Here is a 137,901-nt window from a genome sequence, read left to right as displayed (position 1 = left end):
AAGACTGAGAATCTTAAAACACAAAGAGATATCCTTAAAATATTCTCTGACAGTAACAACAGAATGCTAGGGCAGCCCCTCCTTAAGGAAGATAGCGGCTGTCCAAGGCTGGGCATCTGTGTCAGAAGGTGCACGGAGGACATGCAGGGCAAATGATTCCCTGACAAAGAGGAGGGAGAGGTTATCTGTTGATGATTCTTCCTCACCTGCGATACACTGCAGAGCTTTAGCCTTATCCTGGCAGAGAGTGGCAACAGAGAGCAGAGCTTCCACCAGAGAGAGGAAGTCCTCCTGAGTCCTGAGGGACAGAGACACACAGCAAGTCTTCATACTTCCACATTTAGTCACAAATATAACTCCTCTGGCTGGAAGAGAACTCTCTGCTCCAAAGCTTCTCTTTCCAGAACTGGACACACCGTACATTAAACATGTATTTGTATTCAATATTCCACTCCCTACACTCTTAATGTAAAACATATCCTGCCTTATCTTGTGTCTAAAGCCTTTCAAACACTGTTTTATTGTCAGAGTTATAGATTTGTTATCTGTATTACTCTTTTACTGTATATGCTCTACTTTTTAATGCTGCTTTAATCCTATTTAGAGATGTTTCAATTCTAGTATTGTTTATTTCTACTCTTTCATTTCTACTTATGTGCAATGCCTTGTTTTTTATGCTGCTGCAACGCAAACATTTCCTGATTTGGGATCAATAAAGTACCTCTTATCTTATCTTGTGTTTCTATAAAGTAAATCTAGAACTGTTCTCCTTAAAATGTTCACTGTAGTATTTAAGGTTTGTCCTCCTGTGACCCTTAATCTATCCCTTAAAATGTTCTCTGTAGTATTTAAGGTTTGTCCTCTGTGACCCTTAATCTATCCCTTAAAATGTTCTCTGTAGTATTTAAGGTTTGTCCTCTGTGACCCTTAATCTATCCCTTAAAATGTTCTCTGTAGTATTTAAGGTTTGTCCTCCTGTGACCCTTAATCTATCCCTTAAAATTAATCTATCCCTTAAAATGTTCTCTGTAGTATTTAAGGTTTGTCCTCCTGTGACCCTTAATCTATCCCTTCAAATGTTCTCTGTAGTATTTAAGGTTTGTCCTCCTGTGACCCTTAATCTATCCCTTAAAATGTTCTCTGTAGTATTTAAGGTTTGTCCTCTGTGACCCTTAATCTATCCCTTAAAATGTTCTCTGTAGTATTTAAGGTTTGCCCTCTGTGACCCTTAATCTATCCCTTAAAATGTTCTCTGTAGTATTTAAGGTTTGTCCTCTGTGACCCTTAATCTATCCCTTAAATGTTCTCTGTAGTATTTAAGGTTTGTCCTCCTGTGACCCTTAATCTATCCCTTAAAATGTTCTCTGTAGTATTTAAGGTTTGCCCTCTGTGACCCTTAATCTATCCCTTAAAATGTTCTCTGTAGTATTTAAGGTTTGTCCTCCTGTGACCCTTAATCTATCCCTTAAAGTCAGTCAAACTGTTGCTCAAAAGACACCAACAAAAGTAAGGAAAGCACAGGTTGAGAACTTCTCTTATAGACAGGACCCTCATCATATACAAATAAAGCTTTGGGGTTGTATGATTCATGTAAGGAGGCTGTTTCTGGTGCACGTATACTCAATTTAGATTATTATTATTCGAGTAACAAAACGATATAGCCCTGTGAACATATACTTTATATCACTGAAGCTACTAAAGATAAACTGACTTTCAATGTTGGGGACAGACGGACGTCCAGACACCTCAAAACAAAACATCAACATTCAATTATTTCAATTCAGTTTTAAGTGCATTGACCAATTTGCTTTTCTTTTACCGTTTACAATGTCTAAGTCTCCATGGACACTGTGGAAGTTTACCCTTTGTCGTCTTTCAGTAGCTCACTTAGCTAATAAGAAACTAAACGTAAGTTCTAATATTACACTAGATAGTAAACTAGAATGCTTTTCAGCCATAAACCTTGAACAATTACATTCAATGATTCTCTCTTCTAAACCATCAACGTGCATGTTAGACCCAATTCCAACTAAGCTGTTGAAGGAAGTTTTTCCATTAATTAGCACTTCTTTATTAAATATTATGAATATGTCTTTATTATCTGGCTATGTTCCACAATCATTCAAAGTAGCAGTGATAAAACCGCTTCTTAAAAAGCACAACCTCGATCCAGAGGTTTTAGCCAACTATAGACCTATTTCTAATCTTCCGTTCCTCTCAAAGATTCTTGAGAAAGCGGTGGCAAAACAGCTGTGTGATTACTTAAAAAAACAATGATTTATCTGAAGATTTTCAGTCTGGCTTTAGAACACATCATAGCACAGAGACAGCTCTGGTTGAAGTCACAAATGACATTCTAATAGCCTCTGACAAGGGACTTGTCTCTATTCTCGTTTTGCTCGATTTCAGTGCTGCATTTGATACTATCGACCATGATATCCTATTGCAAAGAGCACTTAGTTGGCATACAGGGAACTGCTTTAGGCTGGTTTAGGTCCTATCTATCTGAACGCTCTCAGTTTGTACGTGTCAACGATGAATCTTCCACGCAAACCAAAGTTAGCCATGGAGTGCCACAGGGCTCAGTGCTCGGACCTATTTTGTTCACACTATATATGCTTCCGTTAGGCAACATTATAAGGAATCATTCCGTAAACTTTCATTGTTATGCAGATGATACTCAAATATATTTATCAATCAAGCCTGATGAAATTAATCATCTAAATACAATTCAAGACTGCCTTAAGGACTTAAAAACGTGAATGACCTTAAACTTTTTGATGTTAAACACGACCAAAACTGAAGTTATTGTACTCGGCCCGAAGAATCTACGAAACAAATTATCTAAAGATATACTAACTATGGATGGCATTAATTTGGCCTCCAGTGAGACTGTAAGGAATCTTGGTGTTATATTTGATCAGGATTTATCCTTTAACGCCCACATAAAATCGATTTCAAGGACCGCCTACTTCCATCTACGTAACATTGCAAAAATCAGGCATATCTTGCCTCAAAACGATGCAGAGAAACTAGTCCATGCATTTGTTACTTCAAGGCTGGATTATTGTAACTCTTTATTATCAGGGTGTACCAAGAAGTCAGTAAAGTGGCTTCAGCTGATTCAAAATGCTGCAGCTCGTATACTAACCAGAGTTAGGAAAAGGGACCACATTACTCCTGTTCTGGCTGCCTTACACTGGCTCCCTAAAATTCTTCTTCTCGCCTACAAAGCCCTTAATGGGCAGGCGCCATCTTACCTTAAATAACTCATTATACCCTACTGTCCTACTAGGGCAGGGGTCTGCAACCTTTTTGACCAAAAGCGCCATTTTGCTCGTTTTTCCAAAAAAAAATGTCTGGAGCCGCAAAACATATTTCATAGATTTGTATTGTTATATCAGACAAAAAATACAGTTTTTTTGCATTTATTAGGCTATTTATTACATGATATAAAACTGTTAACCTCTAATAAGAAACAAAGAACTCTTATAAGGAGAATTAAAAATAATACACAGGCCTACTTTAAAAAAATTAAACACAGCCCTTGGGGAGTCCTCTGCACATTTGAAGGGAAAAAAAATATTATTAAAATGGGCCCACTTTGAAATAAATAAAACATATAGCTGCACCCTAAAAAGAGTTAAAGGTAGGGGAGGTAAGAACGGAGAAACCAGCTCGAGTGCGCTAGAATTTGAAAGTACACAACCGGAAAAAATATGCCTCTTCCTTCAGACTTTCTTACAGAGCCCCTCCTCCAACACACACGAACGCACACATGACCAATAAGGGCACGAGATAAGTTTGTGCACAGATGGAAGGCTGACAGGCAGGTAGGTTATCCAGTTACTTTAGCCGGGCCGGCTCAGATGATTGGTCGTGCTTTTTACAGCGCTACGGCTTCCAGAGATTAATTTTTATGTATTTATTGTCAAAGCATTTAATATTCATTGCTATCGGGACGTTAAGAGCATTCCATGGAATATAACAAAAAGTGTTTTCTGAAATAAATTACATACCCATTGAATTATGACTGAAGGTCGTCAGCTGTCTTCCTCTCCCTTGTTGTTCCTCGATACGTAAAGGCTGCACCACCGTTGACAACGTCTCTCTACATAGCAAACATACCGGTAAACCAGCATCGTTTTGCTGTGAAAGCAGATAACTCTGTCCACGCAGAATTAAATCCTGTGTTCCTCCGGTACTTTTCTTTGATTTATCCATAGTTCGCTCATCGAGCCGGGGGTTATTCGCCTCCAAGAAAAGGCGCTCGCGCGGGACCGTAGCAGGATGTGACGCATATTTTAGTTGACCTAATTAAAACCGTTTTGTTTTTTATTTATGTGTCACAGTATCACCTCAAAATACAAGATACGAAACATTTTCAACCATGAAACAAAATATAAATAGTCCTACAAATACTTTTATTTTATTTCCTCCTTATTTTTGTCTAAGCTCAAGGGAGCCAGAGCAGAGGGCTCAAAGGGCTGTATGCGACCCGTGGGCCGCGGGTTGCCGACCCCTGCCCTAGGGCATTGCGTTCCAAGAATGCAGGGTTGCTGGTTGTTCCTAGAGTCTCTAAAAGTACAATGGGAGCCAGAGCCTTTTCTTATCAAGCTCCACATTTGTGGAATCAGCTTCCAGTTTGTGTTCGGGCGGCAGACACCCTATCCGTTTTTAAGAGTGCGCTTAAGACCTTCCTTTTTGATAAAGCTTATAATTAGGGCTGATTAGATTCAGCCCCTAGTTTTGCTGATATAGGCTTAGTTTGTCGGGAGACATCTTACTTCTTCCTTCGCTCTGTCTCTACCTGTGTGCTCTCATGTTCCCATTAACCCAGCTTCCCCACATGTCTTTCTTTTTGGTGTCTATATACGCTGGGATCCGGAGTCATGGATGATCCTGCGGTCCTGTGTCCTGGATTTCGAGCCCTAGATCTTGAGTCGTGGCTGTGGTCCTGGATCATCGGTCCTGATGGATATCCTCGTGGATTCATCTTCCTATTATACACACATGCATTTCCAAACATTTGGACTACCTATGTTGCAAATGTATTATCTTTTCAATTTACACACGGCATCTATTGCACGTCTGTCCGTCCTGGGAGAGGGATCCCTCCTCTGCTGCTCTCCCTGAGGTTTCTCCCATGTTCCCTTTAAACTGGGTTTTCTCTGGAATGTTTCCTTGTACGATGTGAGGGTCTGAGGACAGAGGGTTTAAGGACAGAGGTCTAAGGACAGAGGGTGTCGTATTGTCATACTGATATTCTGTACACACTGTGAAGACCACTGAGACAAATGTAACATTGTGATATTGGGCTATATAAATAAACATTGATTGATTGATTGATTGAGATGCTTAAACTATGACCCATCTCTTCTTTTAACACCGTTTCTGTTGTTCAACCTCACACAAACACGCAGACCTAATAAGTTATTTATGAATTGATAAATAATATCCGTCTTGCTTCAAATGATCTCATCATGAGCCATAACTCTTATCGGCAGACACGTACACACTTTCTACACGTACACACATTTCTCCAAACCTCCATCACTGAGAGCGGAAACCCGAGCCTCCATTCAGAACAAAGTGGAAAAATGCAGGCCGAGTTAAGAGGGAATCAAAAGGAGAACGATTTAGAAAGTCAAGGGGATCAAATGGTAGCTTTATTAGGAGCTGAAGCCACAGGGCCGGCTGGAATGAAAGCCCGGTCTGTGCACGGCCTCGCTGGCGGAGAGAGAGAGCACTCAGCCTGGAGGAGCCTTCACACCGTCAACCAAACCCTCGGGGGTCATCCCACCCTTCTGCTCGCATACCGCGGCACAAATGTCTTTCTCAACAGGTACAGTGAGCAGGGGGGCAGCAGGTAACCCGACGCTGATGGGATCACTCAGCCTCTCTACAGGCAGGGCGGTCACTTTCTGTGTGATCATCGTGTTAGCATGCTCGCTTATGAGATGGCAAGCTTTTAGGCGAATGGGCTAAATGAATAAAAACAGCATCGCTCCGAGCAGAGAATGCAGGTGACGACAACGCGGGTCAAAGATGGTCTCGCGTCTTCCCAGGGGTGTGTGGAACAAATCCAATTTCTGCAGCAGGGACAGAAAGTGAAGCGGGCCAAAGAGGATATCATTCATAATTCAAGGCTTAGCCAAAGCAAGTGCTCCCCCACAGAGAACTGCAACACAATGGCCTTAATTACATTTTTCTCCTCCAACCCCACCTCAAAGTAAGAACACTGATGACAAATTTGGCATTGGGATTCCTGCTCATGGCTACTCTCTGTGCCAATTCCACTTAGTGCTTGTTGCCAAGACAATCATATTAACATGCTACTAAAGAAGACTAAAACCTTTTGGCTACACATCAGGCTACCGGTGCCAGTAAACTTCATTAAAGCGAAAAAATGCTTTTAGGAAACCTTTCCTCAGTTGCAATTATAAATAAGGTTCCTTCATGGAGCCCCCGTCATGGGTGGGCTAGCAGCCACAGGGGCCACTGGCGTGCAGACAACTGATCACTAGCCTGAATGGAAAGCAAGCCCAGGGAGCCAGCTCAAGTAACTGCTTTGTTGCCGAATAAATGGGCCCAGAACAAAGTTTACAAAGGGCCATTTGTCAACATGTTTATGCAATAAAAGGTCTATAACTGTGGTGACGGACAGCCAAAGAAGAAAAAAGTGTCCTGAGCCCATCAGGGAGAGGAAAACCAGCCTGACAACACACCAAATAGCCTTGGTGGGGACTGGCTAATAGCGCTTGAATTGAAGAGCACAAAAGACTCAGTGGTGGATCCAGTGTGAACGTGTAAGGTGAGAGGACTGGAGCTTCTGCGTGCTACAATGCAGGAGACTCTTACATATTCCCGCCATCGGCCTCTGTCTCTGCCTACCGTCACTATGGATACTAAAACAAACCCCTCTGACTCGCTCTCCCCAATTACATCTCACTAAAACACACTGAATATGCATTGTGTTTCTCTGGCAACGCTCACAGTTTCCCAGCCTCCTTAAAGACCCCAGAGGTAAAGGGCACGCACATAATCACATATTAATTTAATCTTAAATTTGCATTATTTATTACTATTTGCCTAAAAAGCACTCCCAAAACTAGGAAACCTGTGTGTACCTTCTTTGCAAATGAGCAATCTACTGATACTGAAACATGGTTCAAGCTTGCAAACAAAATACAGAACAGATTCAAACTTGTAATTAAGTATAATAAAAACATTTAAATTGAAAAATCCTCAACAGTGTTTGGTGCCATCAGCCTGAAAGGGAATACACCTGCATTGGCCTTGATCTGCCATAACTTAGTATGCTAGTTTAAAAAACAAAACACATTCGAGATAATTATTAAACGTAATCATCATTGGATGAAAGAATACAAGCCTGTTCTGAATGTCGTACAGCGCCGTCATGTCTTATGTGTCAACGTGTAGCCGGACTAGAACTTTGGTTCTATTCAAACTCTTCTTTCACATCCTCGTTAGATAAGGAGAGCTGCCGAGTGTCGAGGTCCACTGACAACCTATTAGGACCTTTTCATCTGCGGCCCGCCTCCTGAGACTCGCTCGAGACGGGGCCATGAATGAGGGAGCTGTTCGAAGAGGCCAACCAAGGCAGAGCGCGCTGTCTCCTCGCCACTTCCCATCACTCAGTGGACCCCTCACGGGACACGCCACACCAATCAGCGGAGAGGCCTTGAAAAAAAGAAAACTCACCCTACCTGTCCCCAGGCGGTCCCCGGTCAGTTAGCGGAGTCGTCCCTTGATAGGCAGGGCTGGGGTAACTGGAGGAAGGCGTTCACTTCAGAGAGGCCATTAATCTTTCTTCCCTTCTCTTTCTGACACTTGAACCAGACCCACCGAGCAGCCAGCGGCCGAGCAAAGGCCTCCTCTCTGGATCTGATCAGAGCCACGCCGCATGCAGAGCACCAGCTTCTACCTCCAAACACATGTCTGAACACACGGGCCTATCATGTAAGAAACCACGAAGAAACATACACTTTTCCTCGGCTCACTAACAGGAAGCGATCTGAGACTGACACTGACAGGAAGCTGATCCCTTCCCCTCATCTCCCCCCCGCTCACACTCCCACACAAACTCATCTCCACCTGACAATTTCTCATTGTAGTCAGACGCCAAACGGGAGGCAGCTGAGGGGTTTAAGCGATGACTTCTGACACTCCGGTGCAAACGAGGCGCCTTCAAGATGCTCTTGAGGACGGGGGTTCGCCTAAATGCACGTTTGTCTGAACGCACACACACAGGTGCGCTCACAGCCAGATGTTGTGCCTGTGTTGCTGACACCAAAACGATGTTTCTCCCTAAAAACCCCTGATACTCGCACTTCCTCGTGAACTGGGTGGATGATGCGTTGACAGTGAGTTCAGAGATGCAGATGATGCGCAGTGATGCGACAGCTTACAGCTGTGATACCTGTTTAGACAAACCCTCTGACAACAAGATGTGTCACTAAGCAAGGCTTTAGCACCGCCGGTTCCCTCGCAACAACATGCGGATTTGCTTGCCTTAGAAGTATGGAGACTAGTCTCGAAGACTCTCCTGTGACGGTTAGCGGTGAGCCACAATGTTTACACAGCCCCTCGAGGCCGCTTCACTTTCCGGCACCAAAATAGAAGTCATCTCCCAGATCTGCTTGTGAGGAGAGAAAGTGTCATTGATGAGGATAAGAGGAGAACGGGACAAGACAAGCTCGGGGATTAGACGCCCTAAACTCCCGCACAGCACACGCTGTCGTCTGGTACTGTGCATTGAGCCGTCTTGACAGGAGGGGGCCGTATGGCATTTGAGAGGGGTTCGCCGGGGTCATGGAGCGCTGCTCGGCGGGGATTAGGAGGCGTGTGGCCCCCTTCGCTTTTAATCAAACCCTCCAATCAGGTCAGATTACAATGGGATAAGCAGCCTCAGCACATTGTGTGGGTAATTCTCTGTTCTTGACGCGTCTCCCCTCTCCCTTCCACCGAAAGGGTCTGCATTGTGTGAAGATAATTATTTTCAATATTGCTTTTCATAAAGTAGGTTAACGTGATGAAGCAATATCTAGGAACATCGTCACAGAGACTTTTCGATGATTTCTGCTCACCCTTTTGTTTTCTCTTCTCCGGTCTCTTTGCTCTTTTGTGTTCTAGTGCGCCTCGGGGCAGATGCTCCGTCTTTTAACGCGGCCCTTGTGTTGCACATGATGACACGTGAAGTAACCTTACATCGGACTTGTTGGTTCAAAACTAATTCTTATTTGCCGTTCGTATAAATAAAGATCTGACTGTCGGGTCGAGAAAAGCCAATCGGTTAATGTCTTAGATGAGAGCAGCTGATTCGAAGAAGCACTTCTTTAGACCACAGAGGGGGTTTGTCACAACCGACTGTTTCACTAGTTGTTTCAACTCGGCCGAGCTTTTCTGAAGAGTTGGGTAAACAGTGTTAACAAGGCGGAGGGTTTCATGGTCTGACTGAACAAAAGCCAGACGATGCGCTACCTCGCCGCACCACCACCTTGATCTGGGAGTCAGACTGCATACCTTCTGATTTCTCTGTTAGAACATGGAGAGAGGAGCGGTCCGTGAAACTTCAAAGGGCCAGGGAGACGCAGTTTGGCTGCTAATTCTTCAGACTGGGCATATGTGGCGGAGAGCTTGGATTTGAGGCTCTCCTCTCACTTCAAAGCCAGGCGCCTTAAAAGGTCTGGCTGTGTTTTGACGTGGATCTGCAGAGGTGAATGAGAATCAAGCACCCGCTGCAGACCCTTCAGAAGTCAGGCTCACTCTGTTTAACCCCCCCCCCTCCCCGACTCTCCCTCTGCACACACTCTCTCCTCCCTGCTTTGACAAAGAGAAGAAGAAAAACAAGGAAAATTCAATAATGCCTTTGAGAGGCAGGATTACCTGAGGAGACGCCTGCGCTGCTACGCCGCGAGTGAAATCTCATGTGCCCTCCTCTCCGTCTGCTCTCACCACATCCCTCCCCCTTTTCACTCCTCTCTCCCTACTACTCCCCAACTTGGCTAAAGACAGCCATCAAAAAGCACATCAAAACTCTCCTTTGATGCCATGGCAGGCAATTAACCCCTCGAGTCCAAAATTACAGATTGCTGGGGATGTGACACATTTGGGATGGGATGGGTGGCAAGTGTGCATGTGCCTGTTGGGTTGGGTGTTTGTTTTGTTTGTTTTAAAACCGAGCTACTTCTTTAATGAAGCGATGCCGTGGCAGATTGAGACAACCCATTTCTGTCAGTTTGAAAAGTAAAGTAGGGTAAAGCTCTAGAGAAAGGGCTAGCTTCACCGGAGGAAGTGTTTGCACTCGATTATTTGTACTCCTGCTCACTTCTGATGAACAATTGCTGCACTATGAAGGGGAACGAAGGAGCCAGGGTCCTTGCGAACTGTAATTAAGTTGTGGGCGCAGCCAAACAATGATGAGGTCTACCGTGTCACTCGCTCCTCTTGTTGCTTTGCATAACAAATCATTAGGCGGCTTGAAGCAGCAGTTGTGGATGGAGGTGGAGATAAGAAGCTCGCTATACGTCACTGTGTGTTAACACGGATTGCCATGTGTTCTTTTGGCGTTAGAAAAGATGTACTAAACGACTCTATTTTGGCGACTAGTCTATCGAAGGGCAAGGTGTGTAACAAGCGTTGCCAAGTACTGCAATGACACTGTAGCGGAGGTGTGACAGGCGCTACACGATGTGACAAGAATGGCCACGTGTGAGCTCACTCCTCCTGCGGCTGCTGACCCCCGTCCGCCCGTCTGTCTGATGAAGTGCTGTTCCTGCCGCTGACATTAAACACATCAAAACACCTGAGACCTTCAGTGTGAGGCATTCGGCCCCAGCTGTGTGTGCACGCCAGATACAACACAGCACAGGCCAAAGAACACGGTATAAGCTTGAAAAAACGACTGAGAGACACACACACACACACACACACACACACACACACACACACACATTATGCATGCAAAGTAGGGAACTACCACTGCTTTCCCTCACGGTGAGTCCCGTTTGTGGCTCGCCCCCACGGGTCTTTCACCTGCTAGCTTGAGAGTTACTGCTGCTGTCAGTCATGGCGGTGGGCGTCCTCACACCTCTGTTTCACATGTGACGTTTCAGAGTGTGTGTTTGTGCACAATTACCTGAGTTCAAGCAAACACGCAGCACTCTGATCTCGACAATTAGCACACCTCACAGCAGTCGGGTACACAAAGCTGCAGTTTCCCCTCCGCTGACGACCAACGAGTCATGTGTCCTCCCTCGCTGCAGACTCCCTGCCTCTTCTTCATCCTCCTGCTGCCAGAAACAGGCGAAGGCTTCTGATCTCCTCAAAACATTGTTTTACGGGGGGCTTTGGCGCCGCCCTCCCCTGGCAGACAGTGAGATTACACAGTGATTATAAGCAACTCAATATTGTATGACAGCCTCTTCCACGTGAGGGACTTACAATCATGTTTCATTAATTCAGCTTGAATGAAGCCCCATTTCAAGCATAGGAGCTTAAGATTGATGTGAAATTAATAACATAACAGATGTCTTCAGAATATCTCTGGTATGAAGAAGGAACATCTGACTTTTTGTTTCTCCAAAATGCAGAAATAAATATATGAACTAGCATACAACAAGAGTTACCGCGGAGTTCAAGAGCTCTTCACTTATAGCATGCGAGGTACCAGAGGGGGTGCCAAGTGACACATTTGTATCAAATGGCCTTATTTAACACTGCCTTTCGGCGTGAATACTAGCAAGCCATAGCAAGCACCGTGTTGGATATTTCAATAGGATGTAATCACCCGGGGAACTTGCTGAAACATGGTACGCATCAGAGCTTTCCTGTTTTTAATTTCCACGAGTTGCCATTACCTCTCATCTATTCTTTTCGTCTGTAACAAAATGCATTTGTGTTTCGCAAATGTCTCACGCACTTTGTTCAAGCTCAGAGAGCCCAACACAAGATAGCCTCAGGCCGAATCCGCTGTACTCCCTTTCCCTTTTGTATGCACTGTCTCTCTGCATAGACTAAATGTGGGGACAAGAGCTTCACAGCCTCCTGTCTTGCATGGTGCTGCCCTCCCCAGGTGCTCCACCGGCGCAGCTCAAACACAGGCAGCGGGGAGACGGCGTTCCTCCGCTTCAAAGGAGATCATCATTCAGGTTGGGCTTTTGTTCCAATATGCCGCGGAGCTGCGATCACAATCCCTTTTCCCACTCTCTTTGTTTCCGAACCAAAGCGTCTGGATGTGACGGTGAATCTGACTTCCTCTGCAGGTTGTTTACGCAGCTCAATCACTATAATTCCTCAAATTTGAAATGACACCATTGCGCTTTTGGAAAAGTGGAGCCGTGAGATCATCTTGTGCAAAGATTGGCCACTTGGCATTTGGGAAAGAAGTATATCCACGCATGAAGTGTGTCAAACACTAATATATGGAAACTGTCGATGAACTATGTGATGCTTCAAACTGTTCAGGCGAGAGTGGCAGAAGACGAAAAGTGATTCGAATGTGATTTAACCGACAATGATCGATGTTATCTCCGAAGCTATTTGAGATTAAACACATATTGAATGACTCTGTTATTAATTTAATCACATTCATTTAGCTGCACTAAGTCAGATGAACCATGAACTCCACTTTTTGTCTTCCTTTCTGAAGAGGGCCTGTATTTATTCGTGCTCCCAGTCATCGATGTCACGCCAAGCTGCAGAACTCCTGCCGTCCTGCCCGCTTGAGTCGCTTAAAGAAATACAATGCAAACAGAAAAAACAATAAAGGAAAATCTGAGTTATTAAATTGGATATTGCCGTAATGCATAATCTAACTTCATCTCAATGGCTCCGACGGAATTTCTTTGTTTAGCCGGAGAGAGCTGAGGCACTGTAATAATTGAAAACCCAATTCAAATTGATATGAGAGACGGGTCTATGCGAAAGTGGGCGGATGGAAGAATGAGGTGTCGGGGTGCATTCATCTTTAAAACACTATTTTCTCTTCATTTCTAGAATAATAATTGTCTGCTGTTTAATGGGATCAGAGTGAGTTTGCTATAATGTGTGAAGAAGAAGGGGCTTACAGTACGTCAGTCAAACACTTTCTAATGGCGTCTAATTCAGGCTGAACTCGGCAACCCTTGGCTTCTCGTTGCGCCTCAATGGGCACAGTGGCCCCGCAGCTCCTGCCGAGAACACAGTGGTGCAGAATAAAACACAGCATTGTGCTAAACTGCCTGTAATCTATTCACTGTTAGGGCTCGGCTAATGTTCAGTGTCTCCGTTTATAATTACATCCAGACAACAACGAGTACAACATTCATAGTACATTCGTTCTACATCGCACCCTCGCACCCCGTGGAGGAAGTGAAGAGAGGTCGCTGAAACTCCATGACATTTATGAGAGGGACTGCTCGAAAGTAGGATGTTTGGGATATCCGTCGTAGCCAGGGTTTACGATCAGTTTTTGGGTGATTTGTACTGAGGAACAAGTATTACAGCACCGACGGGTGACAAATAGTGTTTTGGTAACACGGGGTGTTCAGGTAACGCTTAAAGACTTTGTTATGGAACGCAAAGCAGAGTAGGGGGCTAGTACACCCTCCTGAGGGTCCGATTGTGGATGTCATGCGAGCGTAACATGGTGAAAACAATCAGTCTAAATTAACAATCGGGACGGAAATGTTCGGATTTCCAAAGGGAGGTTCTGTGAATAAATTAAAAATCAAGAACCGAAATAATTTAACTATTCATATCTTAGACTGCACTGTAACTTTTATCTTTTAATGTTTATTTTATTAGCTTTTCTTTTTAATGACTGATTTGAAATGCCATTTTCTTAATGTCTTTCATTTTTCGTTTTTCTTTTAATGTTTCTTTTATTATCTTTTACTGTTTTTAAATGCCTTTGTCTGAATGTCTTTCATTTTTGTAAAGCACCTTGAATTGCCTGGTGCTGAAAGGTGCTATATAAATAAACTTGCCTTGCCTTGCCTTGCCTTGCCTTGCCTTGCCTTGCCTTGCCTTGCCTTGCCTTGCCTTGCCTTGCCTTGCCTTGCCTTGCCTTGCCTTGCCTTGCCTTGCCTTGCTTAAAGGAAGTGTTATGAAGTATGTTTTCTTAAGTACTGTAGTGAAGTAAAATGTGTAGGTATTTGAACTGTTTTAATGTTAATCTACTTTATACTCCACTACACTTTGGATGCAAATACTGTACTTTTAACACCATTACATTAAGTTGACAGCTTTAGTCCTATTACAGATTCAGATTATTAGGTAATATAAGAATATATATACATCTAATAAATAATTATATTTCCATATACTTGTAGTTAAGGATCTCCAGCAGTAGTATACACAGTAACAGAAATAAACTCAACATTGACCAGATCTCATAAACACATTATGCTGCAATAATCATCCAGTTTTCGATATTAAATATAATATAATAAAAATGTAACATATATTCTGAAATGGGCCATTGCGCGTAAAGGCTACTTTCAATGTTGATAGTTTAAGTATATTTTGAGGCCAACACTTTTGCACTTTTACATAAATAAGACTTTAAAAGGCAGCACTTTGACTTGAAACATAGTATTTTTACAATATAGTACAGCCACTTTTTATTTAAGGGTATCTTTTCTACCACTGCTAAAAAAGCCTTTTGTAATGTCTGCACAAATTCCTATTGTCTTTGATTGACATCCAGACACTTGAGGTCATGGCGGTGAGTTTGGAGATTTGGAGCAGGTGGTAAGGGGGTTGAATTTGTATCAGTGAGACATGTTGTTCATTTGCTAATAAATACAGAAGGACAGGGCGACAGAGGGGTCCAGAAGAGGGAAAGTGCTCCTGTGAGTGGCCCCTGGGGTGATGTGTGGGGAGACATGGAGCCCAGAAGCTCTGGCCACTTGCCAGCGCTAACTGTACCTCTCGCTATCCCCCCTGCTGAGAGAACATCCATCTCCCTCCCGGCCTGACACTCCGTTTATTCCCACATTCATTTGTCATGTCCCCAATCAGCTGGATGAATAGAAATACTCTGACCATGATGAATGGTGATTCTAATTAACAAACCCCCCATCCTTAAAAAAATCTACACTTAACTTGAGATTCTATTTTCCTTTTTTAACACTATCTGTAAATCTAATAAGAGGGTAACCCACATGTTTTCCTTCATGCTAGTGGCGAGTGATGGCGTCCACAGTCAGTCAGTCAGCTGTAGGTCACCTGACAGCAAAGGGAGAGATATTCAGAGAGGGGGGGGGGCAGCTGCAGTAACTCTGGACCCAGTACGCTTTTGTTTGTTTGTTTGCCGTGTTTAAAACAAAGAGCGCATGGCATTGAGAATTCCATCTGAAGGAACTCCCCTCAGAGATTAGTTATTCAAAGGCATGCAAATGACATCGCCATGTGCTGCTTTACAAGGGGGTTGTGTTCATTTTGGATCTGCTTAATTGCTTCATTTCTAAAATAACTTCTCTGTTGTTTACCAGCACAAGACAGATAAAGGCTGTGTGCAGCAGTCCTTCTTTCTTTTTGTGTGCATTATTTCACTGCTTGGTCGACAATGTGTTGATCAAAAATTCATAGGCTGCTTTTTAAAATATGGAATGATGTGGATGAGATTCTTTTGACAGCAATATTGCAAGCATAACAAATGGAAGAGAAGAACTGATGTCACACTCACCCCAGTATCTGCCCTACAGAGAAAGGTTGTAATACTTTGTTTTGTGCCATTAAAGCCTGATTATATTACCTCAAAATCAATGACATAGAAACTACATTAAAAAAAAAAAGACATACAACAGTAAGTACATTCTAGTTTTAGCCATGGCTATGTCACGAGCTAGCTATTACTTGATAATACTCTGTTGCTGTTCAGCCTTTGCAGTTAGGCATAAACTGATACTGAACTTAAGCTTGGTTTTAACCGTTAGATGATAAGTGGGTCTTTTTTACCCGGTGAGGTGGTTTTCTTGAAGTATCTTTGTAATTACATTTTTTTTTATCATTTCATATTCCAGCTATTCCTCAAAAAACATGTTTTGGATATCATGCCATTCACATTTTAAATGTACATTTTAAGAAATTGCAGTTTTTGTATTTTTACCCCAAGCTTCCCTAAGTGGGTAAAAAATGACCAGCATGCATTTCGTTTTTTTTTTCAAAATGTAAAGAAAATGTCTAAAATTATAAATAGTGAAAATTAAATATAAAATATTTCTAGTGTGAACCAAAATATAATACTAAATATTATACAAGTGATTTTTCTTAACCAAAATGACCAATAACCAAAAAAAACACATTATTCTAATACGGGTCCTTTTTGACCCACTTGTGGAAGAGTGTAGGGTCCAGTCACTCGGGCATCTAAGGGTTAAAAAAGAATATTATATCCAATTTTATTTCATTGCACAGAGAACAAGTACTGGGACAACACAATGCAGTTAGCATCTACCCAGATGAGCAAATGAGCCAGTGCAGTGTGATGTATGTGTAGAATATAATAATTTAAAAAGGACAAATGTAAAAAAGCGGAAGCTAGTTTTGTTTACACATTTTAAATGCCTTTATCTCGTAAATTCTACATTTTGCAAAATAGTATATTTTTATAAATTGAACATGCCAATAGGTCTAGACAGATCATAATTACATTTTAACGAAATACTAGGTTACTGCGTTTTGACTTTTTTTTGTTGTCAGTTAGAGAAGAAACACCCGATAACATCCACTTTTCAAGTCCACATCAGATAAAGGATGAGGGTATGTGAATGTGTGTCATTATGCATACGATTACATGTGGAAATTGATAGTGAATGGGCATAATCCAGAGGAGAAGGTCCAACAGCAATAGTGTTGCCGGGAGTTAATCACCTTGCTTAGGTGCAGAAAGGCCGGATTGAATTACAGGAAAGCAGCATATCTGCGGAAGTAAGCCATGCGTGACATGCCTGCACTCCTTTAAACATGCAATGCCAGCAGGGACCTCTGCATTTTAAATCATTGAAAAGAATCAATTACAGGAAATGCAACGGGGGCAGTCAAGCATGTAACGCGTGACATATCTACACATTGCAGTTTGGGTATAGCCTAAAGCCGCATTTAAACTATCTATTGTGAGATTCTGTAGGCTAGCCACAATTATTCTAAAGTAATACCCATAATACATGGCACATACATCCCCTTGACGACACTGGATACATTTACTAATGCTACTTTTTGTGAAATACCAATATAAACCGACAAAGAGCGTCAGATTTGATACAACACACAGCACCAATAATGGGTTAAATTGTAGGAAGGGATTTTTTCTTCCAATTTAATGAGAAAAATAGATAATGCTGCCGTTTCTGAGACGAACACACCTTACATTGACGGCAGTTGTGTTGTGCACATTGTAGCATGTCCACGAGCATCCAGTGAAACTTAGTGTGAAAGCACCCTGGTCCTCACCAGCCTCTCAAAATAACCCCAATATTGCCCAAATATTCTTATTATGTACACGACCTAACCTGCTTTACTTTCAATCAGCCCAGAAGCCTTACATCAGCTTTGTATCAGCTGTAACATGCCTAATCCCATGTTAAAGGGAATAACACATAATAAAAGGGAAAAAATAAACATCATCCATGGTCAAGGCTTAAATCCCTTTTCCATGTCCATCCTGAGTGGACAAGCAATGTTATTCAGTGTGAAACAAGGCGGGGACAGGGATCAGAGCTGCTCTTTGGGCACCATCTGAGGACAGAACCACTGTTCTCACATCAGATCCCAGTGTAGACAAGCTGTAAACCTGCACTGGTGTGGCCGTGGCCCTTTGTTAACACTTGTATATTAGTCATCCTCTTGATCATACACACCCGCACATATTGATCGCTACAAATTCTTAACATTGACCCCGTTGCCCAAACAGCAACCTTGAAAAAAAAAGAAGGGGTAATGCAGAAGAGGATTGCCTATCCACTGAAGCTCTGTCGGTGTTGTGGAATGACCCCCCCCCCCACACACACACACACACCTTTACACATGTATGCGTATGCTGGCTGTTCTTGTTTGAGGGGCATTGCTTGATCATTCATTATTAGCTCACATCTGTCAAACCAAACAATGAATAGACTGCTCAAAATTGATGACTTTATAGAAGTGCATATGAGCAAAAAGGCTTTCATTTAGTGCCCTACTCTCCATGTAGGAGGTGACAGCCATGATGGATATGACACTATACACCAGATTTATCTTGGAAATGGAATAATTATGCACTTAATGCATGACTGGTGGTCTGCATTTATACTGATAGCTAACAGGGTAGGCAGCAGGATAAGCAGAGGGGGTTGGACAGTAAAATCCCTGAGGCCGTATAGCCTCGGGCCCCATTGGAAATCTCTAACTACTGGAAAACACATTTTCTTTGGTCAAGGTTAAGATACAAGTCTACATATGCCAAGTGACACTCTGACAGTGTCACCTCCACGGGGACGGTCGGCTCATTGCAAGGTGACCTTAGAACAGCTAATGGTGACTAATTCGCCTGTAGAGGGAAGCTAGGGGTCGTAACACGCCACACCACTTACAGGAGAACGATACAGAGACACCAGCGAACACCGATCAATATGCTGCATTACAAATTCCTCCATCTTTCTTTGTTCCTCTCTGCAAGATCACACACAGAGACACATAATGTGGAAATAATGTAGATTTCCATCCAATCTCTGGTGAAGGCAGAACACGAACACCTGGCATGTAAATGCTCACTGTTTCAAGAGAACGACTTTCCATTACAAGTTCTCAGTTTGGCTGTTGCTCAGGGAACTGAACAAACAGCTTTTACATGCAGCACTGCCTTTATAATTGAATGTGCATTTCCCAGACATCAAAATGATCTGACTGTCGCAGCAGAGGCCTCTCTCTACATTTTACCTCAGCCAAACTTCAGACTGGGTTTCCTTCTTATACCATGGGGGAGGATGGAATCCCTCAGTAGTGTCGCTGAGTGTTTTGTGTAGCACTAGACAAATAATCCTCCCTTCTCAGAGGCGTGAATGTATTTTACAGGTATCCGTCATCCAAGTGTCAATCCTGCCGGCAGATTTCACACGCCACTGGCACCACTGCACCTCGGGCTGCTCGCTCCCTGATTGCATAAATACTCCCAGTGACACAGTGGACTGCATCCAATTCCAGCTCAGACAAGTACATGCACAAGTCACGAGGGAGAAGGAAAGAGAATATTAACTAATAAATACAGAGCCCCGGTTAAGGACAGTGAGGCTTTTATCTGCAAGACTGGCTTCGCAACTCCTGAACTCGTATAAAAAATACACTCACGTGATGCTGTACATCGTCATCATAAATATGAGCAAAGCTGAGAAATGTGTCATTTGGGAAAAGGGTCATCATAGTGCCTAATAGTTCATATTAGCTAAATACTCTGTGTCTCCACACCTCAAAGACAGCTACTCTATGATTAAAGTAATTGTGGTCATTAGCCTTGCATTTTTTTAAATAATAAATTCCCAGAGGCTTAGTATGATTACATTGTTGTGTTGAGGCCTTTTGAAAAGCCACAAATCCACCCTGGCGCTAAGCTGTGTACGACAAATGTTACAATGCCAAATTCCAGGTACAGGATGATGAACATCGGCTGCATTGGAAAAAGGTTCCAATCCATCTGGCAGGTTTCTATTCAGTTCTGCTCCTGTGGTTTCACAAGTGAGCCTTTGATCAGCTGATGGGGACAATGCCGCTCTCCTCAACCCGGTGGCACGGGGGTTTACCTGCTGCTAAGTCAGGTATCACAGCCAGGGACCGAGCACCTTAAAGAGGCTTTAACCCTCCTCTGGATCAGGCTGACATGATTCATGTGGGCTGGGTGTGGATTTGAGTCCCTGCTGCGGCACAGCGTCTTTCATGTCAGGCTGTTTATGAGAATATGGAGATGGGTGTTGCGTGCTCACGGGTGTTCCTTAAAGCAGCGATACGACCTCAGGCTGGGCTTGATCCCTGACGAGTCAGAATCTACCTCTCGATGAATCTCTTGTAGCACACTTAATACCCATAAGAACATGGTGCACAAGGCCCCCTCGTCTTGGTAACAGAAAGGAATTTGAGAGCAGATTAATATTATGAACAGTAATATTCCCCCGGCGGCATCTGCATGCGCCAGGGATTACAGGGCTCTGGGGTGATTACCGGCAGGGGAAGAGGGGTTACAAGTCCAAAAAACTTTTCATCTTCACCCAGGGTAGCACAAGAGCACACACATTGAAATACATATGAACACATAATAACAATGCATGTATCTGTGGGTGCATGTCTGCCTAAATATGTGCCTTGTTATGTTCATTATAACAATGCATATCTTTAGAACGGCATGTCATGATTCACGGATCATATTTTCTTATATAGAAAATCAGCTTTTCAACAATATATTTTACTATTCTGTCGCATCATTTCAAGTGAAAGCTAAAATGCTGGATTCCTGCAAGTAGACACATATTAATAAACATCTTTTGGACTGCATTACATCAAGCCTATGTTAAATCAGATTTTTTTTGCAGATGAATTACCCCACTACATCTCATTTTAACAGAAGCCACATTCTGTGATTATTAAACAAAATGAAAAAAGATATCCTTGATGTGTGAGTACACTATTAGTTTAGTGAATTAAGAAAGGAAGCATACAAGGCGAAGGGTAGCAAAGTTAATCTCCCAGAGGACGGCATCAGAGATCCCTCAGGGCTCCATGTCCGGCCCATTGTAGATATCAGTTTTCTGTGAGGCATGAGGACCTGCCAGGTTTAAGGCCCAGCTCACTCTAAGCCTTATTATACCCCTTGCCACCGGGCTGACGCCAGGCCACGCGTGCAAAGCAAGTCGAGGAAATCGCCTTCAAGGCTTGTCTTATGACAGGAGACCCAGCAATTTCCTAAGCACCTTTCGCGTGAGGATAACACACAGTCCACTTTGGCCATGTGCAACCAATAAGCCGGCCTAATGAAGGCCAGGCCGTGCGGGCAAAGGGGGGCTAGAGAGGGCTGAAACGGGCCTCTCATGTCTGAAATTATCCAGAGGAAAGTGGTCTGACACGCTGTTCTGCTGCTAGGTGGTGGCGTGAAAGAAAAGAAACAACACTGTTTCCATTTAGAGTTAAGTCAGAATCACAGCGCGCCAAAGATTGCACACATTGGTGAGGGGAAAACAGCAGGATATTTCCCTTCTTCAGACTTGATGTTGACTTTGTAGATTCCACAAGGTCTCAGGGATTGAGAAGAGGAAGGAAGGCAAGGGGCACTGCAGTACGCCGCCATGCAGAGTCTGAGTTTGTCAGCAGCTCATAAGCTTGAAGTTCAAAGAGCAATCTGAGAGATAAGCCGTCTTGGCAGTGGTTTCCTCCCGTGTGTTTGCCAGCAGACTGCTTCCGTCGGACAGCACCCAGTAGTCATCAATTAGAAAACTGAAGGGTGCCATCTACACACAAGCGCAGCCACTATTTGGGCGTGAGTGGGACAGACAGCATTGCTGAAAAGGCCTACAATCATACGGGACCAATAAACAGCAAAGTTACATGATAGTCTGCAACAGTGTTTTGTTTGAACAGACTCTACTAGTCAAATATGTTCAATCTGCAGCAGATTAAATAAAGGGTAGTGTTTATAACATACGCAAATATACACAACAAATCCGCCTATTTTATTTTTGCATTATTTTCAAGTCCTTTTTATTTGAAAGTAATGTATCAAAGGGAATACCTGGAAAAACCTTGTTTCTTTTCAAACGGATAACTCAAAACAAATTTAATGAAAACATTTGGAAAAATGTATAAATGTTAGCTCCGCATTGTTAACTTACGGACGGACTTTTTTATGTTTTGGAGTAGCTTTTTCTGTCCCAGTCAAACAACTTGGCTATAAAATAGTAGTTGATAAAAGCCAAAAAACGTATTGTAAAATACTTGCTGAAATGAGTGACTAGCTGATGAACGTAGTAAAAATTATTCTTACTTCGGATTATTGTTGAACTGTCGGAAAATAAAAATCCAAACTATTCATAGGGTCACCCTGTACAGTAAATGGTTGATTGGAAATACAAAATAAGCACATTTTAGCTAACAAGTTTGCCAAATTAAACTTAAAAGTAGGTAATAATATGTCAGTGTGTTCAGAGTTTGATTCTGCTGCCCCCAAGTGGCCAAACACAATAGTTCTTGAAGGTTAACGGAGTCCGGCATTGCAATTCTATGAATGACATTTAAACAAATTAAAGACAAAGAAAGAAAAAAAAAAAAAAAGGTAAAAGAAACGGAATAGGACATCCGTTTTATTTGTGCATAATTTTTAAGACAAAGGGCCTTCAAGACCTCCCTCTGTCTCTCTGTCACAAATTGCTTTTGGAGATTAAACAGAATCTCAGTTCTGCAATGAGAGGAATTCAACACGAGGCTAATGATCCTTAGACCTTTTACCTAAATATCATTTAAAGTCTTGTGTGAGGAAACATCCCGATTCATAATGCTCGAAATGTATCATTATTGGGATAATGCGATGGATGAATTACTTTGCAAGAGCCAGGCGCCTCGAGGGTGACCTGTGACAATTCCATACAACACCTCTTTAGAGCTGAGGGAATTCATTTTCATCTCCCACTGGCTGTCTTAATCACCATGTTTCATTGTGACAGAGAGTTCACTGTGGCTGCTCACATTTCAAGAATGGGACCTGAAATGGGTTTTACTGCTGTCCAATCACATTCTCCACGAGTAGTTACACAGGTTTTAACCAAATTCAGACAGACTTCTTGATCAAAACAGCATCAATTACAGTTCACTCTCTATATGTCTGTTTTTTTTTTTAAGGGACAGGCTATTGGTTGTGAGGACAGGGTTAGAAAGTACAGAGTTGACATCGCACAGAATATAACTTTTACAATATGTCCTAAATTATTAATCACAGCTGGCTATGTTAAAGCCTGACGGGATTAGCATTTAGGGCACATCATAGCAAACCATCTGCTTCAGCTCTGTATCCGATTTAATCCCCTGATCCTCAATTGAGAAGTTCTATATCCGCAATGAGATAGGATATACAGATTTAACTAATCGTTTTGCAAAAACATTGCATACTATAGACATGCTCACCTGTCTGTACTTACACAATATGAGATCAGATCTTCTCACTTATGTTCTGCATATCATTATGCAAAAACACCCTTTAACAAGACAAAACAAGCGTTGTTGTTCAGGTGGTTTAAATGACAACAGTTCCAGGGTTAGACGTGTGGATGGAATCTGTGGCTACCAATAAAAGGAGTACTTTAAGTGCAGGAGCGGGGATGCTGGAAAAATCAATACCCCATTGCATTTGCATTGCTTTGATCACGTACAGCAGGACCGGGAGATTAAGTAATACAGATTCTGGCTGACAGGCCGATCATTAACACTAGTTTGCAATCTGTCTGTGCATCCACTCGTCCTGTCCAACGCCTTGGGAAACACAAGTGTTCTACATAAGTGAATTTAGGAGGGCACATGTAAGACATTGGCTGTAACAGGCCGAACAGCGTACTAGGTGAGTGTTGTCTCTGTAAATCATCGTCTGACTTCAATCACGCCTAACCCAGAGCTACTCACGTCAAAGAAAAAGAGGTGTAGGTAAGATCAAATACTGCAATTTCCTGGGAAAATAATCAACAGATCTTTGTAGCTGAGGATAGATGGAATTTGGGTCAACAGTGACCATGTCGGAGGGCAACCTTTGCCCTTTGTTTCTACTCCCAGTTCACCCTCCTCCCTCTAATCCAGTCAGGGGTCATTCTGCTTAAATGATTGAGCACACATGATCCAAGGACGGAGAGTACTATTTCATATGTCAGTGATATTCACATGCAATACTTTTACGACTACGGCCTGCCCCCTTCCCGCTTAGTCTAAACACACCCACACATTCACAAACAAAATAAATCAGGTCTGAATGGTGGAAATCAATGTCCCCGATACATTAAAAAGATCTAAAATATAATGTGATGGATTATGCTTTGATATCAGCTCTTACTGTGTGTTATGAAAAAAACACCTGCCCTCTATCCCAATAGGATCAACAGATTAATCTTGGTAAGTCGTAACACACACAGATGGTCAGACAGGAAAAAATTAGAAAAATATGCAATATGAATACATTTGTCTTGCATAATATCAAATATGATTCATCTATCACGCAGATAATGGCTTGATGCATTGGTGTACTTAGCAAAGAGACAAAGTTAATTTCTTTATAGGCCAAATATTCCTACCAAGATCCCCCGTAATAAAAATGATTCTGCTGGGAATATGATATAAATTAAATGTAAGCCATCTATCTGGTTTGCATAGTAATAGCAACAGCGCTACCTTGTGCATTGATTCATTTCAGGTCACAATGCACTCAGGAAGATATGTTACCGCCTGGCATATGTTATATATTATTTTACACAGCAATAAATACACCCTGATAGAATATCAAACAGAGACTATAAGAGAATAATCATCTCTGCTAGCTTTTTTTTAAGGAATAGTAAAAGAGCCCGTTGCATGAGTGTCACCCATCAGACATCTGACTTTGTTGTTTATTAGGATGAATAGAGAAAGGTGATATGGTCATTTGGAGCAGCCTGATCACTGCTCCCCAATGGTCAGTGGGCCTCAGCTTCCTGACAAAGGTCTTTTTCAATATCCTGCAAACATGGATGGCGGCAACGTGCATGCTATCCGGTACTTAAAACACAGGGGGCCTATGGGCTGCAGACACGACCCGACAACACTCAGATCACAGGTAGCAGCAATAGGAGGCGGCATGGCTTCTAGGGCCAGAACACTGGCTCATACATTGGCACACCTTTGCCACTACCACACACAAGAGCATAGTCTAGGAGTCATGGATAAATAAGCCACAATGCTAGGAGTGTAAATTCAGTACAACAAATCCCATTTCAGTACCCCTGCAAATATAAGACTATGGCTATTGTTCGCCATGTGGAAGTAAAGGATATTGTCCCTTAGCAGTATGTGAACCTAAAATGGATATTTCAACAGTAGAAAAAGCTACATAGTCTACTGGTTGAGCTGTTATCAGAGGTTTATACAAGATAGTCTGGTGTGTTTCTAGGAAGCCTGTAGGGCACTTGCTGGAGTAAAAACAAAACTGTAATTCAACTCTCTCTTACTAACAAGGTGACTCGGGGTCAAAGAGAAAAAAGAGAACACTTTATTGAATCATGCTCCCTCACCTCTGGAGGTGACATCGAGCTTGTTATTGACAGGGAATAGGAAATTCCCTTTTGTCTGGAATTTTTGAAGGTGGGCCCTAACCATAATAATGAATGGCCTATTGAGCTTTAAAAGGCATTACTCTACGCAGGATCAGTAAGGTGACTGTTGAGATTTGTTTGAGACAATTCCAATGTGACTGATGTTTAAAAATTAGGAGGGAAAGGGTAGCAAAATAAAGAAATTAAGTCCAGGTGTTGAAATGTGGTGTTTTACCTTGTGCACACAACAATACATCAAATCAAGTCTTATCTGTTTCGTGCTTAAATCAAGCTGCTTACCTGGGTGCATTGAGGCTCTACTTTCCGCGTTGTCTGTCTTTAGACCGGATGTGCGGGGGTCGCATCCATTCCACGCATGCGCACTTAGCTCACGTAACGTTGTTTGCTAGGAGTTCAACGCTATTTGACTGTTTTGTGCTACTTTAAACACGAATTATGTTCAATTTGGTAACGGATTTAAGGGCGAATCTATTCAAACAACCGATGATTCAAACAACCATTCAGTTTGTCAACTTGTTCTTCTTTTTATCTGCAGACAATAGGCTACAGGTGACGAGCAGCGACGGGACGGTGTGGAACAAAGCAGGAGCATGCGCAATGGACATCGTTTTTAAGGTATAAATCCGCGCGGTCCGTTGAGAGAAAAGTTAATGAATTACGTAATTTGCGTCAAAAGGACAGCCGACCCTCACGAATCGCACACTCAATACGAAACTGGTCTTTGATTCTTCTGATTGAAGACCCTGGGGTAGAAGTTGCTCGAGACCAGTGGTGTTATGTAACTAAGTACATTTACCCAAGTACTGTACTTTTGATACTTCCTTTACTTCATTACATTTGTTGGTAAATGTTGTACTTTTTACCTCGCTAAATGTATTTTTATATTTAGTTACTTACTTTGCAGATTTAGTTTTTTTAAGTTATTAGGTATAACATTTAGACACATTACATTATATTATAATACTATGAATTAAGATACCTAGTCATTCAAATAAACCCCACCTTTAGGGAGACCAGGGACAGTTGTAACACTTCCCCAATAAGTAAAAAAGCATTTACACTAGGATAGCCATTTTGCTATATTATACATTCTCAATGTGTCAACTACTGAAACAATGTATGTAAGTGTTTTTATGAAATAAGTACAGGTTGGAAAATGTATTTAAATACAGTCACTCAACTGTTACAACCATCCCAGTGTACGGGGACGGTTGTAACACATGCCAGGGACGGTTGTAACATGTTAATAACGGTTACTTTTTTTCACACTATGACAAAAAAGCTGTCAAATTCGAAGGCAACAAGATTGTAATGGGGTTTCACACATCCTCCGACAAACAATGAACAGAACTTCATTAACACCAGATGGAATTAATCTGATTCACAGTTGTGGCAGGTGTAAAAGTCACTTCCATCTGGCCAGTCCTTGTGTGCCCAGGCTTTACAGGAGCAACACTGCATCTCCTTGGACCTGGAGTAGCTCTCCAGGCACACCATGCAGCATTGGGCCTCATCTTCATCAGATGAGTCATCTTCTCCTTCTTGTTGGGTTTTTTTGTTGCAGAAATAAATGTTTCTCTTCGCTTTAGACATGTTTGCGTTAGACTTTTTTTTCTCAGCCTCGAGTAGATTTGTGTCTGTGAGGACAGCGGTTTCTCTTCTTTTTCTCCCCTTTGTGTTACAACCGTCCCAGGACCACGACCACCAGTCATGTTTTCACCCCCTGTGAACATGCCTGATCGCTAGCTTGACCCATATTTAGCTAGTTATATGTTTAGCTTACAAAACAGTGATTCTAATAATACTAGTTTGGATTCCTAGACATTTGACCTCAAGACAGTATCCAAAAAATACATGATATCATTTTTGTTAATTTTGTACCTCAGAAACACACTTTTGCTGATATCTTTCATGAGAGATTTAAACGTGGCTCCTTTTTTTCTCAGCGATCTTTCGATCTAACTGTGCATTTGCAGAGTGAGTTTCATCACTTTATCTTGTTTGTGATTGGAGATATTGAATGTGTTACAACTGTCCCTGGTCTCCCTACCAAGTGCAACATTGAAGTGATGAACACATAAATGCAACAATATTTTTTAAACAATCGTTTAAAATATATGGTGCTTAAAATGGCTATTTTGCACAACAAGTACGTTTACTTTTAGTACTTAAAGTATTTTGAACGCTAATACTTTACGCTAAGTACAATTGTGAATGCACAACATTTACTTAACTGAGTATTTGTTCACTGTAGTATTGCTACTTTAACTTAAGTAAAAGATCTGAGTACTTCTTCCACCTCTGCTCAAGACCTCACCTGACTGACTGTGCACCATCTTCCCAAATGTGATAAAGATACAAATCTGATAAAAATGGTTTAACGGCCTGGGATTGAAACTCTTCTTGCAAGAAAGGAAACTGTATGACAATGAAATTATGTCAAAAGGAAGCTGTTCTGGAGAGACAGGAAGGAGTTGCCAGGCCTGGTCGTCTTCTTCTCTTAATAAGTGAAAGGAAATGATAGTGAATCTGATTTCCCGAAGGGTCTCTGTTGTTTTGGAAGCACTATTCTCATTCTCTTTTAATAGACGATTACTTATCTACTGATTGTTTTCTCATTCCTAATTACACTCCAAGGGAGAAAAATCACCATTAGCATAAAGAAAACTGGTGTTAATGGATGAACTCTGGCTGAGGTGGGACCCTCAGATTAGAAAGCATACTCTTTCCAGATAAATTGTCACAGCGAAGGAAGAACAGACCTAATAATTATTGTAGGGTTTACTAATGTATATGCTAAAAGCCACTAATGGACACACAGAAGCTTCAATAACGACATGTGCAAACAACATAATAGCTCATCAGCGGCACAGCTCTCTGAACTGTCAAGAGCCGCAGACAGCATCGTGCAGTATTCCATTTCCATCCACCAACCCAGGTAGCAAAGTTCCTGATGTATCAAGGCTATCCGTTTACTGTGACGGCCAAATCAGATCACTGTTGAAAAATTAATCCCCAAGTGTCAGTCTGTGCACAACTAGCAAGAGCCACGGCACTCAAAACTTGCCACTGTGAATATTTCAGAATTACTAAAAGCAATCCAAGGTAGACATTCATATTTTATCTGCATGTCTTCGTACATCAAGATATCTTTGAGAGTAATTTGTTTTTGATGCGAGAAAGGTATCAATATTTCAATGTCTTAAAAGTTCTCACTAACTGGCCAATAATGTCTCCATCAGGAAACATAGCATTAACAGACTAGCTGTTTAGTTTTCCTAAATTGTGGTTACTAAAAGTCATAACTCACATTAAACCTTGAGAATCCTAGGAGTTTTTTTAACGAAGCTGCCACATTGTAATGCTGAAAGACCTCTGATAATGTTACAGAGACCTTCTTAAACATCATTCAGATGGTTACATGTAAGTGAACTTGTCAACATTAAAGAAACAAGGCATTAGATTAAAGCTAACAGAATTAAAAGAGGCAAAAACAGAGACAAGCTGGGAAAAAGAAACAAGCATTCTGCTGAAAGCGAGTACAAACTGTGAAATGCTGAAGCGGGGTCAACCCTCCCCTCGCTTGCTTATTTTCATCTGCTGTTGCCAGCGTCTGCCACAGAGTGGTGCCGACACCGCTGTCTTGGAGTGAGGCAGGGCCAGCCCCGTGTCCTATAAACACACACAAATCATTTACATGCTGTACTCATCAAAGGCAACTCTTCCTCATCTCCGCCGAGATTTGCTGCTGATCTGAGCTTCCAATATTGCATCTCAGAGCGTCGCGGCTAACCTTTGCAACTGCCAAGAATGTGATTAATTTTTTAAATACAGCTGTTGACCTATTATTGAGATGGAGAGGAGCCACGAGAGACACTCATCTCCTCTCCTCTGTATAATGGAATGCATTATTGCATCAGTGTTTACAAGGCGTGCTAAAAGAGAAACAGAATGTGGGAGAAAGCATTAAATAAAGCAATTCGGCTAATGTCGCTTTGGGCCTTGTGCACACACAAAATGTCAATCAAAACTTGCCATCTTTGATTCATTGCAGTTTGCTCAGGCTGTTGCATCTGAGAGTAGAGTGGTGACACAATGTGGAACAATAATTACCCTGCAGTGTTAAAGTCCTCCAGTGTCTTGGTGCATTCATAAATAAAATATGTTCAAGATAATGGATTTATGTTCAATAATTCATCATCAGAATGTTGCAAACCGAGTGATATAATATGTGTCACAGTATTCTGTAACACAGTGCTTAGCCAAATTAAGTTATCTTGAAACAGATTTATTGACAGTGCTGTTGCTGCATTCATTTACTCAGCAACCATTGCTTAATTACTCCTGCAAAGCACATAAAACAAACAATGCCAATACACTGATTCTAAACCACTCAGTGTCAGTATTAACGACACAGCAGGCTAACTATGAATCCAAGGCAGGACCAAACAGCAGTGAACATTACACACTCTCAAGCACTCTGAGTGGGATTGAGGAGAGGAGCAGCAGCAGGGGGACTGTGATATTTGTCATTCATGACCTTAGTGCTAGCCAACCATACAGGCAGTTTGGTTTGATGACCCATCAGAGAATCTGTCTGGGTCCTCGCAGAAGCCAGTGGACCGGGTTGAGGGAAGAGGGTGACATCCAGGGCTGCGGTCTGTTCAGCTGGACTGGGGTCAATCAGTGGGCCTGCAGATCCAGAGCCAGCTGGAGAGCCATGATACGCCTGGCCTTCATGTCCAGAACGTCCCATTCCCAGTCGCAGGAGCAGGCATTGCTGGCATGCGGGAGAAAGCCACTCATCCTCATAATTAATGACACGAGTGTGTATGGTGTATGACCAGAGCAAGCACATTGTAGCATAGCATCAAGTTGCATGTGTAAAAACCCCCGAAATGTAATTCAAAATAAATAGTCTGTAATGAAGGTGACATGTGTTATTATTATGTTGCAATGTAAATGTTGAAGCACAAATAAGCTCCACTAGTGTAAAACAGGGCATACCATGATTGTGTTTAAACCAGCCGTCTCAGCGACACACAAATACAAATGAAAGAGATGCACTGGCAATCAACAGCAACAAGATGCATTTTTAGAAAAGCCAACAGTATTTCATCAAAACACACACACACACACATTGTGTGCTGCTTCAACCTAGACGAAGCTTAAGCATTCAACGGGGGAAGAAAAAAGAAAACAATTTACATGCAAATCAAACCTTATCATCTAAATCTCTTTATGCCACTTTCGCACAATTGCATTCATATGCACAAAGGCATTCAATTACTGTAGCTGTGGCTCAACTTCTCACATCTCAGCGTTTTCTATTTGGAGAGGCAGGCCCATGTACATTTAATAGGTAGCCATCCTGCTCCGCGGCTCTGCCAGAGATCACTGAGAGTGTGTCAGTTAGAGGAGATGGCAGCATGTATCAGTGCATGAAATAAAGCTCCTGCTCCAAAGTGACAGGCCCTGGATATTGTTAGAAAATGGATGTTAAATTCACTCTGCAACCACCAACAGCAGCCCCGGTTATGAAAAATTAACTGTACTCTGGCAAAAGGAAAGGGAAATTGCTTTGCTAGATATACCACGAAATCCTGTTTGTGAGCTATCCATCTGTCAGATCTCTTTGCAAAAAAGAAAAGAAAAGTCCTTCAGCTTTCTCCATTAAAGAGTCTCCTCTCATATGCTGTTCTGGGTAATCCAGTATGAAAGCGGAAACACAGAGATGACAAAGAGAGTTAAAGTAAATCCTAATCTCTACCGTACACTACAAGTCAGTAAAGAGGAATGACTCCAAGGACCTCATAACAACAGAGATGCAAAGCGCATGTCAGCCACCGGAGGGCAGTCATACTGATGGCTCTCTGCTGCAACCTTAAACAACCCACTCTTTACAGCTTCTGTGTGAGTCACGACATTGTGATCTGAATATCTGGAAATGATTAGGAACTTATTTCAGATTCAGCCTGTGATGATTCAGTGGTCTGCCGCATGGTTTTATAATGACATCCCTGGAGTAAGGTAAGGTACAGGGAAAAAGCAATAAAATAGATGGAAATTACAAATGTAATTTATTACAAATAGTGGTTATAACAGTATTTGCATTTAGTTCTCACGATAGGATCTTCACACTAATGTCACATCATAGAAAGCATATAACACAGTGATAACATTCAAATCTATCAGATACTTAACAGAACAAAACCAAAGAAGAGAGAAGGATCAATCAATATAACCAGGTTTGTGGGTTTCCTGAGGCCTTTTCAACCTGAGGTGAGTTTTCACATCTCGCCACCAGAGGTCAATGTAACCCTTTACATAACGTTGGCCTGTCTGCAGCTGGGCGTCTGTGTGTCTCTACTACTGAAGAAGTAGAGACACACTGACAGGTCATTTTAAATGTAAATAAGTACATCATAAATGCAATCAATATAAGTTACTCACCAAACCAACTGCAATAACATAGCCTGTGCCCACATATTAGTTGAATTCAAATCAAGCAATATGTTAAAAAAATGCACGTAGTTTACGGTTACATTATTTGCATCAACCATGATGGAATATCACTTCCAATAATTTCTGCAACATTTAGTTCTCAAAAGGGGCGTGATGTCGAAATATGTAGGCTCACAACAGCAATGAAGTGTCATTTCTGGACAGATACTTTTTAATTCCAAGAGTAGGCTATCTAACTCGTGTTTTTTAAAGACGCCGAGTGATAAGTCACCCACATGAGTAATGGTGAAATAATTCCTGTGTTTGATTGCTCCTATTTCTCAACCTGGAGCGTGCGCAGAAAGCTCTCGGGAGAAAAGTGCATGTGCAAGCAGAACTGAGAAAGTTCATAGAGCCGAGGTGCAGGATGTCCCGTTGAGGAGAAAAAAACCCTGCAGAGCAGCAGAAGCAATACAAGCTGAAGGGGGAAAGAAGTGCAACTCAGAGCGAACGGCATTTCCCAAAGCTTGTTTTTGTGTGAAAATGGGCTCTTCGATGATATTCAGCTGTCGTCGGATTGTTCTCAAAGTGTTTTTGTTTCAGTTCATGGCTTTTTCAATCAACATATGCTGCCCCTTCGCCTATTATCAGGTTTCCAGGAGACGATACTCCCAGAACAGACAAAGAAGTTGCTCTGGTAAGTTTATTGCTTGTTCTTTTTTTCAAAAACGTACTTACTGGGTCAGTCAACTGTAAAGTGCTGGGTATATATATTGCATTTAAGTATTGCAATCATTTCATATGAATACTTTGCCTATTTCAGAAGAGTTTAACCATTTGTTTGTCTTCTTTTCTCCTTAAGCACTATCTGAATAAGTTTTATGGATGCCCACAAGACAGATGTAACCTCATGGTGCTCAAGGACACCCTGAAGAAAATGCAAAAGTTCTTCTCTCTGCAAGAAACTGGAGAGATTGACCCCAAAACTGTGGATATCATGAAAAAGCCCCGCTGCGGCGTCCCAGATGTGGCCAATTACCAATTCTTCCACAGGAAACCCATGTGGCAGAAAAAAGACATTACTTACAGGTCAGAGAATTAACTTTACCTACACCTTTACTGAGCAAGCATTGGATTATCTTGCACTTTAAGAGATACACTGCATCCTGCAAGGGGGGTTTTATAATGGGAGTGGGTCCCAATAAATTCTAACTAACTTAGTAATACTCGTAAAAATGACATCATGGAAGTTTTAAGCAGTATGGCCCATGAAAGGCAATAAGATAACACCTTCGCCGAGGTTTTTTGATATGCATTGCATGTAAAACCACATCAGTACATTATAATATACGGTATAGTGTTTGCCAAAGTTGAAATGAGTTTACCCCACCCAACTACTTCCCGTAAATCCAACCGTAAGTATTGAGAAACTACTTGAAATATGTCTGAGTCACTCAATATCCCTACAGTTTGAACATAATTCCTGAAGCTGCTTTTGATTAGTGATCAAAAGTATAAAAACAAAGCCAGAGTCTGTTTGTTTCTAGAGATGGACCACAGCTTGGCCCCGCCTGACCCCCCGCCCACCCCACCGCCATCCACACAGTAATTGCGCCCTTGCATCTTGTGTCTTGCTTACACCAGCATTCCTACACAGTATGTGTCAGGTCTTTTGTTTTCGTGCTGCTTGAGGGTTACAGTACAACAATGTGGAATGGGTTTATTATTTATATCAGCGGTTGTCTGCTTGTGTGTTTGGAAGAAGGACTGGGAGCTAAAGTCAACAGCAACTTAGAGATCTTAGATGTAGTTGTTCATACTGTACAACAGGGCTTGTGGTTGAAAACGGTTTCATAATCCATTTTCACCAGATGTTTTTACCAGTATTTTCCATGATCAGATGTTGGCAAAATAGATTTAAAGATAATTCTACACGCTTTTCTTAACATGACATATACAAGCCATCATCACTTTCCCGATTACAGACATTCCTTTTCAATGAATCTGACTCTGACTCTGTGAACTTTGTAGAATCCTTGGATACAGCCCCGACCTGGACGAGGGAGTCATTAATGATGCTTTCTTCAGAGCTTTCAAAGTGTGGAGCGACGTCACCCCACTCACATTCGAACGCTTAATGGACGGAGAGGCTGACATCATGATTAATTTTGGCCGCAATGGTATGCCATGTATAAAGATAAAAAAACATTTATAGATATTGCTTTAAACACCATCATCTGCAACTGAAATTTCTTTAAGAATAGGTTTATTTTATAGTGAAATGTTTCCATGTGACTTTAAAAAAACCTTCATCTTAGTAACTGTTTTGATCACTTTTGTTGGGATACGGGGAACATCAGTCCATGCCTGCCTACATACTAAGTTGTCTTTATGTGGCACGGTATTACAGGTTCAAACTCAATGATCTGAGCACAACAAAAACACATTTTGGTTACATGTCTTTATTAAGATCCCCATCAGCACTAGCATGAGCATTGGCTATTCTTCCTGGGTCCTCACACACACATACAACATACATAAACATACAACAAAATTAAAACAAACGGCTCATAATTTCATGCAATTTACAGCGCTGTATGAAATGAAAACTAAAATGGTCATCCAATTATCGCCATCCTAAGGCCAAACAAAAGTAAATACAAATAAGTGTACATAATAATATATGCATTGCATACATAGCCACAGGCACAGTTCACATTGACTTTATAATGATATGGACGGGTAAAGAGTTCCAGCTGACCTTCAACATGAAGTTGCTTTCCACTTCCAAGAAGATACACAGTTGAACCAAAGTTCACTGGCGTATGCTGAAGGAGCAATAACATACATGTTATTACAGTGACTACACCTCCAACCTATATTTTAGTAACACCTCTTCACTCAAGTCATTTCAGTTGTTCCAACCAAAACACACATTTCACATTTACACAGTGTCATAATATCAATCTGGCAGCCGGAGGGGACAGTGGCAAGAAGGAATCTGACAATTATAGTGAAACACCAAACAAGAAATAACCACTTCAGGAGATGTGAAACTGTTGTTTTTTGGTAAGAAAAGTAACAAGGAATATTTTATTGATTTAATGCACACACACACAAATGTTGCATGGTGTAAGAAATATACTCCCCAAATGTTATTTTAGTATTTCCTCTTCAAAATAGTTTCTCTTGACACGTATATCCTTGCTAATTTCTACAAAGCGGTTCCATCTGATATGTGTCTAACGTGTTAATATGGACTAATGTTAACCCACAGAGCATGGAGACGGTTACCCTTTCGACGGCAAAGACGGCCTCTTGGCTCATGCCTTTGCTCCGGGACCAGGAATTGGCGGAGACTCTCACTTTGATGATGATGAGCAGTGGTCGCTGGGAGATGGCCAAGGTAATGGGGAAAGAAAAGCTTATTGTATAACCTCCTATCATTTGTATCGATTTGTGTACATATTGCTAAGTAAGTGTTTTTTTCAAATCCGTATTCAATCTTTTTGTTGGACACAAAGTATAGGTTGAGCTTACCGGGCATACCTACGCAAAAAATGACTCTGATAATACATTTGACTTTCAAATACTTTGTTTAATGTTCTTAACTTTGCCTGAACTTTCTGGCACTAGATATGACAAACCTCAGTCCTCAGCCATCTGGAAGCTGAATAGAAAAATAAATCCCCTTTGCAGGCATTTGTTTTTGCACATATTGACCCAGATAGTTTCATGCACTTCCCATTATCCAGAATCCTATCAGCTGAATTAATCATTTCTGCAGAAGTAATCTATAAACCTATTTTCCCATTCTCATGGCACAGAGACATTTCCTATTTTATCAGTGCTTTGGGAAGTTTTATCCAATTTACTACAATACATGTAGACCATATCATTGCTTTTGTATTGTGTAAGGGAGTTAAAATAAAATATGTCAATATGATCCTTAATCTTTTCAACAGTGGTGAAGGTGAAGTTCGGCAATGCTGATGGGGAGTTCTGTAAATTCCCCTTCATGTTCATGGGCACTGAATACAAAAGCTGCACAGCTCAGGGTCGAGACGACGGCTTCCTGTGGTGCTCCACCACTTACAACTTTGAAGAAGATGGCAAATATGGCTTCTGCCCTCATGAATGTAAGTATTTCCTGTCTTCTTGTTTCCTTCTAACACATTTGCTGTAGTGTTTATTTTGTGGCCCCACTTGACCTCAGTGGTTGCATCCCCTACGTGCATCCAGGCTGAAATTGAAGCAGTGTCTTTTATACTGTCGAAGCAAAACTTCAAACCAGTTTTATTCAAAGCTTTTCTGCTGATTATGGACAGAAAGAAAGTAGGTTGAGCAGTATGCCAGGAAAGAGTTGTTTTTCGCTTGGAATGGATTATGGAATATCTCTTTTCCAAGTCGCTGCCCCACTTTACAACACTGGGCTTTGTTAAACATTTTGTTTATCTGTGTTGTATTGCTGTCCATGGTACTAACATGATTACATGCCCATTACAACGCCAAAGTACACATGTACCGAGTTGAGAACACGAGTGAGGCCTGTTTGTACTGGAGCCGTCTGTTTTGTTTCGCTTTTTTTCTTTTATGTAAAAAAGTCCCATTCCATCTTTTTTTATATAACCTTCCCCTTTTCTTTGAACACATTGTCTTGCATCATCCCCCAGGGGTTAAAGGGTCTGATTTATTGTAGGGACCATGTAGGAATTGGAGCAAATGCTTTGTAAGCATTGAACACATTTAATACATTTTTATTATTTTTCTCGATAACACCTTTTGTCTTTGTTTGTTTCACAGTACTATTCACCATTGCTGGAAACGCAGAGGGGCGCTGCATGTAAATTCCCCTTCATCTTTCAGGGAGAAAAGTATGATTCATGCACGACTGAAGGCAGGGATGATGGTTACCGCTGGTGTGCCACCACTGACAACTTTGATGTGGACACGTCCTTCGGGTTCTGCCCTGAGACTGGTGAGTGGTGTCTTCTACTGCCTGGAACTATGGTCCCTACCCGAATAAGCAGAGAACCTTTAAATGAGTACTTTTGTATAGCCTGCATTGTCTTTTTCTTATTTTCTGGAAGCCATCCAAGGGAAGTTAATCGGAGGAATTCATCTCAATTTCAATATAAAATGTTACCTTTTGAAAAGCTAACTTAGTCTATTTTGGGGAAAACAGACCTACACATACAAAAGCAACTCTTGTCACTTGTTAACAACTTTTGCTTGTTGTTTGCTAGCTAGCCGTTAGCATTATTGTGTAGCTTGAATCAGCATGCTAATTGAGGGGTTTTAGGGAATATATTTTCATTCAAATGTAATGGTAAAACATTTATTTGTTGTTCACTTTAAACCACAAGTCTGCAAAAAAGCCCACATTTTCGTCTGTAATCTTTATGTTACCTTTCCCCAACTTGCTAGCTTGCTGGCATGTTTTACATTTTAGCCTATGTATTAAACAAATTATTGTTTTTTTGGGCTAATTAATGGATTATGGACACTTATTGTTTGGATAAATACCATGTAATTTCTCTACAAACATACAATACAACCTTAAAAAATTGTCTAAAACCCTATATTTCCATATTATACTGTTAATTCCCTTGGGAAGTTTCCACTTTGAACATTCCCGGAATGTCACAACAGAAGTCCTGTTTAAGGGTCATGTGCTCGCTGTATACAGTGTGTTTTACTGTCTTTGGTGTGCAGTATATGGTGCCCTGCCGTGTGTTGGTTTACAAGAATGCTTAAGCTGGGGTTTTCGGTCTTGCTCGCGGTCTGCTGAGTGGCTGTGAAAGTATTTTAATGTGCAGTGGCAGGGCTTATTTTCCATTCTGTCAGAGGGACTGGCTTTAGTTTTGAGGTAGTGAAGTAGGATGGGGGGATAGACGGAGAGACATACGACCACTGGAGCTTTCATCGGGTACTAATTGGTTAGGAAAGTAGCTTTGTTGTAAAGCTGCGTGCGCTACCTTGTGCTGAATAAGAAATTATTATTAAAAAAAACTGCACTCAACCAGTCTTGCCAGATTGAAACGATCTCTCTTTGAAAGAAAATCAATTTGGGCGGGTGCTTGTTGGTTTTGGACCCAGTTGATTAGATATTGATGTGTGTGTGCCAGTGGCTTTCATGATGCTGTTTTCAATACCATCTGTGCTTTTTCACAATACAAACTGTTTTGAGGATATATTCTGGCATATCAATTGACTCAGTTTACTACACGTTTCACTTCTTCAGTTCACTTTTGTTTCTCCCCCTAGCCATGTCCACCGTTGGAGGAAATGCAGAGGGAAGCCCCTGCATCTTCCACTTCACTTTCTTGGGTGACCCTATGAGGCGTGTACTTCAATCTGGGCGCAGTGATGGCAAGATGTGGTGCTCCTCCACCAAGAGCTACGATGAAGACAGCAAATGGGGTTTCTGTCCTGACCAAGGTAGGAAAAGTCATTGGGACAGTTCGTAGGGGTCAGCTCTATTGTGTCAGTCTGAATAGTTTTGATTCAATTAAAAACTTAAGTTTTTTGGCACTCTCAAGAAACATAAGGCTACCTTTTTTTTTTACGCTACTACGGACAGTTTTTGCACTAATTCTCAAAATCTCAAAGATATTGAAGTGAGTGTTATTTTGTATATATTGATTGTTGTGCTTTTATGTAGGTCTTAATGTGTGCATATGTATACATGTGTCTTTGATTGTGTATATATAGGTATATACATATTTGCATACATATTTTTATATATATTTGTATTTTTGTATTCAGGTTTGTGGGAAACGGTATTTCGATCTCTCTGTCTGTACACTCAAACTGAAAGATTGACAATAAAGTTGACTTTGATGTGTCCCAACATCATGCCCCGGCCAGAACGTATTTAAACACAGAAACAACCTCTTCATATGATCTAATGACCAACTCCCACTGTACAGTATCATTGCTTTGTGAACAGGACAGTCAACATTGTCTCTTTGTGCTGCTTGTTCCCAGGCTACAGTTTGTTCCTGGTGGCCGCTCATGAGTTTGGTCATGCCCTTGGCTTGGAGCACTCTCAGGACCCCGGAGCATTGATGGCCCCCGTCTACACTTACACTAAAGACTTCAGACTTTCTAATGATGACATCAACGGCATCCAGGAGCTTTACGGTGAGATGAAATGTTATCTGTGGCTAGTTTCCTGCACAGGGATCAAGCCTAACCCTAGAACAAAACAATACAAGTACCGGTATAATAATAATAATAAAAAAATTATATTTCTATAGCGCTTTTCTAGAACCCAAAGACGCTTTACATTATGAGGGAGGGTAGACAAACAAGGACAGGCAAAAACAAACAAAAACAACAAAACAGAAAAAGCAGTCAGGAGGAAGTTGATTGAAAGGCGGGGCTTATGGATATACAGAGTTGAAGAGGTGGGTTTTGAGGCGGGACTGGACTCACGGAGGTCTTGGGGTATGTTTTCTTTCTTGTAAGAAGCAAGGAAAGGCTTATGTACAGTGAGTGTGTAATCACCCCTTGATGAAAGATGAATTGCTGTAATTTGTAAACTCTCTTATAAACAGGTGCGTCGACAGACAAGCCTTTGTCTCCCACCCAGGGTCCAGTCACTCCAATGGACATCTGTAAAGAGCCAGTTGTCTTTGATGCTGTAGCACAAATCAGAGGAGAGACCTTCTTCTTCAAGGACAGGTAATCCAATGAAACAAAAGGTCACAGTATTGATTGCCCTAAATGAGATGTCAGCAACTGAGCATATGCTACATTAAGACCACATGTGGTAGAGCACTGACAATGAATCCATAACACAATCAAAGTTCTTACCCATCTTGTTTGATTATGCTAGCTATCTTTTATTTGCTCTCTGGGTCATGAAGACATGATGAAGTCCATGGTTTACTCTCTTGAATCTTGCAAGCACTGCCAACGGCTGGTTACATTTCCTGTCCTTGATCCATTGGAAGATAGACAAACGAAACCCAACAGTCTACTTCTGGCTTTATGATTTCGCAAGTGAAATAAGGCAGCCTTCACAAGTCAGATTTGATCAACATTTGCCCACATACAATGAGCAGTTTGACATGAGGTTTCTTGTTGATCATAGTTTACCGTATTGCAAATGTGTGCCACTTAAAGATTGGGAATTAGATGCTTGTTTCATGATATGACAATTAGTAGGAGGGACAAACAAACTGCCTCTCGATGGCAGTGCCAACCAAAATAGTCATCATTCATAAACACAGTCTACAGGCAGTGCTCTCCAATGGCGCCAGGGAATGTAAAGTGTTGTAAGCTCACTGTGTGTACTTGCTGACCGTGCATAGAAGAGAAGTGATATGAATTCGTCAACAGTCTTTGCGAGTCAGTGGATGTTCACGTAGTCAAGTAAACATTTACATCACAACAGCTGAATTTAGCTACTTATAAAGGCTCCTAAAAGTTACTTAAAACCAAAAAGTGGTTGAAAAGGAACTTATAGAAAACTCAAACAGTGACCTTGTCAGTTATGATGTGTTAATGCTTCCAGCTGTGCTATAACATGGACTCCTAGGGTTGTTCAGGATTAACAGAGCTGTATATCTGTCATGGCCATAAGTGTGTCCAAAGCAAACAGGCCAGCATACCTCCGTACCAAAGAGTGTAGTCATTCAGTTGACTGGGTTTTCCTCTCTGAGAACCTTGGGTTAGAAAGAGCCACACTCCTGCTCACAAGTCCTGCTTCAATGCAGATTGACTTTTCACCTCCTGTGGCGCTCTGACACACACATGGACAGTGCTCGTCAGAGGAAGCACAGACAAACTTCGGCATGGCCGTTTCTGATCATTATTGGATGCACATGGATGCCAACATGCATGAGGTGCTTTTGAAGCTATGATATTTCTTATAGTCCGTATATTTTATTTGAGTCAAGACACTTCACCACTACAGATGTACTTCTATCATAATCCAGAGCAATCATTTGCAGCATGTGAGGAAAGGCAAATTCACCTGCCATGTACATTAGGTGGAATTTGTCAAGAATTAGAAGAAGAATATGGAGGGATGAAACCCTCTTTAATGGTCACACATGCAGAGCACACAGCACACACAGTGACATGTGTTCTCTGCTTTTAACCCATAGTGCCAGGAGTCTGGTACTAGGAGCAGTGGGCAGCTATTGTACAGCGCCCGGGGAGCAATGGGAGTGAGGGGGGAAGGGGGATGTCCGGTGCCTTGCTCAAGGGCACCACGGCAGGGCAGGAGGTGAACTGGGACCTCTCCAAGTAGAAGTCCACACTCCATATTTAGGTCTGTTCGGGGACTTGAACCGGCGACCCTACGGCTCAGAGTGCTGAGCCACTGCCAGACTGATTACTAAGTTGTCATGCAGGGCTTTACTCTAACTTTTGTTGATTTATTTAGGACATAAAGCTTATTTTCAGGTTCATATTTGTATTTTGTGCCTCTCCTGTGACATGTTTACATGCTTTATTGTTCTAAAGGTCTTTATTTTTCTCATACTGCCTGTGCTGCAGCATCTCTTTTCACCCTCTGTCTGAAACCAGAGCCCAGTCTGCTCTGATTGATCAACAGCTTAGAGATGTCCCGCCCCTTAGCCTATCACGTACAATGTGTTGGAGCGCTAGCCAATACAAGCTCGAGTGTCACATAGTGATGTCACAATGTTAAGGAAGTAAACAAATGATTCCAATGGAGGCGTTTCAGGTGTGGGGGGGGGGGGGTGTTTCAGGAGGGATTTGAGCCTTTGCGGACCATTTACATGCACATAAACCTACAGTATGTAACACAGTACGTGAAAGGTCAAACGCCTAAAAGCATAGTAATGCCCCTTTAACAGTTGCTTTACCCCAAAATGATTTGTGTTGTGCAAAATCAGCATCTGACTGTTCCACCCTTATTTAACCATACACGGCTGTGTGATATGTTCAAGCAATTCTTGAGTTGATATTTGAATATCAAGTAATATGTAGGAGGCAATATCAGGTTTTTGAACTGTACAGTTCTAACACTAGATACATTTTATAGCTGTAGAAACAAAAAGTTTCCCTCTGTGCCCCAGGGCCAATGCTCACTTGACTCTCTAAAAATGAAGTATTTTCTTTCTGGATCAGCATATTTATAATGTACAGTAGGACACATCTCGACATGACTGAATGGTAATATGTATGGCACTCCCTGAGCTCAGCATAAAACTGTGCCGGCCTGTCTGGAGGCTTAAGGAGAAAGCAATTATTATAAAGACGCATAGAAACAGTGTGGCCAGCCGACTGACTAGGTCTGTTGCAAGGAAGCAGCTATTTGCTTAGAAACTAGCGTGTTGCCACCAGAAGCTATTTACTGTTTGTCCATTCTTTTCTTTAAGTTGTAACCCTTCAGATTTCAGTCCTGGTTAATTTGGTGACACCACTGCGGTCAAATAGTTTTGATAAAGAAGTCAATCCAAAATAATGACAATCGCTAATCAGATTTGATCAAATTTGACATTGCAAGTCGTTTTCCACACAACAGCAGATCACAGTACTGCAGAGCTGCTTCACATGCTGAGGAGTGAGCAGCATGCAGCGGTTCATTTAACAGCTCACTGTGGCTGCTTCTTCTTTTTCCATGTCTCCCTTTCAAACAGGAACAATCATCCCCAGAAAAAGACTGTGACCATTGCATTTTTAACAATGATTTAAAATCACGCTCAGCACTAACCATTGTGAGCAACACATTGGGTTTCCAGTGGCTGCTTCACAGTAGAAATACTCATGTTTGAACGCTCTTAACGTAAAGCAATGGCAATAGGACTATGTTTGCATTAGCAGTAGCTAAAACAGCTCGCAGTATATACCAAGTGAACATTGAGGATGTCATCAATAATATAGTAGCCAATACTAATGACACCATATGCTCGTGAATGTAGACATATTGAAGGGTTATGGTAAAAGAAATGCTGTCAATAAATAGTATAATGTTTTTTTTTATTTCAGGACAATCTTAAGAATTGTAACTTTAAAGCAGGCGAGTTCATAGCGTACAGAGAACAATCCTCTTAACTGCCAGTTGGCTTTTCCACTGAATCTGTTGCCCAACAGCAGCTAGCACGTTTTAGAGTTACATTACCTAAACTTTCCAGAAGTCAAACTTGTGCGCGATACGAAACCTGTTAAAGTCGTGGCTGATGACATTCCTGTAAGAGTAACAATATGGTTCTATCGTAATGCAAGTCATCAACAAGTATGACATTGCTTTGATTACAACACATGCAGGATAAATGGATGACTTGGATTTCGAAGTCTCAGCAATGGTTTGGAAAACTGATGTGCGGTACTTTAACTTCAACTTGGCTATATCCTGTGAGTGTATCCTTTTAACCGTCCATCAGGCAGGATGTTTGTTTATTTTTTTTTATTTAAAATGTAATAAAGAAAGGAAGAAGAGACAGAAAAGCCCTCTGGATATTGTTGATACACCGATCCACAAGAACACTGTTAAAATAATGCAATTTGAAGATGGTTTGTTCAGATTGAAATATGTTGCCTCTTTCCTTTTGACAAATGTTTACAAAACTTTGTGTCTGTTGTGTCTCATCTCCAATTCTGACCACAATTCTTTGGGAATTGGCTGATATTTTTCTTAAAAATAGGTCAGTGGAAAAGGCTTTGGGAATCTGCCGTTGTTGTGCAGCTGTGTATTGGAAATCTAGGCAAGATAGGTCTTGTTCCGCTGGCGTCTGCAGCCTCAGTCCTAACGAGAACCAGATGCTCATGAATCAGACCATTGTGGCTGCACTTGCACTAAAAACTCCTCACATACACACATACACACACTCCCCCCCACCTCCTCCTCATCATCCCCCTCTGCCCTTCTTCCACTCTCACTCGTACAGCCGCTCACCCACTCATTCTCTTTCTGCCAGGTTCCTGTTCAGGTCAGTAAACTTCAGAAGCAAACCCACCGGCCCGATGCTCGTGGCCACCTACTGGCCGGACCTGCCTATCAAGATAGACGCTGCATATGAAAACCCAGTGGAGGAAAACACAGTGTTCTTCGCAGGTATGCTGGAGAAATCAAGAAAGTTTCAAGGAGTTCAAGTTTCAAGGCTTTTCTTGTCATGTGTGCATAGCTACAGTGTAGTTATGACAATGAAGATCTTAGGTCACAGGCTCCTCCAACAGTGCAACACAATAAAACAGATAAAATAGTACAAGTAAATAAAATATAATATAATAGAAACAGAATATGATAGAAGCTGTGCTGAATAACTGTGGATAGTCAGCTGACTTAGACCTCTCTTAATATGCTTCATATCCTCGTCCAGATATAAAGAGTTTCTTCACTTTTTTACCATTTTGATTTCGCTTTGCAGTATTGTTCCTACAAACTGAAACTTTAGGAGAAGCAGGAATTTTGCCTGAGCACTCTTCAGTGCGGTGTGCAGTCCTGAAACACTTAAGATATTTGACCATAGTTATTAGTGGTTTATGAAACCTTCCTGAATACTGATGAACATTACAATGCATCAGCTTTGAGGAGATCAACAGCAGGGCTGGTTTGTCTGTAGAAGACGCATAACACCCTCCATGGCTAAATGAAGATCTCATGCTAAGATATAATACATTTGGTTCATATATTTGCAGCAATATGGGATGCTACCGTGCTCACACAGTTCTGTTTTAACATACTTACCTTGGATTAATAAAACACATGTCTTCAGTGTTATTGTATCCCTGGTTCTGCTTTTCACTTACTCACTCTTCGCTCACAGGTAATGAGGTGTGGGTCTACAAAGCAGACGCGCTGCAGTCAGGCTATCCCAAGAGGCTCTCCAGCTTCGGACTTCCCACTGACCTGGAGAAGATTGACTCTGTCTTCAACTTCAGGAAGAACAGGAAGACTTACTTGTTTGCTGGGGACCAATTCTGGAGGTGAGGAGGGGCAAAGATTATCTAAAAATGTGTTCGTTGTCAGACACACCCTACAGTAGCTTGAGCTGTTGTGGTTATAATCTCTAGCTGCAAAACTTACGTCTGGATGTAGTTAGCAATGTGTGTGACCTGCTCTGTAAACAGCTCTGTGTGTGGTGTGTGTGTGTGTGTGTAATTTCACTAATTTGAAGGATTATTGTGTAAATCCACTCTCATTTTGGGTACAGATACAATGAAGATACAAAGACAATGGACGCTGGCTTCCCAAAACTTATTGCTGATTCTTGGAATGGTCTCCCAGATGACATCGACTCTTCCTTCAGTCTTAATGGCATTGGTAAAAAAAATATGTATTATCCCAACATTTGTGAATCTCCAGGCTTGGTATGAATGAATGAAGGGACATTTGACTAGAAGCTAGCAGCATGTGTTATGAATCCATGACCAAAACCGTAACTGAGGTTTTTGAAGCATGGTCGTTTACATACTTAAAGGTGGGGTAGGTAAGTTTGAGAAACCGGCTCGAGATCGCTAGAATTTGAAAATACACAACCGGAGAAAATCTGCCACTTCCTTATAGAGCCCCTCCTCCAACACACACGAACGCGCACATGACCAATGAGGGCACGAGATAAGTTTATGCCCCGATGGAAGGCTGACAGGCAGGTAGGCCAACCAATCGGATTGGTTGTACTTTTTACAGTATTACGGCTTCTACAGATGACATTTTTTATGGATTTTTTGTCAAAGCACTTCAGATATTCATTGCTATCGGGATGTTAAGAGCATTCCATGGAATATAACAAAAAGTGTATCTCGAGCCGGTTTCTGAAACTTACCTACCCCACCTTTAATATTACTGGAAACCATTTTCTTATGTTCACCATATATACATTTAAATGTCTAACTGTATCTTCCGAGCAGCACTGGTTTCAAGCCCAGTCTGACCATATCACTAGCTTGGCTAAAAATGAACCATATCGTTTCAAAGTTCAAGGTTCAAGGTTCTTTATTGTCAAACTCACATAGCTACAGAGTAATGATGTCGTTGAAAATCTTAGGTCACAGGCTTCTCCAACAATGCAACACAATAATACAGAGAAGCAGACAATATTAAAATATACTATATTACAAGTAATACAATAGTAATAGGGCAATACGAGTCTATATACAAGTTATTGGAATGATATATTAGATAGTTTCGTGACAATCTGAACACCACACTGCTCATCATTTATACATTACATATGTTGTACAGTAAAGTACACATCCCTCTCAGAAAGACTGAGACACAAGGTAGCAAATGGAATTCTCGGCCTGAAACTCTGTTTGAGTTTTGAAGAAGACCGAAGGGGAACGATTAGTTGTGGTGCTTTGATTAAAGCTGGTGCTCCGGGTGCTAATCTACACTTTTCAGACTAGCATTCCTTGTGGTTAGATTGCAGGGAAATCCAGTGAGCTCTATCAACATTCTGGCAATATGCCTCTGTCAATACAAACCCCTTATATACCACAACTCAGCAATTATGTTATTCTAGCCAGAAAAGAACAGTTTCAGGGAGCTGACAAAGTAAAACAGGACAAAAGGGAGCAGTTCTGAAGTTAGGGAGTCATCTTTGGCCTGATAGAAACAGTGTGGGGGAGGAGCAGATTTTTGTATATCTTTCATGCATTAATGAGCTGTAAGTAAACACATTATCATGGTTCGCTTTAGGGCATTGCAACTTGCATGCAAGACATGTATGGTGGTCAATTCTTGTCATGACATCACTATTAAACTTCCCTTTAGGAGTCAGCCATGAATCCTTGAGGTTAGAGGTGATATGCAGATGTTTAACTATGGCAGAAAACCAAGGGTTTTTCCGTAACTGCTAGCCCAACTTACACAAATGAATGTAAGCATCAGGTAGCCCCTTCCCCACATAGTGAACAAACATATTACTATAAAGCAAGTCTGTGCCGCTCTACAGAGGTGCCTCTGTATGCCTCCCATTAGCAGGATTCTGAGAGAGGCGTAACATTGGCTTTAACACAGTGTAAGGCTTTAAACCTTGATTACATGTAATTAGACTGTTGGTTTATATGGTTATGCTAAAGCTTGATTATGTTGCTGTTATACATGGTTAGCTTGACCTTGTTTTACACAGGCGTTTTTTAAACAACGTTGTGCTTGTTTCAAACGATTACAGCTACTTCTTCAAAGGCAACCACTATTTCAAACTGGAAGACAGCAGCTTGAAGATCGTCAAGTTGGGGGAAATCACAAAGGACTGGCTCGGCTGTTGAGCATTTTCCAAAGAGTCTCACAACTAGCTAAATCATGTAATGACATCTGGCCTCATAAGGACATTGCCATAATAACGCACACAACTTGAGGTGGCCGCAGTGCACACGTTTTTATTCTGGCAACTCTGCACGCTTCTGTGGGAGACATGCCCCTTCCAGCCTGTATAACCAGCCTCCTGCTTTGTAGACAGGCACCTCGGGACCTTCTGCACAGGCAACATATGCAACTGGATATAATACTGTTTGATGTTGACATTTTGTTTTATATGCTGATGCAGATGTATTACAATATGTACTCCCCATTTGATTGTTTTATAGCTTTTGTATTTGTTTTTTAAAAACTCCGACATCAGGTATGTCAACACTGCCTTGAACGCAGTGCTATACTGTGCTGTGAGATATTGCCGTTGTTATGCAAATGTAATTCTGGAACGCTGTTTGACCCCATATGAGGAATTGATGTTGGCTTTGAATCACTTTTACTATGTCCAATTTACTAAGTGCAGTTTTATAAATGTATGACTTTTATTTGATTTCTCATTGTGTGTTTAATACATTGAAAAAAAATGAATTTGCACAATGTGTTTGACCGAAGATGGTGCTTTAGAGATAGTTTTTTGCATATAGTCCTATATATATACATTTTATATTCTCTGTGCTTATGTCTGACTACTTAGCATTTTATGGATGTCAGAAAGTCGTATTCACAGGCACACATTATTCTCCATTTGGTTAGCACTTTGTATAGGACTGTAAAGGGACTGCTCAACCGCATTTCCCTACACTAATGGTACAGGGAGATTAAGGGCACAGGATGCCCGTAGAGTCTGTATTAGTTCGCTGCATGATGGAATCATGACAAGTACTGCAGTAGTATTGTTTAATAATCTCTTTTTTTATATTCTGTTTTTCTCTTGGGTTTTAAAAATACCGTTGTGTTTTGTGTTGTTTTTATGCTTGTGCACTTTGTTACTGTCATCAATAAAGATGGTCAATATAATATGGATCAGTGATAAACAAAGGAACAACATCCTATACTTGCGAAGAAAATTAAAGTGGGTTATGTATGCCATTATGAGCCTACACGTTTTAAAAGCATGTGATTTCAGCAACCACATACCTGTGGTGAAAGAAGTATCCAGGACATGTTATTGAGACCAAGTAGCAATACCAAACTGTTAAACATATTCTTGCAAGTAGAGGTCCTGTATTCAAATATAAGTGAAAGTAGGTCCTACATACTAATCATTATCACAAAGTAATATACAGTATACAATGTATCTCTCTATATATAAGTATACTAAACTATGTATTGCCACACACTTAACATCTTATTTATGAGCTAATCCAGTTTTGATCAACATTTGAAAAATAAAAGTGGAGTAAAAAGTAAAACATTACCTAGTACAAGTTAGTGAATTGGAAGTATAAGGAAGCATTCAACTAAAAACACAATACAACTAAATGTTATTACAAAAAGAGAAAGTCAACATCTACTAAATACATTACAAATAATAATAATAAAGAATTATGAAAAAAATACAATGAATAGTATAAACAAATTGAATGAATACAAAAAATTATAATAATATGTAAAATAATAATAAGAGAGTGATGAGGGGCTGCCGGGCTGGCCAGCCTGAGGGATACGCCCCCAACACCTCCGAGGGGCGTGGACATTTTTACTTGAAATAATATTAATTAAATCATAATTAAAATAATCAAATAAATTAAAATGATAATGAAATCCAACAAAATAAAAATAATAATGTAATTCATAATACAATCATAAAAACTAACTTTAAGACATTTTATATGAAAATAAATGTTTCACTAAAACTACAAAAATGAAGTGATAAAAACAGGAATTAAATACATTACTTTTTAAAAAACAAAACTTGAAGAAATATTGCATTATTAAATGTATTGCAACAAAACAAATAACATTTAGAGTCAGTTGAGTAAGAAGGAATTATTATTATTATTTTTAGTTTACATTAATGTGTTATGCCTGCACCCTGCTGTTGCAAAGTGGGAGCAATGTTTTATATTGTGCATGTTCTATTAAAAGTGTAATAACATGTCCAAATAGCACATCTTGAAACTAGTGAATTGTTTATTACATTTCTCTGTGCATGCTATTTTTCAGAACATTTATAAGTTATACTTTTGAAAAGTAGTGGGGACAAAATTGGCCATTTCAAAAAGTGCTGAAAAGACGCGTTTGGTGAAAAGGCAACTTTTCATTTCATATACAGGACTTTCATTATGGTAGAACAAAACACATTCGTTTATAAAACTGCGCCATCTTGTGGACATGTATATGATCTTGTAAACAACATTTTTTACATGTCACATTTTCCCTTTAAAATCGGCGCCATTTCACTGATTTGAAATACTTTTTTTATATATTGTTGGACATGTTATGCACATACTGATAACAAAATACATATCTGATTCATAATCGGTTGCACAAAGCACATGCATGGGGACTGACAGCACACCATTTTGTCTTTATGCAGCATGGGAATTGTGATACAGGTTTATAAATACGTCAAATACATTAACAGCATCCTGCACACACCATAATAAGGCTTCACATATTGTATAAATGGATGCAAATCCGCCTGCAGGCTTTCAAAACACACTCGATGGGACTCGGACCCCGCTGCGAACACGTTGGAGGCGGAGCCTGAGACCGTCTGGTTCCGCTGCTCTGCGGTCGCGGTCGCCCGTAGGATCGTCTGATATGAGGAGAAATGTGAGAGCAAACACTCCGATGAGGAAGTGAAATGATAACATAACTGCGCCTGGACTAAAGCATTTGCCTATTTCTTCGCTCTCTGGATTGCAATGCCGCCGCTGCGAGTTTTCACCCTGCCGAGGCAGCAGTCCCTGCTGCTGCCTGCGGTCATCAACCCGTTCGTGCAAGACACCAAACTCTCCAAAGCAGCTATCATTAAAGTGAGTATGTGGTTTCAGATCAATGGTCATGTTAAGGCCAGATTTGGTAGAATATAGTCATCGCTTCACGGCTAACACACACATTGCTGTGTGAGATTACACACACACAGGCTGCTGTGCAACCAGGGCCTGTAATCTTCTCCAATGAGGCTTTGACAATCGGCTTGGAAAGCACAAACAATGAGAGCCGTTGTGTGCAGTGATGTGGATTCTGGACTCGTGCATAGGCTGTGACAAATGTAAACAGCCATAGGGTGGTGGTTAACCACCCTGGCAGCAGTCTTCTCTTATTATGGTATAGGCCTGTGATTTATTATGTGTGTATGCATGTGCCCCTCTCCATCCAGTGTGTCCTCCTGGGGATCTTCCTGGTCCCTATTCGCGCTGTCCTTGTGTCCCTGGTTCTGATGGTGACATGGCCAGTGGCTTTCATAATAACCTTCAACCATCCTGTGAAAGGAGCCGAACCAATGACAGGATGGAGACGGTAACTAGGACACAAACAGCATCGGACTGTAACACAGCTTCCCACAGAGCTACACACCTCACAGGCACCTTCACACGCACCAGGCTGGCATGATGATATATGGCCTTGTGCATATCAGACTCACTCAATCATCTAAAAACATATGAATTGCAAACCAGTAGAGCTGCCTTTGTGACATCAGTTTTGTTTACTTACACAATGTTTCTTTTTATTCACATAGTTACTAAAGTAAATTGAGCGTGGCCTAATGCGTGAACCTGTGCTATAGTGTCCGGCTTTACTTACTTGTGCTGTATCATGCAAACATGTTGTGTTTGCAAAGCAAATACATAGTCAAACCTTGCAGCCATTATTATAAATTACACTTCCCCCACTGATACCCCATTCCGACCAAACCGGTTTCAGGGCCAGTTCGGAGCATGTGATGTGATGTGAACCAGTTATTCCTGTTTACACTGCAGCAGGGCCGGTTCTTGGACCCGAATAACTAGTTCTTATTTGGCACCAAAAAACTGTAATCAAGAACCGAATACTTCAGGCTTACATTACGTTAGAGGGCCACTAACACTTACTTTTTTCTATAGCCTGTGAGCAGCCATGTTCAGTGCATTTCACTAAAGCAAGAGGTAGCAGAAGCATTGTGTTTGCTGGGTTCATAAACTGGACCGGAAACACAGCGCTGCAGCATATTCTCAAAATAATAGTTCCTGACGTGACTGGAAGAACGTGTAGCAGCTTGCATTATCATGTTTGAGTTGATCACATCTGCACCACAAGCAGTGCTCGGTTTCCCTCAGCTCTCAGGAAATAAAGAACCAGTGGTATTGGTGAGGCTTAATAAAAGCACCTGAAAGAGTAATTGATCTCTTTATGAACATAAACCACCATGGTTATTATTATTGGGTGGATTAATTAAACTGATCTCCACTATTTTTTAAGATGGTATCTGAATATATTCTTCTGTGTGGAGAATACCATAGTTCTGTATTGATAAATACATTTGTAAAATATTGCATTGGGTTAGTTGTAAGACTGTAGATGTGTACCTCTGAGTACTAAACAGGGTGGGAGATTTTAAACGTTTCACTTGTGTTGTATACACAGTGGGCTAACAGGGACATTCTTGTGGCCTTAGACTAAGGCTTTTTCTGTGATTATGACTAAACATGGTGTTGGTGGCGGAAACAAAAGAGAAGCTTATCTTCCTCACCTACTTATTGCTTAACTGTTACCATATTCCTCGGGGGGTGGGAGGTAAACACTGAAGCTTATGTTTTACGCTGAAAGGAAACTGTGACTAAATACTCAAATGTAACTATTTGAATCAGTATTTGTTTTTTGAATGATAACTTAGAAAGTTCAAATAATTGATGTTTTAATGGTTTGTTCCTTGAATCATATACGAGCCTGCACTGCTCTTTGTTGCTCTAAGCTTTCTGCATATATAAGTATTATAACTTAATCAGCTGATAGGACGTCAATGTGCTGTTAATGGGAAGCTTTACTCTGGAATCTGCATTGCGTTGAGCTTCCTACACCAATGAGCAGCTTTTAAAAGTCATGGGTTTGTATACTCTTGGAAAACGTTTTACAAGTTACAGTTCACCATTTGTCATTTTGTTTTATTTGTACTTAATATCCTTTCTCTAGATAATGAGGAAGTTACTGATAGATGCTAAGACTCTCAGAAAGAGAAGTACAAAGTGTTGCAACTCTTCCTGTTATTAAAACTCTTGTGCTCAGGCATCTTGTTAGCAAAGAGACTGACGTGTTGCCCCCTGTGACCCAGTAACCCTGGAAGTGATAATGATTAACACAGAAACTATGTAACACATGATCCCAGTGTGGAACAAAGTAGTGCCTTTCGCGCTACACATTTATCATTCCTTTAAGGTCAACTATTAAGCAAATCCACCTTTTCATGTCTCTTCTACATCAACATGTGTCCCCTCTTCTTCATGTCTCTCCTACATCAACATGTGTCCCCTCTTCTTCATGTCTCTTCTACATCAACATGTGTCCCCTCTTCTTCATGTCTCTCCTACATCAACATGTGTCCCCTCTTCTTCATGTCTCTTCTACATCAACATGTGTCCCCTCTTCTTCACGTCTCTTCTACATCAACATGTGTCCCCTCTTCTTCATGTCTCTCCTACATCAACATGTGTCCCCTCTTCTTCATGTCTCTTCTACATCAACATGTGTCCCCTCTTCTTCACGTCTCTTCTACATCAACATGTGTCCCCTCTTCTTCACGTCTCTTCTACATCAACATGTGTCCACTCATCTTCATGTCTCTTCTACATCAACATGTGTCCCCTCTTCTTCATGTCTCTTCTACATCAACATGTGTCCCCTCTTCTTCACGTCTCTTCTACATCAACATGTGTCCCCTCTTCTTCATGTCTCTCCTACATCAACATGTGTCCCCTCTTCTTCATGTCTCTTCTACATCAACATGTGTCCCCTCTTCTTCACGTCTCTTCTACATCAACATGTGTCCCCTCTTCTTCATGTCTCTTCTACATCAACATGTGTCCCCTCTTCTTCATGTCTCTTCTACATCAACATGTGTCCCCTCTTCTTCATGTCTCTCCTACATCAACATGTGTCCCCTCTTCTTCATGTCTCTTCTACATCAACATGTGTCCCCTCTTCTTCATGTCTCTTCTACATCAACATGTGTCCCCTCTTCTTCATGTCTCTTCTACATCAACATGTGTCCCCTCTTCTTCATGTCTCTTCTACATCAACATGTGTCCCCTCTTCTTCATGTCTCTTCTACATCAACATGTGTCCCCTCTTCTTCATGTCTCTCCTACATCAACATGTGTCCCCTCTTCTTCATGTCTCTTCTACATCAACATGTGTCCCCTCTTCTTCACGTCTCTTCTACATCAACATGTGTCCCCTCTTCTTCACGTCTCTTCTACATCAACATGTGTCCACTCATCTTCACGTCTCTTCTACATCAACATGTGTCCCCTCTTCTTCATGTCTCTTCTACATCAACATGTGTCCCCTCTTCTTCACGTCTCTTCTACATCAACATGTGTCCCCTCTTCTTCATGTCTCTCCTACATCAACATGTGTCCCCTCTTCTTCATGTCTCTTCTACATCAACATGTGTCCCCTCTTCTTCACGTCTCTTCTACATCAACATGTGTCCCCTCTTCTTCATGTCTCTTCTACATCAACATGTGTCCCCTCTTCTTCATGTCTCTTCTACATCAACATGTGTCCCCTCTTCTTCATGTCTCTCCTACATCAACATGTGTCCCCTCTTCTTCATGTCTCTTCTACATCAACATGTGTCCCCTCTTCTTCATGTCTCTTCTACATCAACATGTGTCCCCTCTTCTTCATGTCTCTTCTACATCAACATGTGTCCCCTCTTCTTCACGTCTCTTCTACATCAACATGTGTCCCCTCTTCTTCATGTCTCTTCTACATCAACATGTGTCCCCTCTTCTTCATGTCTCTTCTACATCAACATGTGTCCCCTCTTCTTCATGTCTCTTCTACATCAACATGTGTCCCCTCTTCTTCATGTCTCTCCTACATCAACATGTGTCCCCTCTTCTTCATGTCTCTTCTACATCAACATGTGTCCACTCTTCTTCATGTCTCCACTACATCAACATGTGTCCCCTCTTCTTCACGTCTCTTCTACATCAACATGTGTCCCCTCTTCTTCATGTCTCTCCTACATCAACATGTGTCCCCTCTTCTTCATGTCTCTTCTACATCAACATGTGTCCCCTCTTCTTCACGTCTCTTCTACATCAACATGTGTCCCCTCTTATTCATGTCTCCTCTACATTAACATGTGTCCCCTCTTCTTCACGTCTCTTCTACATCAACATGTGTCCCCTCTTCTTCATGTCTCTCCTACATCAACATGTGTCCCCTCTTCTTCATGTCTCTTCTACATCAACATGTGTCCACTCTTCTTCATGTCTCCACTACATCAACATGTGTCCCCTCTTCTTCATGTCTCTTCTACATCAACATGTGTTCCCCTCTTCTTCATGTCTCTTCTACATCAACATGTGTCCCCTCTTCTTCATGTCTCTTCTACATCAACATGTGTCCCCTCTTCTTCATGTCTCTTCTACATCAACATGTGTCCCCTCTTCTTCATGTCTCTCCTACATCAACATGTGTCCCCTCTTCTTCATGTCTCTTCTACATCAACATGTGTCCCCTCTTCTTCACGTCTCTTCTACATCAACATGTGTCCCCTCTTCTTCATGTCTCTTCTACATCAACATGTGTCCACTCATCTTCATGTCTCTTCTACATCAACATGTGTCCACTCTTCTTCATGTCTCTTCTACATCAACATGTGTCCCCTCTTCTTCACGTCTCTTCTACATCAACATGTGTCCCCTCTTCTTCATGTCTCTCCTACATCAACATGTGTCCCCTCTTCTTCATGTCTCTTCTACATCAACATGTGTCCCCCTCTTCTTCACGTCTCTTCTACATCAACATGTGTCCCCTCTTCTTCATGTCTCTCCTACATCAACATGTGTCCCCTCTTCTTCATGTCTCTTCTACATCAACATGTGTCCCCTCTTCTTCATGTCTCTTCTACATCAACATGTGTCCCCTCTTCTTCATGTCTCTTCTACATCAACATGTGTCCCCTCTTCTTCACGTCTCTTCTACATCAACATGTGTCCCCTCTTCTTCATGTCTCTTCTACATCAACATGTGTCCCCTCTTCTTCATGTCTCTTCTACATCAACATGTGTCCCCTCTTCTCCATGTCTCTTCTACATCAACATGTGTCCCCTCTTCTTCATGTCTCTTCTACATCAACATGTGTCCCCTCTTCTTCATGTCTCTCCTACATCAACATGTGTCCCCTCTTCTTCATGTCTCTTCTACATCAACATGTGTCCCCTCTGTGGAAAGAGATTCTGAAAGTTTCAGAAAAAAAGATTCTCTCTCTTTTTGATCCATTTCTATAGAAACCTGTCTGAAAATGAGCTGATCAGATTTTGCCACTTGATGTCATCACGATGTTTTGTCTTGTGTAACCATTAGCCAATCAGCACCAAGGTAACCCCCCCCCCCCCCCCCCCACCACCCACCACCTTATCACCTGAATCTCCTCCTAGAGCACCTTTGAGTTCTTTGTAACCAAATGTCTCTCAGAGGGGCGTGGGGAGGGGCTCCTTGTTTTCATCTAAAGTAACAGACAGAGAATCAGCACTTTGGAAACAGGGCTGAAACAGAGGGGATTATGGGTAATGCTGCAATGATATGTTTGGTGTTTGGAGCCAAACACTTCAGAGACATGTTTTGTATATGTCTGAGACCTGTAATATATTGATGAAAAACAGTATAACAGGGGACCTTTAAATTAAATAATAAAAAATGTTCTGTTCATCTCCAGGATCATGTGTCGGCGAGTGATGGCCGTCCTGGGGAGGGCATACTACTTCTGCATGGGCTTCAGAGTGGTGATCAAGGGCAGGCAGGTGGACAGCAGTGAGGCCCCCATCCTGGCTGTAGCCCCCCACTCCACCTTTTTCGATGGGATAGTGTGCATCGTTGCAGGCCTGCCCTCCACCGTCTCACGAGTGGAGAACCTGGCTACACCCATCTTTGGCAGTAAGATGATTATCATGTAGTACAGGAAAGGCTGGGTGTGAACCTTTAAATAAACAGTCTATGGTGTGAACTTGTGAAAATACGTGACAAATACAGAAGTGTGAAACCGCTTATAGACATCTGACTGCAGAAGGCTTTGTTACATATGCAATGCAACGTTCTTATATTGGATACCTTTCAGTTTAAAAATCCCATTGGAACATATCCTTGTCAATCAGATGTTATCTATTATTTACTTATGTGTTTTGTAAGGTGAGAATGCACTTGTTAAATATTACATCGATGTTTTTGAGAGTAGTGACACCTTGAATTGAATTGAATTGACACATAATAGTGAAAACATCAGTCGTTCACCATTTAATGGCTATTATGAGCTAATAAAGCCATGCCATTAACCAAGTTCTGGACATTTAACAATCAGAGAAGAATAGGACAAAAAAATAGTATTTTCCTCTGTTAAATGTGTTAAAGTGTGTGTGTGTGTGTGTTTTGCTCTCTCTGCAGGGTTCGTGCGCTGTCTTCAGCCGGTGCTTGTGTCCAGGAAGGACCCCGACTCCAGGAAGAATACAATCCAGGAAATCGAGAGCAGAGCCAAGTCTTTGGGACACTGGCCACAGGTCTGTGCCAACACAAAACATCCACTAATATTCATTTGGTATAATCATTTATTATAGCTGAAGAGACAACTCTAAGCTTGTCGTCCAAGAGCAGCACCACAGGATAACTGTTTCTTTTGAAACTGTACACGAGAGATAGACAAAGTAGATACAAATAAATACTGTTATTTCAAAAGCATCCTTTGAAATCTGCAGCAGCATTACATTGAAAACTTGATACAACTTGAAGATCTTAACATTAACTTATGCTGTGTTCCTCAGGTTCTGATTTTTCCAGAGGGAACCTGTACAAATCGCTCCTGTCTCATCACTTTCAAACAAGGTAAGATATACATGTACTGTAATGCCATGTAATCAACATATCATTGTTTTCTTTTGCATCCAAACACGTTACAAGAACATTTTGATCAGACTGAGTAAACAATACAATTCCTATCTGACCTTACTTGGTGAAACTTTGAAAGAACATCCATAACATTCATCTGTTTGCAACTTAAAACAAAAAAACAATTGTTCTAATAAATCATATTTCAATTACTTATAGACTATTCTTGCACTATTTCTATTATATTCAATTGTATTTGTATTTACTTGCACTATTTTATCTGTTTTATTGTGTTGCACTGTTGGAGGAGCCTGTGACCGAAGATTTTCATTGACATAACTGCACTGTAGCAAATGACAATAAAAGCCTTGAATCTTCAATAAAACAAACTAGATCCTTTTGTAGCCTTTAGCACATGTAGCATTTTAGCTTGAATTGCACTACCCTGAGCCGACTAACAGAAATGACACTTGCTACTACACTGCTCCATTCATTCACGATACAATGTGGTTTGTGTATTGACTGATACCCATACAACTGTGGTTGTGACTGCGATTCAGCTTCCATCGAGTCATAATGAGAAGCCTCCATTAATTCATCCACACCGTGTGTTCCCCACCTGCAGGTGCCTTTATCCCAGGGGTCCCTGTGCAGCCTGTGGTTATGAGATATCCCAACAAACTGGTACGTGATTGTTAAACAGCGATTATATATTCAACCTTAGATTTTCCGAGCCAAGTTCATAGCAATAATGTAATCATTTGCAAAGAGGGTAGTTGGAAGATAATTATATAAAGGCGGAGCCACAGAGAAAATGCTTCCTGTTGGGGTGCAGTTCACACACTCACAGTATTAATAGTCAGTTTATGTCCATTCAAGCAATTGTACATGGATTGTAAGCAGTTGAATTTGCACATATTTGAGGTAACTTTGTTGACATAATGTTTACCTCCACTATATGCTCAGCTGTTCCACACAACATCATGTATACCATTGTTTTTCAGTGTAAATGTTTAATGAAGCTTTATGTATGTTTCCCTGCAGGACACAGTGTCTTGGACTTGGCAGGGTTTCAGCTCGTGAGTGTGCTTTCTACAGTTTCTCATGTTTCACCTATAGTATGCATGTTTCCTGAAAGTGGTGCATGCCAGTACTCTAGACAAAACACACAATTCTAACTCGGTAACAAACACTATTGCTTTGTATTGCCACCACTGTAACCAACTGTCCTGCTTGTGTCATGCAGGAAGACGCTGCTGCTGCTCACTCTGAGCCAGCTGTACACTACAGTAGAGATAGAGGTAACAAACATTGCATCCTAATATACATCTAATTTTGTATAAGTATAAACTACATGCTCTTTTGGGTCGTTTTTAATATTGTAAAAATCTGTAAATGAAGAATGATATTATGTAATATTTTAGTCTTGCTATTTACTGGTAGAATCAGGTTATCTCTGTCATTGAATTTACTATACAAGTATGTGATCTTAATCTCTATGATGTGACTTATATACTACATCAAAGTAAGCACAATGTGTTTTTAGATTTGGCTTTCATTCAAAGGTTTAGGAGTTTTCTGCTCGACCTTCCCTGTGACCTTTTTTGTCTGTTCGTTCTTTTTTTTAAGTTCCTGCCGACACATATCCCCACAGAGGAGGAAAAGAAATGCCCTCCTCTGTTTGCTAGCAGAGTGCGAGACAAAATGGCCCAGTAAGTGTTATTTGGTCTGAAATGCGAATTCCACTGTGTGTTGCTCAAGCACAAAATATAAGACTGTGTGACCTTTACAACACTTTCCCCCCCCTTGCCTACATGCTGTTTCAAACTAGGAAGAAGCATCTTATGAAGGATAACAAACGGGAATTTAAAAGCACCAGCTTTAGTGTGGTTTAAAAAGAGCTCAGGGTTGCAGTCGTTGATCAAATATGAATGCACTAAATGGTTGGGGACTTCTAAACAACCTCTTCTCTGAATTTCTACCATTATTTTTCCTCTTATCTACTTCATGACTGATGACTGACGTGAGGGCTAGATTATTTTAGTTTTAAGGTATCTGGTCACTGTTAGGTGTAGCTTGTTTTATCACCTGAGGCTCCTGTCCAAAATTAAACCGGTTTTATCCTTTTTAGACTTTGAGCGTGTGATTTATGCCATTTGTTTCTACGCGTCTAGATGACTGTAATGCACTTTATGCCGGCCTAAACAAGACCTCGCTGGCACGCCTGCAGCTTGTACAAAACGCTGCGGCTCGGCTGCTTACAGGAACACGCAAGCATGAGCTTCCCTCCACTGGATTCCTGTCCATTTTAGAGTTCATTTTAAGATTGTATTGTTTGTTTTTAAATCGCTTAATGGGCTGGCCCCTCAGTACATCTCCGACCTCCTAAAGGTGTACACCCCCTCAAGGGCTTTGAGGTCGGCTGATCAGCTGCTGCTGGTAGTCCCTAAAACCAAGAAAAAGACCAGGGGAGACCGAGCCTTCTCAGCGGTAGCCCCCAGGCTCTGGAACGACCTGCCCCCCCCCCCCATGTCAAATTGTCGCTCACCCTCCAAACTTTTAAGGCAAGGCAAGGCAAGTCAAGTCAAGTCATTAAAAAGAAAAGCTAATAAAATAAACACTAAAAGAAAAAATACATGGATAAAAGTTACAGTGCAGTCTAAGATATGAATAGTTCAATTAAAAGCAGCGAAAAAAAGAAAAGTCTTCAGCCTGGATTTAAAAGTAGTCAGAGTTGCAGCGGACCTGCAGGTTTCTGGGAGTTTGTTCCAGATGTTTGGAGCATAATAACTGAACGCTGCTTTCCCCATGTTTAGTTCTGACTCTGGGGACAGAAAGCTGACCAGTCCCTGAAGACCTGAGAGATCTGGATGGTTCATAGTTTAGCAGCAGGTCAGAAATGTATTTTGGGCCTAAACCATTCAGTGCTTTATAAACCAGCAGCAGTATTTTGAAATCTATTCTTTGACACACAGGAAGCCAGTGTAAAGACTTCAGAACAGGAGTGGTGTGATCCACTTTCTTAGTGTTAGTGAGGACTCGAGCAGCGGCGTTCTGAATCAGCTGCAGCTTCCTAATAGATTTTTTAGTGAGACCTGTAAAGACACCATTGCAGTAGTCCAGTCTACTGAAGATAAAAGCATGGACAAGTTTTTCCAAATCCTGCTGTGACATTAGTCTTTTAATCCTAGATATGTTCTTTAGGTGAGAGTAGGCTGATTTAGTAACTGTTTTAATGTGACTGTTGAAACTCAGGTCAGAGTCCATGACTACACCTAGATTTCTGGCTTTATCTGTTGGTTTGAACATTGCAGACTGAAGCTCAGCGCTAACTTTTATACGTTTTGCCTTGGCTCCAAAAACCATTACCTCAGTTTTATCTTTGTTTAATTGGAGAAAGTTCTGACACATCCAGTCATTGATTTGTTCAATGGACTTACTCAGTGTTTGAATTGGAGCATAGTCTCCTGGTGAAATTGTTACGTAAATGTGTGTGTCATCCGCATAGCTATGGTAACTTATTTTGTTGTTCTTCATTATCTGAGCCAGTGGTAGCATGTAGACGTTAAAGAGAAGAGGCCCCAAGATGGAGCCTTGAGGTACCCCACATGTCATATTTGTCAACTCAGATGTGTATTTACCTATAGAAACAAAGTTGTTTCTGTCCTTTAAGTAGGATTCAAACCAATTTAGAACTGTTTCCGAAAGTCCCACCCAGTTCTCCAGTCGGTCTAGTAATATGCTGTGGTCAACAGTGTCAAACGTAGCACTGAGATCTAATAATACTAACACTGAAGTTCTACCACTGTCTGTGTTTAAGTGGATGTCATTAAAGACCTTTACAAGAGCAGTCTCAGTGCTGTGGTTTAGACGAAAGCCTGACTGGGACACATCAAAACAGTTATTTAAATGCAGGCAATTACTCAACTGTTGAAAAACAACTTTTTCAATGATTTTAATGGAAGGTTTGATATGGGCCTGTAATTGTTCATTACTGAAGCATCTAGATTATTCTTTTTTAAGAGCGGTTTAATGACTGCAGTTTTCAGGGCCTGTGGAAAAACACCTGAGTGAAGAGACTTGTTTACTATATGAAGTAGTTCTGAGGCCATGCAACGAAAAACATCTTTGAAAAATCCTCTTGGAATAATATCAAGGCAGCAGGAGGAGGAATTCAGAAGTTGTATAATGTCCTCTAGGTTTTTATCATTAATCTGATGGAATTGTGTCATGATATCTGAATTGATGTTAAGTGGACACAGAGACAACACATTTGCTGTTCCTGATGCAGAGGCACTGACTGCTTGTCTGATTTTCTGAATGTTGTCAGTGAAAAAGGAGGCAAAATCATTGCACGCCCTGGTGGATAGAAATTCAGAGGCTACTGACACTGGAGGGTTAGTTAGTCTGTCGACGGTAGCAAACAAGGCACGTGCGTTGTTTTTGTTTTTGGTAATGATGTCAGAGAAGAACGATTGTCGTGCATTTTACAATTCCAAATTATAAAGGCCTCTTTATAGATTTCTCTCTTTATAGATTTTAAAGTGAACCTGGAGATTTGTTTTTCGCCACCTGCGTTCAGATTTTCGACATTCTCTTTTTTCTGCTCTCACGGTCATGGCCTTTCTCCATGGAGATATTTTCTTCCCAGTCACTTCCTTTACCTTAATTGGAGCAATGGCATCTATAACATTTTTAATTTTTGAATTAAAATGATCTACTAGCTCATTTACTGAGATGTTAGCAGGGGCAAGTGTGGAAGAAAAATTCTGAGTAAATATTTCCCTAGTATTTTCAGTTAAATATTGCTTTGTGGTTATCTCTTTTTGAAAAAAATTGTGAACAGAAATAGAGCTCTCAAAGAAAACACAGGAATGGTCAGAGAGTGCAACATCAGTCACCACAACCTCAGAGATATTCAGACCCTTTGAGATAATTAAGTCCAGAGTGTGCCCCTTATTGTGCGTGGGCTCCGTCACATGCTGAGTCAGTCCATAGTTATCAAGAACACAAAACAGTTCTTTAGCCCCTCTGTCCTGGGGGTTGTCAACGTGGATGTTAAAATCACCAACAATGACTAGACGGTCAAAGTCAATACACACTATAGACAGCAGTTCAGTAAAGTCATCAAAAAAGCTTGCACAGTATTTGGGTGGTCTATAGATATTTAGGAACAGAGCTCGAGAGGAGCATTTCAGCTGAAGGGCCACATATTCAAAAGAAGCAAAGTTCCCATAAGATGTCTTCCTGCATTGAAGGGAATAATTGAACAAAATAGCAACTCCACCCCCTTTCTTACGCATTATTTCCTGACTCATAAAACTAAAGTTGGGAGGGGTTGATTCGATAAGAACAGCTGCACTGTTATTTTGTTCAATCCAAGTTTCTGTTAAAAACATAAAATCGAGATTGTGCTCAGTGATGAAATCATTGATTAAAAATGTTTTTCCTGCCAAAGACCTGACATTTATTAAAGCTAGTTTAAGTTCGTTAAACACACTATCAGTCAGGTTTTTTGTGACAAGCTGTGGCTGACATGGAACCACTGCTAAATTAGATAAACTCACACTCACACTTCATAGAGGAAGTTTGAGCGCTTCCTGTATCTAAGATGATTCTCCGCTCTTAATCTATTACCTATCAACACAGATATCGGCAAAGCTACAGGCAGGCAGGGCCCCGGCATGTCCTGGAAAGAGTTGAGAGTGCCATACGCCCTTGAGCCTGGACCCAGCACATATCAGTTTGCAGCGTTTTGTACACACACATCCCTTTCAGGCTTTGAAGGGGAGGGAGGACCCACCACCCTGCTCCTCTCATCATAGGAGGGCAGGGTGAGGGCTACACTGTAGAAAGGGGGGTTTGGAAATCTGCTTCCATCTTCCTTGTATTATTTTGGTTTGGATGATTGTGGTAGGCATGGTGATGAAGCCGGGGGAGATGGTGCCGTCTGAAGACCCACCTCTTTTCCCTCGCTTTCGAGTCAGTTTGAGCTGTTTTATCGATTTGTATGCTTTTATTGTCTGTCCATAGTCTTGGTGTACCTTTTTTTTAATCTATTCTTATATTTGGCTTTTATCGATTTTTACGTGTGCCTTTTATCTATTAGTGTAATATTATATTTGATATAATGTTATGTTATGTTTGCTGTGAAGCACTTCGGTAAATGTGCTATATAAATAGACTGGATTGGATTGTAAATGTGTCTGTAATATACATATCATTTCTCCACTTCTAGATGCCTTAGTAAGATAATGTAAATACTTTCTGTTTAGTGTCTGGGCTTCAGCTATAGCTTCATAGGAGTGTTTCATTTCATGTCTTTTGATTGTACTTGTATTTTGAGCTGTTTCTGACTAAATTCATTGAATAAATGGAAGAAAATCTAAAGCAAGAGATACACAAACTGATATATGTTTATAAAAGAAATGCAGAACATTATCAAGTAAGTGGTGGAGTTTTAATATGATGGCCACCTTTTGAATTTGACTAATATAAGTGTACAATGAGTTATTGCATTCCTCTTATCTGTTAGTTTACAGCTCTTTACAAGCATCACAAACATTACGCTGACCACCGTCTGCTTTCAGGGCTCTGGGAGTTCCAGTGACCGACCACACGTATGAAGACTGCCGCCTGATGATCTCAGCCGGTGAGCTAACGCTGCCCATGGAGGCCGGCCTGGTTGAGTTCACCAAAATTAGCCGTAAACTCAAGTAAGTAAGAACATCTCACTTAAGTGGGCATCGCCAGACAGGGACAAAAACAATTTGTTTTGAGCATGTGATTGAACCGTGTAACTGGAGAGCAATTATATAAAAGGCAAAACATGACCTACATAACAACCTCCTCTCTGTGCCCTGCTCCCTCAGCCTGAAGTGGGACAACGTGAAGAAGGAGCTGGAGGGCTTTGCGTCCATGGCCACTTCTTGTAAAGGAGGACGGATAAACATCGAGGAGTTTTCCTCCTTCCTGAAGCTACCTGTCAGCCCGGCCCTCGAGGAGCTGTTCGCACTGTTTGACAGGGTGAGAGACAAGTCAGATGTTTAGTTTTTATTTAACCAGAGCCACCCTAAATAGTACCATAAAGATGACACAATATTAACTTCCCTTTTGTTGAAAGCCAGGATGTTGGAATAAGTCTTGCTACAGTAAAATGACACACCCTGCAGGAAACACGCAATAAATATACTGGTTGACAGCTTAATGGGCAACAAGCTTAATATTAATTTACAGAATAAAATGCATTACATCACTGAATATCCTGTGTACAGATGAGGGTAGCATTGAAAGGTGTGGGTTCAGGATTTAGTCAGCCTGACAGAGGAAACTATGATCACATGTTGGCCTCTTTCACTGGAATGACTACAAGAGGTTTCAATGAAAAGCATAAAAGCAGACTCTAACCTCCAGTTTGATGATCCCTTCCCCCCCAGACAATCTATGCCTCATCATTTTCCAGTAACAGAGATTTACACATTCAATTCCAGATACTCCCTTAAACCCCCCATTACCTTTCCAATACTCCCTTAAACCCTTTCTTCTAAACTGTTGATGCTTGACAAAAGTTTATTTTTATGACTAGACCATTAAGGATATAAAGACATCCATCATCATAGTATGCTGCTACCGCTTCAAGTCTTTTTTATTGCCGTCTCTTTGACCCTGTCTAGAACGGAGATGGCACCATAGACTTCAGAGAGTACGTTATCGGCGTGACCATCTTATGTCGACCAGCCAACACCGAAGATGTGCTACGCATGGCTTTTAAGGTATGGAAGATCTATTGTGATATTACAGTGCTACGACGAGGGACCGGAGAAATAGCAGTCATGTAGTGTGAACATCACAGAATACAAACACACAGTAAATCAGGTCGCCCAAGGTAGTCCTCCATCGCACTGTGAAAACTGAATTCTTCAGAAATGCTCCACATTGATTATGCTGATTCAACGGCATCAAACATTTTCTGCTAATATTTATTTGACGTGATTTTATGACTCTATCCTTGGAAAAAGTTATATGACCATGTAAAGCAGACCTTTCTGTAAACGAAATCTGTCACAAAAGTCTAGAGTATAAAGGATTTTTACTTTTTGTACTCCACATCAATGATAATAATATAAGCAGAAATCTAAATTGCTCTGACTTTATTGGCGCACAGCAGCCAGACAGTATTGTAGGAGGAACAGAGGCAGCATTCAGAGAGGCTTGGGTAATGTCAATGCTAACAACGTGTGTCTGTTGTGGAGAGCACGGAGTCATTCGGCTCACCACAAGTTCAAATGCGGTTTGGACCAACTGGTGTTTATGTAAAATACTAAACTAAACCCACGCTTTTATCCAACGCGACACATTCAGAACAGCAGGAATCCTGCAAGTACATTGGCTTCAAATAAGCCTCACCATGCGAAGTGCTACATACTGAAACCTACAGTTTAATGTAGCACATACACTTATTTCACACAATTTGAATAACATTTAAAATTCAAATACTTTTTTCACGCAGCTGTTTGATACGGACGAGGATGAGAGAATCACCCGGGAGGAGTTCACTGCTCTGCTGCGCTCAGCTCTGGGTGTGTCCAACATAAACATGGCCAAACTCTTCAAGGAGATTGATGCTGACGGCTCCGGTTTCATCTCCTTCAGTGAGTAGACTTGGTCTTTTATCCTCCTTGTGTATTTTAATATGGGCAGTAAATACATTATCATTGACACACCTTATTGTAAGCTACATCCTTATGCTGTCCTCTGTGTCTGTGACTCCTAAGATGAATTTCAAAGCTTTGCCATGAGCCACCCGGAGTACGCCAAGCTCTTCACCACTTACCTGGAGCTTCAGAGATATCAAGCAATGCAGGAGGCGAATCCAGGCGAGCTGGAGTTGTCCGGTCAGATGTCAGATATACAGGAAGAGAGCACCTCTGACAAAAAAGATGACTGAGACTCTCCTTGACTGCACTGAGAGACAAAACACTATCCACTGCACTGAGAAAAAAAACAAGCAAAATCTGCCCTCTGACTTTTAGCACACTCATGTCATTCGCCACAGCAGAGCCATATCATATAATAGGTCATGTGCTTGCCTTTTTATAGATGGTTTAGAGTGCTTCTATTTTCAATTTTAGTGCCTTCTAGAGATTTCAAAGAATCACTTCCCCGAGTCACTGCACAAAAATGTCGTATTGCAGACTTATCATCCTTAAAGTGTTATGTGTGGTTATCTGTATATCAGGAAAAAAACGAATGAAAATCTAGTTCTAGGATAATAATAAAAAAAAAAGTCCATGTTGGCACGGATCAGTGTTCTAACTTTTTAAACCCTGCAATCCTCTAGCGTTATTGAAAGTGTTTTATGATATATTTAACTGTCTCACCCTGTTTTTGACTTAGATACACCTTTCTTTGTAGCCTGGGCTTACCGTTGCTTGGACATAGATGAATATAGCGTTGTGTACCTTCTCCTTTGTCTTTGTGATCCTCTGTATAAGAGTAAGAAATATTGCCAAAACAACACCTTTTGAAATATAAGCAAAGAGTCCTTGTTCCTCTGTGTTGCAGTATAATTAGTGTACAGTAAGCTTTATTAAGATCTTTGCAATCTGGCAACCCGCAGATGTTCCGTATTAAAGCTATGTCTAGGAAGAGCATACATGCTGTGCATTACACTTTTTTCCAGTGCTCAGGGACACGGACCTTGTTTAATTAGCCAGAGGTTTGCTTTGCATGTGTATCTATTTGCATTTCTACTGAAGACTGTCGTTGCTGAGACAGCAGCACGTCGACGCAGCTTTAAGTGAACTAAAGCCAACCAACAACTGAAAATAGGGCAATTTGTGAGCAAAAAGGAAACCGTGCTTCTCCACAACAGCATATCCCAGCGGGGTGTGCTTTCAGATTAACTAGCGGCACTGTTATTTATTTAGCACGGTGCGTTGCAATTATGTGATTTCTTTTTTGTTAACACAGCAAAGTTTGCTTTTTAAATAAAACAAGAATGCAATTTTAATATTGCCTCGGTTTTTATGTTTACAACACGGGGAACTTATAATGACTTCTGTAGGCTTTGCTTATAATGAGGCTGTTTTTAGTTCTCTAAACCACCACCAGGTGCCAGTAGTGACCTGCAACAATTAATATGTTGTTGTTCTGCTTGTGAGCGCCTCTTTGAGTTTTAACCCTTTGTCCTTTTGGCCTGTTCTTTAAATTAATGGTGGAGCTAAACAATAAAGGAAGTTGGGTTTGGAATGCACCATGTATTAGTAAGGGTTAAATATTCTACAAGTGTGCGTGGAAATGTTACATTAATCATGAAAAACAATTACTTACTGAAAAAAAAAATGCATCTTTATTTTTTTTCCAGTAAGTTCATATATCAAGAAATATATTTAAAATTGGGGTTTAATTCAAATAAACCTCAGCGATATCTTTACAAAAGTAATTTGCTCTGACTGTTGTGCTATATGTTCTACTGTTTCACACCATTGCATTTGTTCATTTCACCTTTCTGGGCTCCTTTCTGTTTTCATTGCAGCTGAGGAAATAGACTGATTCTTGAAATGGTGCAGTATGTGTGTGAAAACATTTTATCTTTAAAGAAACATCTAATGGCTATAATGAATGATATTTGAAAAACAATGTACTGTGATGTGTTTAAGATTATGCAAGTTTAACTTTGTTTTCAAATACTAAAAGGCATGTCATCACAAATCACATGTAAATAAGTGTACAAAGAATAAACATTTTCATCTGATGGCACTTCTTTTTGAAACATGAGTCGGTAAAACATACATTTTTTTCCATCACTTTTTTTAATGCATATTCAAGCCCAACTGCTTCTAGGAGAGTCTGTAAGGAGGCCATGATGCTAATATATGCTGTTCTAAATACAAGTAACGTGAACGTGCTCTCACACAAAAAGAGAAGCAATGCAATCGCTCCACAGAGGAGGCTGAAATGAATGATGGAGAGTGGGTCGCTTCATTAAAAGCCCGCTGTTAGACAAACTGTGATTACCAGCTGTGATTTCCACCTTCAATTTGTTTTAACCTTTTCAAACGTACAGAGGCTCATTTCATTTTAATCAAAATTGATGAGATGGCATGGAATCAATTAATTGACATTGTTGCTGCGCTTACAACAGTGTGACTCCTTCCCCTACTTACCCGCTCTCCCCTAAACCCTCCATCCTCCCTCTTTCCTCGGCATGGCTGTTGTATATTGCCGTATCCATTTCAGCCCAGCCTGCGGGGTGATCCTGTCGCAGTAGATTGTGGGAGATATGTGTTGATAATGCGATTTGGTCTCCTCAGGACCTGAGTGAGTGAGCAGCCTCTGTTTGTGGTCGAAGGCTGGACACAGGCCTCATTCGGGGGGGGGCTCACTGTGCCGGGCTGGAAGAAAGGTCAGCCCCGACAGGCCTCGCTGTTTAATAGATGTGACATTACTGTGTGTCTCAATTGAGGCAGGTAGCCCAGCTTTCTCAGGGCAAATGTGGATCAGTCCTCGTTACCCATCCATACCCAACCGGGCATTTCGTTCAAACCCTTTGGTGGTATGTTACCTACTGTACAGTGTTGATAGCTTAAATAGGAAGAATTTGAAATGCATAAGGTATTTATGGAGGACATTACGCTCATCTTCAGGTTCATATTTTAATTAAGTGCCTCCACTGTGACGTGTCTCCACGCTTTAATGTTGAAGAAGGTTTTGATTTCTCTCATACTGCCGGTGCTGCAGCACCTCTTTTCACCCTGTGGGTGTTTCTCAATGTCGAGGACGCTTCCTTGGTAGGACATGTCCCTCCGAGTCAGGTCCTTCAGAAGCGAGGCAAAGATCCTTCCTAGCCTCGGAACATGAAGAATGGTGGAACAGGCTAACAGGTGTGCGTCATATGCGAGGCCCCGCCTTAAATGGAGCGCGATTTCCGCCAAAGATTTGGGAAATTGGTCCGTGCGCAAAGCATTGTGGGGATTTTAAGACCACAGAGGATACACATGTGCAGCCTCGAAATGTCCCGCAATGAAGGACGCCGGCCTCGGTAGAATTCCAAGTATCCTGGACATTGGAACAGTCCTTCGGCGGGACTCGATAACGTAGCATCCTTGAAATAGTGGCTCTGGAGCAGCACATTGAGAAACACCCTCCGTCTGAAACCAGAGCCCAGTCTGCTCTGATTGGTTAGCTGGCCGGCTCTGTTGTGATTGGTCAACTGCTTAGAGATGTTCCGCCTCTTAGCCTATTACGTACAATGTGTTGGAGCTCTAGCCAACAGAAGCAATATTGTTACATAGTGATGTCACTATGTTAGGGAAGTAAACAAAGAGTCCAATGGAGGCATGTCAGTCAGAAAGAGTGTGCTGGAGAGAAACTACTTCTGGAGGGAACACAGTGATTTTTGCTTATGCAGATCTTTTACATGAACAAAGACCTATAATAAAAAACACTTCAGGGAAACCCCCAAAAAGCATAATATGGCCTCTTTAAGTTCCAACTAAAAGTAATGACCACATTAACTACGAGTATGAGCGAATGTTTTATATCTCTACAAATAAAACATATGCAGACTTCACGCAAAACATGACTGTTACCAGCATGACTACAATAAACATTTATGTTCCCATCCATCAAGAGTACGAATGCTCTTTTTACAGCTTGACATAACACCTGAAAAAGGCAAACTTCCAAATACAAGTGTGTCCTGCATGACATAACAGACGGATTCACTGACAGTGCCAATAGTTCAACGGGCGAAAAAAAGTAATTGGGTATGTTCATATTTTGGGAGCAGTATACAAGAGGATGAAATTATGTTGGCTTTATGTTCCTATAGGAATTGTTCTTCCTGGCTATAGCAACAGGATACCTGTTGTACACTCCTACCACCCTTCCTTTGTCCTGAATGACGAACATGGATGTACTGTATAGGTCCAAACATTAAAATCACACTGCAGGTCAGAGGTTAGTGTCTGGCTTCCATTACTTAGTGAGCTGAAACACGGTTACCGCTAAATCGAGCGAGGACATTTCAAGTTAAGGTTAATTATCTTATTTCTCACAAATGGAAACAAGGCCTTTGATGGGTAATGAACAAGAGTATGCTTTCATTGAGTGAAATATTCAAAACCAAAATGTCTTCTTCTTCATGGACGTATACATCCTCGAATGAACATATTATACATGTTTGTGCTTTGTTTTAAACATTCAACTCTAATTAAGCAGGTCATACGGGTGCTAAGTTGCCAAACTCTCGAACTTTGAGATGTCCAGTATAATTTACAACAGGATTTTCTCGATTTGAACAATGCTTGGCAGCACAACGTCCCTTTGTAGCGATGGACCCACTGATACTTGGCTTCAGTCCATCTACTCGGCGCAAAGGGTTTGTTGAACTCCGATGGGTGTTAGCTCAGAGACACATGCTGTGGAAGTCTCCGCATCTCGACCACCTTGGACTCCTGCTGTCTCCTTCAGTTCCTCCAAACCTCATTGTTACATTTCCTTACGGACCCAGATGACACCTTGTTGATATTCTCTCTCTTATGCTCTCATGAAAGTGATTGTTCCCCATTTCCTGTGTGATGGTTCTAGACTAGAGGAGCAGTAAAGGTCCCAGGGAGGGCAAGGTTTGGGGTATACAACTTCAGCGGCCTAACGTCGCTATCTGCAGGCCAGGTTTGTTTCCGTGCTCAATGTTTCTGCGTTTCATTCTTTTCCAGATGTGTTCTGTGAGACTGGCAAAAACGTTTCCTGTGTAATATTCGTGTGCTTCCAAACAAACTCAAACGTGAGACGAGGAAAAAACATTTTCAATCACTCATACTAATATTTATCTTTTTTATTCCTCGGAACTGAGTGACACAAAGGATGATGTGTAACAGGGTTTGTGACAGTGCAACAATATATCTTATGCAACAATTACATGAGAGAACATAAGAAATGAAAGTATGGAAATTAAAAAATGTGTCTCTTATGGGAGTTGTACGTACTTGGACTCTTAATGGGAGTCTTGTCAATCAATCACGGCTTTTTTTCTCACAGTTTAAACACATGATGCCAATCCTCCTGCTGACAAGCCTCCCTCTTTGTGCCCCCTAATTACAACCCACCCTTCAAACTTGACTTGTGCATGCCCCCTATTGTGTTCTTCACTGCTTGGAGATTGAAGGGCTGTGCACTCCTGCAAGATACAACTCTTTGATATATAGATGAAGGACACCGCCAGGAAAGTGATTATTATTATAAGCCTTTTGAGGACAATAGCACCACATTCTTACTGATTATGTTTTCCCTTTTGAGTGTAGGTGTTGGCTGAAGCACAGGATAAGATGCTGCTAATGAACTCACTTCACTGTCCTGCATCTTTTGTGGGTAAATGTAAACTATATTTCCCAGATGTGCTGCGTTCTGCTCAAAAATGTTCCCCCTGTGACTGGACATCTGACTCACGTTGCTTTTATTTTCACTGAATGTATACGGCATGGAGACTACAAGACTTAACATTAATGAGGTGCTTAAGTTGTTGCAGATACTAGTGAAGCCTAGAACTTACTGACACCCTTATGTGAGATTTAAAACATGAAGTTTAACAGGGTGCAGGACAAAACAAACCCCATTCAATGCTATTACCATGACCTGTTTAGCATGCATTAATAACCTGTTGCTTTAAGTCCATGGAATTACAGCATATATTTCCAAACAAACTGCGACAAGATGTTTATGATATATTTGCTGTCCCTTTTTACATGAACAAAAATAATCTACACAACAAAACACATGTTGAACGATCTGTTCATATACTGTTAGCAACATGGCAGCCGATAGCATTCTAGCTTTTAGATACTGTCCAAAGCAAAACAAACGATATCTCAGTTCTATAAAGAAGGCAGATCACACTGTTTTAATAGATAAGCAAGTTGTAGGCAGGCTTTGTTACTAACTAATCCAGCTTTGTACAAATAACTTTGTATCACTGCACTTCTTCACTTTCTTTGCCTCCTTTGTCAACTGGGCTTTTCTGCTGGTAGAGTTTCCACAGTAGATGTTACCCTGGTTGTTCTGCTAATGTACATGGAGATGGTAAGTGAAAGCTATTTAGTTGAGTGGTTAGATATTTAGTTAAAGCTCCTATTAGGGAAATGCTCTCTGTTAATAAAGTGTATTTATTCTGAGAGCCATTTAAAACAACATTGACAATTGAGGCTTATTCAGAACCAATCTAAAGCCAATGTAGTCATTATTACACCATGAACCATTTACTTCATAATGATAAGTTAAATCAAAAGCTGTCTGTTCCCATTAAGTATCAACAAGTACAAATACATTTTTCCTGCGAGTTCTGACTCGCACAGAACATACAGTATAAGCCTTTTTTACACAAAACCATTATGACCTGTCATAGGAGGGGTTAAAATGGAAGTCAAAGCAGCTATCTGGAGTTCAGCCATAATGTCATTGTTTAGTGCTGTGCTTTTCCTATTATGACAGGTTAAAATGTTTTCCGTGAAAAAGGAATGTGGAGTTGAGTTGTTTAAAACATCTGATAAATGATTATTATGAGTTATTCTCAATTTGAACTGGTGTTAGAGCACGTTTTACGATGAAGGGTTGATGCAAATAGCAGAGGGACTATACTGCAGCATATGTTCATGTAGAGAAAGGGTGTGTGTGTGTGTGTGTGTGTGTGTGTGTGTGTGTGTGTGTGTGTGTGTGTGTGTGTGTGTGTGTGTGTGTGTGTGTGTGTGTGTGTGTGTGTGTGTGTGTGTGTGTGTGTGTGTGTGTGTGTGTGTGTGTGTGTGTGTGTGTGTGTGTGTGTGTGTGTGTGTGTGTGTGTGTGTGTGTGTGTGTGTGTGTGTGTGATTGAGGCCACCTCTATAACCAGCATGCTATGAATGCATTTTATTGGTAAATAAAAACTAAAATGACTATCACAAAGGCCATCTCTTCAAGACAATTTTCTTCCAACAGAACAATTGCAAACCACAGCCACAAGTGTGTGTGTGTGTGTATGAGTAAGTCGTTGATTAGGTATTGTGAAGGAGTAGCAGTAACCACATCTGCAAAGGAACAGAAAGGAACAACAGAGACCTCTTCTGTGACCCTAACCAAATGGGTGAAATCCAGAGGGTCATACTGTGACTGCTGAGAGGCTGCGTCTTGTTTCATTAGCATCTCATCCTCAGGTCAACATGGACAAACCCAGACCTTAAGAAAGAGGAAGGAGCTCTCAATAATTGCAGCTGGAATCCAGGATGATGGATGTAACAGGTGAAGGATGATAAAAGTGTGCCTTTAGCAGAACTGCACCTCTTTAAATCATGATGATTGGTACTTTTTTATAGTTTATTCTCGATCTGCTACATCTGTGAGTGACTTTTAAGGGAAGATCAAACTATGCTGCACATTAAAATGAAAAGAAAAGCCGGTCTTCCACCATCACACATGTTTAGAAAGACACCACCCATCAAACACTATCATGATGTTAACACAAAACACGTGGTGATTCTTGACAGATACCTGGCAATACAAAACAAAGTGCAAAAGAATATAACTAATTCAGGAGAAGACAACAGTAATAACACATTATCCTTCCTTGTTACCTGGTCCTTTGCTTTACCATCACTGCAGTTATTCAATCTTCACAAACAAAACGCCCAAAACCAAACCTATTAGGGTTTTATAAAACAAGCAATGGAGAGCAAAGAGGACATTCATTGACTTTAATGGGATGAACTGATCAACCATATCTAATAAAAATCATTGCCCCTGGCTAAAGCTGCTGTAGAATTGAATTACACATGGAACACAGTGCTTTCATGGCTTCTTAGAAAACCGTAATTCAATATGTTTAGTACAGAGAAGAAACAGATAAAGTCAAAATTAAAACATTACAAAAAGTTTTGTTGGACCTGAAATGCAAGCACTAAGATAATTCTGAAGGTAAAATACTCATGTCTCTTGGTAAATTATATATCTATGCCAGTCTGAAAAGCAAAGACAGGATATGTCTTTTTATTCTGCTCTTGACATGGCAAATTCTTCTTAAAATAGACGCCCACGTCCATCCTTTATAAAGTGTTTTTAACAAGATTAAGTTATTTATTAAATATCATATTATGTTTACGCGGATTAATGGTAATACCAATATTGTCCCAGATGATTGTTGCCCTTGCAGGTCTGAAGTGGATGCACAAGTTTATGGGAACTTGAGTTCATAAAAAAAAAAAAAAACGATCCTACCAGATCCGCATGAAACTGGAGAGAAAGTGTTCAATTAAAAAACATCACGTGGAAGAGAGATAGGAAACCGATTTAAAAGCTCGGTTGTGTATGTCGTCCCTACTGAAGAAGGCGAGTCTTATAGTTCCTTCAGAATGGGCAGTCTTCCTTCAGATGCATCTGGACAACAGCAGCGTCGGGTCATGGAGAAGTGTCCCTAGATTCACCAAGTACGGAGGACATCCTTTCAACTGCAGACCTTTCTTTAGCAACGGTGATATATTCAAATAACGATTTGTATTTCTCATTATGATGCTTATTTGTAGGTTGTTGTTTGATTGACTGTTTAGCGCGCTTTATGCTCTGCGCGCATGGAGAGGCAACAGCTCTGAAGTATCTTTCACCTGCTATAGCTGTGCATCAGACCACAAAAACAACGTTTCATCTTAATGCTTTTCATGTATTCATACCACAGTCTTACTTTGTGAGGAATCATTTAACCTAACCCCTTGCCTCACCTGTATTTCTCTCTGTACTTAAACTTTACGCACACACATCAAACCTCTCCAAACTCTGTTTCTCTTCCCTCTTCTCCAGCAAATGTATGCGGGGGTATCAACTCAAGTTTGGGTGGCGAATTATCGCTTATCCAGCTGCTTTCAGCGGGATTTCCAACCTTAAGCGCATCGACTCAGACCCTGAGCTCTGCAAGTACCCGCAGGGTGCTGCGAGAGCACCGGGGAGAAGATGAATATCCAGGTTGTGCCAGAACACAAGCTCTCATCGGTGGCCCCGCTGAAGCAGTGCAATGTGGAGAAAAGGGAGGTAGAACTGATACTGGTGAAGGACCAGAATGGCGTCCAGTACACCAGTTCCTCCATCATCCCCTCCCCTGGCCACCTCGCAGGTCCCCCCGGAGCCACCGAGGAGGAACGAGAAACTTGGGGCAAGAAAATGGACTTTCTCCTGTCGGTTATTGGCTTCGCGGTGGACCTGGCCAATGTTTGGAGATTTCCCTATTTGTGCTACAAGAATGGAGGAGGTGAGTACACCATGTTTTTGTTATCTGTTGAGATGCTTCAACATTTCGAAGAGGTCACGCAACTTTGATGCATGTAAGAAGTCCTTGAAGTAACAAAAGTTATTATCAGCCCCTCCAGTGAAATGATAGGAGTTTTATGAATTGGTGTTCTCTTATTTAGGCATCAGGTGTCAAAGCACCTCTAATTTTTACTTTGAAATCTTTCAAAAATGCAAATGTTTTGACAATGCAATTACTTGTTATTCTCTTTGGATTTAGATTCAGAGTTAAGGTATTTTAACATGTTGTCCAACTCTAGTTCCTTTCATCTTGTTTGATTAACTTTCTAATAGTCCCAAGTGTATTGATGTGGAAGTGAATTTACTGTAGCTTACATGAAGAAGGAAATTCCTCATGTCATCAAGGCCTGCAGTAGAAACAGTCAGAGAGTTGAAAGTGATGATGGCTCGCCAGATTCATTTATTTTTATTTTTTACAACTCCCAATGTATCCACACATATAAATAATACAGCTTACAAATATAGGTGCCTGGATTTTTGGTTAAGAAATAACCACCCTTAAAAATGAAGGTGCACAGTAGTGAGGCGGGGAAAAGTAACAGGTGGTTTTGAAGTGTTTCTGTTTCTGTGTTTCTTTCAAGTGTTAAAAAATATGACGAAAACGGTCATGATAAATTAACTATGTTGTTATTTTCAAGTGGCACCTTGTAAACTGTGATCGGCTCCAGCCCCAATGACACTGTACACAAGCAGTTGAATGGATGGATGCATTTTAAAGTTGCTTTAATGTTGTGCCACTTTCAGTTCTTGGAAATATTCATGCGATAAGAAGACAGTGTTGATGTAGATATGATAAAGAAAATATGACAAAATCATGTGTTTAGTATGGCTGGGCGAAATGGTCAAAATCACAATGTAGATTATTCTCAAACGATATCAACAGATAATGATAATGTTTTTCTATATATTCGATAAATAAATAGTCTTTATAAAGGAACTTAACAGTAAAGCGTATTGTATACTCCATGTGAATGAATTACAGTTTGAAGGAAAACATTTATTTACAAATAAAGACCTGGTAATGTATCTCTAGGACATTATAGAAACCAAAAGTATATAATAGACGCTATTAGATTGTGTTGACGATATACGGTATATCGTCATATCGTCTATCTCTCGTGTAGATACAATAAACTCTAGCTCTTTTGTATTCTTTCACACTGTCAGATGATTCATGAAATGATTTAGCATCATCAGCATATTTGCTAAAACTGTTTAAAATACACTGTAAGGTTTCTTTTCCGGCTCTTACCTACAATTAAAAACAAGTGTGGAGGATTGCCAACTTTCACTGTTTTCTAAATGACTAAACAGTGCAGCTTTACCACAGTGAGAGGAAGAGGGTGTATAGTTGGATCAATGAAAGATTGTCTTGTATTGTTTCACCATCAACAGAGGGCTCATATGTGTCCACTCACATGGCCAAAATCAACATGTTGTGCCCGCAGCGTTAGCTCCACCTCTGGCCTGTCAATCATACTGGCCCTCAGCAAAATGTATTCATTAGTGTAGATAATGTGTCATTTGTGATGGACAGTGTCCAGAACAATTAAATTACAGGGGGTAATGTCCTTGTTGGTGGACAGTCGACTGAGGCACAGCATGAAAATAGCTGTAAGCCTTCCTGCTTCCGTTGTTTTTTCCAACAATGTCAAGTCCCCAAACCACCACTTTAGTATAGCATTTATATCCTCATTATACACCTATCCTATATTAGTGTTTTACTGTAAGCCAAACAAAAGACATATGAGCGATTAAATACAAATACATACGACATGTAAGCATGAAATGTAATTATTTCTCTTTCCAGGTGCCTTTTTGATCCCGTACATTCTTTTCCTGGTCATTGCGGGGATGCCATTGTTCTACATGGAGCTTGCCTTGGGCCAGTACAACAGGGAAGGGGCAGCTACAGTTTGGAAGATTTGCCCTGCCTTTAAAGGTGAGCTGTAACACACATGTGAACCTGCCTGTCTCACCTCTTAAACAGTGCTGCATAAAGCAGTCATTCTCCTTTTCTTTGCTTCTCTTCAGTGTCTTGCCCTTTAATTTCATCCCTTTGTTCTTGTCCTTTAACCTTCAAAGGTTCAGAAGTGTCCCTTGTGACTAATCTCTCTGTATCTTCACCTCTTTCTCCGTTTCACCTCTCTGTATGTTCATGATCCTTTTCAACCTTATACCCCTGTCTATTGTTTTCAAATGTCGATTTGAGAAAGGAGTAAAGCAAACCTTGCTGCGTTTTACAGCTGCACACCAGCCTGACTTCTTCTTAGAAGTGTGGTGGTTTGAACAACAGATTGTTATTATTTTAAGTGTTACGTTGGAAACACTGTCAGATAAGTACCCGGGTGAGCTTCAGCACCGAGGTGAGAGATGAGTGGATGATAGGTTAACGGCTTCTCCGTCTTCACGTGAAGATATAACATTCCAGTGGAGACAAAAACAACCACCCATCCCATCATTTACTTGTGCCAAATAATGAATAGCAGCTCTCAGTGAAAACGTGTGAATAGTAAGTTTGAGAAATTACGGTGTGAATGTTCCCTTCACTGCTGAGGGAAAGATATGTGTACCTACCTCATGGTGATGATATGACTGTGAATCGGACAGAAAACATTATATTATATGTTTTTTAGCCGGTACTTTTAACCTAAGAGACTTACATACACTTTGATTGGGGGTTAAGTATCTTGCCCAAGGACATGTGGACTGCAGGGGCTTGGGATTGAACCGCTGACCCTCCGATCGGTAGACGACCTTTTCTTCAGTCGCACAAGGCGTCAGATTAAAGGAAAAAATGGCAACAATATACACTGAAAACACTGAAGCATTGACTTTAATGAAATGTATTATGTCAACAGATTTCACATCACTGTATTAGGTTAGTTGAAAGCAATACTCCTAAGTTTAAATACATTCAACTTAATATTATTGCTTTCAACTAACCTATTACAGTGATGTGAAATGTGTTGACATAAAACATTTCATTAAAGTCAATGCTTCAGTTTTTTCAGTATACCGACAACAATTAACTGTAGGCAACGTTGTATTCTTTATAACAGCAAAAAAAGCAAAAATTCCAGGCATTCAAGAACTCAGAAATAGTTTACAATAAACATATTACTTTATTCTCAGAATACTGACTATAACATCTAAATTCATCTAAATGTTGGTGGTCCACTTCAGTTTGCATTAAAGGTCCCTTATTATACAGTTTTTTATCAATATTTGTCTCAGATATATACAAAACATGTCTTTGAAGTGTTTGCCAAAAAATCGTTATGACATCATAAAGTGGCCAAAATCTGATCAGCTCATTTTCCGACAGGTTTTCATATAAATGGATCAGAACAAAAATAATATTTTTTCCTGAAACTTTCAGAATCTCTTCACACAGAGGAGACACATGTTTATTCGTAAAATTCATTAAAAAGTGCATAATTGGTGACCTTTAGGTGAACTTGCACTTTGTGACTGTCAGAAATGTTTTTGTTCCTCCTCACTAATACCTCTGTGTTCCTCAGGTGTGGGCTACACTGTGATCATCATAGCCCTGTATGTTGGCTTCTACTACAATGTCATCATCGCCTGGTCCCTCTACTACCTGTACTCCTCCATGACCAGGGATCTGCCGTGGCTGTTATGTGGAAACATCTGGAACAGCTTGAACTGCACCGACCCCAAAGCCGACAACGGGTCCCTCTTTGGCAACGGGTCCTACGCCAAGTACAAGATGACCCCGGCAGCAGAGTTTTACGAGTGAGTGATTTCAGAGTCATTCATTTTACTGTACGGCCCATTGCATGATTCACATTTAATACAACCGTAGGAAAAGGGTTACCTCGGTTGGTTATCGGCCAACGCTTACACAAGCCAACACATCGTTATGACATCATAAAGTGGCCACAATCTGATCAGCTCATTTTCAGACAGGCTTTTATAGAAATGGATCAGGACAAAAAGTGAGCTAATCTTTTTTCTTGAAACGTTCAGAATCTCTTTCCACAGAGGGGACACATGTTGATGTAGAAGAGACATGAAAAGTGAATTTTGCATAATAGTTTACCTTTAAGGACTTTCATATCAACCGTTAAAGCGTCATACCAGTGGAATTCCCTCAAAACAAATAATAGCATAAAACAAGCTATGGTAAAAGTCGGCTGTGATCTTAATCACTGTTACATGGATACATGTTAATTATTTGTTAAGACTACATTTACGATTGCAATAAGATAACATCTGCATGTAAATACAGCTGCTGTATCCAAAAAGCCATCTATGTTTGCCTAGTTCATTTGTTGACTTTTCTTTCATCTTGACACTTATATCTGATAGAGTTAGACAAACAGCGGCACGCTAAAGCTCATGATATCCCCATGCAACAAATGCACCAGAATCCACACAAAGAGGGGGGGGGGGGTAATCACTGAATGCAACCATAAATGTTTTCACTATAAATGTGTTTACATAAACTCTTTGAAGTGCATGAAAAAGCTCCATGTTTATACTTCAAAGCCAGCCCGCTCTTCCCTTAGCTTCTGTGAAGAATGACTGTGCGGCCCAGAGGAAGTGTGTGAAGGGACTTGAACAGTAGAGCAGACACATGCTAAGCGTGACGCACAGAATACACTGAGCATGCATCCCGGCAAATCATTGAGCTTGTGAAAGATCCACTACCATAGTGTGTTTATTTAATCCTTATCACTGGCTGTCTTTAATCAGAAGTATACGCAGTATGCTCCAGCTGGATGGTTACACCTAACTCAAAGGAACACTTCAGTAGATCTGCAGAGACAGACTGACAACACCTCAAGACAGATCCCGCATGGGGTTCGGCTCAGCAGGGGACAATAAATCCTCCTGCTTACGGCGAGACATGAGCAATGCCAAGACTCAGCGTGAGAGAGGGAGGCCAACCGAGTCAACAGTCTCTTGCTTCACCTCCTTCACTCTTCTGTGTCCTCTTGAGCCTACTGTCGCCAGCTATGATGAGCGTAGTTTTCCAGAAAAAAAGAAAGAAGCAAAATAAATAACTTTACAGACTGTACACCACTAGCCAAGGTGCTCAAAACAGTAACCAGTATTACTATTACACTTTTTAAATGAATTGTCACATACAACCATGCTGAGGGTGCTACTAAAGTGGATCTCATCTGGTTTAGGTTTTCATTAAAGCTTTGTTAGTGGATCTTTTCTTTAGCACAACACTGACATGTTGACACTTTTTACATACATTGGATCCTTTGTTAAAATAGTAATATTGATTAGAGCGGCCGAAATGTTTTTGTTTGATGGAAATGACGAATTTAACAATACTAAAAAATCTAATCTAAAATACTTTCTTGCTTCTTTTCCTTTGCATGTTTAGAATTTACAGTATCTATCCCTAATTTGAGAATTCAGTTAAACCCAAAAACAATATCATTCAAACTAAAGGCTTTTTCACTACCTCGATCCCATAATTACAGGCGTTCACTCAGTAACCCTACTATTCTCTACATTTACCGAATACAAGTTCAGGTTTAAACTATGCTGCTATATGTAGCATTAAAAGCAAGTACAGTCCAAACCATTGAAGCTGAGAGGAACAGATGGTATGACATCATGTGACAGGTCTTGTTTGAATGATGTGGATCGAAAGGGGACAGCCAAGGAAACATGGCTTCAGCCAAAAAGATCTGACCTGGAATCGAGAGTTCTTGGCATTTCTCTGTGATTAATTTAATAATGTGTGCTGTCTCAAGAGAACAAAAAAACATCCAAAAGTTAATCCCCCACCACAGCAACAGTTCTCTGTGCTACACGTGCAGAAACAATACATCACTAAGCTGTAGGGATGGGCTTTGAGTTGATAAGGTTAGCAGCGCTGATAATGCTCTAATTGCCTTTAACCTCCCCTCAAACTTTTGCGCAACTTTCTGAAACTGACAATCAGTCCACTCCAAGCTGAGATTGGCAGGACGAGGGAATTATTAAAAGATGTGAAGTTCTCAGACAAGCTCTATTTTCTAACACGTGTGATGTGTGCCAACAAGAGCCTCATAATGATTGACTTCCAGTCGAGTTGTTTGTCATCCCGTATTTAAATGACGATAACCTCTTGACATCGATGACAGTCATCTTCCAGCCCACCTTCACATGTGCCGAGTGGCTGTACTTTGTGTGTCACCATGGCAACATGTGACGCGAGTGACACCTGCTGAAGTGGAACTACCCCTACACACCACTTTGCCCAGTGTTATGTCTGTCTGGCTGTGGATGGATTTTGTCACCACTATTGCTCCAAAACCTTGCAAGATGCACAAAACATTACGGGTGTTTCGTTGAGATCGAATTGAATGACGATATCAAAAATGGGTTTGGTCTTATCAAGGACGCTGGAAGTAGGCCAGTAGGAAATGCCATTTTTACACCTAATTGCGTCTTGTGCCATCCAATCACAAATTGGTCTCTAGTTCTTTTTCAATCATAACCTGGTCTCTGGTCGGTTGCAAATATCTAAACCAAAGGCTGACAAATCTCGACATATTTTTTACACAAAGTAGATATTCATAATTCTATCTAATCTGCTTGAGTTTGGCGTTCATGGATGATTTTGCTCCCATTGCAACGTATCCCACAAACAATGTGTTAGTCTCCCTGCTGGCAGGTGTAACCACTCGAAGCCATAATGTTTGTCAGCATCAATATCTTACTATTTTATCAGCAACGACAAGACCATCTCATTTTATTATCAGCTTCCCATATCATTCCTCTTTAGATTCAGCCTGAGGCAACCACATCTGATTTCATTTCAAGGATAACTACACTTGATAAATTGCCCTCATTTAAAAACAAAGATCTAATTACACGGACACTTTAGAAACAATCCTCTTCACTTTAATCTCACATGAAATCGAACCTATTTGTTGGAAGAATTACATTCAAAATAACAAGTACAGCACTTTTGTAATTAACCACTTAAATCGAGCTTAATTTAGACAACCCCCCTCCGCTGTGTCTGTAGACCTTGATTTTTATATGCCCTATTTCTCATTCCTTAACCCACATTATGACCAGGCTACACGCCAGCCTGAAGTATACAGAGAGCCACATTGAGTGTGAGGATAGCAGCATAACCAGCTCGCTGAGTGACGATAAGAGTAAATGTGTTTAGAGTAACTGGGCCAAAGGGACCTGGATTGATGTTATAGTGAGCGTTTACTGGCAGAGCACTATCAATACGTACAAGGAGGCCTTCAGGCATTACAACACATCACCAACACGAAGCCTCCAGGACAGAGACATGACTCTAAATTCCTCTCTCCAAATAAACTGAAGTCCTCACGCCACTATCTGCGTCCCCAAAGACCTTATAGCTTTGGATTCATTATCAGCCAAAGATAAGAAACATGTAGAAGACAAGTTTCACAGATCTTTGGTCCCTTCAGTACAGACTTCGGTTTGCGGGTTCCTAATCGCGTGTTTTGTCTCGAACCGTTACGTAAGCAAGATCCAAATCCAGTTCCCCTGTTGATCAACCCATAACATCACGTGCCAACTTCATTGAATCTCTTTTGAGGAAAGTGTAAGGACAAATGTAAAAGGAACATAGGTGCCAGGATTTTGATACCCACACAAGTACACACTGTTCCTTAAGGGACACTGTGTGTATGCTGGTGTCCTGCAGCTAGATGTTCCTGTCCTCTGTCAGTAGACAGGTGGGTGGCGCAGTGGTCTGTGCATCTGATCATCTGATCATCAGATCAAGGGGGTGCTGGGGAACTCCAGTTCGAAACCCGCTCCCGCTCCTGCTGCCACTGCGTCAGGCCGTTGTGTCCTTGGGCAAGACACTTCACCTGGCACTTCACCTGTGGGTATTGTCCACAGTACATGTATGATATCAATGTGTACTTGTAAAAGGGCCTCGATGACTTTGAGGCGTGAAGATGGACGGTGTGGCGCAGTGCCGCTGCTGCGCCTGTAAAGCCGTTGTGTTCTTGGGCAAGACACTTCACCTGAACTTGCTCCTGTGGGTATTGTCCACAGTGGTGACCATTGCATGTATGATATGTGTAATGTGTTTTTGTAAAGCGCTTTGAGCATCTGGAAAAGCGCTATAATAGTAAGGAATTATTATTATTATTATTAGACGCAGGTGATCTACAGTAAAGATGAAACCACAGTCCTCGCCCCTCAGACAGTCATTGCGCTTTGTTGTTGGTCACTTGATTGCCCATAAGGAGTCTTATCTTCTCCGACAGATGTTTCTGTCTGCTGAGGCTGAGGCCTCCTGGGACACTACTTTACAGAGCAATTTCCCGTAGAATTGTAATGCATGGAACAGATCTTACCCAGTATTTGTGAACAACAGTAGATCCAACGATTTTGAACCATGTTACCAATTGGAAATGGATTCTAAATGTTGCTGAAAACAATTAGACAATGAGGCTGGCCAAAATAGTTTAAAGGCATGTTATCTGGCCATACTTGAAGGGAAAGTTGTTGTTGCTCAGAGAATCCACACGCAAAGGTACTATGTGAGCTGGCATGGTGGCTTTTTTTACTTTTCTAGGAATGTTTTGTGTTGCACTTAGTTGTACACATCCAAAGTAGTATACATTATTGTGTAAAGCTTGTACACCAACTTTCTCATCTTCAGGCCAGTCACTCTGTGTGGTGGGCGTGAATGTTAGATTGATTGAAATTGTCAGACGCAAACAACCCAATTAAGATGTTGGCGTGTGGGTGTAGGGACAGACGATGTTTGTCAGCTTTTGTCTTTCACTTTTGACACAGTAAGGCTCGCCACCTACTTTAAAAGTGTTACACATCGTGACTCCAGATACTTAATGTATGCACAACAATAGATTGATACTAATTATATGTTACTCTCTAGATGACACAAATAAGCATAGACCTAAACTTTTGATTTTAAACATTCTTGTGTATTAAGTCTTTTTACTGTCAGGATATCATACTGAAAGCAACTTCTGACCAAGTGGCAACAACAACAACAACAACAACGACAACAACAACAACAACAACAACAACAACAACTGTGATACATCACATGGATTTGGCCATGAAGTTGTACACTTCCTCAAAACTACTCGAAGCAGACATTCAAAGACTAAGCTCGCAGCTGGAAACAATATTAAGACATTTATGAAATAATATTATCTTTGCTTAGTTAGGGATCAACAACACATTTAAATCTTGATCTGATAGTAAGTGTTTAGTCCAAGGATAATGGCTGATAAAAGCCAAACAATGCCAAAGCTTTCAAAAGTATTACATGTCAGGTTCAGAGAGAGTTAAAGAGACACAGATGTATCATCCAGTTTGACCAAGTTTTCACCAAGATGGATATACTGTATGTAAAATATATTTAATTTTCTTTTTCGTTGACAATTGTTTTGCCAATGATAGACTTGGGAGATGTGGATGTAACAGATTGGAAATACTTTATCTTCAAACTCCAAGTCAGACACCTGCAGTACAGCGTGGGCTGTGACTGGGTGGGCCTGTTTGACAAAAACATGTCAAAAAACTGTTAGATGTAGCCAATCAAAATAACGTACCATACAACAGCAACACATGACTGTCACAGGCCTTGCTGCTAAAGGTCTTTCCCGCTGAAAGCAGACAACTGATCATTATGTCCTCAAGGAGAAGCCGTCACAAACAGCGACAAGCCTTTGAGCAGAACAATGGACTATAATATGAACAGGAATCCATCAATGCTTTAATCTAACAAGACCGTAAACCTCACATCATGATCTGCTCATAAAACGTCCTTAATATTTGATGGCACTCAAGAGATTCTAACAAAAAACAAAGGACATGAATCAAGATAAATGCAGTTATGCTCATCAGGATGCAGACAGAACAAATAGCCATGAAGAAAACCCTGCACCGTATAACTCTCGTATAACGTGTCATTCTGGCAAAACAGCATTACAGATGAAACCCCCTGATCACACACCACTTGGGTCATCTTTTATCATCACATTCTTGTTGGTCAAATGTATTGGATGACAGTAAACCATTAATTTGATCATAAACTCTGATCCATTACAAGCAGAAGCCTATAGGCTATACAGATCAACCAATAGACGTTCTTCTTAAAGGCTCAGCAAAGTCATTAACCATTCTTTTAGAATCCAAAGTTATGGCCCTTGATGAGATTATGGCGGATCCATTGGGTCTTTCTTGTCTCATGCTGCTCCTTTATTAGGACTTTATCACTTTTTGACATGTAATTTAAGGGTTAGGGTTAACAGCATTGCAGTGCAAACTTCATTAAATGGTCCTCCATCTATAATAAGCATTTTAGCAATATCCTTTTGGCCAGCAAAAAGAAATTGCTGTTCATATTTCATATTCCAGTTCATATTTTATATTGCGTTTGAGGAATTGGCCAGAGAAACTTGCGGATAAACCCCTGCCATAGTTGTCCACAAGGCTCTGTGCGCGCAGGGCAAAGTACATCATCCTGAGTCCTGTTCAGTGTGCTCGAATGGATGGCCTGAAACAGATTAGTCGTTTCCCACATTGAGGGAAAACCTCTGTGATAAATGGAGGATATTGAAGGCCAAAGTTGAACACATTAATCCTGAAATGACTCTTGCCGTCCCTGAGCCTGTCATCCTAACAAAGTGTATTGCAATGGAGTTTCTTCTGCAAACTTCCACAAAGTTACTGAGTTCTCTGGACCTGGAAACACTCGTCTCAGTATGCAGATAGGACCTGAATGGTTTTCAGGAGGCTGGCTGATTGTTGGATTTCTACATCTTTCGCCTGCAGCAACTTTGACATTGCATTCACACTTTCCAGTACTTTTGTTTGGAGAAGCACTAGAAAAACAAAGTGGAGTGTTTCCATCTGCTTCTTCAGGGTTGTAGCTTTATCCTGTTTTTTTTCTCTCTCTGTGCTGATGAGGGCTATTTTAGTGAAAGCACTGCAGCAGTGTACATATTTGGCAAGCTTTCAATTTCCACGATCCAGGCCTACCTGAATAGACTCCACTCATGATAGCTCCGCATTCCCCCTCGTACCCCTGCCTTCTCAAATCCATGTCTCCTTATACTGTCCAGGAAGGTTTCTGCAGCTCCACTGTTTCCTCGTAAACCTCGTGACCTTGTACTGTATATCTTTGGTGCTCTTGTTCTTGTCAATGTAATGCTCACTCCAATAATAAGCCTTACTTCTCTTTCCATATTTGAATTGATTGTTCTGTTTCTCTTTCACTGGTCATGTATTATCTTGTTGACCTGGGTTTGCACATTCCTGATGTTGTCTTTGACCCATGAATTATTTCCAAAAGCCATAATTGCCCATTTCTGCATGAAGGGGTTGTATGTTTTTTTTAAGTGTCTGGGCCCTGATGCCGTTACACCGTTGAAAACACACCATAGAATAAGGACTTCACATCAAATCGTCCGAGTTGACAACAGTGTATAAGAATTAAAATATATCCCCTGGAGATAATGACACAGTATTTGTGTGTGTTTTGTCTTTCTGCAGACGGGGTGTGCTGCATCTCCACGAGAGTAGGGGTATCCATGACCTTGGCCTGCCCCGCTGGGAGCTGACTGTGTGTCTGGTGGTGGTGCTCTTCATCCTCTACTTCAGCCTGTGGAAAGGTGTCAAATCCTCAGGGAAGGTACGGGCCTGGACCACCACATGTTGCTTTCTCCATGTTTACCTTTGTTTATTTAACTATATATAACCCTTGCACCTACAATTTGTAGCCGTGATTGCGTAACACAGACATTACACAGAAATCTTGTAAAGCAGCTCACTGTAAACGGTTGTTACTGAGTCAAAAGGTCAAGAGGCAGCCATAAACATTCTGACAACTGGAGACTGTCCTCCCCTTTACATTTAAAGCGTTATGTATACTCAGGGCCGTCCCTGGCCAACTTGAGGCCCCACAAAGTTAGATGATGAGGCGCTCTGTTTCGCGAGCGTCGACGGGGGGGGGGGGGTGGGTGGAGGCTGCTAGTGGAGTTGAGGCTCCCTCCGCAAGATGAGGCCCCTCTGCAAGATGAGGCCCCCTCCGCAAGATGAGGCCCCCTCTGCGAGGTGAGGCCCCCTCCGCGAGGTGAGGCCCCCTCCGCGAGGTGAGGCCCCCTCCGCGAGGTGAGGCCCCCTCCGCGAGGTGAGGCCCCCTCCGCGAGGTGAGGCCCCCTCCGCGAGGTGAGGCCCCCTCCGCGAGGTGAGGCCCCTCGCAGTCTGCATGATCTGCCTGTAGGGAGGGACGGCCCTGTGTATACTGCAGTTACTTTCACCCATGCCATAACAGGTTGAAAACACTATGATTTAAGTTGCAAACACAATCTTTGTTATCCTATAGTTTTACATGACGTATGTACTGTGTTTTTCTCTGCTGTGTTAGCCTGGCACTTTAACTCAGAAAGATAGTAGGAGAGGGATTTTGAACCTTTTTAAGGAGTACTGTCAGTGATTCTGTGTCTGTTTGGTGAACGAAAACATTAATATTTTGTGCTTTCACGCTTGTATCTGCGTGTGTGTATTCAGGTGGTGTACATCACAGCTACCATGCCCTACATTGTCCTTGTTGTCTTGCTGATCCGAGGCATAACTCTACCTGGAGCCAAGGATGGCATCAAGGCCTACCTCAGCATAGACTTGAAGCGGCTCAACAATCTGGAGGTCAGAGACTGCTTTTTTGGAGAGACTATGAATGCGTCTCCATGGTTAAAATGATTATTGTTTTCAGTCTGTTGTTCCAGGTTTCAATAGTGAAGAGACCATCCGTGTTATGTTATTCTTATTGAATATTTCTTTCTGAATGGGACTTCAGATCTTTCCATTGATGTTCTTCTGTGGGAGTAATACTTAGTCGTTGTGGATGTATTACACTGTAGGAGTTTAAATGATTTGTTCTCTGTGCCATAGGTGTGGATTGATGCTGCCACCCAGATATTCTACTCACTGGGAGCAGGCTTTGGGGTGCTCATTGCTTTTGCCAGTTATAACAAATTTGACAACAACTGCTACAGGTAAGAGCCTGCATATGTTATTTATGATTTGTCCGAAACAAGCCCACAGTAACATAACATCCTGCTCGCTTCAAGCTGTTTTCTTGCATGTAACTGGATCACTGAGCAGCAGAGATGATGCTAATCTGTACATCTGACCCGAATGGCCAGGTGTTAACAGATACAGTGCAGGCCAGGAAAGGTTTCTTGATAATAGCCAAAGGCTGAATGTTGACTGGGTTTGTCATACTGCTGCTCTTCTTCAGAAAAAGCAGGCACGAGATAGTGAGCTTATCTTTTTCCACACGGGGAGGTTGGAGGCAGACGCTGTTGGAAAAACAGAAGTTTAACCTTGAATGGTTGTAAATATACCTCACTAGAAGACAAAAAATATTTCAGTGAAGCTTCACGTAAATCAAAGCATGATCCTGCCGCTAAAGTACAGCTATCTTAAAGGAAAACGGTTGTCCTCCTTTACATTTCACTATTTTCCCACAGGTGAAATGTAAATCACAGAGGCTCCTATAAGCTAAACAGGTGCTCTAAGCATTATAGACCCCCTCCTCTTCTGTCCGCTCTCATTTCCTGCACCTTCTTCTTCCAATGGGGCCTTCTGCCTTCCTTCCTTTTCATGTCCTATTTCGAGATGTGGTGCACTGCTGGCAGCTGGGATTTGCATTATGCAGCACACGAGCAAATCTGAACTATAGCTGAATGGCAGAAGCCCGGAAGAGCCGGTGCTTTTAGAAAGACTTCCACTGAACACAGACTTTTGTTTGAATGCCCAAACAGATGGAGGAACTCTGCATTAGGTACTGTGTGGTGCAGTGAGTGGAGCAGTCTGTTCTCCATAACAATCACCTGTGTGAGATATAAAACTCGGATTCAAGGAAAACCTCAAAAGCAATCAGAAAAGTACAAGACAACCACGCAGTCTTCTGACAAATCTTTGTTTCTTTTTTACATTAAATGCTCCCTTTCAAATGATCCCTTGACCTGTTGAAAAGCCTCGTCTGGTTTATCTCCATGATATATTCTGAATTCAGTTAGGCCTATAATAACTAAAGATTTGAAAAAGTCCAACTTTCTTGAATGAACTTGACATCTACATCTTGTAATAGTACGTTAAGCTTTATGATATATGTATTCAAATAACAGTGCTAATGACTTGGAAACGTTTTCGGATGTTAAAAAGACACATATTCCTTTCTCTTTTACTAATTTACCTCATCACTTATTTGTCTCATCAGGTGTACATATTTTACGTCTGAAATCATGTATTAGTGTCATATGCATGCTCTTACTGTAAGTGAGGCACAGTGATGTGAATACTGTGTTGAATACCAATTCATACACTTTAAATGGTTCCATCACAGCCTGCACAGGAAGAAAGAGGAAGGCATTCTTTAGATGAAAAGTCACCAGGGAGAATAAGCTTTAATGAAAGATTTCTGCTTTCTCAGCTTTGGAGATAGCCATGGTCAAGTTGACCGTGTGTAGTTTGTCCGATAAGCTCAGGTTTGTAAACACAGAGCAGCTCATCGAAGCAGCGGAGAACAAAAGCTTCTCATTAACCTGAATATCACCCAGAGACTCAGATGATCAACTTGAAAGATATCAAGTGACACATGGCCCCTTTAAGACGTTACATTGTGAGTCAGAGGAATACAACTGGCTTTATGTCTTTTTATAAAACGACACTTAGTCCCTCATAAAAAAGAATTAAAATGAACTCTAGCCAAAGTTAAAACACAGCATTGTGATAACGTGGATGATGTACGTCGGATAGTTTTCGGGTTAAGGGAAGGGAGATGAACATGTTTCTGATCTTGTGTTGTTTTCTTTCTCCAGGGACGCTCTCCTGACCAGCACTGTGAACTGCGTCACTAGTTTCTTATCAGGGTTTGCCATCTTCTCTGTGCTCGGATACATGGCTTATAAACATGGAGTGAACATAGAAGATGTGGCAACAGAGGGTAAGGGCTGGTGTCAGATTTGGCAACAATATTTAATGTTTTTATTGTGAACCAATCAAAAGTGGTCAGCTTTTAGTGTGTCAGGTTGTTTCTGGAATTAATTAAGCAATAGTTCACGACAGGCCGTGGTAGGCTATATGGTCATATCGGCTGTGATATAATGACCATATATCACGGCCTGAAGTGTGCCTATATGAAAGAAAAATACACACTCTAATTTAAATAGTTTTTATTCGTAAATAATGATGTTCAAAATAAAATAGTCCCTCCGTCCGTTGCCTTCTGCACGAAACATAGTGCGAGATGTTGCTATTCAACAACACTAACAGCTAGCGAACATATTAGACAGAGAGCGTTGATCCATTATTTTGCTATTTATCTACATGAATTAGTATATTAGTATATTGTGCACCCACTGAAAAACTGTCCAGCATCAGTAGAATGGCTTACGAGGTTACTTGTTCTAGGCAGTTGCTTGGCGTGGCGAGAATATTGCTCCACTTTCTCCGGTCCCCGAGATTCGGCTTCCAGTAGTAGTAGCAGTACTAATGGTCATCATTTCTCTGCTTTCAAGACCCGCATCAGAACGTTTTTGAATGGTGGTACTGCGGAGGCAGTGGTTGGTGTATTTCTGCTGTGTTCCTGCTTGCTTGCGGTCGAAGTTAACCTTAAATGTTTATCTTAAGCTTTTTTAGTTAGTTAGTTAGTTTCGTAACGGACGTAATGTAACAGCTGTAACGGTTGTAGCTTTTTCTCAGACGCGGAGGGATACTGACTTGTGAAAAGTAACTGCAATTCTAACCGTGATATACGCTCAATAGATCACGGCTAAGAACCAATCAGATTGCTTGATTTGACTTATCCGTTTTATAAAATGCATTATCACATGCCTCTTGAGACCTGTGAGCACTTAAAAAATCTATATATCTTTATCTATATATATAAATAAACTGTTTGTATTGCACATACAAATACATGTTATTTTATGAAAAATAGATGTTGTTATTGGTGTTTGTACAATTTCCAGTTGTCAATCTCAAAACTCCTTCACTGCCTGGTTTAATACTGTATTATGATGTAACTCTGCAAGTATATCTTGTATTTCTTTTTCGCACTTGCTATCATTAAATAATTAAATAATTTGGTCATGGAACTTAAGTTTAACTTTTCAGCAGAAATCATAACTGTTGTGTGTGCATGCTTCTCTGTGTGTGTACAGGGGCAGGACTGGTGTTTATCATCTACCCCGAGGCGATCTCTACTCTGCCAGGCTCGACGTTTTGGGCTATTGTGTTCTTCATAATGCTGCTGACTCTGGGCATTGACAGCTCGGTGAGTCCACGCTGCTTCCTTTCTGTCTTTATAGAATCAAGATGCAAGGCTTTTATTGTCCTTTGAACATCACTACAGTGTAGATATGTCAATGGACATCTTAGGTCACAGGCTCCTCCAACAGTGCAACACAATAAACACATACAAGTGCAAGTAAATACAAATAAAATAGAATAGAAATAGTGCAAGAAGAGTCTATATACAAGTAATTGGACTATGATATATTAGATAAATAATTTGTAAGTTGCAAACAGATGAATGTTATGGATGTTCTTTCTAACTCAATCATATTCTTAGGATCAGAAGTAGAAATGATTATGCAAGTTCAAAACTTGGTAGCACAGGGTTAGGGTTAGCGAAAATACAATAACAGGGACACTGGTTAATGGTGAATATAACTAAGTAACTATATGACTAAGTAACTATATGATGTGGTTGTAAAGTGCTGTGTATATAAACCGTATATGTGTCGGTTTGAATTCGATGTCAGAAAGCTTACATGCTGCTCTTGTTTCTCGCTGAAATCACAATTGACCTTAAATTGCCTCTCACTTCCAACTGGGATTCCCAATAAACGGTCTGAAACACATATACTTCTTTGACATTTAAAAAGCTGAAAGTAATTTAACAAAACATCTGTCCTACTCAGGCGCTGAATCAAAGGGAGGCTTTAATCTCCTGTTATCTGTCGGTGAATGTCTCTAAGCAATTAACTTATCGTCTCGATCATTAATCACTAGATCAGATAAGGAGCAGGTCAGTATTACAAACTGAAATGTACTGTGAACATTTTTATTTTTTATTGTAACAGGTCTGTGCCTTTGCCTGTACGTCATCATTTTGCTGAAGTATAGGAATAAAGACACATTTCCAGCCCTGGTTGGTTATGACGTTTTATTGTATTCAATTTTGTCCAAAGTTTAGGATATTGTAATTACAGAATTGCCCAATTAAATGTAAGTTTTTTTGGATATTGCAACATACCACTGTAAAGAATAAACATTTCCCATGGATATATGACATAAAACATTAGAGTAGTATAACAGCATACTAAAGCAGACTTGTGCAGTTCTTACAAAATGATCAGTTCTGTTTTTGTTATGTTTAATATCAAGAAGGCACAATTGACTGAAATCCTCAAGTCAAAGTCAAGGAAAGGTTTCCATTTTAAAACACTTTCAATGGTGCAATATTTGTATTCTGTTTTTGATGTCCCTCTCTTTTTGTGTCCACCAGATGGGCGGCATGGAGGCGGTGATCACAGGCCTGTCGGACGACTTTAAGTTCCTCAAGAGGAACAGAAAGGTCTTCACGTTCGCCACGGCCTTTGGAACGTTCCTGGTTGCTCTCCTCTGCATCACCAATGTAAGTATCAGTACTTGTCATAAACCCGCATTAAACCAAATCCCTGCAGCTTACTTTTTCTTTCAAATGCAGGATTGGCAATCCTTCCAACCATGCACAAATACGTTTTTATGTTCCATATTTTTATTTTCAACAGTCATAAGATGATATAGTACTAAGACCTAAGCTGAAGAAAAAACACAGCAAAAACCACGGAACAAAAACAGACAACAACAAATATTTTTGTCCGTGTTCACAATCTAAGGCTAATCCCAACGGAAAGGGATTTAAAAAAAATGACTTCTAATGCTGCACTATGACTTGCATACACTGTAAAAATATTAGTTTTAAACAACTTCAGTTGGGTGGTACACCTAAGTAATATTGGACTGTGGAATCTGAAAGGTGGTAATTGAGAGCTGTAAACGTCAAGTCTCTGTTTCCCGTGAGAAAGTTTTCATGTCCGATGATTTGATGTCGTCACAGGAAAGTTTCAGTAAAATATCACAGAGAACTCTTTCAATGGAAAGATCCTAAATGCTATTGCATGAGACAAGATGACTAATTACAATTCAATTGAAGCTGTATCCTGGAGGACATTTTAATTTCCTCTATCGTCCCTATTCATTCAAATGGCATCAGACCTAAGAAGAAACAGACATCGAGACAGACAGCTTTTATGTTACTGATTCACATGGTTTCTTGTCTTTACAAATGAAGACAATTATTTGTAGTGAATGATGCCTTTCCAATAGTTCCACGGCACATTGTTCCACCCTGGATACACACATCAAGGATGTATTGTACATAAGCTCTGATGCACATGAAATCCCATCTCCATCAAGGTGAGGCTTTTCTTCGCTCACATGTCGACTCTTCAAAGTGCACGTTAAGTCGCCTCCAACGGAAAAACAAGCTTATACAGTTTTAAGTCTGAGAGGCCATTGATGCACACAAGGGAGTACTTCTCTTCAAAGAGGAAGATGTATACACACACACACACACACACACACACACACACACACACACACACACACACACACACACACACACACACACACACACACACACACACACACTTAACTTTCTCTTCCTCTTTCTTCCTCTGTAGGGTGGGATCTACGTGCTGACCCTGTTAGATAAGTATGCAGCGGGGACCTCTATACTGTTTGCTGTTCTGATCGAGGCCATTGGAGTGTCATGGTTTTACGGTATGAAACTCTACAGTACTTTTTTACCCCACGATTTCTCCATTTAAATTATGTATTTTTTTTCCATTACAAAATGACATTAGCAGCACAGCTCACTTTCTAATGACATTACAACATGACAATAGAATAAGCAAGAACAAACTGAAACATCTTATCCACTAACCCATTCGCTCAGTGTCTTGCCATAATCTAACAGACAAAGGGAAACTTGTAAGATGACAGGAAAATGTACATGGAAACAAATATTTTACCTGAAAAAAAGAGGCAGCAGGTGAAGTTAGTAGATATCTGTTTTTAGGTTCAGCAAAGCAACAATTGTGAACCCTAAAAAGGCTGAAATGTTGTCAGAAAATTATGTTATGAGTTTTAAATTCCACAATTTACTTAGTGTACCTTTTCCAGAAGATAAAACAAGTCCTCGATCAATCTTAGAGAATGGCAACTTTATAATTACATTTGTACATATATAACTAATTACCATAAGACACAATAATGAAATAAATCCCCTATGGCATAAAACAAAGCACAAGTCATGAGATTGTATCTGTAAAGACACACATCAGCCGGCAAACAGTATCTAACCTATCAGGCCACCTCGTTGCCATCTGTAGACACTTAGATATAGCAAGGTAAAATACACAAAGTAAATATGGAAAAATAATGTAAAATTGTGAAACTAGGGCAGAACAATAAACCAGAAATGCTGGTCGAACCAGGATAACAGTAGTACTGTGTAGACTTTGTGTTGTGTTGCCTCATTCTGTCCAGTGAGATTGCATACGTTGCACTAAGAGCCTGCTGCTCCTACATTGATTGCATGTTTTTACTTTACTCACCACATTAACCTTTACTCCGTAACCTTTCATGTTTGCTCCAGGTGTGGACCGCTTCAGTGAAGATATTGAGCGGATGATGGGCTTCAAGCCAGGTCTTTACTGGAGGCTGTGCTGGAAGTTTGTCAGCCCAGCTTTTCTGCTGGTGAGCGAATAACAACAGTAGAGTTTTTTCATTTGGCTGTTTCATACTGTTTGATCCTAGACCAGAGACGCATTCAGATGAATAGTGAATGACATAAAAGACACAACAGCACTCCTGCATCCAATACATGTGGTAGTTTGTGATGCCCTAATTTACCGAAGGAATCAAAATGGAAACCCTTATAAGAATCAATAGCGTAATGTAATAGGTTGGGGGGGAAAGCTTGACCACAGGGTGCAACAATGGACAGTGCGAGTCCTGGCGAGTCCTTCACTTGCAGGTGAAATAAACTCAACGTGCATTAGAGGAAGCACGTGGTTGTGTCCAGGGGAGCGGGGGTGGACACAGTCATGTGCTTCCTTCAATACAGATGGCTGTCTACACCCTCCTCTGCACAACTGTGGAAGTGTGTAGTAACAAAGGATGCAATTCAGGAGAATTGGTCATTCCTCATTGTGAGAAAAAAAGGACAATAGTAACAAAAAAAATCCATTATTTACAGATATATTTAGTACTGCGCCATTGAACATGCCTTTGTACTCGAAATGAGAACATTTACCTTTTTGAAATTGCCAACTTAATGGAGCACGACAATGACATGTGTCCTCTCTGTTAAGAGAACATTTTTACCGTAAACCATTGTACTTTAACATAAGAGACACACAACAAATGATGTTCTACTTCATCTCGCAGCATCAATGGATTTGCTGCAAACAAATTAAAGGCATAGTTTGGATTGCTTGAAGAGGGGTTGTATGAGGTACTACCCGTCCACACAAAACATATTGTAGCCACCTGAAAGAAAGGTCTATCAAATAAAATCTGTGTACACTGTATTGTAATACAGTGGGGATACTTTCACCACTTTACATTGCAATGAGACTACCTACAGTATGTACTCACTAAAGCCACCATACTCCAACTTACATTTTACTTCTTAAATTACAGTATAGTTGCTGGTCTACCGCTGCCTTGATTGGTCAGTGTTTTTGTGCTATAATACGATTATTCGTGAATCCAATTTAACCAGATTGACACCATAACACAAACTGATAGAGGCATAAATAGACAAGCAAGGTCACATTTGTGTTTTCGTCATAGGAGTCTGGTGGCTTTGAAGCACATAAAGATAACAACTTGTCTCATGGCACATTAAGGCATTCAAAATGATATTGATATCCACCATACTCTCCGTGAGTACTTAAAACAGGGTGTGTCGACCTCAATCTGCTGTAGGCTATACAGTGACAATGATTTGTACCTCAAAACAAGCCACTTGAAGCATCACACGCTGTCCCTTTAACGAAGAGACATTGATAGAGGACAATAGTAGAAGATTAGATGTAACCTTCTCCTATGTATCTTTTCCTTTCCCCCCTTCTCTCTTCTCTCTTCACAGTTTGTTGTAATCGCCAGTGCAGTGACCTCGTCAGGCCTGAAGTATGACGACTACGTCTTCCCTTACTGGTCTAACGTAGTTGGCTGGGGTGTGGCCATGTCCTCCATGATGTTTGTCCCCTGTTATGCCATTTATAAATTCCTCAGCGTATCTGGAACATTCAAACAGGTGAGTATCCAAACATGTTGGTCACACAGGGTTAAACAAAAAGACTGAACGGACTGCCAGGATGGACAGTGGCACAATGACCCTTATCGGAACATTGCGTACGGCATAAATAAAGTAGAATAAAACACAGTGTACTGGCAATAAATAGGCTTGCAACTAAAGGACGCACTGTATGTTCTTCTGTCCAATAAAACCTGGACCAAACCTTCTGATGAAGGAGATAACTTTCCTCTCTCGACTCGATGACACCGTGAGAACAGTTTCAGATGAAGTGATCGCTTCTGAGAGTTTATGATCGCAATCATCAAAGCACCCGAGAGCTATTCATCCTTCAGGAGACAAACAGTGTCTGCTTCACTCTACTTTTACAATCCTCACATCCCGTTGGCATTTCCCGTTGGAACTCAGGGTTTAAGAATCGTCTCAGGTTCTCAGGATACACATTCTTGCCAAAAACTCCTGTCAACACATTACATTACATTGCATTTAGCTGACGCTTTTATCCAAAGCGACTTACAATAAGCATTCGACCAACAAAATCCAAACTTGAAGAAAACAGAATCATATAAGTACATCAGGCTTCATAGAGCCAAAACATTTCAAGTGCTACTGAACTGGCTTTAGATAATCCAGTCCTTTATTAGTATATAAGTGCTTTGTCAATAGTTCTATCGCTCCACCTATCAAGTGGTGTCTGTCTGCTTCTCATATTAACCAGAGTAAACATCTCTGAAGTTCTTAATCCCATAATCCCTCACATCTTTCAAAATGTAATTGAATATTTTGTTCAGAGATAAAGCCCATAATGACTGTTATTATAGCCAGATGTTACATTCAATTGCATTACCTCTTGTATCTCATCTCGTACGTGTCTCCTCTAACAACATGCCAAAGTGTAAAGTCACTTAGAAAGAAAGATTTAAGGATCAAATAAGAAATAAATACAAGATACAAGAATGTATAATAATGAAAGAGTGTCTTGTATGTATGTATTTATGAAAATGTTGGGAAATAATGTGTCCTATTTGCTTTTTTTGTTGCAGAGAATAGCTTATTGCATCACTCCAGAGCATGAACACCATTTGGTCGCTGAGGGAAATATACGGCAGTTCACAGTAAGGGCAAATGTTTGTGCTCTTCATTAAGGGTGTTCATTTGAACTGGCTTAATGGCTGCAATTAATCTGGATATGGACACATGGAGTTGTTTGTGAAGTGCTTTATGTGTTGACTTAGAATGCATCACAATTAACAGAGACTGTCCTTTTAAAAAGTGCCTTTAAAAAAACGAATGGGGATAATACTAATATTATGCTAATTGACATTATAAGCATTATACTTGTACTATTTATCTGTTATTGTGCTGCACTGTTGGAGGGGCCTATCACCTTAGATTTGCATTGTCATATCTACACCGTAGCTATGCACACATGACAATAAAAGCCTTGAAAACTTGAAAACACAAGAGGCCTCAGTAAGTAGGAAAAGAAGAAGAAGTAAACGATAGAATAATTTGAATATAATAGAATATATTTTACACGAGTTGCAAAACTGACCCAAAACTGTCTTCTGTTTCGCAGCTCAAGCATTGGTTGGCCATCTGATGACAAATACCCAGAATTCCCTCATCCATCCTCACATTTGGTGTTTGGAGTTCCTGTGTGCCACCAGTGGTCGGACAGACAAGAAAAGCACCAGGCTCCATCCTCTCTCAGCAGCCTGCCTCTTCTCCCTACGCCACCCAAGGAATTAGTTGTAAACAGTAGCTTCACGCCCTTTGTTTTCAGAGTTAGGCTTTTTACCATTCAACCCCTTCAGAGTATAAGGGAAGGGCACCCCAGGGGGACAATGTACTGTTATAGGCCCATCGTTCTAATATTCTTTTAATGAATCATAACTGGACATATATGTGATGTGAGTATCATCTCCTGGAAGGGACAGAAAGTCCAATTAAAACCAAAACCATCACAATATCCTGTGAATTATAATACAGGTAACGCTAAGACGGTAAGATTACTTTTAGTTTGAAGAGAGTCTCTGTTCTTGCCGTCCTCCTGGCAGAGTGGCTTATCTGTGTCAGTGCCTTATCAAGCGAGACACTCCATGTTTCTTTCAGTCCATACAGGGAAAAAGTCAAGTTGTGTGGTTTTTGAATGGCTCTATTGATTTGACCCAGTCCTTTGATATCTACTGAAGAGCTGGAGGTCAACAGTGCATGAAGTTGAAGCTCCTTAGCATAGATTTTTTACTGTCAGTTATTTGAAAGGCTAAACACACATAACCAGTTCATCTCAAAGAAGTGACTGAACTGGGTAGCCTGGCTGCTAACTGAAGGGGAAGAAAATCAGCAAAACAAATGGCGTAACTGTTTTTACAATTTTTTTTATTGTTGTGTGACTTTTACTTTTTTAAATGTTTCAAATGTTCAGCGCTTCTGAAGAGTATTTGTGGCTTTTACTCCGAAGAAACACAGCGAGAAAGAGTGAGAGAAAGATACTGTGTGTGTGTGTGTGTTTGTTGGGAATGTGTTGCCGACCATACAGTATGCTTTTAGTGAACAGTACACAAAGGAATAACAATTCCTCTTTGAATGCACTGTATATTAGATCAAGTGCTTTATAACATCTCTTATTCCTTTGAAACGTATTTTCTGATATCACACTTTTTCACCACCAAAAAAGTGCCATTATGTTCCTTTCAGAATGTTTTTTTATTTATTGGAATGAAGTTGAATTTGAGCCATGAATCATAAGAGACCCTGACTGAAAGGAATAAAGCCACAAAGAAAAAAAATCAAATATATGTGGAATATATAAGAAGATATAAAAAATATATTCTTTTGTTATGTATAATCTTATATTTATCAAATTGTTTATAACAAAACGTGAATGTAAAGTATTTTAAGCGTATCTGTCCACAGTCATAACATGGTGTTTGATGTATAGCTAAAGATGAACTATTTAGAAGAAATGTTCTTCAGCGTAACCCCGGGCTACTTTGTCACTGAATGTGGTTGAATACACCCTGGCTTTCCTGGACTATGTTTACAGAAATACTGTGTACAATACCAATGTCCTGTTGAACGTGAGTGACAACTATCTATAAAGAAGTCTGAAGTATTCACACTATGATAATAAAGAATTCCTTGTACACACACCATGTGTTCCCTCTTGTCTGTTTAGTTTTGCTGCTGACTAAGAGCTTTCCACTCTCTCTTCCTTTGTCATTCAGCTGTAGGACTGGCACACAGACCTTCAATGTCCATTCTTTGTGCCTTTGTTAGCTAAGCTATTGTTCATGACCCTCTGCTGCACGCATGCTCGGTTGCGGCACACATAAGCTACTATTGAAGAAACAATATCTCGGAAAAACTATTTAGTCTATGGAAATAACCTGAAACACGTTCTGTTTTGACATAATTAAAACTATGGTTCTGAGTAAGGCAAGGCAAGGCAATTTTATTTATATAGCACCTTTCAGCACGCGACAATTCAAAGTGCTTTACAAAATAAAAACAAAAGACATTTAAGAATAAATACAGCATAAACACATTATTAAATGGCATTTAAAAACAGGCATAAAAAAAGCAAAGATAATGAAATAAATAAATAAACACAGAAGGTACAGAATACATGAATAAAAGGCATACTGCAGTGTGAGTGTGAACAGCTCAATTAAAAGCAGCAGCAAATAGATATGTTTTTAGTCTGGATTTGAAAATAGGAAGTGTTTCAGCGGACGTGCACGATTCGGGCAGTTTGTTCCAGATTAGGCCTTTAATGGAAATAATATCTGGAAGCATATTGAAACTAAAATATTTTCTGATTCCAGCTGTGACCTAAATGTACACTGCACATCAACAAAACACTACATATAACATGTCAAATCATACAGCTACTTTGACTTATTTTGTCAGTTTTCACTTTAAGATGAGAATGAAATCTGAAATTTGCCATTTGGACCGATCCAAATTGAGTAAATCCGAAAAACGACTTTCCATAAAAAGTAAGGGCATATAAGAGACGCAAAATGTCTTAATGTAATACTCAGTCCAGAATTTTAAATAGAGAAATTGTTGTCACATACAGTACGATACTGACCAGGGAGCCTTTATGCTGTCTGAAGTCAATGCATGTATGCAATATGCAGCATGGCTGTAAACACATACTGTGTACACAGAGATGGAAATACTTTCATTGGGAACCACAAAAATCTGATAAAAATCTATTTGGGAGGGTTACTGTGAGGTCCGCATTTAAAAATAGACACAGAGGTTCTTTACAAATGCTCCTATTGAAAGTACAGACACATAGCAAGTGTGCATACATTGTTTTGTAATGTTTTGTAACACTGTATTTAATGATATTTCCATTTAACAAGTTGATTTGGCAATTTCGAGCACATCTTTTAAAATCTCAACAGTGAAGAACCAGAAGTTTTTGTCACATACAATATTGACCACGGAGCCTTTATGCTGAAGTTACCTTTTAAAGAAAGTTATTAGTAGATATAAACCAGCTTCAGCCTCTGAACCTGAAACACAAAGGGGAGCAAACACAACCTGGATCCTACCAAACCCACAAGGCCAGGAAAAACCCACACTATGTTAAGCCAGTGGAATTCTATTGTAGATGCTACTCTTTCAATTTCACCACCCAACAAGCACTACATCGTTTGTACAAAGGGCAGGGCGGAGAAGTCTCAGACCCCTTCTCAGACTGTCAAGTTTAATCCAATGAGGTATGGCGGGTAGCTGGCAAGGTGGAAACTAAGCTTAGTATTGTATTGTTGTTTTGGGATGTTATTTCATATCCCATCTGGGGACAACTTCTGCCACAACTTTAGACATCAATGGATGAAAATAATAATACAATTATATTCAAAGTAAATGCAAGAAATCCATTTCAGTCAGACAACTCAAGTTTAAAATGTTTATTAAAAACAGCATATCGTTTGGTGTTTAGGCTCTGGCCTCACCACTCGGTGTGATGATTTTGTATTTTTGTATTCTACTATATATGTTGCATTGTTGGAGGAGCTCAGGTCAGAATAATGTAATTGCCATTTCTACACTGTAGCTTTGTGCATATGGCAATAAAACCTTTGAATTTTGAATCTTTGAATGACTCTAAATAACTCCCCCACAGCCTACAGGTGGATGCTGGGGGGATTGTGGGGCGGAAAAGCAGTATTGTCGCAGAGATAGCAAATTTTGCAGCTTGAATAGAGCGCCAGACTACGGAGAATGTGTTTGGTTGGTTGCATGAGGGAATAAGGCATGTCACGAGTATATAAGTCATTATGGCCCAAGTTGAACTAGCTTCCAGGCTTGCTCCATAAATAACAACATTGAATACAAAAAGGGAAAACACTTTAAATCTTACTATAATATATACTATAACACTATGTGGTGTTCTTACAGTTGAAATGTGATATTGAAGGTGTTATAATTGTGCCGTGTCACACTTTAAATAGCAATGCAGCTAAAATATTGAGTCATGGGAAACCTTTTATTTGTTAAAGCTGCTTGTCATATCTTGTTAGTTTCCTATCACATAACCAAGAGACAGAAAAACATAGATCCATTTCCAAAGGAAAAATAGACTTGGAGACGGGATTACAACAGCAGATGGACTGTTCCGGTAACAAAGGCGATTTAATTGTGAATAAGGCCAACAGCTGGAGATGGTTACAATATTTTCTTTCCAGTTTTATTATCTATCTATGCAAGCACAGCCATAAAGTTCCAATGAGCCCAATAATTGGCGTAACACTTATTCTGGAACGCGTGTACAGCAATGTTATTGGTCTGATTAGGCAGGTTGTTATGGTATAATGGACTCTACTGTGAAACAATGATCACATTCTCTCTGCTGTCACATGTTTAGCAAGGCACGCAAAATAAATATTAGATGCTGCTACATGTGGATTTTAAATGTCTCCTATTATGCTATTTTTAGGCATATATTAATGGTCTCAGATATATACAAATATATAAAAACATGTCTATGATGTGTTTTGCTCAAAATACCAAAAAGATCATGCATTTTAGACATCCCTCATCCCTCTGTTTCAGCCCTGCTAGAAAACTGAAGGTTCGGGGTCTTTAGCTTGAACAAAAAAAAAGAGGAGGGGGAGCTAATGCCTGCTCAGAATTATACGAGATACAGCTAAATGCTGCCGTGATTTAACGCCATATCATGTTCCAAACCACATCAAGCATTATTTCTGAAACAGTACTATGGAGCTCAAATGCTTTTTTCTCTTGCAGGTTTATCACAAGGTGAGTTCCTTTTTTTATTTCCTGCTTTTTTACACATACTCTCCCCAGTACAGGTTAGCTCTGAGTGTTAGCGATGATTGCTAATGTAAACAAAGACTATATTACGTCCAAAACAGTCGGGCATTGTTTCTGATAGGGTCGTGGGTCCACATTTCCGATATTACGTCATATTGGACGCAATGCTGGATCAGCTCCGTTGTAGCCTACCCCCGTTTTTAGAGATTTGGGTACGGAGGAAAAGAGAGAGGGTTTTGTTTTCTTACACTTTGTGAGTTCCCTGACACACTGGGGACACATATATATAAAAGACATCAAAAAGTGTATTTTGCATGATAGGTCCCCTTTAATATAGGGTGACCAGACGTCCCCGTTTTCCAGGGACAGTCCCCGTTTTTATTGGCCTGTCCCCGGTTGAAACTGTCCCCGGAAATGTCCCCATTTTTTAATATACGTTAAAATCACATAGCAAGGTGAAATAAACCGCTCATTCTTCTTCTTCTTCTTCTTCTTCTTCTTCTTCTTCTTCTTCTTCTTCTTCTTCTTCTTCTTCTTCTTCTTCTTCTTCTTCTTCTTCTTCTTCTTCTTCTTCTGCTCCGTAAACTCTCTCATTCTTAACTGCGCCGCTTGCTCTCTTTTCTTGATCGCCCTAACACACCCTTCACTGTCCCGCTTAATTGTAGGAATTCTGCATTGTGCTACTTCACTGGGTTTTGGAAACATGCACCCTACTTTGGAGCATCTTTGATCAAATTGATCTGTGCCTGTCCATTTTGTGTAGTAGGCTTGATAGTACTGTATCCAATATTTAAAATCTTTTTTATATATGAATCACTTCGATATAAAATGTCAGTATTCAGGCCTTGGTTTGATCATTTCATAAAATAAATAGAATTCAGTCAGAAGATTTAGTTTTGCTTATCCTTACAGTTACAGGTAGCCTGGAGAGTAAGAAGAGAAGAAACACTTTAGTTAGATATGTGAAAGGATAGACGTGTAATGGTAATTATATAATTACAGAGCCTGTCAATTTATACATTGACGAAAACAATGTGACTGTTAACCCAAGTGTATCTAATAATGTACTATCTATTTTTAAATATCAGAGAGGAAGAACAGAATGAGAAGGGAAAAACCGGAATAGAGATAAAGAAGCAAAGAGATTGTACAATAGTGAGAAAGAGAAGACAAGTTAGGAAAAGGGAGACCGTTTGGAGGGGAAGAAAAAGAGTACAACAAGTATACAAGGATAGTGACAAAGGGCAGAAGAAAATGTGCAATGGCTCTTTCCAAGAAACGAAAATGTCACTTAAATGACAATATGATTTTCCTTCATACGCCCAGGTCAACACACTCTCACTCCCTAAGCGTCCAGGAGCGACGTTTGGTCAGTGTCCGTGGCGTCCAGTTGTGACGCTCCTAGGCTCCTTCAGCGTCATAAAGGGACGCAAAGAGCTTTCAACTGATTGCAATGTATTCCCATCTGCGGCGGGATTTGACGCTCATGGAAGCACGGCATTCGTTGTGTCGGCTGCCCTTAAAGGCAATGTGAGCGTCCATTCCCATTGGATAACGGAGAATTGTACACCCGGAAGTAAGTATTCCTCTTACTATCGATTGATTTTACAGTGATATCTGCACTACTCATCGACTAAAAACACCAGATTATCCTTGTTGATTACACAACGTTGATTGGTTTAAATTGTGTGCAATGCTTTTGTATTTTTCCCCTTCGATTCGGAGAAACAAATATGTTTTCTGAGTAAAGGATGGCAGAAGACACTACACTACCCAGAATCCCCAGAATCCCCAGCTATATTTGGACTACACCATGTGCTCTGTTTGACAAACCCCGTTTTTTTTCACCATTCATTCCAATGGCTGGCGTCTATGTCACGTGATCTTCAAATTTCTGCGGAAAAAGAAAACATGGCCGAACTTCGTTTTATTCTCGGTGGAAAATGCCTATTTTAAAGTTAGTTTGGCCATTAAAATGCATTTTGATGTCATTTGATGCGAGAAATATGAGTTGTTATTTCAGATTATGTGTGCAGTGGATGTACATGATCTTTAGTTTGCTAGTTATTACGAAGATTACTTCAGGACATCGCGACGTTTTCATTGTTACCAAGGTGCTTGCTAGGGACGCTGCTATCGATATTATTTCTGTTATGTTGTGTAACTGTTTAATGGTGTTATCTTTATTGCTATCCCTTTTCCCCTGTGCAATTCCAGTCTCACATCTCACAGCACATCGTCATTAACAAATACTGGAAACAGACCGAAAACATTTTTTAAAAATAAAATAATACTTTATTCCGAAAGTCATCACATAACGGCATTGTAATACACGGTTCGGCTGCATTAAATATTACATATCTGCCGTAGTTCTGTATTTATAGAGCCCTGATGAGAAGACTTCTAGACAAACATGAGGAACTGAAAACGTGCCATTAAACAACATCTTACATTTCTTTTCACACAATACGTCTCCTTGCAGTATCAACACTAATTCGGCTTACTTTTATATTTGATCCAATTGGTAGATAGGCTGTATTTACACCATAAAGGTGCACAGCTGATATAAAGGGACACCTGGTGGTTAAAGCATGTTATTGAATTTCATTATTTTTTCCTATAAAGTATATTCATTACTCGTTATTCTCTACTAATAGTTAATTAAAGACTGTATATAATGACTATTTTGCACATCCCTTTCAAGATTTCAAGATTTTCTAAGGTTTATTAACATATCATAACAGGCCTACACAACTGCACTGAATGAAAAACTTGGGTCGCAGGTTCCTCAATAGTGCATTACAAGACATCTATCAATATGTGTGCATACCTCCAGCAATGTTAACTATGTTGAAGCACTTATTTTAACTGATATTATACATAATGTATTATACTCTTATGATGTATGCAGATATTTCATCTACGGCCTTGTCAGGTATTGAACAATCAATAAATAAAGAACACAGAATTGTTAAATATAAAACACAGAATTTGTGTGATTATACTAAATGATTTACAAATAAACACAACTGCATATTTACAACTGTTACACATGCTGATGTAACGCAAATGTTCCAACTTGGGATCAATAAAGTATATCTTATCTTATCTTAATCGATGGCTACTGCCATATTTGCAAAATTTGCCTCTGAACCTTGACAAGTGCATGTTTCAGGCTTATCAATTAATGTAATGTAATGTTATCAATTAACAACAGGAGGGGTCACAGACATAAGACCAGCTGTTAAATAAAGCTCTTCTGACCTTAGCTGGCATGTGTGTATATATATTAATGCTGCCCATTATGGGCACAAGCAATTTTCACCCATTTATTAATTATATGTTTTACATTTGAGTGTTTCCTATCCCCTAAACCTCCAGGGATGTACAGTTTAATACTGGCAACTTCTTATTATGGGAAATACGAAAACGTCTTTTAAAACTACAACTCCCAGTAGAGACTTGCCATAGATAGAGAACATGTTGCGAAACAGAATAGCCAGCATGTGTAGTTCTGGGGACGGGGTGGGGGAGGGGGGACGCGGTGGACCCGTTCAAATCCAGTTTTGGACAGTCTGCCGTGGTTCCATCCCATTTCAAGTGCTGTTCGAGAATCGGCGTAACCCTCGGAGCACACTCTCCAATCACAGAGCTTGAGGACTATCACGGGGTTTGTCAAACAGAGCACATGGTGTAGTCCAAACGATAGCTGGGGATTCTGGGTAGTGTAGTGTCTTCTGCCATCCTTTACTCCGAAAAAACATTTGTTTCTCCAAATCGAAGGGGAAAAATACAAAAGCATTGCACACAATTTAAACCAATCAATGTTGTGTAATCAACAAGGATAATCTGGTGTTCTTTAGTCGATGAGTAGTGCAGATATCACTGTGAAATCAATCGACAGTTACATTACATTACATTACATTGCATTTAGCTGACGCTTTTATCCAAAGCGACTTACAATAAGTACATTCGACCAGGAAGACACAACCTTGAAGAAAACAGAATCATATAAGAACATCAGGTTTCAAAGAGCCAATCGTTTCAAGTGCTACTCAACTGGCTTTAGATAAGCCAGTCCTTTATTAGTATATAAGTGCTCTGTTAGCAGTTCTTTGTTAGTCATTCTATCGCTCGAAGTGGAGTCGAAAGAGATGAGTTTTCAGTCTGCGCCGGAAGGTGTGTAAGCTTTCTGCGGTCCTGATTTCAATGGGGAGCTCATTCCACCATTTTGGAGCCAGGATAGCAAACCCACGTGTTTTTGCTGATGGGAACTTGGGTCCCCCTCGCAGCGAGGGTGCAGCGAGCCGTTTGGTTGATGCAGAGCGTAGAGCACGTGCTGGGGTGTACGGTTTAACCATGTCCTGGATGTAGGAAGGGCCAGATCCATTCGCAGCATGGTACGCAAGTACCAGTGTCTTGAAGTGGATTCTAGCAGTTACCGGAAGCCAGTGGAGGGAGCGGAGGAGCGGCGTGGTGTGGGAAAATTTTGGAAGGTTGAAGACCAGACGAGCCGCTGCATTCTGGATGAGCTGCAGAGGTCGGATGGCACATGCAGGTAGACCAGCCAGGAGGGAGTTGCAGTAGTCTAGGCGTGAGGTGACGAGAGCCTGGACCAGAACCTGCGTCGATTTCTGGGTCAGCTGTGGGCGTATCTTCCTGATGTTGAAAAGCGTGTATCTGCAGCAGCGGGTTGTAGCAGCGATGTTTGCAGTAAACGACAGGTTGTTATCTAGGATCACACCCAGATTCCTTGCAGTCTGAGTCGGGGAAACAACAGAGGGGCCGATGTTGATAGTTAGGTCAAGAGAGGGACAATCTTTTCCCGGAAGGAAAAGCACTTCAGTTTTGTCAAGGTTGAGCTTGAGATGATGAGCGGACATCCACTGAGAGATGTCAGCTAAACAAGCAGAGATGCGTAAGAGGAATACTTACTTCCGGGTGTACAATTCTCCGTTATCCAATGGGAATGGACACTCACATTGCCTTTAAGGGCAGCCGACACAAACGAATGCCGTGCTTCCATGAGCGTCAAATCCCGCCGCAGATGGGAATACATTGCAATCAGTTGAAAGCTATTTGCGTCCCTTTATTAAGCTGAAGGAGCCTAGGAGCTTCACAATTGGACGCCACGGACACTGACCAAACGTCGCTCCTGGACGCTTAGGGAGTGAGAGTGTGTTGCCCAGGTGGTCAAGATGATACAATGGTAACTTACTATACCATTTGTAATTCAACATGTTCAGTTGCCAGTGGATGAAGAACAGCAGTAAAAGAACATCAACAGACACAAAAGCATAAAGCCTCTCTTATTGCCCATGCTGGTGTGCCCTCTGTCACCACATTCTTCAAGAAGGTAGACCCTTCCCAGGAAGAATACGATCTAGCTGTGCAGGAAGGTGTCTTTGCATACCACACTTTGCGACACAATCATAGTTTCAGATCTATGGATTGCACAGCACAACTGACAAGGAAGCTTTATGAATCTAAATGTACATGTGCTCGGACTAAATGTGATGCCATAGTGAGTAACGTGTTAGCACCATGGGTACTACCTTGGTAACACAGGACCGACCAGGTGGAATTTGTGTCTCTGTCCATTTATGCATCCAATCATGGACATGTCAAGCTGCTGCCAATATTAGTAAGATATTGTAAGATAAATGATAGCACATCAGTGGAAATAGAACTACTCGATTTAGTTGAACTCAAAGGAGAAACAGCAGAGGAAATTGGAGCTGAGTTCCTGGTGGTTATCCAAAAATTCAAAAACTGTTTGATCTCTTTGTGACAGTTGTGTCTCTCCGTTGAAGTGTCTTTGATAGTATGTAATTCTGCTAGTGTTACTTGTCTGTTGTCTCTATATCTTGTACATATGTTAATTATCAAATAAACTTGAGGCTATAACCTATGTAGTTTTAAAATGTTTTGTTATTAACTCAATAAGTGAGTTACGCATTCTTTACTCTAACTTCACTTACCATGGTTTTGAAATCAGATTTTCTGAAAGGTTTAATTAATTAGTTAGTTAGTTACCATTTATAGTAATTAGTTAGTACACATCAGTTTATTACAGCAGTTAAAATGTTCGAATTACATTGAACCAGAATTGTCCCCCCTTTTTCTATAGCAGTAAAGAAAATTGGATATGTTGATGATATATTGACCGCAAAACTCAAAATGTCCCCGGATTTAATTTTGAAAATCTGGTCACCTTACTTTAATATGCAAATGAGTAATAAACCGTGTCTCCTGCCTCTCCTCATGGGCCATGTAAGATCACTGGCTAATTGAATGGACGAGCTAACTGGGAGTCAGATAGACGAGTTAACTGCATTAGCTAGGTGTCAGACGTACAGGCTAACGGCATTAGCTAGGTGTCAGACGTACAGGCTAACGGCATTAGCTACGTTTCAGACGGACGAGCTAACGGCGCTAGCTAGGAGTCAAACAGAATATCTGGAGTATTGTTTAATGTGCTTTACGGAAACATGGATGCACCAGGAACTGATTAAATGTAAGGAGCAGGACAGGTTGATACAATGTAAGATGCAGAAAGCACAACAGTTTGTTCTCCAGGAATCCTCACAAAATGTCCCATCTAATTTGATAATGAAGACCTCCTTGGATGATAATTGATCTTACTCTATCTATCTCTGATCAGTTGTTTTTAAGTTGGTCTCGAATTGTCTGCCTTTTACATCTCATTTCATTTTAGCCCTGCTCCTCAGGGCCTCCAGCTTAATGCTGCAAAAAGGTCAAAACCACAAACTTTAATTGAATTTGTTTAGCCAATAAAAGTCAAACTGGACCACCACAAACTGGTTCTTAATTGGCAGCTCTGTGCAGCGCTAATGTGATTGAGGCAAAGGAGAGCCATTTTTGAATGCGCCTCTTTAGACTGAGAACTTGTCTATACTCATAATCCAATTGCTGGAGAATAATCCATGTGACTGAGAAGTCAAATCCCTCTGTGGTTGTCATGGAGAGAATCCTGAAACAAGGGGATGAGTTAAGGTAAAAGTTCGGTATTAGACCATCTGTGGCAGGTGTTAGAGGGGAGTATATTCTGTGGTAGAGATTTATCATGTGCTATGAAAGTTCTCATGAAACGCAGTTGTCGTATATGCAACAGGGTGTCAGATTTCAGAGTTATTCCTGTCTTCTATCTGATTTCCCATGAGATTTGTCTACGTACAGAACTGTAATGTGAGCGGTCTTCTTTGTTTGCACATCTGTGATGATTAGTCCTTGGAATAACACATCAGAGATGTACTGACTGAAAGTAGCTCAAGGTTACGCTAGGTTTTAGGCTTGAGTCCAAAGGCGACTGGTGCCTCTCTTTGGGAGGGACATTTGACATGGTTCTTCTTGTAAAAGTAAAGAAAACTTAAGTGTCTTAATGTGTTTCCAGTGTGATGTCCAACTCTGGCAGCAACAATATTTTAATGCTTGAGGCTTAACACAATATGTGGTGGTAGCTTGTGGCGATTTGGATGAATAGTATAGCCCAATAGGATTTTTTCCATTTCTTATTGCCAAAATCATTAAAATTAGTCGATTCTGATGCTGTTTTGTTCTATTTGTCATTTCACCAATTTTCCACTGTAAAAATGTGGGATTTATCAATAGGTAACATTCAACTCTTTTAATAAACATCAATCCCAGAAGGCTTTGCTGTGTGTTACCACATGGCTAACTTGGACAGTAACCACAAGGCATTTTCTACAGGCAGGAAACTCCTCTCCTCCCATGGGCATGTTGTATTTCCTGTTTATATTTTGGGCGACCCCTTTAACTGTGAATACCACAAAGAACACACTATTCCGAATAATCTTGACAAGAATCAAAAATCTGTTAAGACTTTATGACCCTTTCCTCTCCATTAGTTTTTTCATTTTTTCCTTATTGGTCGATAGTAGCAAAGGTTTCCTTTAAAGAAATAGTGCCTGTTTCCTGTCTCCCAAGTACATTCAGACATGAATCTAATAAACGTCACATTTTGATTCCCCCATAAGTTATAGTTACATAACCACAGCTTCTCAGAACTTCTGGTAAACATTTCTGACCTCAAGTCATGAATTTAACCTGCCCCACTCATGAGTTATTTTCTCGGAAACAAAAACTCTTCTATCTACTCAGTACCATATTATTTTATAGTGGCATGCTGTGTGTGTATGAGTTGTCTCATACAAGAAGTCTTCTTAGCCAAACTGTGTATATTCATATTAAAGGCTTAGTAAGTTTCAATCTACCAAATGCAAGTGTGAATGGAACACACATTCCTCCATGCATGTGTACATATGCGTACTTGTACAAGAACATAGGCGCACACGTGTAAATACTTCTATCGCAAACCACAAAGATCTGATACAAATCCTTTAGGGAGGGTTACTTGGAGGTCCATGTTTAAAAAAAAGAAAGAAAGTGTTGGTATAAATGCTCTCCGTTAAATGTCCATGTTGTCAGTTTACACATACACATACAGCAATGATGTGTGTTTTTTATTACACTGTATTTACTGACATTTCCTTTTGTATTAGGTTGATTTGGCAACGTACACTACAGTATGTCTTTCTCAATCCTCACAGTGGAAATATGAGGTTTTATGTGCAGTCTGCGTAATGAATATCCCAGTCTGAACAAAATCTTTGCTATTGACGTTAAATACATTTGTATTCATTCAATCATTTAAAAAGGAGAATAGCGAAATTGAGTTATGCTAACTTTAAGTATTACTTCAATGTTTATCTCTGAAACATCTGTATGGACAGGAAGAGTTCTGACATGGCCCTGACATAGAAATAAGCATAAATCAAATCATAAAGAGAGCCGATGGGACTTCATAAGTGCAGAGAGGAAGCATATTAGAAATAAATACACCAAGGATGTACACATATACATTTAAGCAGTGTGTATGTGTGTGTATGTGCAAACAGTATGTCCCTCGTAATCTAGAGTTTGTTAAGTATGGTTCACATGTGGTTGGTTTTGTTAAAGGCTTTTACACCAGGAATAATCAGTGGCAGTTCTGGTCCATTTACCACACGGGAGACAAACTGTGCCCAGTTCAATTAACCCTGAAACTAAGTGATGGTGGTCATTATGGCAGAGGTTTGGGATGAAAGAAAGGTACGAAAGCCAAGTGAGACGCGTGAACACCTTTAAAAGTAAGAGATGAAGCGTGACATACATGATGCAACTGTTTACATAGGCTTGCATATCACTCACACGTGAATAACTGGAGGACTGAAGCTGCTGATCTTTAACTTTGTCAATATGCAGGTTTCACTGTGCAGCCTGGAGCAGCACATTTCAACTGACATTTCAACTCAATCATGGCAGGAAGTTTCCCCATGAATTAAGCCTTTAAGCATCGACAGTAAGAATGAAAGAAACCAGAACTGTGGGACTTAGGGTCAGGAAGATAAACAAAATTCGTTGTACTAACTCTTCATGGAAGTAGGGTTAGGGTTAGCTTATTGTCATATACATATTAAGTAATAATAAAATAGGATAAGATAATATAAAAGATCCAACATGTGGAGTTTTCACAATGCAGAATCTTTTCTGTGACCGAGCTATCGTTTATCATCTATGTTATTCTAAATCAGGGGTTCTCAATGTTTTGATGAGTGAGGGCCAATCTAGGTACCCAATATTGGATTGAGGGCCGCCCAAGAAAAAACGGATCACAAAATAATTCCAAAACAAATCCTTTCTTTATTGTACTAACCAATTATACATACAGTATACATTAAGAACTTGCAGAGGACACAAAGTTGGATTATCTACAGACAGTGACTAGCTAAAATCGCTAGCTAACTCCCGTTTCTGATTCTGATAACTTACAACAGATTTTACGCTTAACCGCAACTCGCGAGATGCCTAGTTGCCATGCAACCAGTAGTCTAGCAAACTTTCCACAAGCTGTCATTCATAATTTAGGAATGACAACCCAGGGGACTCAGTTTAGCCATTCTTAAATTTCATTCTAATTCTTACTAGATAGAACCATGGAGGATTAAAATATAACGCATGCATTTCAGCGTGTCACATTAACTATCGCGGGCCGCCAGAAACATTTCCGAGGGCCGCCATTGGCCCGCGGGCCGCACTTTGAGAACCCCTGCTCTAAATGGAACCAGTATTTACAAAATGCTGTGTTAAAAAATACTTAAAACCAGCGATTAAGACCTTAAATTCATTAGGAAAATGCTTACTCGGCGGTGAGGACATGAGAAGGGCCGTGTATTTTTCATAGACTTCAATTCAACCAGACTTATTTTAGTAACCAATGGAGATTTGTCCATTAGAAAGAATGCAGGCTGTGGCCCAAAACTGTTTAACGGATCTCTATGGAAGCACAATTTGGGGTGTTCTTTTATCATGGTGAGTTGGACTACTTTAGGGTGGTGAACTGTTACATAAGAGTGAGTTGTATTTTATGAACTAGAACAAAGCATTACAGATTATTCATTTATGGAAAATGGGCGGGGGCGGAGGCGGAAAGAGAGGGAAGTGAATGACAGAGATAAGAAGATGATTGATTCAACTGCAGTTCAAAGTCACTTTTTGCTTGGGGCTTACATTTGCGTTACACGTATCCATCCTCATGGGATAATGTCCAACAAGTACACTTATTTTGATGAAAGAAAACACAATACAGACTGAGATTTGTATTAAAAGTTTTCAAAATTAAGAAAATCTCAACCCTGATGCAGAAATAACAGGAAATAATCTGCTCGAAATTCATCCAAATCGCTTGTTTTACAAAAGGTTTTTGCAGCACTATTTTTGTTAACTGTATCAGTTGTGCTGAATATCGTTCTGTATTGAATCACATGAAATGTCTTTTAATTTGTCACTGAGTCATTATTGATTGCTCCAACATTTCTCAATAAATCCAGGCGGCACTTTAGACGAACAAGGGAGAGGTCAAAGCTGGTTAGCTGCTATCATTTCAAAAGAACCAATGGGAAACCTACCCACTAATGAATACGCGTTATGTTTACAACCAAGCAGTGTTGCCAAGGGTTTTGTTTATCATTACACAATAGATTAGAGCGCTTAGATGACAAGCAATGGCTATCTACAAAGATGAAGCAAAAAAACACAAACATGTTGTGAGTGAATGTTTGATTCCACCTAATGCTGAATTAATGTCTGTAGCTTTTCTGATGCCTGCTCCTTGGTCTCCTCTCAGATTTCTTTATCTCTCCTCCACACTTTTATTTTCTCTGTTTTTACTTTCCTCCTCTTTCTGTTTATACTTTACCCTCTCATGTGTAATCCAGTTTGAGCGGGTTCTTGTCTGCAATCTGTCACAGATGGAGTACGGTCCTGATGTTATCATGTCCATCAGCAGTCGGTTTCCTGAGAGGAAGGTTTGTGTGTCTGTGTGTGTGTATTGTTTCTTATTTGCTTATTTGTGTGATAAAAAATAAGACATATTGTTGCGTACTGAATGCCACTACCTTAATAGAGTATATAATTGATCATGGAAACATTGTATGCCGTAGAAATAACGGAATACATGTAGAATAATAAACTCCCTTTTAGACAGCAAAGTAAACACAATGTGATAAGCCTTCTTTGTATTTGACTTGTGATAAAGCATGTGGTGTATTCAACTTGACAGTACGTCCTCCTGCCCTACCACCATATCTCTGTGATAACACACCATGTGTGCATCAAGTGTGTTTGAGAAGAGACATGGGGCTAAGTTATCCGAGCAACTTATTATTATTACGACAGAAATGCGAACTCGTGGGAGGACAGTTGTTGATACCAGGCTGCTAACGCTGACCTACATGGTAACACTGATGCGGAAACACTGAGCAGCTCATGGTGCATATGGATCACAAACGAGTTGCGTTATGTTTGAGATTCAGGGCCCGGACTATTTAATTTTAATTTTAATTTATCCTTTATTTATCCAGGAATGTCCCATTGAGATACAAGATCTCTTCTTCCAGGGAGTTCTGACCAACACGGAACACAACAAGTTTCAACATAAAACAAAGGCATTAAACAAAAAAAACATACAATTCAAATATAAATACAGAAGGCCATTTGTGCAGTGGCAAGAAACATAATCACATCAGCAATAGCATCAGGTAAAACAGTTACATGTTTCATGAAGGGCTAATCGTAGCATACCTTTAAAAGCATTTACAGTAGGAAGTGCCTCGAGACAAAGTTTTACTTGCAGCGTATTCCATAAAAAGGGAGCATAGTGGGAGAATGCAGCTTTACCAAGCTCTGACTGCATCAAAGGAACATTTAAAAGCATCCCATTTGCTGCTCGTCTGGTATTAAAAAAGCAAGTATAAAATGACAGAAGTCTGGAGATATATAAGGGCAGCTTACCTAGCAATGACTTAAGGATAAAAATCAACATGTATGATTGTCTTCTTTGGTACAGAGAGGACCATCCTAAGGACTGATACAAAGTGCAGTGGTGGGTGCGAGAGCCTGCACCCGTTACAAAACGTATAGCAGTATGGTACGCAGAGTCCAGCTTTTTAAGCAGGGAGGAAGAAGCATGCATATAGATCACATCGCCATAGTCTAATACAGACAGAAAGGAACTCTGCACAATTCTCTTCCTGGCTTCAGACGGGAAACATTTCCTTAAACGAAAGAAAAAGCCCAGTTTAGGTCTAAGTTTTCTCAGTAGGTTCCCAATATGAACATCAAAGGCCATCTTTTCATCAATCCATATGCCCAGATATTTGTAGGATGCTACTTTGTCAAGGCATGTCCCTTCCAGTGTAAGAATCGGAGGGACAGCTGTATTAGCTCGAGAGCGAGAGAAGGTCATGTACTTGGTCTTTTTTGCATTAAGGACCAGTCTTAGCCTTAGCAAGGAGTGTTGCAGTGTATTAAAAGCATCCTGTAGAAGCTCTATAGCCTGAGTTAAAGAGGAAGCCACTGTATAAACAACTGTATCATCGGCGTATAAATGAAACCGTGCTGGGTTTATCCCATTTCCTAGTTCATTTATAAAGATGGAGAATAAGAGAGGGGCCTAAATAGAGCCTTGTGGAACACCTTTGTTTATAGTAAGAGCAGCTGAGGTATAATCTTCTACTGAGACACACTGAGTTCTTTCAGATAGATAGTTTTTAAACCAGCTCAAAGCCATTTTGCCAAGACCTATGCAGCCAAGCCTCTGCAGTAGCAATGCATGATCCACAGAATCAAAAGCTTTAGACAGATCAACAAACAATGCTGCACAGTGTTTTTTCTTGTCTAGTGCTTCAATGATGTCATTTGAGACTAGCATAGCCGCTGAAGTAGTACTATGGCCTGATCTGAAGCCGGACTGAGACTCGCTAAGAATATTATGGTCAGTTAGAAACTTTTTCAGTTGTTCGTTTACAAGAGATTCAAAGACTTTGGCCATTACAGACAGTCTGGAAATAGGGCGATAATTATTTAGGTCAGAGGGGTCTCCGCCCTTTAACAAGGGGAGAACCATGGCCGACTTCCATGAGCTAGGTAATTCACCAGCATAAAGACTGAGATTCAGAATAGAGGTTATGGGTTCTGCAATCAGACCTGCAGCAACTTTGAAGAAGAACGGCTCTATCTTGTCTGGGCCTGAAGATTTCTTTACATCTAGGCTCATTAAAGCTTTGTGAACCTGAGAGGTCAAGATGGGGGCAAAGGTGAACAGTTGATCAGGGTCAAGTGGCGGAGGACCTGGCTCTCCTTCTGCAGCGATCATCCCTGAGTTGCTAGAATCAAAGATTGAGCCAGCAGAAATAAAATGATTATTAAAGCTGTCTGCAATATCCATTTTGCCCTTGATTTCACTCTGATTTACCCTTAAGAGATCAGGAAGGCTGTTTGGAGTGATAGAACCTGAGGAGGATTTAACAAGTTTCCAAAACTTTGCAGGGTTATTCAAATTGTCATGTATTGCATTAAGATAGTAGGCACATTTAGAGTTTTTAATCAGCTTAGTGCATTTGTTTCTTAATGTCCTATACAGATTCCAATCTAATGGAATATTCGATTTCTTTGCTTTAGCCCAGGCAGTGTCTCTCTGTCGAATGAGAGAGGATATAGAATCATTAAACCAGGGGTTGTCTTTTACCGCTTATCCTAGATGTCCTAAAAGGAGCATGCTTGTCACATATAGCCAAGAAGGTGGATTTAAAATAATTCCATGCTAACTCAACATCGGTCATAAGTGAAACAATGTGTAAATCACTATTAAAAACATCATGTAGAAACGCCTGCTCATCGAAATGTTTGAATCGCCTCTTGTGAATGAAACGTGGCTTTCCTTTAGGGATCTTACAGGTTCTCACACAAGCAATTGCGCAGTGGTCGCTTATATCATTACAAAACGTGCCTACTGCGGAGAAACGCTGAGGTGCGTTTGTAAGAATAACATCAATCAAAGTGGACTTCTCTAAATCTTTTTGGTTTAACCGAGTTGGCGAGTTAACTAGTTGCACCAAACAGAGAGAGTCACAAGTGTCCTTGAAAGAGTTTTGTAAATCCGTTTGCCAGTCCCAGTTTAGGTCTCCGAGTAAAACCATCTCGGATTTAGTCCAGTTATGGAGAAGATTGGAGAGTATATTCGTGGCTTCGCTTGAGGCAGCGGGCGGGCGGTAGCATCCGATCACTATAATGTCTGAACCACTTGGGAGCAATAGTTTAATTACAGAGAGTTCAAAGCATTTTGGTTTTGTTAGGGATTCGATGCAGGTGCAGTCTAAATGGTTTTTAACATAAATCGCAACCCCGCCCCCTTTTCCCACACGGTCTGTTCTAAAGACATTGTAATCTTTTATATTTATCATATCATTTGTAATCGACTTTTTGAGCCACGTCTCAGAAAGGACAATGATATCAGAGTCAGTCGAATCGGCCCATATTCTGATGGAGTCCATTTTATTAATCATGCTGCGAACATTAAGGTGAACAAGACGTAATCCGTCTTTCGTTCTAAACTCCTCTGGTGTTTGCAGCTGAGACAGTTCTGGGCCTGGATTCGGTTTCACGTTACCCGACATCAGGAGTAGGAGAATTAGAAGCCAGGTCCTCCTCGCTGGGCTGGTCGGCTTGCCGTCGCAAGTGCGCGCTGCATAGGGGGAAAGTCTCCCATTTCCCTGGGCCCATAGACAGCGTAGTCCTCGCGGCAGAACCCCGGGTAGATGAGACGTCCATGAGAGAAGGTCCTCCGCGAGCAGCGGGGTTGTCATCATGGCAACAACTCTTCCTAAATCCGGGGAAGCCATGGTGCCTGGGGTAGGCCACACATCAAGCGCAGGTGTGTCTTGTGGGTGTTCAGCGTCGGGAGCGACACCGGTCCCGGAGATCCCCAGCACCAGGTAGCCGACCAGGTAGAATAGCAGGGGAGGTAGCCACATCATATATAAAATAAACTCCTTAATGTTTCTTGATTTATCGTCCAGTTAAACTTGTCCTCTCTGACTCTAAAGTCTCAGAAAGTTGACGTGAACTTTATAAACTTTATAAACTTCTTCCTTTTGACCGAAGAACAACCGTCTGGTTTCTCTCTGAAAGCAGCGGCACTACTATCCAGAAGAAGGCGTTGTCCACTATCTTATTGTCAGTTGAAGATTTACAGTATATGTTGAGGATGAGGAAGAGTAATGTATGATGTCTTTGTCGTAGTGAAGATGCAACACTTTGTATTATTTACTGTTGCTGTGGTCAGTCTGCCAGGTTGAACCAGTCCTCAGGTTCATGATCTGGGTGTCAGTGAAGTGGTTGTAGCAGCCTTCCTTTTTTCTATCTCTATCATTAGACATTGTGTGTTTGGTTGCAATCTCAGTATCTCCGCAAGGAATGTGTGTGGAGGGAATCATGTGTTTTCTCATCATATTATGAGAAGTTTCATTCAAATAATACTGACTGTGTTTTACCGTCATTGATGGCTCACTCACTGAACCGTCCAGTTGTTTCAGCCAGTGATAAACAAACGGTTTCAGTTCAGGTTGGTAGTATGACTGAACTGTTTCCATTAGATCCATGTGATTGTGTCTCAATGTATGCATCAGTGTTCAAAGCTCCAGCAGGCCCTGTCCATGGTGCTGAGGGTCTGTGTTTTGGATGACACATTGAATAGTTATACATCTTGAACCAAACCTGGAATCTGCCAAAGCCACCGACTTCGTTTTAAGAAACACACCTCTCTAATCTTTCGGTAAACCTGTACATCAACCTGTGCGGCAGGAACCAGATGCAGACCCTCAGACTGAAACCGCTAAAGTTGCTCTCTGTCTAACCACATAGACTGATAAAGCGGCTTGGGAGACAATATAATACCATGTCATGACATGGCCAACCTTTCAGTCATCATTGCTGCCAGGCTGCATGGCGTTCATTGTCTGCCGATGCAGATCTTCAGTGCTAGAGAGAAGGTAGAAAGGCCCCTGCGGCCATGTCAAGCTAATGATGGCAGCCAGAGGAAATTGGATTGACTTACCCCTTCAGGCACAGTTTTAGAAAATCCTAATCAATGTAGAAAGACAAGGAGTGCTAAGCTTTCCCAACCAATTAGATTTGACCATGCAGCTAATTACAATTCATTGAAAACACATAGAAATCCCCTCTTTCAGACAACAGTCTTTGAAGTCGTTATTTATCTCAAGAAATGTCAGGAACTAGACAGGGTGACGGTGGGAAAAGATGGTTGTAATAATATCAGGGAAACACACACACACATTTCTACATCAGAGTTTTACACAATATTTGACAACGACTGGCTGATTATCTCGTTAGATAAAGAGTGTGTATCAATGTATCTAGAATAATAGTTTACATCAATATTTTTGTCAGCAGTCCAAGTCTCATTTTAAAAAGAGTAATACAAAAAAAATCGTTGATACAATATTAATACTTTGATACTAATTTACTCACTTACAATTTACTCACTTTTCAACTTGAAGACCTGAGTTAATCTGGCAATTTAAAGGTAGGGTAGGTAAGAATGGAGAAACCAGCTCGAGAGCGCTAGAATTTGAAAGTACGCAGCCGAAAGAAATCTGCCCCTTCCTTCAGACTTCCTTACAGAGCCCCTCCTCCAACACACACGAACGCGCACATGACCAATGAGGGAACGAGATAAGTTTGTGCACGAGATGGACGGCTGACAGGCAGGTCGGCCGTCCAGTTATTTTAAGGGCCGGCTCAGATGATTGGTCGTGCTCTTTACAGCGCCACGGCTTCCACGGATGATTTAAAACAAATATATATATATATATATATTTATTGTCAAAGCATTTAATGTAGTGATGGCGAGATGAAGCCTTATGAAGCTTTGAAGCTTTCCAGCCAATTGGTTCTGTTATCTGTGTGTGATTTTTCTAGCGTCCAGGAGAGAAGTTTAAAAAGGAGACTAAATGGAGTCTCTGAAAAGGTTCAAATTGGTACTTTAATTAATAAAAAGCGTGGTGATGTCACAAACAGAATATAGTCCGAACAGAAATACAGCTGTGGTTCTGGCTCTGGTCGTGAAGAAGAGAGAGCCCGTTGGCTCAGGTTGGTTGAATATATATCCTCTGCTGGCTCCTCCCTGCGAGCCGGCTCTCAACATCCGTTGTTACGCATATCAGAGGATAAAGACATTGTACATTCAATATATATCTAAACACGCCTTTTCTCTTCCTTAACTCTTTCATGACTTTTCATTTAACACATTCTAAACGCTGTAATCAATACTCCTAAAAATACAGGAAATACTTCACAGCAGTTTGGTTTCCGGTCGTTCCAAATGTTGTCACATGCTAACCACATCTGTAAACAATAACGTAATAAAATAAACTGTACCTTATCCAACAATAATAATATCTCGACGTCTATAGTTGTAGTGTTGAAATCAGTAGGTTTCGATGTGCAACATCATATCATATTGGTGCTAAATTCACCTCTATAGTAAATGGTATATTAGCCTCATGCTAACCGGAGATGAAGGATTTTCAGAATAAAAGCTTAACAACTGCTTGTGCACAAGAACTTCTGGTTTTTCAGTGTAAAACAGCAATTAAACTGACTGTGTGTTTAAGGTGCACTATGCTCTCAAAACATTGATTTTAATTTCTAACAGTCCCTCCTTACACACCTAAAAGGTGTGTATAATACTGAAATCAATGAGTTCTTCATCTGAACTCTGCATAGTACATAACTCATATCAAAAAACATACAATAAAATGGAATGGCTTTAATATCAACCTTAGAAAAATACAAAAATACTTTGACTGTTCAAACATAAAAGTTTTCCCTTGTGCATAACTTCCAGTGTTAATATTCAATATGGTTCTTCAAAATAGCAGCATTCTTCAAAATAGCAGCAATAGCTTGGTATCAGAACATTTCTTCCTCCCTCCTTTCACAGAAACCGTTCTCATACCACGCTCAGTTTTAAGGCACTTGTTTTTACAAAGTGAAAAGAAACGACCCATTTTAGAATATCAATGATCCATACAACATGTGATCCATCATCTTAGAACAGTATGGCTAATAAAGAATAAAATAAAATATCTTGTACCAGTTTAATGTAATAATAAAAAATTAAAAATACACCATCTTGAAATAGTATAGGATAATAATGAAAAATAAACAATACACTATCTTGGAATAGTATAGGTAAATTGAAATGGATTCACTCCATTTTAGCATTTTATTTTGCTCACTTCTTCACATGATTTCATCATTTAAAGAATCACATCGGCTGGACATTCATATCATTTAAACTCACTCATCATTTTCCTCAACCTCTGTATATGGGTCTTCTTGTTCTGCTAGCATTTGTAACCGTCTCCTCATGAGAAATTTACCCTCCCTCCTTTCATACCATTTAAGGTATGAAAGTAATATGTTCTCTAGAAGAGGCCGTCGTGATCAATCGGTACGTTAGGACATGGAAATGCAACATGTAGGCCTCCCCTGGGCCCCCTATGCTATCCTTGTGCACTGTGGAGCCTAAACTCCCCCTGGGACTGGTCTCTTAGCCCTACTGGCTTTGGGGTGTTTCGCCATATTGATTAACTGCATAAAAAACATCACTGGCTGTGCTAGTGCACCAGTCCCAGTCCAATCCTGTGACAAGACTGAGTACAAGGTTTTAGTTCCATGATACCGCCAAACATCTACTCTGGGGTACGGCATTCTAGACAGTCATTTCTGGGAGTAGAATTTGGTCAGTTACAACAGTTGTAGAGTTTCATCACTTGAAAGTTCCCATTTCAGTAGCTTTGGGTGGTCTGTTCTAATGATGTGATAAAATCCCTGAAATGGTGTGAAAACCAGTGGAATATCACCAACGCATTATACTAATTTATCTTCAATTCTGGTCTACTTGAAGAACCATGCTAACCCCTTTAACAGTGTGTGGAACCTTGGGTGCCCGAGCATGTGATAATTACTCCCTCCTTTAACAAGGACTTTAAAAACAGAAGTGGTTTCTTTTATGGTTTGTAGTTCAATTCAGGAATGTTCACTCATGGCAGATATGTTTCTCCTTTTAAATAACGTCTCTAACTGTCAGGTCATCACTGATTAAATGGATGAGCATTAGGAGGTGGTGGCACTTGTCTTTTAAAACTCATACTCTGGTGCCGTGCATCCCTCTGAAGGGGCAAGTAAGATTTAAAACATCTGCAGGGTGGGTTGAGCAACCCCTTCTCCCTGAACGATATTTGTTGTTGAAAATATGCACCATTAAAATGAGTGATCCAAGGCCCCGTATGTATTACTCCCAATTATACTAGTTTTTCAAAATTAAAATTTTCAATTGCTCTTTGCCTAGTGTCTTTTTTTTAAACTCTACATCTTGGACGACAAACAAATGTTGTTTCCACCTTAACAGTTCTCCTGAGGTAATATCCATGCTACAATGGAGACATCAATACTCTAGATTGGAATACTTTCTTTGGCTTGGTTCTAGCTCGACCTTTAACATTTTCCATTCAAATAAAGATTTGTCTGCTTTCTATATTGTAACAAATTAAATCTTCCCCAAATTCTCACATGAATAAGAATCTCTAAAAGAATAATTTGTTTATATGATGAAAAGATTGAATAATATGTTCTACCCTCAGTGTGTTTATAGGATTATTTTCTAATAAGTGTGTTTATGTGTAAACTTACTCACTCCTGTGTTCCTTCTCTCCCCCTCTGGTCGTCAAGCCACGACCCCCTCAGGTTCTGCTGGCCCGTGCCAACTCCTCCGTCTTGTCCTCTCCTCCGTCCTGTCCTCTCCTCCGTCCCGTCTTCTTCTCAGTCCATCCGCTCTTGGATCCTCTTGCTGTAACTCTTTCCAGTGGCCCAACTGCTTTGTATTTCATCTCCTCCTTTTCAGTCTCTACGCTGTTGCGTGGGGGGCGTATTCCGCTCTCATGTCCCACACTCTGCTTTTGTGCCAAATCTCGTGGCTCAGTTTGGAACTTCGTGTCCTGATTTAGGGACCGATGAGTTTGCCTCTTTGTCAGCGTGCTGGTTTGGTTCTGAATGCCTCAGGTGGAGCTGGTTCTGGATGCCTCAGGTCGTTGTTGGTTCGGCTCAGGTTCTCTGTCTGTTCGATGTGAGGAGGGGAGGAGGAGTCTCCTGTGGTGAGGTCATTTGTCTGAAGATGGGGTCGTAGCAGTCTGACAGGCAGAGAGAGAGAGAGAGAGAGATCTCGGGACGCATTACCGATAGCTAATTCCAACACACTGAGGAAAAATATATCCAATCCTTTCTACTCCATTTTCCTAATCTTACTATCTGTCTTAGATGTTAAATGTCATCTAAACCCAATTAATGTCTACTAATGGTTGTGCCATATCCCTAAACATTGCTTTCACCCACTGTAACATGGCTACTCCAAATAACTCGTTCAGGAAACCATTTTCTTCTATAAATTAAAAATATCTACATGTTTCAAGCACCACATATTTCACACACTATAAAAGAACGTCCCCATATTTTCTCCATTACTCTAAATCTCACTGTTATTTAGAACATAAGTAAGTTTTGTGACTGGACATATCTGCAATGTCGCCACAATCTGCAGCTGGGGAGTTTGTACGTACAAAGCTGTGCTTGTGGGTTAGTAGCCAGTTTCTACTGTAATCATTTTCAATATTTGTGCTCAGGTCACCGGTCGGTTGTCCATAAACTTAACAGGGAGTGTTTCTGGTACAGACTAAAACATGGATCCAGTGTATTTGGAGATTCCCCTAATCTGTAAATCCCCATCTCTGTAAATCCCCATCACTGATTATCCCGATCACTTAAACCCATCTCAGCATTTGATACAATAACTGCATGTATGGGGGGTGAATCATCTTGATTGTAACCTCCTCACCTTTGGGACCGAGTATTTCTAACTCCTCCTCTTGTTGCTCAGCTGATCTTTTGGCTCTGGGGATAAGTGAAAGTCTCTGAAACACAGCTGGAGTTTTGTTAGTGATGTGAGCATTCTCTATGAGTGAACTAATGGATCCATGTCTTACTTGATATTGTACTCCCCATCCAACCAAAAAGGTGCCAAGTGTAATGAGCACAATCAACAATGCTATTCTGACTCTTATCCCTAGGGGACCCCACAATTGGTTTGGCTTTGTTCTTGTCATCTCTATTTTGTCCCTGGTTGTGTCAGTTACAGAATTTAAATAATGAGTACTATAATAACGTATACGAAAATTGGACTCTTTTTCAGATGAAAAACAAAAAAAAGGTTTTCACTTTAGTGTACAATCTATAAAAATCTATAGACAATTCGTCTTTTTAGCTGTTTCTGTCTTTATCTTATTTCTATTTATTGTTTTGTTCCAGCTCTGCCAAATCAGTCCTAACTCCCAATAATGTTCTGGAAGTTTCCGGTGAAGGGTGACCATGTGTGAGGTGGTGTCAATTTGCTCCTTTGTCTTTACCTTTAAAGCGGAGCTCGTGTGAAGTTCATTACAACTTCTCACTGTTCCGTCCACCCGGATCAGCTCACTGTCTTTTGTGAACTTTCACCCTCACCCAATCACCTGGCCGAACAGGAGTCTCTTCTGGTGTCTCGTCTGGTATCTCTGTAGCTTTCCCAGCCTGTGTAGACAAAACTTGGATAATATTACTCAGAGTTCTGACATATTCATCACTTCTATTCATCTAATATCTAAAACTGGAATACTCCCTCCTTGGAGGAGGCCCAAGCTTCGGCATACCTTTAGTCGTTATGAGACCTATTATTAACTACATGTTATTATTTATTAACTACAACGTCACTGAAAGCAACATGTCTGCATAATCATGACACTCCCTCATTTGAGCATAACATGCTCAATCAATATTTCAATGATTACCCTATTCTGAACAGGACATGTAAAACCCATAACGTTGCACAAAATAAATATAACTTCTCCGTGTACCCATAAGGTGTACAAAAAATATCGTATGATGTATGGCTTTCTGATGGTATACAAACATTCACTCATTTGCCATTAGCACAAAAAATTGTTTACTTGTTTCAGGAATGGCTTTTGTCCTGGTATTATGCATCATTGTTGCTGCGAAAACAATACCCCTGGTGTCGCTAATGCGTCTCAATAATTTTAGGATTAGAGGATTGGTTGATACCGCTGAACAAACATATGATAAAATAATATTTCTCCAAACTAGAGGGAAAATATGAACTATTCTCACCGAGGGTGACATGCATGGAGGGCTGGTGCCCCTCACTCAAAATGAGGTATTGCCTTACGCACCACACTATAAATCAGTAAAGTCACTCAAGAATAAATAAATAAAAAACTGATTCTTGAAACTGTTGTAAAAACCCTACAACTTCTTTATCCAAGCTCTCAATCAGTGTTATGTTATTTAATCTGCAGCTCATTGCCTTAAAACAGATACTTCAGACCGATTATAAAATTGTGTTTATGAGAAAAAATGTAATCTGACTCCATAAATCACATAATTATTTGACTAAAAAACTACACTTCTACTAACAATAAATGAAGTTCCCCTTTAAACACAGCCCCGGTCTTCTGACGGGGTCCATCTTTGTACTGGCTGGAGAATGTTGGGCCAGTCTCTGTCGCTCCGTCTCTGTTCTCCCGCCAACAGTCACTCTCTAGTTCTGCTGGGTTCTTGTTGACTTCTTCACTGGTTTGAGACAAGCGACCCTATCGGACACCTCCCTTTGTAGCCAGACTTCACCACAGCAGAATCGAGTTTCTGTTTTAGGTCTCAACAGCTCCACGTCTGGTGTATCGCCGCCCCTTGAACTGCAGTCGGTGTGAACAGGAGGTAAGGATCCTCCGTCTTGGGCGAGTACTAGGTTTCCGTCTTCATATTTGTGGGTGGAAACCTGTCATCTTGACCTCACTAGCTGTGTGGACACAATAGTTTTCTGTGTAGGGGAACAACATCACTCGTAATCTCTTTCCTTCTCATAATTACAAAAATAGTCTGCTAAATGTTCTACTATGTTTTATGCTTTATGTGTAAATGCAATATGCTACTCACTGTCATGTTTTACATTAAACCTCTCCCTCCTGTGGTGACAGCTATGGCTCAATGTAGCTGAGATTTCAAAATACCCTTGTGCTGAAGATGCATCACCTGGTGGTCTGGTCCTCTGAGCTTCCTCATTGTTGTGGTTGATGCCAGGGTGTCAGTGGCATTTGGGTCATGTTTGGCACCCCTGTTCGTCTTTGACATCTCTGGGACCCCCTGCCTCCGTCGTAAACCTCCCCGGGGTATCTGCATGGAGGGCCGTTGTTTGGTGCAATGTTCTGCGGACACTCTCTGGACCAATGTGTCAGCTGACCACATTTGTAGCAGCCTTCATCTGTTCTTCGTCTTGATCGTGGCTTTCCTCCTCTGCCACTTTGTCTTCCTCGGAATTGTTGATTCTGCACCTGAATCTCTGGCACCTCCCGAGCTTGAATTGTTGGAGGTGTCTGACCTGCCTTCTCTGGTTCTATGGCCATCCCTGATGTAGCTGCCATTTGCCTTGCCGCTTTCTTGTTTTTAATAGCTTCGGTATCTTTCTCAGCTATTTGCATCTTCAAGAGTCTCAGTTGTAGTGCTTCCATTTCTGTCTTTTGTGTTTGTCTTTCTTCTGTGATTTCTTCTAATCGTATGTTCTCTTCTATCAGGTGTTTTGATTGACTGGTTAGCACTCTTACTTCATACTCCAATTCTTTGAGATGTTTGTTCATGGAGACTCCATCCAACTGCAAGACTTCTCCTATAGAACCAACATTCGGGGAGGGAGGAGGGACTTCGGCCAGGCTTAGATACAGCTTCGGAGTTTGGATAACTGGAGCCTCTTTGGTTTTTTCTGCTATGTCTTCCCTCACTGGCAGGTCTGCTACTCGGACCACATTTATGCTGTGTGCCAATAGGCTGGCATATTCCAGGTGGAGTATCAGACTTGTAACTCTTATAAATCTTTCTTCAGCTTCTCTCCATATAGTTAGCTGTTGTAGGCATTGTTCGTGCTCATAGTCGAGTACTGCTCTTCTATGGGCTTTTGTTGGTCCAGGTTGATCATCTGCTGGAACCAGTCCTCTTGTTTGCCACTGTTCCAACAGTTTCTCTATTTGGTTCCATGTCTTCTGTCTAAGTTTTGGAACTGTTGTAGCATCTGATCTGATTTTTACCCTTTCCTTGATATCTGCAGTTGAGCCTGGCTCTGCTTTTGGTCTCAACTTAGTTTCTTTCGGTGACATGCTCTCTAACTATTCGAATGATCAAAGCACTAGTCCTCTGACTAGTACCTTTGTATTCCTTCAAAATATCCTACATCATCAGAATTGTTAAATCTGTTCTTTCTTTTTTTTTTTAAATAAAGTTAATTAAAAGATAAAAATTATGCAAATTTTAAAATCTGAAATGCTAAAAATAAAAATTGTACAGTGTATGGTTTTGACTATGAAATATGAAAATTAGAAATCTGGTGAAAATCTTCCACTTTCCGAAGTGTTTGGAATTATGTAAATGTCATAACTTGTGTTAGCTTCAATACATTTGTTTGCTTATTTGAAAAAATATTATATAAAGTGTCTTATCTTATAATTAGAAACTACTTGCAATTCTATCTCGGCAATGAGGCATGTGTGTATTTATAACACTTAGAATTAGACTTCAAAATGCTATTGAGTGTTTCCTCTATGTAATAATTCTGTACTACCAGCAGAGTGCGCTATTGTAATTTTCAGCTTAATCCACCAGGGATTACTATTGCAAAACTAACCTGTATTTAAGAAAAACTTATTTTCTTTTCTAAAAAAAATAGAAAGAGAATTACACTAGGGAAGAATATTACACTTGGTTAAAACGACACAGCACATAATCGCCAAAACACTTTTGCAAACTGGAATATTTCAAAAACTTCAATTCAAGCAGAAAAAACTTCCAATATCAGATCCCTATGAATGCCAAACTTCCCACGGTAAAATAACCTATCTATTTTATAATTCCAACTTTGCAAAGAAATGTGATTTGTCCTTCTCAAGAAGGAGTAGGACTGGGTGAACACAAACAGAGTCTCACTTCTTTAATTAGCATTTCACGAAATGGCGACTGCCGTGTGGTTTATTGTAAACATGCTGGCAAAACAAGATGGCAACTTTTCCAACCTTTGACCTGAGGAACAAAGGGATTTTACAACACCTCGTGGCTTTCACAGCGGAAAGTTTTTTCAAATTCAACACAAAACAACAATGCAGTTTAAAATAACATTTCTATTTAATGTACAATTTATAAATGGGCCTCATACCCTTACGTCACAGTTCTCTACCCATGCACGTAATTCTTTGACTTTAAGAGCCAGTATGGTTACCTCCTCTGTTTAAACACGCCATGTTGGGACAAATTTAAGACGCAAATCAAACACAATCAGCAGAATATCGTCTAACTAACGCACGAATGTCGCACTTCTCATCGTAATCCACACGCAATGTCTGTTTGAAAACAGGAAAACAACCACTGAAAGTTTCAAACCTTTCAGGCCTTTTCCTCGAAAAGGACTTTTTTATAAGAAGCCTCACTGTAATCAGAACACTCACTCAACTGTGTTCTTGTTTAAATAGTCTCCAACCATTCACGTTAACTTAAAACGTAACAAGAAACGCAATTGAAATGATAGCCAAATCACACAAAGGACTTTTAAAAATTAACAAACACTCTCTCCAATCATCTCAGTTTCCACTGGGATTTTGTTCTTTTGTTTAAATAGCCACACGCTATTCACGTTAACTTAAAACGTAACAAAGAACACTATATTGGAGCGATTAGCCTCTTGCCGACATGTAATAACAGACAAACGAATAGCATGCAGGGTTGGGTATTAGAAAGCCTCACTGGAATCAGAACATTCACTCAACTGTGTTCTTGTTTAAATAGTCTCCAACCATTCACGTTAACTTAAAACGTAACAAGAAACGCAATTGAAATGATTGCCAAATCACACAAAGGACTTAAAAAAAAAATTAACAAACACTCCCTCCAATAATCTCAGTTTCCACTGTGATTTTGTTCTTTTGTTTAAATAGCCACACGCTATTCACGTTAACTTAAAATGTAACAAAGAACACTATATTGGAGCGATTAGCCTCTTGCTGACATGTAATAACAGACAAACGAATAGCATGCAGGGTTAGATATAAGAAAAATAAGTAAAAGTAACTCACCCTGCTTGTGACAAAGCAACGCCTCGTGTTATATGATTGTTGTCATTAAATTTGGTTGTTTTAACATTAATTTCCCAGCTATTTTCGGGAACCGGAAACAGCAGTCCAACACACAGTCCTAAGATTTTCCTGCATAAACTATTGAAGAATTTGATTTAACGGGTTTCTTCTTACCGATTGTTTGAGATCTCTTGTGTGTCAGACGATTGCGTTCCGGGTCCAGGCCACAGCCGGCTGGATTGTCTCTCCCGTTCCAACTAGAATCACGTCGGCTTTGTCCCAATTGTTATCTGTGTGTGATTTTTCTAGCGTCCAGGAGAGAAGTTTAAAAAGGAGACTAAATGGAGTCTCTGAAAAGGTTCAAATTGGTACTTTAATTAATAAAAAGCGTGGTGATGTCACAAACAGAATATAGTCCGAACAGAAATACAGCTGTGATCTCTGGCTCTGGTCGTGAAGAAGAGAGAGCCCGTTGGCTCAGGTTGGTTGAATATATATCCTCTGCTGGCTCCTCCCTGCGGGCCGGCTCTCAACATCCGTTGTTACGCATATCAGAGGATAAAGACATTGTACATTCAATATATATCTAAACACGCCTTTTCTCTTCCTTAACTCTTTCATGACTTTTCATTTAACACATTCTAAACGCTGTAATCAATACTCCTAAAAATACAGGCAAATACTTCACAGCAGTTTGGTTTCCGGTTGGTCTGAATGTTGTCACATTCTAACCACATCTGTAAACAATAACGTAATCAAATAAACTGTACCTTATCCAACAATAATAATATCTCGACGTCTATAGTTGTAGTGTTGAAATCAGTAGGTTTCGATGTGCAACATCATATCATATTGGTGCTAAATTCACCTCTATAGTAAATGGTATATTAGCCTCATGCTAACCGGAGATGAAGGATTTTCAGAATAAAAGCTTTACAAGTTCTTGTGCACAAGAACTTCTGGTTTTTCAGTGTAAAACAGCAATTAAACTGACTGTGTGTTTAAGGTGCACTATGCTCTCAAAACATTGATTTTAATTTCTAACAGTTCGCAAAAGAGTTCATCTCGTGAGGCTTCATCATGGGCTTCATTTGAACAAAAACCCCCCTGTTGGTCAAAGTGTGTAAAACAGGCAGATTGAACATCTCAACAGTGTGCTCTCTCATACCGAGTCCCCAATGAGTAAAGCCTTAGAATGACTCTAAACAACGAACATTAAATCATATTTTCATGTTAACAATATTGTATTTATTACAGTTTAATGATTGTGATTGAAAATCCTAAGGAGGCTGCTAAACATTGCAAAGAGGGATTTGAATTCCTTAATAATATTCATAAACTTAACCATGTTGTAGCCTGAGAAAGGCTAAACCATATCAAAGAATACATTTATTAACTACATTATCTCATTTAGCTGTAGCTTTTATAAACAACAACAAATAGGTATGTTCAGTCGTTGAACCAGGGACCCTGCGGTCATGAGTCAACTCCTTTCCAGCTGAGCCGCAGCACACACGCTGAATCTCCTTGAACACACTGTAAGATATGTATTCCTGTATTTATTGATGTTTTTATTCCTACATTTATTTATGCTTGTATCTGGTAATACTTATGACATGTTCCGACCTCTATAAGTGAGGGTCTGAGCTCTCTTGATTCCATCGTGTCACCGGGCCCGGGTACAGGAGGGGTAATATGGTTCTTATTATACATCCATGGGTATTATGAGTGTCGTGGTTCAACGGTTCAACCGATCTGAATCGCTCTCTGAAGCAGTCACGTGGTATCGACAGGCAGCGAGGGCTTCGTTTGTCATCGGTGATGTCACTGGCCCAAAACGATACAAGCCTCGGTACTATGGGGTTATTCCATATCTTTATTCAAGAGCGTGGTATTTAAATTTGAGAGCATACTTTATGTATTTATTTCCCTCAAACTCTGTCCTCGCACTCAAATAGTGCCTGCTTGCACTTAGATTTGTTCTGCTTGTGCTCAAACTGTACGCTTGCACTCAGATATATTGCTGCTCAGAATTATTCTGTGCACGCTCGAAAACTTTTTCTGCTCTCAGAATTATTCTGTGCGCCCTCGAAACTTTTGTGCAACAATCCTGTCAAAAATCCCTCAACCAATAGAAGGCCAGGTGTCCTTGCGGGTGGCGTTCGCTTTACTTATTACAGCGTCCCGTAAGGGCGGTTACTCTTTGGTTTATAAACTCCCGCCCTCCACGGCTTTATAACATAACATGATGTACATCACTTCGCTGTACAACTTTTTTTGGGGGGGGGGGGGGGTGTGTAAGCACAGTTAGTACATGTTTATAAAACTGACAATTCAAATCAAGCAATCTGATGTTTCTTAGTCGTGATATAATGAGCGTATATCCCGGGTATAATTGTAGTTACTTTTCACAAGTCAGTATCCCTCCGCGTCTGAGAACCGTTACAACCATATTATGGTAAAGAAGAAAAGTGGTGATTTAAGAGTGTGTATGGACCCAAAAGATCTTAATGAAAACATCAAGCGTGAACATTATCAGATACCCAAGCGTGAGGAAATCACAAGTGAAATGGCAGGTGCCAGCTTCTTCACAAAGCTTGATGCGTCTCAAGGCTTTTGGCAGCTGAAACTGGATGAAAGCAGCACCAACTATTGCACCTTTAATACACCATTCGGCAGATATTGCTTCCTCAGACTGCCCTTTGGGATCATCTCAGCATCCTAAATATTTCACAGAGCGATGGAGCACATCATTGAGGGGCTGGACGGTGTTAGAGCATATGTTGATGACATCATTGTGTGGGGCTCTACACTACAAGAACACAATGAGAGGCTGAAAAAGGTGCTGGAGCGCATACACAAGTATGGACTCAAGCTTAACAAGAGCAAATGCGAGTTTGGAGTTCAAGAAGTTGTCTTTTCTCGGAGACAAGCTCTCTGCACAAGGTGTACAAGCTGACCAAGAAAAGATCAGAGCCATACAGGATATGCCAAGTCCCACAGACAAGACAGGTGTACTTCGCATTATGGGGATGGTCAACTTCATAGGTAAATTTATTCCAAACCTATCTGCAAAGACATCTTGCATCCGTGAGCTCCTGCACAAAGAAAATGAGTTTAAATGGACAGTCAAACATGAGCAAGAGTGGAAAACACTCAGACAGACACTCACAACTGCACCTGTATTGACATTCTTTGACCCAACAAAGAAGATTAAAGTTTCAACAGATGCTTCAAAGGATGGAATAGGCGCAGTGCTCCTACAAGTTGAAGGCGAGCATTGGAAACCAGTGGCCTATGCATCCAGGTCAATGACACAGACTGAGTGCAGATATGCTCAAATAGAAAAAGAATGTCTGGGACTGGTTTATGGCTTGGAGAAGTTCCACAGCTACGTTTATGGCCTACCTTCATTCACAGTAGAGACAGATCATCGTCCACTTGTATCCATCATTAAAATTAATTTAAGTGAAATGACACCAAGGATACAGCGTCTCATGATGAAGATGCAGAGATATGACTTTGAGCTGATCTACACACCTGGAAAGCACCTGATACTTGCTGACGCTCTCTCACGAGCACCTACAGTGGATTATGTGAGTACAACTGAAGAGGATGTGAAAAGTCATGTGAACATGGTGTCTGCTGCGCTGCCTGTATCAGACACAAAGTCCAGACAGATAGCTGAAGAAACAGCAAAAAGACACAGAGCTGCAGTGTGTCATTGCAAATATGCAAAATGGATGGCCTGTAGGTTCCTGTCCGCTCTTCTACCACATCAGAGGTGAACTGAGTGTCGTGGATGGACTATTACTGAAACAACACAGGATTGTCATTCCACGCGCATTGAGACAGGAAGTACTAAAGAAAATACATGAAGGTCATCTGGGTATAGAAAAATGCAAAAGACGGGCGAGAGACAGTGTTTTCTGGCCTGGAGTAAATAAAGACATCGAGAGACTGATTGGTACGTGTGACACATGCCAGACACACAGAAATAAACAGACTAAAGAGCCCATGATAGTGACTGATGTGCCAACAGCACCATGGGATAAAGTTGGAATGGATTTGTTTCATCTCAAAGGTAAAGACTATTTAGTGGTCATTGACTATTACTCAAACTTTCCTGAAATGGCACTACTGTCAAACTCATCATCAACATGTGTCATAATACATTCAAAATCAATTTTTGCAAGACATGGCATACCTAACACAGTAGTGAGTGACAACGGACCATGTTTCAACAGCAGAGAGTGGCAAGAATTTGCAGAACAGTATGACTTTAAGCATGTGACCTCAAGTCCTCATTATCCACAGTCAAATGGGAAAACTGAAAAGGGAGTTCACATTCTCAAGCAACTTTTAAAGAAAGCTGATGAGAGTGGCTCAGACCCATACCTCGCTTTACTCAGCTACAGAGCCTCACCTCTGGAGTGTGGACTGTCACCTGCTGAACTTCTGATGAATCGTAAGTTGCGCACCACACTGCCAAGCTATTCAAAGCAAAAGAGACACCCAAAGCTGAAACACCAACTACAACAACAAAAGATGAAGCAGAAAACATGGTATGACAAAACAGCTAAGCAGCTTCCATTGCTATCAAGTAATGACACAGTCAGGATTGAGGGTCCTGATGGATGGAGAACTAAAGCCACTGTTCTTCAGGAAGTAGCACCGCGATCTTTCACTGTGAGGACAGAGGAAGGACAAATCTTCAGACGCAATCGTCGCAGTCTTATGAAAACAAAAGAGGCTGGTAAACAGCTCAGTGAATCCATCATTGAGTCTGAGTTCACACCTTCACCACAGACAGACTGTGATACTAACACTCCAAGTGAACATGTGGTCAGAAGATCTACAAGGGAAATCAGAAAACCAGATAGACTGAATCTGTAGTTGAAAGACTGATTTAATGGATGTTAAAATGGTGTAAATGTTTAGACAATTTCCAAGTTTGTGCTAGTTAGCATTCTGAGTACATTTAGACCAGATGTTTATTTGTTATGGCATGGTAGAGAAATCAAAATGTTTGGTTAAAATTGATGTTGCACTATTTGTTTATATTACCTCAAAGTAAGGGGGATGTGTTGATTAGATAGATACACACTCCTACCACAAGGTGTCGCCACATAGTTGTGACCTATGTTTAAATCCACATGTACGGTAAGGGACCCAAACAAGACCTCTTGATTAAACTTGGCTAACACTTTAGCACGGAGGCCGAGTCAGTTCATTAAGAGACTAACAAACAAAACACCCTATCTCCAGAAAAAAAGCACTTAAACGACGACAATGCTGTCTGTCTATTATGTTCTCTAGCTGTTATTGTTGTTGCATAAGCAACCACCTCGCACTATGTTTTGTGTAGAAGGCAACGGAGGGACTATTTTATTTTGAACATCATTATTTAATAATAAAAACTATTTAAATTGGAGTGTGTATTTTTCTTTCACATTCTTAGCCACACGTGGGTAACCGTTTTATAAATGCCATAGTCACTTCAGGCCGTGATATACGAATATCTATCGACACTCCGCTTCGCGTCGGGCCGAACCAAGCCGTAGCACAACAGTGCTGGAGGAAGAAGTGGGGCCGGTCGGAAAATTCACTAGCAATCCCCCCCTCCCAGAGCTCTATATATGGCGCTGCCCCCCTCCTCCCGTTGACAATTTACTAGCGATAACGAGGGCCGGTCGAGATTCCCGGCTGATTTTTAGTCCCAGTACGCCACTGAACGTAGCTATTATGTAAGGTGCTGGTATATATATATATATATATATATATATATATATATATATATTATATATATATACTAACTGTGCTTCCCCCCCCCCCCGCCAAAACAAGTTGTAAATCAAACAAGTGAAGTACATGTTATAAAGCCGTGGAGGGCTGGAGTTTATAAACCAAAGAGTAACCGCCCTGACGGGACGCTGTAATAAGTAAAGCGAACGCACCCGCAAGGACACCTGACCTCCTATTGGTTGAGGGATTTTGACAGGAGGTTTGACAAAAGTTTCGAGCGCGCACAGAATAATTCTGAGAGCAGAAAAGTTTCGAGCGCGCACAGAATAATTCTGAGCAGCAATATATCTGAGTGCAAGCGTACAGTTTGAGCACAAGCAGAGCAAATCTAAGTGCAAGCAGGCACTATTTGAGTGCGAGGGCACTATTTGAGTGCGAGGACAGAGTTTGAGGGAAATAAATACATAAAGTATGCTCTCAAATTTAAATACCACGCTCTTGAATAAAGATAGGGAATAACCCCCATTAGCGTACATGCTTCACAAAAAGCTTCGGGGGATTACTCGACACATGCTCCGAAGCCTCGGCGCAATACGTAACATCACTAATGTCGGGAGTGTTAAGAGCATTCCATGGAAAAAAACAAAAAGTGTTTCTGAAGTTAAACTAATGTATTCATTGCTATCGGGATGTTAAGAGCATTCCATGGAAAAAACTAAAAGTGTTTCTGAAGTTAATTACCTACCCCACCTTAATGTATATTTTCCAGCTACGTTTTTCACTTGTTTTGCTTATCCTGAGATTCATATGGTGCGTTTAAGACAAAGTGTCCTTGTTCTGACATCTGGGAGATTGGTGACACTATTAATACATGTTTTTCTAGATTACATTTTGGGAGTTTAAATTCTGACACCGAGAGGAAGATCACTTATATGTTCATCTAGACGAGAGGCTGAACACATTTATTGCAGTTGCAGAATGTTGGAGGTATAGTAATGCCGCCATCTAGTGGGTGACATTCATAATCGCAAGTCAGAGAAGTACATATTGCAAATGTGAAAACACAATCTTTAGTCATTCAGGTTAAAAAGTCATCTTGTGGTATTACATATTTTCTAGTGCCTTATATTGACATATTAGAAAAAAAGATCATGGCGCCAGCATTAGCCAAAAAAAGCGTGTGTGTCCTATTTGTACCTCACACTCAAAGGCACAACAAACGAAACAAAATATTTTAAAATGTAAATCTGTTGGTGAACAAGTAACCCACATATAAGCCTGTCATCTTTAGCCTCAGCCATATCTTTGTTGAACTTAGGAAATGTACGGGGTCTTTTCTGCAACCAATCTTTTTTGAGGGGTTGTGAAAGGCATTGCCTCACCTCAAATGACCTTTAACACAGCAGATACGAGTTGATGCAGGAGCAGATAGGACACAAGCATAGTCGTGCGTTCTCACCTCAGTACCTTCCCAAGACCTCTCTTTCTTTGCTGTCAACCCGCTGACCCTGGTGGGCCTCATGTTTCCTGGGACCTGCCCCTCCTGCCTGCTTTCCACAAGACTGAGTAATCGTGGTGGAAGAAAAGCATGCGTCAGGTCCTGCCTGCCTGCTGCTCACTGACCCTCACTTGTACACAGCCCTGCATGAGTCAGTTCATCTGGGAAATAACCTTATAAGGCTGATGGCATGTCATCTGTATTACTTTGCCAAGGCAGCAAGTCAGTCAGGAATAAGAATGAGAGAGGAAAGAAAGGAAATTTGTTTTATTATGGGACAGAGCTGTAAAGTACAAAGGTACCAATTACTGAAGAATACAATGCACTGTGAGATAATGATTATGTGTTACTGCATGAAATGTTTCTCCTTAAAACCAAGATTTATCATGTGAACACATTCCATAACAATGTCTCAAATGGCAATGTCTGCATTCCATAAAACAATGATCTCGTATTAGCTTTTTGTAGTCAACACCATACCATTACCCATGTCAGAAAGATCAGATGTCTCTTGTTTAGCCTTGTTTGCTTGTAGATATCTTTTGTCGAAGGGCGGGTTTCTAAATTAAGGGGAACAAAAACACTCAAGACACACCGACAGTTTACAAAGTCTCTGCATTTCAAACAGAGCAGTAGCTAGATGTCTAAACAGGACCTGTAATTACAGCCTTACTTGAGAGTCTTTGATCTGTTTCTTTTATGGTTTAAGTAGCTCCTATTCGTGGAAAGAGGAGGGCAAACTCTACCTCCTCTGTTAGTGATGTCACCGTAACTCACTGCAGATATTGTCCTCACAACTTCAACAGCTGGAAGTTGATGATATATATTATATTTAACATGTGTTTATTGACATACGGTGAATGATTACACAAATATTGAGATAAAGCCATGTTTTGAATTCTGATTGACTTTGGGCTCAAAGGTTAAAATGCCATGCAACTGTTGGAACGGGGGTTGGGATTATTTCTTCTAATTTCCCACTCTTAGTTTGATTATTTTCCAAACTGCCACGTTGCTGTCTG

The 137,901-nt window shown here is 40.7% G+C and overlaps 3 protein-coding genes across 3 annotated transcripts; all 3 read left to right on the top strand.

The window, feature by feature from the left end:
* Positions 1 to 32,111: 32,111 nt before the first annotated feature.
* mmp2 (matrix metallopeptidase 2) lies at positions 32,112 to 47,476 on the top strand. The gene is given in 14 exon segments (XM_034077148.2): positions 32,112 to 32,448; positions 32,614 to 32,840; positions 33,783 to 33,931; positions 35,029 to 35,157; positions 35,717 to 35,890; positions 36,555 to 36,589; positions 36,591 to 36,729; positions 38,019 to 38,192; positions 38,742 to 38,897; positions 39,314 to 39,440; positions 43,652 to 43,788; positions 44,501 to 44,660; positions 44,888 to 44,997; positions 46,843 to 47,476. Coding segments are annotated over 13 exon segments (1,773 nt in total). The 5' UTR covers positions 32,112 to 32,448; positions 32,614 to 32,661; the 3' UTR covers positions 46,947 to 47,476.
* A 2,136-nt stretch (positions 47,477 to 49,612) lies between these two features.
* On the top strand, positions 49,613 to 67,720 carry lpcat2 (lysophosphatidylcholine acyltransferase 2). The gene is made up of 14 exons (XM_034077141.2): positions 49,613 to 49,910; positions 50,258 to 50,397; positions 55,805 to 56,022; positions 56,527 to 56,639; positions 56,901 to 56,961; positions 57,590 to 57,648; positions 58,009 to 58,043; positions 58,211 to 58,265; positions 58,594 to 58,676; positions 63,555 to 63,680; positions 63,837 to 63,990; positions 64,638 to 64,736; positions 65,474 to 65,615; positions 65,739 to 67,720. Exons 1-14 carry the CDS (start codon positions 49,800 to 49,802, stop codon positions 65,909 to 65,911), a joined length of 1,569 nt encoding a protein of 522 aa, XP_033933032.1. The 5' UTR covers positions 49,613 to 49,799; the 3' UTR covers positions 65,912 to 67,720.
* Positions 67,721 to 74,326: 6,606 nt separating this feature from the next.
* On the top strand, positions 74,327 to 99,837 carry slc6a2 (solute carrier family 6 member 2). Its single transcript, XM_034079168.1, has 15 exons — positions 74,327 to 74,458; positions 74,782 to 75,226; positions 77,096 to 77,227; positions 78,810 to 79,044; positions 86,794 to 86,932; positions 87,811 to 87,945; positions 88,192 to 88,295; positions 90,126 to 90,250; positions 91,470 to 91,582; positions 92,819 to 92,947; positions 94,038 to 94,137; positions 95,015 to 95,115; positions 96,515 to 96,682; positions 97,726 to 97,797; positions 98,262 to 99,837. The coding sequence occupies exons 2-15, from the start codon at positions 74,932 to 74,934 to the stop codon at positions 98,283 to 98,285; spliced, it is 1,872 nt and encodes a 623-aa protein (XP_033935059.1). The 5' UTR covers positions 74,327 to 74,458; positions 74,782 to 74,931; the 3' UTR covers positions 98,286 to 99,837.
* Positions 99,838 to 137,901: the final 38,064 nt, after the last annotated feature.

Source organism: Pseudochaenichthys georgianus, chromosome 3, assembly GCF_902827115.2.
Source record: "Pseudochaenichthys georgianus chromosome 3, fPseGeo1.2, whole genome shotgun sequence".
Classification (NCBI taxonomy): domain Eukaryota; kingdom Metazoa; phylum Chordata; class Actinopteri; order Perciformes; family Channichthyidae; genus Pseudochaenichthys; species Pseudochaenichthys georgianus.
This window is presented reverse-complemented; position numbering and strand designations above follow the sequence as displayed.

What these genes read in the sequence shown, in the direction of transcription:
- slc6a2 (XM_034079168.1), top strand. Translation starts at nt 74,932, where the DNA reads ATGAATATCCAGGTTGTGCCAGAACACAAGCTCTCATCGGTGGCCCCG. An exon ending in CTCTGGGCATTGACAGCTCG is followed by an intron (nt 91,583 to 92,818) that starts GTGAGTCCACGC and finishes TGTGTCCACCAG; the next exon opens with ATGGGCGGCATGGAGGCGGT. An exon ending in TATCTGGAACATTCAAACAG is followed by an intron (nt 96,683 to 97,725) that starts GTGAGTATCCAA and finishes TTTTTGTTGCAG; the next exon opens with AGAATAGCTTATTGCATCAC.
- lpcat2 (XM_034077141.2), top strand. Translation starts at nt 49,800, where the DNA reads ATGCCGCCGCTGCGAGTTTTCACCCTGCCGAGGCAGCAGTCCCTGCTG. An exon ending in CCAATGACAGGATGGAGACG is followed by an intron (nt 50,398 to 55,804) that starts GTAACTAGGACA and finishes GTTCATCTCCAG; the next exon opens with GATCATGTGTCGGCGAGTGA. An exon ending in CTTTGGGACACTGGCCACAG is followed by an intron (nt 56,640 to 56,900) that starts GTCTGTGCCAAC and finishes TGTGTTCCTCAG; the next exon opens with GTTCTGATTTTTCCAGAGGG.